The sequence below is a fragment of the Acartia tonsa genome, chromosome 15 (genome assembly GCF_053477335.1).
Source record: "Acartia tonsa isolate MP-2025a chromosome 15, ASM5347733v1, whole genome shotgun sequence".
Taxonomy (NCBI): domain Eukaryota; kingdom Metazoa; phylum Arthropoda; class Copepoda; order Calanoida; family Acartiidae; genus Acartia; species Acartia tonsa.
Genome location: NC_137274.1, coordinates 28,043,073 through 28,163,072, shown reverse-complemented (window position 1 = coordinate 28,163,072; position 120,000 = coordinate 28,043,073). Strand labels below are relative to the sequence as shown.

The 120,000-nt window shown below is 31.6% G+C and overlaps 5 protein-coding genes across 5 annotated transcripts in view; all 5 read right to left on the bottom strand.

The window, feature by feature from the left end:
- Positions 1-7,167: 7,167 nt before the first annotated feature.
- On the bottom strand, positions 7,168-13,249 carry LOC145307145 (uncharacterized). The gene is made up of 13 exons (XM_080149504.1): positions 13,203-13,249; positions 12,471-12,525; positions 11,249-11,338; positions 10,829-10,927; positions 10,577-10,675; positions 10,317-10,415; positions 10,043-10,141; positions 9,786-9,884; positions 9,527-9,625; positions 9,267-9,365; positions 8,495-8,593; positions 7,937-7,995; positions 7,168-7,291 (listed from the first exon to the last, which is right to left on the bottom strand). The coding sequence occupies exons 1-12, from the start codon at positions 13,218-13,220 to the stop codon at positions 7,967-7,969; spliced, it is 984 nt and encodes a 327-aa protein (XP_080005630.1). The 5' UTR covers positions 13,221-13,249; the 3' UTR covers positions 7,168-7,291; positions 7,937-7,966.
- Positions 13,250-19,705: 6,456 nt separating this feature from the next.
- On the bottom strand, positions 19,706-27,209 carry LOC145307062 (uncharacterized). Its single transcript, XM_080149401.1, has 12 exons — positions 27,113-27,209; positions 26,926-27,018; positions 25,274-25,300; positions 24,909-25,001; positions 23,843-23,932; positions 23,569-23,667; positions 23,309-23,407; positions 22,628-22,726; positions 22,357-22,455; positions 20,698-20,805; positions 20,340-20,393; positions 19,706-19,841 (listed from the first exon to the last, which is right to left on the bottom strand). The coding sequence occupies exons 1-11, from the start codon at positions 27,150-27,152 to the stop codon at positions 20,365-20,367; spliced, it is 876 nt and encodes a 291-aa protein (XP_080005527.1). The 5' UTR covers positions 27,153-27,209; the 3' UTR covers positions 19,706-19,841; positions 20,340-20,364.
- Positions 27,210-35,083: 7,874 nt separating this feature from the next.
- LOC145307061 (uncharacterized) lies at positions 35,084-55,206 on the bottom strand. Its single transcript, XM_080149400.1, has 8 exons — positions 55,140-55,206; positions 54,941-55,056; positions 50,463-50,525; positions 49,705-49,967; positions 37,054-37,386; positions 35,853-36,043; positions 35,491-35,533; positions 35,084-35,237 (listed from the first exon to the last, which is right to left on the bottom strand). The coding sequence occupies exons 1-8, from the start codon at positions 55,165-55,167 to the stop codon at positions 35,084-35,086; spliced, it is 1,191 nt and encodes a 396-aa protein (XP_080005526.1). The 5' UTR covers positions 55,168-55,206.
- Positions 55,207-55,612: 406 nt separating this feature from the next.
- LOC145307060 (uncharacterized) lies at positions 55,613-74,873 on the bottom strand. The gene is made up of 9 exons (XM_080149399.1): positions 74,760-74,873; positions 62,309-62,392; positions 59,902-59,991; positions 59,098-59,175; positions 57,908-57,982; positions 57,184-57,243; positions 56,891-56,925; positions 55,842-55,977; positions 55,613-55,691 (listed from the first exon to the last, which is right to left on the bottom strand). The coding sequence occupies exons 1-9, from the start codon at positions 74,871-74,873 to the stop codon at positions 55,623-55,625; spliced, it is 741 nt and encodes a 246-aa protein (XP_080005525.1). The 3' UTR covers positions 55,613-55,622.
- Positions 74,874-90,615: 15,742 nt separating this feature from the next.
- The window catches only part of LOC145307222 (patronin-like), a 30,871-nt gene continuing 1,486 nt past the window's right edge, over positions 90,616-120,000 (bottom strand). Inside the window, exons 3-18 of the mRNA XM_080149599.1 lie at positions 119,508-119,566; positions 119,077-119,158; positions 118,225-118,284; positions 117,560-117,666; positions 115,699-115,758; positions 113,155-113,223; positions 112,034-112,108; positions 110,549-110,624; positions 109,404-109,566; positions 108,912-109,000; positions 107,924-107,995; positions 106,981-107,091; positions 94,875-94,980; positions 94,179-94,293; positions 91,597-91,670; positions 90,616-90,881 (exon numbers count right to left, since the gene is read on the bottom strand). Of these exons, the coding sequence (XP_080005725.1) occupies positions 90,746-90,881; positions 91,597-91,670; positions 94,179-94,293; positions 94,875-94,980; positions 106,981-107,091; positions 107,924-107,995; positions 108,912-109,000; positions 109,404-109,566; positions 110,549-110,624; positions 112,034-112,108; positions 113,155-113,223; positions 115,699-115,758; positions 117,560-117,643 (1,230 nt within the window). The 5' untranslated portion in view covers positions 117,644-117,666; positions 118,225-118,284; positions 119,077-119,158; positions 119,508-119,566 and the 3' untranslated portion in view covers positions 90,616-90,745. The remainder of the gene's footprint in view (positions 90,882-91,596; positions 91,671-94,178; positions 94,294-94,874; positions 94,981-106,980; positions 107,092-107,923; positions 107,996-108,911; positions 109,001-109,403; positions 109,567-110,548; positions 110,625-112,033; positions 112,109-113,154; positions 113,224-115,698; positions 115,759-117,559; positions 117,667-118,224; positions 118,285-119,076; positions 119,159-119,507; positions 119,567-120,000) is intronic.

Genomic DNA, 120,000 nt, shown 5'->3' with positions numbered 1-120,000 from the left:
ATAACCTTGTGTGACATGCTGTTTATTAATCAATATTTCATAGGTTTATACAAGATTAAAAATCACTTACTGACTTCACCCAAAGACTGTATTTTAAAAAGCGAAGCATTTCTATAATTAGGGTCGGTCCGTCCGTACGTCCATCCGTCCATCCATACGTCTGTCTAAAGCTGATAGCTTTTTTCGTTAATTTAGACACGTTAGAATTGTCCTATAGATTTCAAACATTGTAAGGTGATTCCTGTAGTAGCTAGGTACGATTTAGAAAGCGTAGCAACTCTATAACCATTACCAAAATGTCCGTACGTCCATTTTAAACATATTGATTTTCTACCTTTTTATTGATCTAATAATCCGATTGACCTGATTTTTGATTGATTCTTGGGACAACAAATTACAATATTACAAGCGAAGCAACTCTATAATCAATTTCTAAAAATGCAAGTATGTCCATAATTATTATCCTGTATCAAGCAGTTTTTCAACAAATTTATTTACAATTTTGCTTCGAATCTGATACATATTCTGAATATTCAGTTTTGACACTATATAAGTGTTAATGTCCGTTTGTCCTACTGTTTTTGCTTTGCTTTTATGGATGTTATCATCCTTGTTTAGGTTTAATTTTGACAAACTTCCCAAGATCCTAGAAAAACGTCCTCTTAGGATCTGATAGACTTTTTTGTAAGCTTTCTGATAATTTTGGTTTAATTTATAAATAACTAGCGGCTTCGCCCCTAGCCTCAAGGGGCTTTGCCGCAAGAGGAATAATTATATCTTTTATACCCCACTCCACCACTATTTTAAATAATTAAAAAAAATTGGTGGAGGGATTTTTAGTTTTTTTGGGGGGGTTGGGGGTGTCCCACCCCTAAGAAAATAGCCTAAAACCACCACAGGACCAGTAGGTATATTCCCTGAAGAGTAGAATCCGATCGGTTCAGTGGTTACAAAGATCTTAAGGGACAGTTGGACAGACATCATTCTACTTTGTATTATAGATATTAATTTACTCCCTTTTAAAAAAAAAAACACAAAAATTTCCGACTTTGCTATGCTTACCCTACATTAATTAATTTGATATTTTATTAGGGGGGAGGCATTCTTTAAGAAGAATATTTTTCCTCCCCCAAAATAGTAAAGAAAGCTACATTGAAAAGGAGAACCATATTGGTTCTGGGGTTAGCGAGATCCTTAGGTACAGACAGTCATCATGTTACTTTATTATACGGATATAAAGTTAGTAAAGTTGAGGAAGGAGAAGCTGGACAGGCTGCGGACAACCAGGTATTTCCACTGGATTTGAACAGGTTCTCAGCCATACTATCCGCAGAGTACCTGCGGAAAGCTGTCTATAACACGTTGATATAAATAGATATATAAAAATCAGGGATCTAAAGGGATAAGACAATGACTCCGATAAAAGGAACCCCTTTTATAGATTAAAATTATGGGTTGAAACGTTTGAACACTCTACTTAATGAACCAACCTGTCAAAAAAATACTAGTCCCCAAAAATGTTAAGCCAACGAAAAGGAGCACATTATTATAAAACTTTATGGACTAGTGTAATAAATAGCCCATTGTCTCTCTCTCTCTGTGTAAATACACATACAGTTGGGGAGGGGACATTGGATTATAAATGAAACCCATACCCAAAGTTTTTTTAACTACATTATCTTATTTGATGGCTCAAAAAATTTTCAGTAATTTTATTTTCATTAAAACTAGATTAATGTTACATCTATAGACTCAAATAGGAAGATGGGGTGAACCGATCGGGTTCTCCTTAACAGGGTAGATTCTCATATATCCTGGGAAGGTTTTTAACTATTTTGAGGGAGGGTACTACCACCCTCCCAAGAAATCACAAAAATCGAAATTTTTCTTACGTTCTCGATTTTAGAAAGAGAGTTCAACTTAAACATAATCGTCAAACGCAACATAGACATATTTTAAATATAAAAAAATTAAAGTGCCACTAGAGGCCTTTAGGGGCATAGTCGCTATTTATGTTAATACAATGAGTAGTTTTATAAACCTACGAATAGTTTTACAAAAGATTTAGTTGACGGTTAGACTTGCCCAAAAATCTAAATTCTGACCAAAAAGTTTCCCGGATTGTTCCTATAAATTCGGATATTGTTCGGATATAAATGGATAGGACAATGGCAGGATGTACATCCTCAATGATGATACAAAATATTTCCTTTTCTGTAGATTACAATTATTGATTAAAACGTTTTGACACTCATTTAAATGAATAGACCAGCCAAAATTCATTAAAAGTCCCAAAAGTTGTTAAGCAACTGAATAAGAAAACTTATAAGAAACGTTATTGAAAACTATTGTAATAAACATCCAATTGTACCCTTCCTTCCAAGTTCCTCAACTGTTTTTCTATTGGCTGATATTTAGTTATTATGTATCTAAAATATAACAATTAGGATAAAAATCACGAAACCTTTACATTATCTTTAGCAAAGCTTAGTAGTAATGATTTCTTTTAGTTCTGCCCCCCCCCCCCCACCCACTCCCAAATATTAGTTTAGAATTATTTAGCTTTATTAGTCGGGGTGTGTATTAATAGTCCCCAAATTTTTATATTAGACTTAGCTTTACAACTTTGGGGACTTTTATTGAATTTTGATTGGTTGTTTCATTAAGTATAATGTCCAAACGTTTCAACCACTAATTGTAATCTAAAGAAAGGGTGATTTTGTGCATCATCATTGGGAATGTATATAGATTTATCTGGCATTGTCTTATCCCTTTAGATTCCTGTTCCATTGTACCGCCCTCCCCCCTTCCCTTGCTGTTACCATCATTCTTATTATTTCTGACGCATCCGACAGTCCAACAGTTCGTGGCTGAACCCTAATCTGGCCACCAGCGGTGGCAGCAGCAGCGTGGCTAAACTTGAAAATTATTTATCAGATTTACTATTAGAACATAGAAATAATCACCCCTCCCCTTATTTTCAATTTATTTTCAAAATAAGAGGAGAGTAGTTCTGTTAAAGGAAGCCTGCAAGAAATACCACGCTTTAACTGCTGAAAGACTGCCACAAGTAGAGCAAATACCCCAAATTTGAAGCCTTCAGCTTCTATAACAAAAAAGTTCTAGGCATTTTAAAATGACATTTTATGTACAATGAAAATTTTGAAAGAATTGCAATGCTCATGTTGAAAACTTTGAAATTAAACTACGTGGCCTAGAAACAAAATTATAAGCTTATTTTTGTCATAAATTTAGGTTTCCAGTAACTAATTATATTTTTACAATAAAAATACCCATTTTTATAGTCAAAATCATTAAAAAAAATTAAGTTTCACTTTCGTTGTACCGAATGTACTGTAGCCAATTAGAAGGCTGAATCCGCTTAACAACCAATCACAGCTAAGCTTGTATTAGTTTACCCCTTTGTTTCCGCTATGATTTTCGTTTAAAAATGCAATTTAAATCGAATTTTTTTTATAGATTTTGACTATGAAATGTTGTGTTTTTATTGTAAAAATGTAATTGGTTACAGGCAATCTAAGTTTCTGACAAAGATAAGGTTATAATTTTGTGTCTAGGCGACGTAATTTAAAATTGTTTTTTCTTTTATGAGCATTGAAAATCTTTCAAAAATTCCATTGTACATAAAATGCTATTTTGAAATGCCTAGAACTTTTTTGTTATTGAAGCTTAAGGTTTTAAATTTGGGGTATTGGGTCTTCTTGTGGCAGTCTTTCAGCAGTTAAAGCGTGTTATTTCTTGCAGGCTTCCTTTAAGGATCTAAAGGTATAAGACAATGTCCGATAAATTGATGTAGATTACAATTAGTGGTTAAAACGTTTTGACACTTAACTGAATGAACAAACGTATTAAAATTCATTAAAAGTCCTCAAGATTGTTAAGCCAACAAATGAAAATAATAATAAACAGCCCAATGGCCCCACACACACAGACACACACACACACCTACACACACACATACACCTACTTGTATAACAGTTCAAACCATAGCTTTAAAACAAACAAGGATGGCAACATCCATAAAAGCAAAGCTGTGATACGATCGGACTTTAACTAAATAACCAGATAATCAGAATATAAATGCATAAAAGTCGAAACAAAGTTTCAAGTACATTTGTTAAAAAATTGTAAAAATACAGGATAATATTGAAAGACATACTTACAATTTTAGGACTTGATTATATAGATGCTTTGCTAATCACACTGTATTTCGTTGTCCTAGGAATCAGTATTCCAAAGATCAGATTAATCGGATAATAATATCACATTAAAATTTGTAGATAAAAAAGTTATAAATCAAAATCTTTAAAATGGATCTACGGACATAGAGTTGTTACGCTTTCTGAATCGTACTAACTACTACGAACCATCCCACATTTTAGAAAATCTTCGCTTTTTTAAAAATGCCCCAAGCTAAGTAAGAACACAGATGACATCATCTATAAATTCGAATCTCTGGGAAAAACAAAAATTAACACTTGCAGAGTATCAATGTTAATCAGCAAAATAGTGTAAGGGTCTAAATAAAATTTGTAAATGTATTTGTTGTAAAATATTATAAATCCTTTTAATAAAGTAATAGAATAAATTTAGTTCAGATTATTATTATTAAGTTGAGAAACTCTACAATAGTTAATATCTGTCTGTCTTTTCGTCTGATTTTACAGTTTTTAAGGATGTTGTGATCCTTGTTTTCTGTTGATATTTGCTTGTGGAAAATGAAAAAAATACATGTATGACACACAAATTTTATAATTTCAATTTTTTCAACAAGTTGTCTTGAACAATATTTGAATTATTCATATTTAAAGCATTGTTAAAAGTGAAGCTTTTCTATAATTAGGGTCGGTCCGTCCGTAACGGATAGCTTTTTTGGTTTATTTATGCATTTATAATTGCCATCTCGATTTCAAACTGTGCATGATAATTCCTGTAGTAGTTAGGTATGACTTAGAAAGCGTAGCAACTCTATAATAATTACCAGTATGTCCATATGTCCATTTTAAACATGTTGATTTTTAACTTTTTATAACAGCAAATTTTTATGGGATAAAATCGTTTGATTGATCTGATTTTGGAATACTGATTCCTATGACAACAAAGTACATTGTTATAATACGCAGCTCAAAAATGTAAGTGCTTACACATTATCCTGCATTAAGCAGTTTTTCAAAAAAACTCACTTAAAACTTAGTTATGACTTTATACATTTATATTCTGATATTATTCAGTTCTGACACTCTACAAGTTTTAATGTTCATTTGTCCTACTGTTTCAGTGCTTCGTTTTTATGGATGTTGTAATCCTTGTTTTATCTAAACATTAAATTTGATGAAAATATTTCAAGTATTAAACATGTAAAAAAATCCATCAAATAAAAAATGAAAAATCCGTGAACTTTAAAAATTAAATTTTAGTATTTATTGGCATCTGAAGAATAAAAATGTAATAAGCATCAACGAAGGTAAAATATTTAATAAATAAACAAGGATGACAACATCCATAAAAGCGAATCTTAACAAATTGTCAAGCAAACTAATTCAAGTAAATGTAGAGTGACAGCCAGGAAGGGAGGAGACATTTTTTTCGCAAATTTTCTTATAAAATCCGAATGGACATATCTTACATTTTAAACCACCAAACAGGTATGTAAAGGGATAAGACAATGGCTGATAAATTAATGTACAACCCCAATTATCATATACAAAATGCATCCTTCTTTAGATTACAATTTTCTTTGGACGCTCAACAAACCAATTTTAAAATTTCATGAAAGTCCCTAAAGTTGTTGAGCCAACTCCCTACTAACAGTGTTTAAATTTTTCAACCAATTATCTAAATCTTAATTAGAGGTAATTTTATTCTAAGAAACATCCTATTTGTCTAAAACCTTTTAAACATTCCAATAAAATATGTAAAAAGTTGTTACCAGAAAGTCCATGTGATCATTTTAATCTTTTATTTTATAAAAATAATTGTATTATTTATTTGATTTCTGAAATGGCGAATTTTAGGGTTATGAAACAGATCTATAGTATAAATGTATATTCAGACAACTACCTCCCTTCATTTTTCAAAGACCTCTTTCGTCTGCTTCTTAATTATTTTCTGCTACTTTGCTGTGTTAATATGAGAAAGACTAAACTACATAACTTTTGTGTCACTTTTGAGGAAGACGATTCCTATATGACGTCATATAAAGGGAAAAGAAAAAGGGAAGGGGGGAAGAAAAGGGAATCGTCTTCCTCAAAAGTGACACAAAGTTATGTAGTTTAGTCTTTCTCTGTTAATATAAGCGACACCATTGGTTAATTTTCCATGACCCAATAGAAAGGTTGAACAAGGTTGTTGCGATAGGGAGATACACTTATTTAACCCTTTCTCCCTCTAGTGTTTTACTCTAATGGTTATTATAAAGTGTGACATCTCCATAATAGCATTCTTAAATGTAATCAAGTTAATATAAAGCATCCTGTATTTGCATTTATAATATTTATATCTATACCACTATATTTACCTACTACGAATCTGTAACTCACCAAAAGTTTAATTTTTCAAATTGTGGGGTTTTTTTTTGCAGCAGAATAATGATATTGTGTAATAATGTGTATTGTAATCCTATTATAAAAGTAACAGGATGTTTGTCTGTGTGTATAACTTAAGATCGTGCTAAATGCTAAAATTATGCCTTTTTACTATATATTCTGTATTAACTCAGTTTTCCAACAAATTTATAAACAATTTCTTGTAGACTTATTTATTAGGAACCTTGCCAGAGTTTCTGATAGTAAGATTTTTGCTTGTATCATCAAGCATGTAAATATTTTTGTCAGGCATTAATAATCAAAAGTCGACCTTCTGCTAAACTAAGCATCTTCATGGATATTGACAGCCTAGTTAAAATAGAATAGAAATGACAATTCAGCATGAGAATACCAACACTGAAATACAATAACCAACATGTATCAAATCATATTAAGAGTCAAGGGTTGATAATAACCATAAAGCCTTTTAGAACATATAAAGCATCTTTTTAAGACTCAAGATTAAGGTTAAAATAACTCTTTCAGACTTGTAACTGACAGACAAAGTAAATTAAAAGTAGCTAAGCTAGGAAACAAAATTAAAATGATAAGTAAAAAAAACTTTAAAATCTTAATATTCTTATTTTGAAAATCATGAATCATACAATAATCAATTTTTATAAAAAAAAATGCAGATTATAAAGCATTTGTAGGTAGTCATTCTGTTAACCCAAAGCAGTTCTGTTCTGAAATAATTGTTATATTAATTGATCAAAATAATATTGGAATTAATAACAGATATAAGATATAAACAGATAAACTGGAATTATTCAAAGATAGATATAGAGAAACTAAAAATTATAAACAAAGATTTTTTTGTCTGTTCATTGAGATTCTTAGATAGACATATAAGCAATTATACATATATATATATTTTACATTGACATCTGAAGAGTGCAAACATGCACGAAACAATTTATAATGTCTAAATAAATATGTAAAATTCATATTTTGTTTGTGAGTTAACCTTTTATATATATATATATAAAGATATATTTAGATGAATAAAAATACTTATAGATAGAAAGTTAAATTATAAATTTTACCAGTTATAGATTTATAATTGAGAAATATATAAGAGATAATAAGCTAAGTATACAATTACAATAAGTATATACAGATAAGTAAATGAATTAATAGACAGATATATATATGTATATATATAGGTAAGTTGGTATAAAAAAATGAATGGACTCTCTTTGTAAATTCTATTACTCAAATATGAAGTGGAGTGATCTGTGCTCCCTAGGCACTATAAGTGAAAGCACTGATATAGCTAACTCTTTTCTTCTTTAAACTTTTCATAAGAATTTATTTATAAAATGTTTTACCTTGTTATATTGTTGTTTTTTATTTAGACTTTACTCAATCTCACTTCCTTTCTTTGCTCCTAAAAAAAGGTTTAATCTTTCAAAAATTTTTTAAATGTATTTTTTGCAATGAATTATTAATAATAACATCTGCCGGCTTTGTTTTTTAAGAGAGGGGGGGGGGTAAGAAGAAAAAAATACAAAATCACCACATAAAATAATAAACTAAAATAGCCTCAAACCATCTAGGATCAATGTGAATTTCCCTAAAATTTTTAACTTAATTAGTTACGTGGTTATCAAGACCTTAAGGGACAAATCAAAAAACATTTATGATTTACCCTCCCCCCTCCTTATTTTTGCAATAGGTGTGGATAAAACCCCCATAACCTCCCTTCTGCACACCTATTGAATAAACTAAAGACTATATATATTTGTTATGATTTTTATGTCAATATTTTCATTTTTCCAAGCCCCTTACATCTCTCCTAATTACTTAATTGTAAGTGACTAATAGAAAGAATTCATGAAAATCTGAATTAAAGGATTGCTATACTTATAATTATAGAATAAGCTTACCATTTTTTCTAAGTATAACTGCTATTTCTTTCTTTCCTTTCATTGTTTCTTCAGTGTCCCAAGAAATTTCTTCAAGAGCCTTATCCAGAGCTGTGTTCCCTATGATATTTATTGATTATTTAATAATACACTTATTAACCCTGTCAAAATTTTGTCAAGTTAAATGATAATAGTCAAGTAGTCATAATATGATTACAATATTATTAATATTGTTAATATGTCAGCAATATGACTTTTTATTAGTTTATAAAGTTGGCATAAACTATATTTGAATTAGACATTTAGAATCAAAATGTTTCCAGATTTGAGAGGGTAAAAATATTATATCGTAGTTTAAAAGAGAGAGTGAGAGATGGAGAGTTAAAAAGAAAATAGATAGATAGATAGATAGGTAGATAGATAGATAGATATATTTATAGATAGATAGATAGATAGATATATAGATAGATAGATAGATATATAGATAGATAGATAGATATGTAGATAGATATATAGATAGATAGATAGATAGATAGATAGATAGATAGATAGATAGATAGATAGATAGATAGATAGATAGAAAGATAGATAGATAGATAGATAGATAGATAGATAGATAGATAGATAGATAGATAGATAGATAGATAGATAGATATATAGATAGATAGATAGATAGATAGATAGATAGATAGATAGATAAAAAGATATATAGATAGATAGATGTATATAGATAGAAAGAACATACTGTAACTAAAGATATACAAATAAAATATAATAATATTATGTAACTAACCATCATTATCTTTATGGTTCACATGAGCTCCATGTTCTAGAAGTAGTCTGACTACTTCTGTGTTTCCTTTCTCTGCTGCATGCATAAGACTTGTCTCACCTAGACATAAATATATTAGTTACATTATATATTCTTTAGTTCAGAGTACAGTTATAGATATACAGAGAGCAGTGTAAAGAGATAGATAAATATATATATAGATAGATAGATAGAATAAACTAAAGATATACTATATAGTTTAATAATATTAAGTAACTAACCATATATATCTTTATGGTTCACATCAGCTCCATGATTTAGAAGTAGTCTGATTATATCTGTGTATCCATACCGTACTGCAACTATAAGACAGGTCCATCCTAGAAATAAATATATTAGTTACATTATATATTCTTTAGTTCAGAGTATAGTTAAAGATATACAGAGAGAGGTATACAGAGATAAATATTTAGACTATAGATAGATAGATAGAATATACTAAATATACACTATATAGTATAATAATATTATGTAACTAACCATCATTAGCTTTATGGTTGACATCAGCTCCATATTGTAGAAGTAGTATGACTGTTTCTGTTTTTCCATACTGTGCTGCAACCATAAGACTGGTAGCTCCTAGATATAAATATATTAGTTACATTATATATTCTTTAGTTCAGAGTACAGCTATAGATATACAGAGATATGTTGCAGAGATAGATAAATAAATGAATACATGGACAATATATACTAAAGATACTATATATAGAATAAAATGCTATTATGTAACTAACCATATTTATCTTTATGGTTCACATTGGCTCCATGTTCTAAAAGTATTCTGATTACTTCTGTGTATCCATTCGTTGCTGCATGCATAAGACTTGTCATTCCTAGATATAAACATATTAGTTACATTATATATTATGTTGTTCAGAGTTCTAGATATACAGAAAGATATATGTGGAGAGATAGATAGATATAGAGTTAAATGAATATAATATGTATATAGATGGATAGAATATACTAAAGATACACTATATAGTATAATAATATTATGTAACTAACCTCTGTTGTCTTTATTGTGTACATCAGCTTTATATTCTAGAAGAAGTCTGACTGTTTCTGTGTTTCCATACCCTGCTGCATATATAAGACTTGTGTAACCTAGATATACATATTATATATTCTTTAGCTCAGAGTACAGTTATAGATATACAGAGAGCAGTGTAAAGACATATATAGATAGAAATAGACTATAGATAGATAGATAGAATATACTAAAGATACATTATATAATTATAGTATAATAATATTATGTAACTAACCATAATTATTTTCATGGTTGACTTCAGCTCCATGTTCTAGAAGTATTCTGACTACTTCTGTTTTTCCATACTGTGCTGCAGCCAAAAGACTTGTCATTCCTAGATATAAATATATTAGTTACATTATATATTCTTTAGTTCAGAGTACAGTTATAGATATACAGAGAGAGGTGTAAAGAGATAGATAGATAGAATATACTAAATATACAATATATAAATGGTATAATCGTATAATAATATTATGCAACTAACCTTTATTATCTATATGGTTGACATCAGCTTCATATTTTAGAAGTAGTCTGACTGTTTCTAAGTTTCCACTCCTTACTGCATGAATAAGAATTGACTCACCTAGATATATATATAATAGTTATATTAGCTCAGAGTAGAATTATAGATATACAGTAATAGATATGCAAATTTATCCTCTTTTAATTTATTAAAGTTTGATTGGTTGGATCATTAAGTTGAGTGTACAAACGTTTCAAACGTTAATTTTAATCTACTAAAGTGATAATTGTATTTCATTATATGGGTTGTACATCAATTTATCGGTCATTGTCTTATCCCTTTAGATGAATCCAATGATTAAAGCTTACCAACAACGGCTGAAAACAAAATGTTGATAAAAAAAAAGCAATTTCAGACCAGTGTGCAGTGATTAAAGCCTACCATAATAATTTTTCTCTTCAATATCAGCTCCAGCATCCAATAACTTGATAACTTCACCAGTAGATCCTGTTTCTACTGCTTCTAATAAATCTAAAAAGAAATATTTGTCAATTGACATTTACCTTGTGGTAATAGGAATCAGTTTTCCAAAATCAGATAAATAGGATAATTATATCACTTAAAAGTGACAAATCTGAATAAGCAGAATATAGATGCATAAGTCAAAACAAAATTATAAGTAAATTTGTTGCAAAACTGTTTGATTACAGTACACTGTTTAAGACATTATAAAGATGCTAGATTATAACATTGTACCTTTTTGTAATAAGAATGAGTTTTCTAAAAACCAAATGAAAAGCATATTTATATCACTTAAAAATTTATTGCTTCTCTTTAAATCTGAACAAAATGATTTTTAATTGACTTTATACCTTGTTGTAATGGGAATCAGTTTCCCAAAAATCAAATAAATAGAATAATTATATCACATAAAAATTTAATCACATAAAATGATTTGTAATTTAAAGAAATACACAAGGATGACAACATCAATAAAAGCAAAGCTCTGTAAAGGTAGGACAAACCAACATTAACACTGAATAGTGTCAAAACTGAATAAGCAGAATATAGATGCATAAGTCTAAACAAAATTGTTAGTAAATTTGTTGCAAAACTACTTGATTACAGTATACTGCTTAAGACACTATAGAGATGCTTTGCTTATAAAATTGTGCCTTGTTGTAATAGGAATCAGTATTCCAAAAATCAGATATTCATAAGATATGAAAATTTAGTGTCAAATATAATTAAAAATCGACATGTTTTAAATGAACATAAGTACATTCTGTTAACGATTTTGAAGTTGCTACTCTTTCCAAATCGTACCTAACTAATACAGGAATCACTATGCCAAGTTTGAAATTGATAGGACAATTCAAATCTGACTAAATTAAAGAAAAAAGCTTACTGTTATCTAACCGGACTGTCCTTAATTATACAAAAATTGTAAATTGTATATTAGTAGAAAACTGGTTATAATACGATGCTATACATAATTTTTCAGTATGGCTGAGAACCGGTTATTAATCCACTGGATATTAATTGGTTTTGAAGCAATACTGTAAAAGTCATTTATCGCATCATATTATAGACAGCTTTCTGCGGATAGTAAGGCTGAGAACCGGTTCTAATCCACCAGATATTAATCGGTTTGAAAACTTACCTAGGTTAGAAAATGGTCTTGAAAAGCTGCAACCCACATACAACATAAAACAAACCTAAAAATATATTACCAACATCATACAAGGGTAAATAAATTAATGTACATCCCCAATGATGAATCACAAAATCCTCCCAAGAAAAAATTTATTTTTTATATTTTTAGAACAAAATCTAAAGTTTCAACGATTGTCAAAATCTACCCCTCCCACCCTTCATCAAGCGACACTAGAGGCCTCTAAGGGCGTAGCATCTAGTTGAAAAATAAATAAAAAAGTTGGTAATCTTTATAACACATAGCTTTTCTCAAATTATGGTCTGTGCATCTGTCAATTTGTACGTCACTTCATGGTTAACTTTTAGTTAATTTATGCATGTTAGAATGTCCTATAAATTTTCAAACTTTGGATGATGATTCCTGTAACAGTGCAATTAGGAAAGTTTAAAAATTGATTAGACAAACAAACACACCAGGGATTGCAAGGGATAAGACAATGGCCGATTCCGTCTGTAGATTTACAATGGTTGAAACGTGTTGACACTCAACTTAATGGACTAATCAATCAAAATCTACAAAAGTTCCCAAAATTGTTAAGCCATTAAATAAGAAAATGTTATTGTAAAACTTTTGTGGACTAGTGTAATTAACAGCACATTGTCCCCTCTCTCTCTGATTAGACATACAGACACACACTGTGTTACAGAGCAGTTTTGCTACTAAATTTTGTTAACTCACTAAGCTTAGTTTATTCATGTTAACTTATCAAAAGTCTATAAGTAACTAAAGCACTTGGTTCATTTTGTGTGTGTGTCTGTGTGTGTGCATCTGTATGTGTGTGTGTGTGTGTGTATATGTGTAGTGTGTTCTGTGTGTGTGTGTCTGTGTGTGTGCATCTGTATGTGCGTGTGTGTGTATGTATGTGTGTGTGTATGTTTGTGTGTGTGTGCATGTGTGTGTGTAGAATCTTGTCGACCTTGATAATTAAGTATTTTTCCCAGGGATGGAGGGGACTTTGAACTGTTTATTATACTAGTCCCCAAAGTTTTACAATAACGTTTTCTTATTCATAGGCTCAACAACTTTAAGGACTTTTATTGAATTTTGATTAGTTGGTTGATTAAGTTTAATACACTCATTGTAATCTACATAAGGGATTATTTTATGTATCATCATTGGGGATGTACATCAACTTATTGGCCATTGTCTTATCCCTTTAGAGCCCTGTATTTTTCCAGCTTGTACTATGTTCAGTGCCAATGAAAATTTGTGTAATTTACAAAATTACAAAAAAGTGTAATTCACTGAATTAATTTCCTCAATATAAAAAACACTAACGGCTACGCCCCTACAGGCCTCTAGGGGTACTTTGGGAAGGGGGAGTTTAATTCAATAACCCATTTTTTTGGAGGGGAGGGGGGTAAATTTTTAAAAATAGTTAGAAATATTTCTAGGACATGTGTGAAGCTTTCCTCAAGTTATTGAGATCTCAAGCTTCAGAAAAAAATTAATACTTTATATATATAACTTTGTATTATAGATAAATAATGGCTACGCCCAAAGAGGCCTCTAGAGGCACTTAAGGATGGGGGAAGTTGAATCCTAAAACCTTTTTTTAAATTCATTTTTTTTTTATAACGTAAAAAAGTTTAGGGGGGAGGCCAGGGGAGTCGACAAACTCCCACCCAACCCAATTATTATTTTAGTTTAAAAATTTTATTTAATTTTTTTGGGAGGGAAGGTAATTTTTTAGGTTTTTTTTCTCTTGGGAGGGTGGTTGTACCCTCCTCCAAAATTGTTATAAACCTTCCCAGGACCTATGTGAAGCTACCCTGTAAAGGAGAACCTTATCAGTTCAGTAGTTATTGAGATCTTAAACTGTTTTTAACCTATTTTTAAAACATATATCAAAATATACTATGACACCAGTAGAATCAGACTGCAGAGCCTAAATTTGAATTAAGCCCCTGATTAACTTTTTATGGGAATTTTAAAATTAGTTTTTACTGTTGCTCAGCTCTGTAAAGGAGAACCTTATCAGTTCAGCGCTTAGCGAAATCTGTCAGTGCAAACAGACAGACATCATGTTACTAAATTATAAGTATTACAATATAAGAAAGTTAATCAATTTGGACCAATTTTTAGCTTTACAGACGCAAAAATCACTTTTACAGGGTGTTTCAAAAATTTCTCAGGAGTCCAAATATGGAGTGCCCACGCCAAATTTACTTCATATGTATTTAAAATGGATGATAATCACTCTCAATGCGAAAAATGGGCAAAATATTTTGTGTGTTAGTGTCAAAAGTTAAAAAAACATGTTTTGACATTATTCTTGTGACACCCTGTAATTCATAATTTTTGTGATTTTTAAGAAAATTTCTATATTGTACTCATCTGGGGGATTAATTTGATATATAAAACATGTATGTAAGTTGAAAATTAATGTAAAAATTTTAAACTTGAAAATCACGAAAAAACACCACAGTGAGAAAATGCGCAAAAAATCGGACTTTAAATGGATATAAAAAGTTACATTCTTAGTTTTATGACCAAACGAATGAGACTGGAAGTTTTTATCAAAATATGAGACCTCATGCAGAAAAATGTTTTTTTTCATAAATAATGAGCCATCTGTATGTGTGTGTGTCTACCAAAGGATCTTGCTGAACTGATATGGTTTTCCTTTAAATTGTAGCCTCTCAAAGTTCCTCCAAATCGAAATCGCCATGGAAAAAAATAGCCATACCCCAAAAAAATAAAAAGGGGTGGGGGACAACTCCTCCCCTAAAAGAAATATAAACCCACAGTTAAAATTTCATTAATTTAAACATGTTAGAGTTGTTAAATCGATTTTAAACATTGCATGATGATTCCTTTAACAGTTAGGTAAACCTAGCAACTATCTACTCATTACCTGAATGTATGTGCGGTCTATTTAAAATATGCAGATTTTTAGCTTTTATGGCAACAACTTTTTATATGATCCTGTTCATCATTTAGGGCCTAAAAGTAAGTATGTCCTTTGTTTATCCTTTACTAGCGGCTACGCCCCCTAGAGGCCTCTAGTGGGACTTAAATGTATTTTTGTTTTTAATTTAAATATCAAATTTAAGAAATAATTGACTATGTTGTGTTAAAGTCTTTGTGGAAATTTTTTGTTGTTTGATTTTTTGTGATTTCTCTTGGGAGGGTGGTAATACCCTCCCAAAATAGTTATAAACCTTCCCGGGACCTATTAGAAGCTACTCTGTTAAGGAGAACCTGATCGGCTAGCGGTTAGCTAGAACATACAAACACACAGTCAAACATCCTGTTACTTTATTACAAAGATTTAAGCAGTTACTTACAATTTTCTACATTTATTCAGTTCTGAAACTCTACAAGCGTTTGTCCTCCTATTTCAGGGTAGGGATCTTAAGTGATAAGACAATGGCCGATAAATTGATGTACAAAATACACAAAATTACCCCTTCTGTGCATTTTCAATTAGTGGTTGAAACATTTGGACACTCAACTTATGAACCAACCAATGAGAATTTATTAAAAATCTCCAAAGTTAATAATCCTACGGATAAAAAAACTTTGGGGACAATTGTAATAAACAGCCTAATGTCATCTCTCTTCTTGATTTCAGAGCTTCGCATTTTTAGATGTTGTCATCCTTGATATTTTTACTTTTGCTGTTTTTTAAAATTAAACTAAAATTGGGGGGAGGGGAGGGGGGTAAAATTTTACATTCTACAATCTCAATTGCCCCTAGAGGCCTCTCAGGGGTGAAGCCGCTAGTTTGTTTATATAGATCTAGCTTTAAGAAATGATTTTTTCATTTAAGCAAGCTTTTTATCCATAAAAGCGAAGCTATAAAATAATGGGACAAACGAACATTAACACTTTTAGAGTGTTAGTTAAAAGTCGAAACAAAATTGAAAGTAAATTTGTTGAAAACTGCTTAAATACTGAATATATTTTAAGGACACGTTTACATTTTTAGGACTTGATTTAAGACTTCGCTTATAGCATTGTACTTTGTTATCCTAAAAATCAGGATTCCAAAAATCTGATCAATCTGATAATTTTATCAAATAAAATTTGTTACTAAAAAAGGTTTAAAAATCAAAATATTAAAATAAAAGACTTAAAGTAATTATTTGATATTATCATTTATTTGTCCGTCTGTCTGTCTGTCTAATTTCACCTATGTTGATGTTGCCATCTTTGTTTTTTACCTAAACATTAAATTTAATGAAAAAAATCCATCAAATAAAAAGTGAAAAATCCGTGAACTTTAAAAATAAAATTTTAGTTTTTATTTGCATCTGAAAAATGAAAATGTTATAAGCATTAACTAAGGTAAAATATTTAATAAACAAACAAGGATGACAACATCCACAAATGCAAAAGCTCAACAAATTGCAGGGTAAACGAACTCAAGCAATTGTAGAGTGACAGCCAGGGAGGGAGGAGACATTGGACTGTAAATTATACTGGTCCCAAAAAACATTTTTGTCTCTTTTTACACGTTTGGGACTTGATTTGTTTGTATACAAACTAGCATTGTCTAAACTTTTCAACCATTAATTTTAAAACCCACAGAATTGATAATTTTGTTAATTTGCCATCATAGTAATCTTATTTTATCGCCAATTTTCTTATAAGATCCAAATGGACAGCGCCTACAATTTAAACTAACCAAACAGGAATGTAAAGGGATAAGACAATGACCGATAAATTAATGTACAACCCCAATGATTATCTACAAAATTACTCCTTCTTTAGATTACAATTTTCTTTGGACGCTCAACAAACTAATTTTAAAATTTCATGAAAGTCCCTAAAGTTGTTGAGCCAACGAATAAAAACATTATTTAAAGCTTTGGGGACTTGTGTTATAAACAGCCCAATGTTCCATTCCTCCCTACTATCTAACCAATAATTATAATCTTAATTCTAGGTATTTTTATTTTAAGAAACATCCTATTTGTATAAAACCTTGATTTTTAAAGATTTCAATAAAATATGTAAAAAGTTGATATCAAAGAGTCCATGCGATCATTTTAATCTACCTCCTTTCCTTTTTCAAAGACCTCTTTCTTCTGCTTCTAAATTATTTTCTTCTACTTTGCTGTGTTAATATAAGCTCATTGGTTGATTTTCAATGACCCATTAGAAAACTTGCACAAGGAGGTTGCGATAGGGAGATACAGTTATTTAACCCTTTCTCCCTCTAGTGTTTTACTCTAATAAATAATATAAAGTGTAACATCTCCATAATAACATTCTTAAATGTAATCAAGTATATATAAAGTATTGTAAGAAAGGAAGACTTGGAGTCTTGGACAGCGGATTTTTTTAGCTATTTTTCATGGGAGAGTAGTGGTACCCTCCACCAAAATAATAATAAACCTGCTTGGGACCTATGGGAAGCTACATTGTAAAGTGAAGATAAATAAAGTCCCTCTACAGATTATGACGTCGTAGGATAGAATAGCCAATGAGAGGCCAGTATACACTGCAATTAACCAATGGTAAAATGTATGCTGACCTCTCATTGGTTATTTTATCCTATGACGTCATAATCTATGGAGGGACTTTAATCATCTTCTGGTTGAGTGATTAGCGAGATCCTTAGATGCAAACACATTCACACAGACCCTGTTCAGCATTTATATACGGATTTTACTTTCTTTCTATATACTAGAGCCTACGCTACTAGAAGCCTCTAGTGGCTCTTGGGAAGTTAAACAACTCTGTATAATATTTTAGTTTTTAAAAAGAAAAAGAAGAATTTCAGGGGGGGACATTTATACTAGGAACAATTTTTTTTGGGAGAGTTGTTGAACTCACCCTCAAAATAGTAAAAAATCTTCCCAGGACATATGGGAAGCTACACTGTAAAGGAGAACCATATTGGATCAGCAGTACAGACAGACACACACACACACACACACAGATCCATTAACTTTATTATAAGTATTAACTAGAAACTTTTGTTATGATTAAAAGTTCCAAAGATTTTTAAAATAAATATGAAAAAAATCCATGAAGTGAATAAATCAAAATCTGTAAGTAAATCAAAATAAGTTAATTTTTTTAAATTGTAGGTTTTTTTGCCGCAGAATAATGATATTATGTAATAATGAATATTGTAATCCTTTTATAAAAGTAACAGGATGTTTATCAAAATACTATTATCATAGTAATATGATGTGTTTCTATGTGTCTGGCTTAAGATCTCACTAAATGCTAAAAGTATGTTCTTTTACTGCATTCTGTATTTACTCAGTTTTGCAACAAATTTGTGTACAATTTCTTTTATACTATTAATTAATATTCTGCTTATTAGGTTTAAACACTTATTAGAAACCTTGATTACTACTCGCCACAGTTTCTGACAGTAGGATATTTACCTGTAACATCCAGCATGTAAAGATGCTTATCTAGCATTAATAATCAAAAGTCGGCCATCTGCTGCAACACAGCTAAACATTATAGTTTTGCTTTATTACTCATTACATTGGTTGAGTATTTTTATATGCTTTAGGTTGACCGATTTTATACTTAGGGTTGTACTTGTTTAGGTTGACCTACAGGACCTACATAGAGTTGCACCTAAAGGTTAGTTCTTATCAATTTTAAACTTTGCAGGATGATTCTTGTAACTGTTAGGTTCGATTTAAAAAGATAGCAACTCTATGAGCATTACCAGAAAGACCCAAAGTTCATTTAAACCATACAGATCCTTTTAATTCATCTGATTTTTTAATATTGATTCCTAGAACAACAAGGTATAATATCTAAAGATAAGCATCTCCATAATTAAGTCCTAAAAATGCGAGTATGTCATTAAACAGTATCCTGTATTTAATAATATTCATCAAAATTAATAATAAAAAATAATATTCTGCTTATTAAGTTCTGACAATCAACAAGTGGTTATGCCCATATGAAATAACCTCTGTCTTTAGAGCTTTGCTTTTATGTATATTTTGATCCTATTTATAATAGGATAAAATTGACAATTCAGCATTAGGATACCAAACATTTAACATTATAACCAACATCTATCAAATCATCTTAAGAGTCAAGGATTGATTATATCCATAAAACCTTTTAGAACATATAAAGCATTATTTTTAAATATTAAAGTTAAAATAGGTCTTTCAGACTTGTAACTGACAGACAAAGTAAATTAAAAGTAGCTAAGCTAGGAAACAGATTAAAATTATAAGTAAAAAAACTTTAAAATCTAAATATTCTTATTTTGAAAATCATGAATCATACAATAATCAATTTTTATAAAAAAAAGGCACAGTATTTAATGATGACTATAAAGCACTGTAGGTAATCACTCTGTTGACCCAAAGCTGTTCTGTTCTGAAATAATTGTTATATTAATTAATCAAAATTATATTGGAATTAATAGCAGATATAAGATTTAAACAGATGGACAGGAAATCTTCATAGATAGATATAGCGAAACTAAAAATTAGAAAGAGTTGTTTCTCTGTATATTGTGATTTTTAGATTAGATATTTTGAGATAGGCAATTAAGCAAATATATATATAAAGATATGTTTAGATAAATAAATATATATATAGATAGAAAGGAAAAATCTCCTGCCTTATCTGCCTTATAAATTTAAACAGTTATAGGTTTAGAATTAAGGATCATAATAGGGATACGTTTCTGACATAGCTAAGTAAACAAATAGCAATTACTAGATGTATATACAGATAAGTAAATAGCTAAATATATAGGTAAGTTGGTATAAAAAAAAAATTTACTTCACAATGTGCTCGATAGGCACTTTAAATGAGAGCACTCATATAGCTAACTCTTTTGTTCTTAAAGAATTTATCTAAATGTTTTACCTTGTTATATTGTTGTATTCTGACTTTACTCAATCTCACTTCCCTTCTTAGCTCCTAAAGAAAGGTTTTAACTTTAAGACATTAAAATTTGTTTGTCTTTATATCCAAGATTTCCCCACACAACCCCCCACCCACCTTAATTTTTCAATAAGGGTGAATAAAACCCGCATAGCATCCCTTTTGCAAGACTATATCTATTTGTGATGATTATATTTTATCCTGAACCCCACCCCTAACTTCACCTCCCCCACTCTTAATTTACTTAAGTGTAGGTGACAAATAGAAAGAATTCATTAAAAGCCGAATAAAATGATAGGATAGCTACACTTATAAACATAGAATTATTAAATAAGCTTACCATTTTCTCTAAGTATTTCTGCTATTTCTTCCTTTAGGCTATTTCTTAGTCTTTCTTCATATGTGATACCAATATATCTTACAAGAGCATAATCTAGAGCTGTCCAACCTATGATATTATTAATTATATAATAAGCATACAAATAATTACCCTGTCAAAATTTTGTGAAGTTAAATGATAATAGTTATGTAGTCATAATATGATTACAATATTATTAACCCATTAGTGCCGAACCGGGCATCAAAACCCGGTTCCGAAAAATGGAAAAAAAACCGGTTTCCGGCTTCATAATTGCATCATTCTCAGAATGAATCCCCCCTCTACTACCCTGACTTTCATTTCCCCCTGGAGCAGGCAGTTTAGCTTACTTCAGTTTGCTGGTATAGCTCAACAAAATTTGAAAATCATGAAAATTCAAAACACCCTTCTAACTTTTTTGTTTTTATAGTAAAGTCGCTGATTTTTTTTGTGAAATCTATTGTTTATTGACAAGTACATCTACTTGTGAATTCGTTTTATTCAAATTATAATTTTTTATATGATTTTTTTGTCGTTTTTTTACGCCCTATTATGACCCGGTTCGGCTTGGCCATAAATACCCGAAAATTTTAAAACCCGGCTCGGTTTCGGTTTTTATTACCCGGTTTTAACTTTTCAACCAATAAAAATAACAGTTTACGTCATTAGTAAGGGTTTGAGCCACCCTAATAACCCTAGTAATCTCTATAGGTGTCACCCAATAGTTTTATGCTCGTTTTCTGATATGTAACACCCAAATTTTATATGTTCTTTTTTTGTAGTGTGTGTCTTTTAAAACTTCGAGCAACGGGTTTTTTTACCCGAAAACGGCGGCACCTATAGCCGAAACACTAAATTTGAAATAAATCGCTTCGTATTATACTTGTAGCTCTTTAGATTACATGAGGTTGTGTAGTTTTCAATTACGGATCGTATCAAAGTTCTAAAAAGTGTTCATCTCACTTTTGGCGTTCAAAAATTACATTTTTCGATTTTTGGTCAAAATAACCGGGTTTATACAGGTCAACCGGGTTTTAAAACTGGGGGAAAGCACCAAAAACGGGTGTTAATGCCTGGTTGGTATTTATGGCCAAGCCGAACCGGGTTTTTTTGCAACTTTCCTGTGCACGCCACTAGAGCAAAACAAAAAAATACGAATTCCGTTTTGACCATTATAAAGCTTCCCTGAAACTTACAGCTCGATCGGCCCATAAAAGTGGCGCTCGGCACTAATGGGTTAATATTGTTAATATGTCAGCAATATGACTTTTTATTAGTTTATAAAGTTGGCATAAACTATATTTGAATTGTACACATAAACATAATGTTTCCAAGGTAAATGGACAAGTATCATAGCAAAGTATTACTGAGTAGAGAGATAGATAGAGATAGAAATAGAGAAAGAGAGAGATAGAGAGAAAGAGAGAGAGAGATAAAGTTGAAAGGAAAATTTACGTATTCGTGCATAAGATTGATAAATAGATAGATAGTTAGATAGAGAGATATATAGATATATAAATAGATATTAAGATTGATAAACAGATATATATTTATATATATATGTATATAGATATAGATAGATATAGAACAAACTGTAACTAAAGATATACAAATATAATATAATAATATTATGTAACTAACCATCATTATCTTTATGGTTGACATGAGCTCCATGTTCTAGAAGTATTTCGACTACTTCTGTGTTTCCATTGTCTGCTGCAACCATAAGACTTGTCATTCCTAGATATAATTATATTAGTTACATTATATATTCTTTAGTTTAGAGTACAGTTATAGATATACAGAGAGCCATGTAAAGAGATATATAGATAGAAATAGACTATAGATAGATAGATAGAATATACTAAATATACAATATATAAATATAGTTTAATAACAATATGTAACTAACCATATATATCTTTATTGTTGACATCGGCTCCATGATCTAGGAGTATTCTGACTACTTCTGTGTTTCCACTCACTGATGCAAGAATAAGACTTGTGTAACCTAGATATAAATAATATAATATTAACCATGTCAAAATTTGTTCATGTTAAATGATAATAGTCATAATGATTACAATATTGCTATTGTTGTTAATATGTCAGCCATAAACCTTTTATTTTGTTTATAAAGTTGGCATAAACTATATTTGAATTGTACACATAAACATAATGTATCCAAGGTAAATGGACAAGCATCATAGCAAAGTATTACTGAGTAGAGAGATAGATAGAGATAGAAATAGACAAAGAGAGATAGATAGAGAGAGAGAGTATGAGAAAGTGAGAAAGAGAGAGACTGATGAAAGAAGTTTAAAGAAGAATGTATAATACATATCTGTGCATCAAACTATTAATAATACAAAATGTATTTTAAGTTTAATAAATACATTTGTGAGTTTTTAATTCATTATAAAGAAAGATAAATTGATAGAAAGATATATACATGCAGAAAAATAATTAGATAAATAGATAGATAATTAAACTGTTAGATAGCAATTAGAACTATTAATGAATAGATAGGAAGATAATACTAATATTTATAATAAAGATACAATAAATGGTACAGTAATATTATATAACTTACCCTTATTATCTTTATGATTCACATTGGCTCCATATTCTAGAAGTAGTCTGACTACTTCTGTTTCTCCACACTTTGCTGCATACATAAGACTTGGCTCACCTATATATAAATATATTAGTTACATTATATTAGTTCAGAGTAGAGTTATACCTTAAATATACAGAGGGGTGTACAGAGGTAGATATTTAGACTAAAGATATATAGATAGATAGAATATACTAAAGATACACTATATAGTATAATAATATTATGTAACTAACCATAATTATTTTTATGGTTAACATCGGCTCCATGTTCTAGAAGTATTCTGACTACTTCTGTGTTTCCTTTCTCTGCTGCAACCATAAGACTTGTTATTCCTAGATATAAATATTTTAGATACATTATATATTATTTAGTTCAGAGTACAGTAATAGATATACAGAGAGCCGTGTAAAGAGATATATAGATAGAAATAGTTGACTATAGATAGATAGATAGAATATACAATATATAAATATAGTTTAATAATATTATGTAACTAACCATCATTACCTTTATGATTCACTTTGGCTCCATATTTATAAAGTATCCACGCTGTTTCTTTGTTTCCACCCAGTGCTGCCCTTATACGACTTGTGTAACCTAGATATAAATATATTAGTTACATTATATATTCTTTAGTTCAGAGTACAGTTATAAATATACACTAAGATATATGTGGAGAGATAGTTATAGATAGATAGAAAGATAGTAAGATAGATAGATACTAGATATTTACTCCAGATAATATACGAACTGGTATTGTAGGCCACCAAAAAATTTGATATAGATAAGGTTATTATGTGCATTCAGAGCGAGCTATACTTAAACAATAAACAAAAAAGACCAATAATATGCTTATTTTTACTATGTTGCTTACTTAAATAAACCTCAGATTCTTGAATAATGGAACTTTTTTAGTTTGCCTTGTAAAATTATATTTTTGTGCGTTGAAAGTCTGTACTGCCAGTAGTTTGGCCCCTAGCTCATACTCAAGTTCATAATAAAGGTAGATAGTTAGATGTATATAAATAGATAAATAGATGGATATATAGATAGATAGATAGATAAATAGATATATAGATATATAGATAGATATATAGATATATAGCTAGATAGATAGATAGATAGATAGATATAAAGATAGATAGATAGATAGATAGATAGATGCGTAAAATTTTTATACTATTAACACAAGTTGCGCAATTTTATTTTTCAATAATATTTTCTAATACACTTGCAAGTCAAGTTTTTATGTCTGTTGGGACATTTTACCACTTAGCTCCCTAACAATGCATAGCACAGGAAACAATCTTATATTTCTAAAAATAGAGGTCATAGCGGTTCTAACGGTATGCTTAAACTATTATCACAAGCTGCGCAATTCTATTTTTCAAAATGTCCACTTTTTTTGCACACACTCTAGATAGATAGATAATTTGAAAGGTAGATGGATAGTTGGATTGCTAGATAGATAAACAAATTTAAATATTTAATAGATAATGTATATGATTTTAACTAATCTTAATGTAACAGCTTCTGTGACTGCAATTTCTTTACTTTGTCTAATAAATGTTACCATCAGAGTTAGTTTCATCAACAAAAAATTGACCAGTTTTCAATATATTCTTTACTTCTATATTGTCTCCAAGTTTAGCTGCTGCAAACAAAGCTGTAAAAAAATTATTATATTAATAGCCAGGCTGTAATATGGAATGATTTCTTTAAAGTTTCATCAGACTTTAGTGCAATAGAATCTTATAATTGAAAGAGGAATTGGAACAGATTTACTTGTTTAGAATTCTAGATATTGTTGATTGTTAATTGCATTGTTACTTGAAATATGCCAATGTTCATTTGTTGTATCCTGGTTCATTTTTATTTTCAGTCCAAATTTGTTTTAGAAAAAACTTATTTATTAAAGTTGTATTATTGTACATTTACCTCCTGTCTTGTAGCTTACTTCAGATGCTAAAAAAAAAATAATTAACTGTTTCATTTTGCTTCAAAATGGTGGTTCAAATAAAACTGCGTTTTCCGGTTTTGGGAAATAACCAGTAGGAGTATGAAAAAATAATTATATATTCTTATTCTCTATAAAAGTATGGATTAATTTAATAAAAGGTGTTTTTTAATATCTCTTAAAACAATAGCGCTTTTTTTAGAGCTTAAAGAATTCAAAATGTATATGTGTTACTTTATTCTTGTAGAACTTAGGGCTATAACGTTCAACTAAATTCTTCTTTTGACTTGAAAACCATATTATAGCATGCTCAACGAAATATTCTAATAATTACATTTAAAATTTAATTTAAAAATGCTTATTTTTACAAATAAAGGTACTAAGAAAGAGAGGGAATGTCTGATTGAGCCAATAGGAGAATCGCATCGGAATTTACATTGGATCTCATTGGTTGAAATTATGTACACATTTTCCTACGAAGGCATGTTTTTTTTCATTTCATACATACATAAAAGTCAGCTGTTAACAGTATATTTTCTTAGTAGAAAGCTTTGCGGAATCAGAATTAATTGCCCAAAAATTTCGTTTACAATTTGAAAGCTTGAAACAAAGTTGGATTCTTAAAAAAAAAGTTAGGCTGGCAACTCGCTGGTAAGGCAAAATTATTTTTGTGAAAAATCCTCCAAAATCGAATAAAAAAATTTACAAAAATGAAATAAAATCTTAAGAGGGTTATTAACATATGATTTTGTTTAATTTTTGTAGATTTTTAATGTGCGTTTGGATGATTTTTCACAAAAATTATTTTGCCTCACTATCGAATAGCGAGTCTATCATTTTTTAAGAATCCACATCAGCTTGAGTCGAAAGTAAACAATACTTTTGTCTGCTAGGAATGTTCTCTCTTAGATTTGACGAAAAAAGGGTTCAGAATATTCTTCTACTCTTCTATTTCTATTTTTTTACAGAACAAATTATTAACTTTATTCTTGCTTTAATTATGATTCAATTTGCTAGTATTAAAATAAAACCCATGTTTGATTGATGTATGACATATTAACTCACATAACGAGTAATTAAAGAAAAAGCCTTTTAACGACAATTTTGAATCAAGATAACTTGCTTATTTTTAAAGATATTGATATGAAATAAAAAGTTTTTTTGTTTTATTCTTCAATGCGCACAGTATTGTAAGAGATTCCCTACTAAAAATGACTTTGCCATAGAGAAATAGAAAAACTAAATTCTGAAGAACCTAAAAAGCTCTCTGCATGTAGCAAAAAAAGAAATATGTAAAAAACCTAAAATGGGGACATTGATTTAACCTTTTATTTCTTGATATTGTAATTTACAACCGATATGTTGCAAAATAAATGTGTTATTTGATTATAATTGTTATCATAGTTTTATCATCAGGCATTTTTACCCTACATGTACCTATCAGCACAGCCGCATTTTTAGAGATATCGAAAAAAAACCTAAGTAAATGTTATGTACATTTTTACACAGAATATGGACCTATAATTATTTTTTTCATGCTCCTTCTGGGTGATTCCCAAAACTGGGAAAACGCAGTGTATGTGTGTGCTTTAAAACTAACACAAATAAAATATTTTTATAAAAATAGTCATACCTCCACATTGACTTTGTCCAAAATCACCACCAGCCTGTTTAATTTTCAACACAAAATGAGGATCACCACCAGCCTTTACAAGAGGTGTTCTTCCTGATTATAAACATTTTATTTTAATAATGAATCTTGTGATTTTTACCAAATTTAAAATGTATATAAAATCATTTATTGTATTAATAAATTTCACCTTCTTCATCTTGTATGTTTATATCTTCTTTGTAAACCATTACCACAGTATCAAATAAGTTGATACATTGGGAAAGATACTTTCTACAATCATCTGAAATATATTAGAAATATATTAGAAAATTTTATAGTTTTTACATTTTAACCCTTACAGATCGGGGAGGGGGGGGGGGGTAATATTGACCCCCCCCCCTCTAGTTTTTTCAATGTCATTTTTTTTGTAGTTAAGATAGAAAGTTGTGACTTCATGACTTTTTAAGTTTAGTAATTATACGTTGGCAAGAGTTGATTTTATTAGGATATCTGGTCTGTGTTGGCCGTGGTGTCCGGTCAAAGTCAGTTGGGTGGCACCAAAATTTTAAAAAAATTCTAAATAAATCTTAATTTATACATTATGACTTTTGTGAATAAGGTAGAAACCTAAAATTTTTTTTGGTGAATACTGAGATATCAATGATCTAATGAGAAAAGTGGTGTTATGACCATTTGACCGCACCCTGACCGACTTTATGACCGATTTTTGTCCGGCTTTTCCTACAGACATATATCATGAATATCGTGGCTTCTATTACAGCTAGAGACCTATAATTTTTTTGGTAAATCCTTAAGCAACAATAAACAGATAAAATATTAATTGGCGCCGTCAACCGCCGTTTTACTGCCGTAACCGCCAAAAATGTCGGTTTCAGTTATTTGCCGTTTTTCGGCGATGATCAGAAAAAGTAATTTTTTTGTTATGAAAAATTAAAGTTCGTCCTAAAATTTGGTCATCCTAGCTACAAAATTGGCCGCTCTACAGCTGTTCTAAAATTTAGCGGCTGGCGGCTAAAAAGTGGCTAAGGAGCAACCTGACCGTTATGACTAGAAAAAGTAATTTTCTCTAAAAATACACATGAACCACCAGAAAAAAAATTTTACGTCTCTATCTGTAACAAAAGCCGAGATAGAGGGGGGGGTCAATATGACCCCCCCCCCCCCAATCTATTAAGGTGGAAATTGGGGCCCGATCTGTAAGGGTTAAGCATTAAGAGATATAAGTTTTCCGGAATTTTAATGTAGGGAGTAGATTTGAAATCTGCATCAAATTTTAAGGATTTTTTATAAAATTCGTTTTTTGTAAAATTCTTTATCTAAAAGCGAAAATACATTTTAAGTTAATTAATTTTGACCAATAGGATAGGTGGATTTTAAACTACCTGCGCTCTAATTGGTTGAATGATGTACGACATCCAATCAGAGTGCAGATTTTTTAAATCCACCAATCACAGATGCCAAAATTAATTAACTTAATTTGTATTTCCGCTTTTAGATAAAGGATTATACAAAAAACGAATTTTATAAAAAATCCTTAAAATTTGATGCAGATTTCAAATCTACTCCCTACATTACAATTCCGGAAAACTTATATCTCTTATTAAGCATGCTTAAATGTTGTAATCTGCATCATTTGGTTGGCCAACCAACCTATATTTATTAGTGCATTTTTCCAGGTAGTAAGGGAGGCTACAATGGATCAAATAAAAGGTTCCAGTTGAAAGTGATCATGAAAGATTTAGCAAGATTTTGGAGACTTTTTTACCCCCAGGGTAAAATTTTTGGGGGGGGTACTTTAAATTTTATTAAATATATAGTATTAGAAATGCGCGCAAAGTGCACCAAAATTTTTTTAATTAGAGATTTTTTATTTTGGGGGGTAAAATGGTTGGGGGTAAATTTTAAATGGGGGGGGGGCTAAAATGAAAAAAATGTAAGGAGTGCCTATGGCACCCCCAAAATCGTATGGGAGGGGTAATCGCCCCATTACCCCCCCCCCTTGGACGTCTATGATCTGCTCAAAAACCAATTACAGTTGTGATGGTTTTAGAATTAATTCATGGGAATGTTTTTTATTTCCTGCATAGAATCTAAAAGCATATCTGCTAGTCTATCTATAATACAGAGTAGTACGATGTCTGTCTGTCCGTCTGTCTGTCTGTCAGTCCGTCCGTCCGTCCCTTAAGATCTCGGTAACCACTGAACTGATCGGATTCTACTCTTGAGGGTATATACCTATTTTCTTGGGGGGTGGGATACCCCTAACCCCCCCTAAAAACAAAAAAATCCCCCCCTTTTTTTTTATTTTGCTCTGCTACAGGCTGCCGCAGGCTGCCCTTTTTATTATTTTTTTCCAGCATTTATTTTGAATGAAAGAATAGCAACATTCTCTCACTAAAAACAATAAATATTAATTTTTTTTATCACCTCTTGGGGCAAAGCCCCTAGAGGCTAGGGGCGAAGCCGCTAGTAATACATAATAGAACAATATCTGTTCATCAGAAGCTTAGTATCTTAGTAACCACTGAGCTCAGTGGGTTCTACTCTTCATTGAATTTACTTCCTGGTCCTGTAGTGGTTTTAGGCTATTCTCTTGTATACAAAAACAATTAATTACATCACTATGGGGCGAATTTGACAAAACAAATTTTTTGATAAAATCTCAAATACCTATTTCACAAAAGACTTTAGTGATAATTAGAAGATTTAGGAAAACAATTGTATAAAGGTACTTGTTATTGTACATGTTTGGGTTGACATGTGAAAAAAGGTTGAACTGGGTTTTAAAGGAAGCCTACAAGAAATGCACAGATTGAAATGCTGAAAGACTGCCACATGTAGATAAAATGCCTTAAATTTGAAGTCAAAATTTTGATATAACTAAAAATGTCATTTTTAAATGACTATAACTTTTTGATTATTGAAGCTAAAGGCTTCAAAATTAAGTTATTGGGTCTACTTGTGGTAGTCTTTTAGCAGGTAATCATTGTATTTCTTGCTGGTTTTCTTTATGTTATATTTATAGGAGTTAAACTTCCAATTAACTCTTATGAGGAAAACATATAAGTAACAAATCCACAGTGTAGCAAATTTATTTTGACTATTACCTCGTTCATAATACATAAATTGATTACAATCTTCAATTGATCTGCATACATCAATTGTTGTATGAAAAGCTGTCAAAATTTTCACATCTTTCCTAAATAATTTTATAATAGTTTAAAGTTTTTTTTGTCAAGTTTCTTATTTGTAATTTATTTCCTGTACAATAACTAATCACCTTGTTTTATTACATAGAATTAGATGTGTAAATCATATTTTCCCTGTAAAATGACTCTCATAGCTTTACTGACAAACAAATGGACTAAATAATGTTTAAATTGGATGTTCATTTTCAAAGGGAAACATCTCCAAACACTTCAGCTTTATACATTAAATGAGAGTTTAGAAAATTCAGATGTACAAAATGAAAGATTTAGTAGTTTTGCTAATAAAACATATAAACTTGCCCTGTTTGTGTCCACATTTTGTGTTTTGGTCTGCATCTTGAAATAATTTTCTCTGCCCATTCAAATTTGTTATCTGGTTTCCTAAAATTGGTGCTGGCACTGATGATAATTTCATGGAGAGTAGATACAACTAATAATATGAGTATTTTTGTAGACATTAAATGGAAAAGCTTTTTTGTAATAAAATTTTACATTTCCAAGCTTTATATTTGGCTAATGTTAGTTTACAAAGTCAAGATAGATTTATATTTTAAGATATTATACAGAGCAGCTAGTCAAATATATAAATCTTGGAATTCCCCTGTTTGCACAAATAATTTTTAAATCAATACAAGGTGTTTTCCCTCAAATCTACAAGGTGTTTCAAAAGACTGCGTTTTCCAGATTTTGAAATGAACCAGAAGGAGCATGAAAAAAATTTTTATAGCTCCATATTCTCTGTAAAAATGTACATACCATTTACCTGAGTTTTTTTTAGATATCTCTAAAAATGCAGCCGTAGTGAAAGGTAAATGTATGGTTAAAATGCCTGATCTTAAATCTGTGGCTTGGCTGTAGTACTCCGGCAAAGTGAAGCGTGACAGATTTAGAGATGTCAAAAACGTCAAAAATCATGTAAAATCATGAAAATTTCTTGTTTTTCGACGTTAGAGATCCATATGAAACTTAAAAACTCATTTTAGACTATAGACTATGGACTGAAAACCCAGGATGAATCTTCATGCCATTTCTAAAAAGGTATAAAACATCATTTTAGCCCAACTGTGGTCTAAATAAAGGCCTCCGTGTCAAAGGGTAGCTTGAAAGTTGGGTGAATTTTGATCCTGTGGTTACTCACGTTTCTAAGGAAATGGGGCCTCCCGGCGGCCGATCTTCATTCAATGGACTTTTGGGCCTGGGGCTACTTTGAAGCATGCACCAATAGACGTGCCCATGCCACAAAGACCTCCCTCATTGCCACTATCAAGGAGAACTTTGTCAGCTTGGACAGGTAAATTTTGACCTGGGCCTGCAGGCAGTTGAGGAGGCGGGTAGGGGATTTTATTCAATGATCTAATAATCATATACCTATTTTGCTTCCCAGTTTTTAAAATTTAATAAAATCTTTAAAATTGACGATTTTATGTTCATTTGATTGCAATTTAGAAAAAGTCTGGTTATATGTGGCGCACCCTGTATAATCATTTTTTTCATACTCCTACTGGTTGTTTCCCAAAACCGGAAAATGCAGGGTTTTATTTAAAACACCTTGTAGTTTTCACCATAAATATAATATAAATTACAATAAACTATAAATGATATGGCAAAAAATCCATTTAATAATTTTTAATTTTGCCTCATAAAATCTTTTAAAGGATGCAAACATTTTGTGTGGTATATTTCTATTTTAATTTATATCAGGGAATAGTTTCCAAATGAAACATTCTGATAACATAATATTTTTTTGCTGTAAGTAAGAATACTTTCCTAGAGACTCTGGTTTGTTTTCCAAAAGATTACATACACTGTCATTTCTAAATAATAAATTTTTTAATGTAGTAAGTTATATGTTATATAAGTTTTACTGACGTTAACCTAAACTTTTAAAAGTTAAAGGAAGCCTGCAAGAAATACACCAATTTAACTAATAATTGACTGCCACACGTAGACCCAATACCCCAAATTTGAAGCCTTTAGCTTCAAAATTAAAAAAAGGTTATAGACATTTATAAATGACATTTTTAGCTACATGAAAATTTAGTAAGATTTCCATTAATTATGATGTAAATTTCAAAATTTAATTTCATTGCCTAGAAATATAATTATAATCTTATTTTTGTCAGAAAGTTAGGTTACCTGTAACTGCTTAAATTTTTGCAATAAAAATTATTTTTTTAAATCACTTTAACTTGCATTGTACAGAAAGTAATGTAGTATTTCCAGCCAATCAGAAGGCTGAATTAGCCTAACAACTAATCACAGTTTAGCTTAAATTAGTTTAATTTGTTTTTGCTATGATTTTAACACTTACAAACCAAATTTTTTTATAGAGATTTTTACTATAAAATGTGATGTGTTCTATTAAAATTTCTGTTATTAGCAATGGAAATCTTTCATAATTTTCATGTAAATAAAAATATCATTTTGAAATGCTCATATTTTTTTTATTGAAGCTGAAGGCTTCAAAGTTTGTGAATTGGTTCTACTTGTGGGAGTCTTTCAGCAGTTAAGGCGTGGTATTTCTTGCAGGCTTCCTTTAAGATATGTTCAAAGAAAAACATCTGAAACCCAAAACTTGGTTATTTTCTGTGAAAAAAATGGGGGATTGTAGATCTCTCAATAGCTCTTGGTGTGGGGCGCATATGTGTTTATGATGGTTAAATTTAATAATAGATTATATAAGATAAAAGATGTTTAACTATAGTTTATCTTGGGAATATAAATGAGGGACAAATATATTTTTTTATAATCAAAAATTGAGCAGTGGCGTGCGAACCGAAGGGGGCATCTAAGGCAATCGCCCCCCCCCCCTAGTGACCAAAACGCCACCCCCCCCTGCCCTCCCCCTAAATGTTAAAAAATGCCCCATTTTGCCCCCCCCTGGTCAACAAAAATGCCCCTTTTTGCCCCCTACCCTACAAAAAGCAAAACTATCCCAGTTTCCAAAAAAAGATCAAGAAATACTCCAAAAAATAAATTTTGGCGCTTCGCGCCAAACAGACAGATACTATTCATTTAACCTTACCAAGTTTTTAAATTAGTGTAGAAATTAGGTTATAATCTTTTTTCACTGAACATAACAAACCAGGTTATAGGAAGAATTTTATTTTGTATACCAAAGAAATTTTGTACATCCCCAATGATGATACACAAAATTACCCCTTATATAGATTACAATTAGTGGATGAAATGTATGGAAACTCGACTTAATTAACCAACCAATCAAAATTCCATTAAAGTCCCCAAAGTTGTTGAGCCAACCATAGACGTCCAAGGGGGGGGGCGGTAATGGGGCAATTACCCCCCCATTTAAAATTTACTTCTACCCTGGGGGTGCTGTAGGCACCCCAAACCATTTAGAAGGGGGTACTTACACCCCCCCCCAAAATAAAAAAATCTCTAATAAAAAATTTTTTTGCGGGCTTCGCCCCAGGGTAAATTTTTTTTTGGGGGGGGGGCGGTAAACTTAATTTACCCCTGCCAACAGATTTCAGGGGGGGTAATTACCCCTCCCCCCAAGCAAATTTTACCCCCAGGGTAAAAATTTTGGGGGGAGTAAAAAAAATTTTACCCCCCCCCCCCCAAAAACGAATTACCCCCCCTTAAAAATTTTATACCCCCCCCCAAAAAAAAGCTTGGACGCCCCTGGAGCCAACGAACAAGAAAATTTTATATGAAATATTGGGGACTAGTGTAATAAATAGGTTAATTTATCTTCTGTACTATTTTTTCGACGATGCTTTCTAGCTCCCTTCCATTCGGTCATTGCAGGGTGGGGCACTTTGATTTAGGGGGGGGCAAAATTTTACAAAATCTTCAAAATGCCCCCCCCTAGACAAAGTGCTTCGAACGCCACTGAAATTGATTTAATTCAAGCAATTTAAAGTATGACAAATATGCAAAATAAAACATTTTTTTGATATATTGCACTATATACACCTTAATTTTACATTAAAAATGGAGCCTTCTTAATATTATAAAAATAAGATTTGCCTATATTTTTATACTGTACTATACACACCCCACCCAAAGGCTTGTTAGATTAGAAAAAAAATGTGGAAATGGTTTACACATGCAGGATGTACTGGGACCTTATGGTGAGTTCAGAACATGCTTTCCCTAAATTGAATTAGTACCTTCCCATAGTAGAAAATTTTTAAATTACTATTGGTGATCAAATTTTACTTTTATTTCTAGAGTACTTTCACCTAACCACCTTTATTGTGTTATTTTGTCTTTCATGTTCTTCATGCAAATTCGTTCACATTACAGTTGAATTGACATATATTGGAGCTTTCTAACAAGGTCTCTAACATTTTTCTCGCTCTAATACTTTTTGAGATCTCTTATTTCAAAGTATTGCTGTAAAATCATCTTTTACACAGCAAAAAGGTGAAACATAAAATTAAATATTTTAGAGAAAGCTATGATTATAAGAATTTTAAAATCAGACATCAAATATAAATGAAATGGACAAATAATAAACACAAAATATATTTTAAACAGAAATTATACAGAAAATTTTTTGGCAGCCCTAGTAATATAAGTTTTTTGTTGACAATTTCTCAAATATTGTGAATAATGCAGAAAATAATATAATAGTAATATAAGTTTTATGTTGAAATAATTACCTGGCAATTGATGCTTCAATGTTTTGAATTAATTTGGTAATTTCTGTTGTATTCATGTTTCCTTGGACAAATCCAGTTTCTTTGTTCACTGCTATTAGAGACAGGATAAACACAGTCATGATGAAACCAAGAAGAACAAGACCTAAAGATAAATTTTGTTGAATACCAAAAAAAGTAAAACGGCAATATTCCAGAAATGTGCTATTCTTAAGCATGCTAAAATTACAGGCTGGAAAACTATTACAATATCTAGTGCCATATTACATCCAGTTTCCTATCATAAACATAACTAGAGTTGAATATCAACCTAACCCTTTTTCAAAAGCTGCCAATATAATCTACAATCTTACAATTGATTGCTGGCATAAATTTATAATTAAATACTATTTCCATTATCACCAAGGCATTTTTCTCTATGATGTTAACAATTTCAATATTACCTGCAACAATGTCTTCTATTTTTACAAGAATTCTAAAATAAATAATTCTTTAAAGTTTAGACATAATTTTTGATAATGATAACATATGTTCGCAAATAACTTCAACTTAGTTCAAATTGCAACATAATCTGGGTCAAACTGCTTGTATTGTTATGTTTTCTTCAATTAAACTTATAAAAACAGAATGTTTTTTTGTGTGCTCTGTGGGTAGTTTTTAAACAAAATAATCTCTTTTAAATATTGTTGTGATATAAAGTGTTAATGTGCTTTAAAACAAATATTTACCTTCTCAGATTTTTACAGCTTGTAGTATCACCAACATTTTCATCTAAACAAAGCAGTGAATATTATATGAATGTTTATATTTGAAGAAATAAGGGATCTTGGGAAGTCCTTATTTTTTTGGTTTATTTTAAGAAAAAAGAAAAAGAACAGAGGGGTAAAAAGTATCAACAACCTTTGTAAAGTTAGGTAAGTATGGCTATATACTATAGTAGCAATGAAATGTAAGGACCATGTTTTCCCAGACCTTTAACCCATCATCCCCACCAATGAATAAATTGTCTTCAGAAAAAAATCTGGAATTTGTTTCTGTGGCCAACTATGCAGATGATTTTAATTAAAAGCAGCTTATTATCCTGACTTACCTGAAGTGTTTTCAACTGGTTCTTGTGGGGTGTTCTCATTTTTTTCAAGAAACAAGAAATTAATCCAGCATGTCTTGAACTTCTTGTATTGAATAAATTCAATACTAGATATCACAAGACATGTGGCCACTGTCATCCATACCATCTTCTGAAAAGACAGTAACTTTCTGGCTCTCTCTGCACAGTTCCACCTAACAACAAAAACAATTTATTCTAAATTGAGAACAACACACTTAATAAAAGGATCTAAAAACAAAAGTATATTTTAATATTTGTATAAAGTAAAAGTATGTTTGTCTGTTTGTTTGTCTATTTGTTTGTCTGTTTGTACCAAAGGATCTCACTAACTGCAGAACCAATCAAGTTCTCCTTAACAGGGTAGCTTCTCATAGGTTCCAGGAAGGTTTATAGCTATTTTAGTAGAGGGTACCAACACCTTCCCAAGAGAAAAAAAATTCCGCCCTATATATAGGAGCTACGTGGTTAAATGATCCAACTTACTAAAAACTTTTTCTCACAAATTTGTCAACGTACTCCTAAACTACAAATAGTACAAAAATGATGTTTGTATTTCCAAAAATTTAAGTTTTTGATGATTCTAATGGTATGCATAATTTTTCTACTGTGAAGACAAGCTGCAAAATTTGAATTGCAATTTTTTTGCACAAACTTTAAATCCATAAATCTTCCAAAATATGAACTTTGAAAGAAGCAGTTTTTAATCATTAAATTTATTAAAATAATCAGTTTTTATTATTCAAAACATAAGTGCCCTAGAACAGGTTTTCCAAATATATAAAGCAATTTTTACAATTTTTCTTTTCTCTGCATAATTAAGTTTTTAAAAAAGACATTTCTCTTGAAACACCCTGTGTTACCCACTCAAACTTTAAAAACTGGACTAAAAACAACCAAAGACATAGGGAAATATTTTCAAATTGAAAAAAAATATTTCTTAGAGGATATGCCAAATTTTGAAAATAGGACCAAAAAAAGCAATTATCCTCTTAGAAATATTTTGTTTTGATTTTTAAATTTTTTATATCCCCCCCCCCCTAAAAACAACATTATTTTTTACATTTAGTTTAGGTTAGGTTTTAGGCAAGGGGGCCAGGAAATTCATCTTTCCTCCACATTTAGAATTATAAAGCAGCTTTTCTACTAATAATGAGACCATTTGGCAAAAAAGTTATAATCTTACCACATGTCTGGTGGAATAAATGGAATGACTTCTTGGGTAATCAGAAATTGCAGTGACAACATCAATACAATGAGAATGGACACAATTCCTTTGTTTTTCATTCTGGACTTCTGGATTTTCTCATCAGCATCGTCTGGTTGAAATGATAGTACAGGTATGAACAGAATTGAATGGTCAGCAAGAGAAGTTTTGTGACTACAGCATTGTATACCATTGTACATTGTGGCCAGTGTAGGAATGATGAACACAATCAAGCACATGGAAGTAGTTGCAATGAGAACTCCATATCTCCAACTAAGGCTGAAAACTATAATGCTGATCATTATAGCAATCCTATAAAAATAACAAATATAAACAATTTTCAAATTGTTAAACATAAAGAATCAGGCAGCATCCTAGTTTAGGAGTGGAGATACCCGGTATCATAAAAATTAAACCCCCCCGGGGGTATGCATCTATTTTGACACCTGGTATGCATCAATTTTGACCCGGTATATATTAATTTGCACTGGTCGCCGGAAGGAAAAAGCAGTTTTTTGAAAGGGGCTATCTGAGATTATTACAGATTCTGATTTATACATATATAGACTAATGAAAAATGCAAAAAACGAAATCAAAAGCGTTCCTTCTTGGGAGAAAATCCGGGAAAAAATGTTTAGCTATTTTTAACCTAAAATTCACATGGGCAAGCATGCGAAAAATATAAAGACATTTTAAAAATGTCATTGCTAAGCACCTAGAAGTGGTAGAAAAATGCTAGGCATACCATTGGAAGGTCATAACCTCTAGTTTTCATAAAGGTATATAACGTTTTTGCACTATTATTAGTTTTTGAGCTATCCTCTAAAGTATACTCAAGTTCTAAAAATGCAGTTTTTTCATGAATTTTAAGTTTGATACTAGTTAAACAAACCTTTTTAAAATTTTATTGCTTAGCACTTAGGAGTTATATAACTATTTTATAAAGGTACATTTGTATATTTTGGGTAATTTCAATTTTAGCTTAATTAAAAATTGTCTTTGAAATGCGTATAGTTTGTAGTAAGAACCAAGGAGGGAGGGCAGAGTTTTTACACTTATAGGAAATGAAATGCAGTATAAAATTTTGCCCTGGATGTTTTTGGGCTTGTTGTTATAGTTATAAACCTTATTTTTTTAATGTAAACCTTTTTTGCATAATTTAGCTAGGTAGCCACTAAAGATTTCATTTTGGCACTTTCCTTTTTGGGGCTAGTGGGGTATTTCATCCTCCAAAACACTAAAATTTAAGACTTGAGGTTTTTTTAGAGATATTAAGCTGATTTTTTAATGTTAATTTTATCACATAATTGAGCTATGTTGCAACTAAAGATTTCATTTTAACACTTTCTTTCTCGGGGCTAGTGGGGTAAAAAACAACCCCAAATTGTTAAGTTATAAAATACAGGAAAGGGGGGGGGGGGGGAGTTTATACACTTTTAGGAAATGAAATTTAGTATAAAATTTTGCTCTGGATGTTTGGGCTAGTTGGTATAGTTATTAACCTGATTATTTTTGTAATCGTATATAATTATTTATCAATAAACATTAAGTTTGACACTTTCCTTCTAGTGGCTAGTGGGTAAAACTTCCCCCAAAACTACTAAAAGTTTAAGTTCTGGGCTTATTTTTAAAAATACTGGGCTGATTTTGTTAATGAAAACTTTTTTTCTTCAAATAACTTAACTAAATAATCACTATAGATTTCAATTAGGCACCTCTTTCAAGGACTAAATTATTTTTTTCTATGATTTGAAATAAGTTTTTATTAAAGTTCAACATGAAATCTTTGAAAAACTCATAATTTTTGTATTTTAGTTAAAGGTGTTTTACCCCAATAGACTCTAGAAGGAAAGTGCCAAAATGAAATCTGTAATAACTCCTTAGTTCAATTATGTGAAAAATGTTTACATTAAAAAAAATAAGCTTAATGTCTTCAAAAATAATCTCATATCTTATAACCAATCACATCGTAGAACCAACTTAAAAAAAAATAACTATAACAACAAGTCCAAAACAGCCAGGGCAAAATCTGATACTGACTTATAATTTTAATATGTTTTAGGAAGCCCCAAGAAGGAAAGTGCAACATATGGCTACATATTTAAATTATGAGAATAAATTTTAAGTTAAAAAAATTATCTTGATATCTTTAAAAATAGGCTCATAACTTTAAATTTTAGTGTTTTGGAGCCCCAAGAATGAAAGTGCCAAAATGAAATCTTTTGTGACTACTTTGCTAAAATATGTCAAAAAAAATTTACATTAAAAAAATTAGCTTGACATTAATAATGTCCAAAAATGTTAACATTAAAAAAATTAACTTAATGTTTTTGAAAATAATCTCATATCTTATAATTTCAGTGTCTTGGGGGCTGTTTTACCCCATTAGCCCCTAGAAGGAAAGTGCCAAAATTAAATTTTAGAGTTTTACTGGTGAATTTAATCATATAAAAGATTTTACAAAAAGAATCCGGTCAATAACTATAACAAAAACAACCAGGGCAAAATTTTATACTGCATTTCATTTACTAGTGTAAAAACTCCCCCCTCTCTTCTTGGTTCTTACTAAAAACTATACACATTTCAAAGCTTAAATTGAAAGTACCTAAAATATACAAATATACCTATATAAAATAATATATATAACTCCTAGGTGCTAAGCAATATAGTTTTTAAAAGTTTTGTGTAAGAAGTATCAAACTTAAAATTCAAGAAAAAACTGCATTTTTAAAACTTGTGTATACTTCAGAGGATAGCTCAAAAACTAATAGTAGTACAAAAACGTTATATACCTTTATAAAAACTAGAGGTTATGAGCTTTCCAATGGTATGCGTAGCATTTTTCTACCACTTTTTCTACTAATTTTATACTGCATTTCATTTCCTATAAGTGTATAAACTCCGCCCTCCCTCCTTGGTTCTTACTACAAACTATATGCATTTCAAAGACAATTTTTAATTAAGCTAAAATTGAAATTACTTAAAATATACAAATGTACCTGTACCTTTATAAAATAATTATATAACTCCTAATTGCTAAGCAATATAATTTTAAAAAGGTTTGTGTAACTAGTATCAAACTTAAAATTCATGAAAAAACTGCATTTTTAGAACTTGAGTATACTTTAGAGGATAGCTCAAAAACTAATAATAGTACAAAAACGTTATATACCTAGTGGGTCAAAAATAAACCATACAGGGTACAAAATTAAAGATAGGGGGTAAAAAGATAAAGGGTCAAACATATAAACCCCCCCCCCCTCCCCCTCCCCCGGTATGCAACAATTTTGACACCCCGTATGCATCAATTTGGACACCCGGTATGCATCAAATTAGACACCAACAAAATTAAAGTGATTGCAAATTTTGGTTTATCTTTTAAAAGTTCAACTAAGTTAGAAAAAAATCAGTTTAAAATGCCAATATCAATTTCGCATGAAATCAATGTTAAAGTTTGAGCAAAAATTAAACTATAAGAAAATAAGCCATTTCTTCGCTTACAGATAAAAACAAAAAAAGCAATACTTATATTTTGGTAATAAACCTCTAATAATATTTTTCTTCAAACTTTCTTTAAAACTTAATGCCAAAATTCCTTACATTTTATAAAATGATTAACTAAATTCCGATATGTAAGCGTTGCTATGAAGACAAAAGAAAAGTTGTTTAAATCTGTAGAAAGACTGATATTTAAGAATTTAAATGTTTAAATAGAATAAACAAATATTATTTGCTGCACATATTCAGCATAAAATATAGCAGTCTTTCTATATTATTTACATAAAAATAAGCATTTTATCATCGTAAAATAATCCTTGTAATGTGTCGATTTTATTTAAATACTGTCATTATACGCCCACATATGCCCGCAGCCTAACTCACACACACACACACTCACTCACTTACATTGGCCATTCATGTTTCCCTCTTCCATTCTCCGTTCCCCCTTCCTTATTTTTTGTTGGTACAAATGGTACCAACAGATTTTGTTAAGTTGAAGTATAGAAACCAAACATTACTGAATATTGTAAAAGTCGCAGTCCCTTCAGTGTATTTTAAGTTGTAAGTTTGGACCAGTACAGGAAAATTTCAATAGCTATAAAAAGTAAATAATTTTATACCCATAACTGAAAAAACATGTTATTTTATTTCATTTTTTGTAAAGGTTTATTGCTAACTGACTTGATTTATTACCTCAGGAACCATCTTTACATTGTGTTTAGGATTAAGATAAAAGCCTTGCTTTAATTAATGTACATCCATAAATAACAGATTAATATTAAAAGAATATAATTTGTGTGCTCTTTATCTTATTCCATGTTTTGAAGTATTAAACAATCAAGTTCTGTGGAGTGTTTGTGTGTGTGTGTGTGTGTGTGTATTTGATTCAACCTGGCTGTACTCAGAAAACGCTTATAGCAAAAACCTTTAATTAATTCATGTTTTAAAGATTGTTTCTTTTAAATATCTTTTATAGATTTTAGTTAATTAATCAAATATAATCTAAGCAAGAATTTTACCCCAAAATAAAAAAAACCATAATATCTAAAAACTTTCTCAATCTATAGTAAAAACTTTAAAATCCCCCAATTATGTGGGGGCCTAATTGTATTTTTAGCTCTGCAGTATGATGAAGCTTTTTTAGCAAGTAGTAAATATTGAGAAGGGATGAGGGTGCTATGTTCACAATCAACAACTATAAATCAGCTGACCTTATACTTATATTTGGTAATATCTTTGCGATTATCGGTAGAAATCGTTTAATCTCCCCGTAAAAAGAAATTACAAACTTTTTTGGTTAGTTTAATATGTATGTAACAAAAGAATTTATTCTACTCTAAATTTGCAAGTAAACTTCAACAAAAAGATTGTTATTTGTCGATTTTGATAGGTTTTAAGATATGTATAATAAAACTCAAAATACAATGATGTTTTCAAGGGAATCAATTCGTTTTTTTAAAGTTTGATTTATTTTTAAAGTTTTTAATTTTAAAGTATTTAAGACTTAATTCTAAAAATAGTACTCTTAAAAAACATTAATCAATGACATATATCAACTTTTTCCCAGCTTCGTGAACACTTTAAGATAGATGGTCAAATAAATACCCCCCTCCCCCCCGGTATACATCTATTTTGACACCCGGTATGCATCAATTTGGACCCCGTATGTATCAATTTGGTCACCCCAATTTTTTTGGCTTAAAATAGACAAATGGGTAATGAACAATACATAGTGGGTCCAATATAAAGCATACAGGGTACAAAATTAAAGATAGGGGGTAAAAAGATAAAGGGTCAAACATATACCCCCCCCCCCCCCCCCCCGGTATGCAACAATTTTAAAGATAGGGGGTCAAAGCAATAGTTGTGAGGTCAGGTGGGGGGGGGGGGGAGGGACCCCCAACCTCCCTAAAAACCTAACTTTATTATGGACTAATTTCAAAATTTCTTTTTCCTTTTTAAAGGATAAAATAAGCAAAAGGTAATAAACAATCCATAGGGGGTCTAAACTCAGGCATACTGGGTGCAAATTCAAAGATTGGGGGTCAAAATGAATAGTTGTGAGGGGGGGGAGGGACCCCTAACCTCCCTAAAAACCTAACTTTTTTGTTTATGGACTAATTTCAAATATTTTTTTTCCTTTTGAAAGGATAAAACAAGCAAAAGGTAATAAACAATACATAGGGGGTCTAAACTCAAGCATACCGGGTGCAAATTTAAAGATAGGGGGTCAAAATTAATAGTTGTAATGGGGGGTAGGGACACCCAATTACCCTTAAAACCTAACTTTGTGTTTATGGACTAATTTCAAATTTTTTTTCCTTTTGAAAGGATAAAACAAGCAAAAGGTAATAAACAATACATAGGGGGTCTAAACTCAAGCATACCGGGTGCAAATTCAAAGAAAGGGGGTCAAAATTAATAGTTGTGGAGGGGGGGGAGGGACCCCCAACCTCCCTAAAAACCTAACTTTTTTGTTTATGGACTAATTTCAAATATTTTTTTTCATTTTGAAAGGATAAAACAAGCAAAAGGTAATAAACAATACATAGGGGGTCTAAACTCAGGCATACCGGGTGCAAATTCAAAGATAGGGGGTCAAAATTAATAGTTGTGAGTAGACCCAATACCCAAAGTTTGTAGCCTCCAGCTGCAATAACAAAAAAGTTACAGACATTTCAAAATGATTCTTTTAGTACAATGAAAATTTTGAAAGATTTTCATTGTACTAAAAGAAAATTTCAATATTAAATTTTGTAAGAAATACAGATGCTCAGCTGTTATTGGTTGTTCAGCAGACTTTACGCGCACTCAGGCTTCTGATTGGCTGGAAATCCTAGAGGCTGGTATTCTAACGCTACAGTACTCTCAATACAACGCAAATTAAACTGAATTTTTTTTAATGGTTTTGACTATAAAGAATAGTGCTTTTTTTTGTAAAAATGTTATAAGTTCCTTTAAACTGCTTTTAACCTATTTTTAAAACATATACAGTATGACCCTCGAAAAAGTATTTTTTAGCATCTGCAGCCCTTATTTCTCAATGAATTATCATAAAATGTATATGTCCTTGTTCTCTATAGATTTCCACATAAGTAGATATAAAAATATTTTTTTACCTCCATTAACACCGGAGATTTTTAGAGCTAAAGTTTTGAAAAATTGACTGAGGAAAAAGTAACTTTTAAGATGAAACGACTTTTTTAGCAAAATTAAGGTAGAAATCCTTTTATTTTTGTTACTAGCAAACACTTTATACAAAAACGAAATAAAAAATTTAGTTTTTGAGAAAAAAGCATTTTTTACACATATTTTTTGAGTCTTTTTAGTTTAATGATATTTTGAAAAACTTACTTATTAGGCAAAATTGTTTTAAATTAAAAAAACAAGCAAATCTTTATGAATAAAGCAGGAAAATTGTTTTTGTTTCATAATCCTAACTTTAATAACAAAAAAGTTATAAAGAAAATAAAATTTCAACATAATGATTTTTTAGTATTAAAAGCTTAGTCAACCCCCTATAAATGATTGAGATGTCGGAGCAACTGTCATAATTAACCCTTTTTATAAATAAGGGTAAATAAATAACCTAAAATTTGCAAATAATCAATTCATTTAGTAGTATTTTTTGCCATTAAAAATTGATATTTTTGGAGTAATAAAAAAGAAATAATTAGTTAACTTGTTTTTCTTTGAGTATCATTATTCGGTTGTCAGAAAAACATAATATAACCATCCAATAATTATGAGAAACAAAAAAAATTCTTTTTCTCAGTCACTTTTTCAAAACTTTGGCTATAAAAATCTCCGGTGTTAATGGAGGTAGAATTAAAATTTGTATATTTACTTATGTGGAAATCTATAGAGAACAAGGACATATACATTTTTTAATGATTCATTGAGAAATAAGGGCTGCATATGCTAAAAAATACTTTTTCGAGGGTCATACTGTATAAAAAATATACTATGACACCAGTAGAATCAAACTGCAGAGCCTAAATTTGAATTAAGTCCCCAATAAACTTTTTTGGGGGGATTTAAAAAATAATTTTTACTGTTGCTGGGGTCCTTTTTGATCAGAGCAAAAGTTCTTTTTTTATTTGGTTAAAATTCATAGCTTTTAGAGTGTTTTGTTTCCTAAATATTGTATTCTGGTATAGAGTAAAATTAGGCCTTTTGATTTCATCTAAATTAATTCATTAAAAAGTTAATTCTCTACAACATATCAATGAATTAACATTATCATGTTTGTTTTCTATCACTTATTTAAAACACATAAAAATTGGCTGTAAAGGGTTAAAATTGTGTAAGATGCTGTAAGATGACAACAAATGTTTATGCAATATAACAAATTTATTTTTGTCACATATACAAATATGATATAATATAAGATTATTCAAACTTATTTTTTTAAATATCTTTTAAAAGTATGTATCTTTTATGTGTATGGTTTTTATTCTTTTCATTTTAATTAAATAAAAATTATTTAACTACATTGGAAATAAGTCACTTTGTGAAAACACTCTTTTTTGAAATGTAAAGAATTGAAATGGAAGAAGACTTGTTATTGGTTCAGACTACAGAATTATATGTTTTATTGTATATGTTAGATTTTTCAATGAAATTAATTGTTTTAGAAAAAAAATATTTCCGTTGAACAGAGTAATGTTTTTTTATTGTATCAATATAAAGTGAATTATACACGGAGTTTCAGAAAAAACTGCGTTTTCCGTTTTTCTGACACAACCAGAAGGAATTCAGAAAAAACGATTATATGTCCTTATTCTCTGTAAAAAAGTACATCAAATTTATAACAGGTGTTTTTCATTATCTCTAAAAATACGGCCTCTATGATAGGTACATAGTTTCCAAAAATGCTTTATGTGAAAAATGTTGTGCAAGAAAAATTAAAATAACTCTTCTATTATGTATAAAAAAAATCGTAGAATTTCAATATTAATTTAGAAAAAGGTATAAGAAAAGTACCCTAATGAGTTTTAAAGGTGAAATGCTTTTTAGCTCCTCACAAAAGCATTTTTAAGAAACTGCAATTTGTCATTTTTTCACATTTCTTGATTGTGATGCATTTGCAGTAAAAGAATCTTTTTTAATAATGTAGGTTATAGTAAAAATAAAAAAAAAACTCTTTTTTATTTCACTAAAAAATCTCTAAAGACAAAAAAGTTATTGAAGTTTGAATTTTTTTTATTAAAGCATTTAATTACAAATTATGGATAAGTTATGAGTTGATATCTTAACCTGTCAATGAAATTAAAGGATAATAGGAATAAATAAGGGGTGGGGATTTACGAACATGAGCAATTTTTAAGGTCATGTTTCTTAAGTATACAAAAAGAAAAACTGAATATTTGTTTTCAGTGAGGGAATTTTAAATGAAATTTTAGTGTAATTGGTAGAAAATTGTATTGGCCGTATTAAAGGACGCCTGCAAGAAATACCACGCTTTAACTACTGAAAGACTGCCACAAGTAGACCCAATACCCCAAATTTAAAACCTTCAGCTTCAATAACAAAAAAGTTCTAGGCATTTCAAAATAGCATTTCATGTACAATGAAAATTTTGAAAGATTTACAATGCTCATAAAAGAAAAAACAATATTAAATTACGTTGCCTAGACATAAAATTATAACCTTATCTTTGTCAGAAATTTAGATTGCCGGTAACTGATTACATATTTACAATAAAAACACCACATTTCATAGTCAAAATCTATGAAAAAAATTCGATTTAAATTGCATTTGTGAACAAAAATCATAGCGGAAACAAAGGGAAAAACTAAAACAAGCTCAGCTGTGATTGGTTGCTAAGCTGATTCAGCCTTCTGATTGGCTACAGTACACTCGGTGCAACGCAAGTTAAACTTAATTTCTTTTAATGATTTTGACTATAAAAATGGGTATTTTTATTGTAAAAATATAATTAGTTACTGGCAACCGAAATTTATGGCAAAAATAAGCTTATAATTTTGTTTCTAGGCCACGTAGTTTAATTTCAAAATTTCTAACATTAGCATTGAGATTCTTTTAAAATTATCATTGTATATAAAATGTCATTTTGAAATGCCTAGAACTTTTTAGTTATAGAAGCTGAAGGCTTCAAATTTGGGGTATTGGGTCTACTTGTGGCAGTCTTTCAGCAGTTAAAGCGTGGTATTTCTTGCAGGCTTTCTTTAAGATGTTGTTTTCAAGTGAATAAATTTTTGAAAACCAACCTTAAGGCACAAAATTCTACCAGAAAAAAGCATCATACGCATCTTTTGAAATATTTATGCTTTAAAATGCGCCGTTATTTTCAGAGATATTAAAAAACACCTGTAACAATTTTGATGCATATTTTTATAGAGAATATTGACATATAATTATTTTTTTTGTACTCCTAATGGTTGTTTCCCAAATTTGGAAAACGCAGTTTTTTTTTAAACGCCCTGTATAAATTGTTCTAAAAGCAACAATATTACCCCGAGTAAAAAAGACTTTTTGCTCTAGTCAAAATCACCAGAGCAACATTAAAAATTAACCTTTAAATCCCCAAAAAAAAGTTTATTGGGGACTTAATTCAAATTTGGGCTCTGCAGTCTGATTCTATAGGTATCCTAGTATATTTTTGACCATCCATTCAAAAATAGGTTAAAAACAGTTTAAACGCCTATACCCCTGTTCCGTCCAAAAAGTATTATCATCGGATTTGTGTGATTTGGAGAGGTTGTGTGAAAAATTTCGTCTTTGTAGATATTTTAGGTCAAAATAAACTATCAATCAATAAAAGAATAGCAATCAATCAATAAAATAATTTTTTATATTATATATTTAACAAAGAAAAAAAAACAATTTTGTATCAAAATTAATATCTAAATAAAACAATATTTAGAGTAAGTCCTGTATGAGACTAGGTGTAAAGATATCAGTTATAAAACTTTGAGTACCAGGTGTAGTTTACAGTGAAATGTTTACTAATGGTTATAAAACTTTGGGTACCAAGTGTAATATACAGTCCAATGTTTACAAATTGTTATAATACTTTGGGTACCCAATATAATTTAAAGTCCAATGTTTACTAATGGTTATAAAACTTTGGGTATCAAATTTAACTTACAGTCCAATGGTTACTAATGGTTATAAAAGTTTGGGTACCAATTAGTCCTGTTAATATAATTAGCCTTATTCATTACAGATTTATTAATCAAGAGAAAATTGTCTGTAATATGATGCATTTCAGTATGGCTGAGAACCGATTCTAATCTAGCGGATATTTATCGGTTGCGAAGCCATTTTTATCTTGAAATAAATATAGGAGTCTGAATTTTTTGTGTAGATTCCTTAAACAAATTAGAATCGCCGCTCTTTTATGCTTCGTGCTCGATTTTTAACTTTAAAACCCTTTAATTATGCGATGTTTGTCCGTAGGTTATTTACATTTAAATTTCGTATCAATTAAATTTCAACAAAATTAACGTTAACTTTTTTTGCAAAAAAAACCACTTAAAATAAAGATAGGAGTCTGAAAATTTTTGTGTAGATTCCTCAAACAAATGAGAATCGCCGCTATTTTATGCTTTGTGCTCGATTTTTAACTTTAAAATCCTTTAATTATGCGATGTTTGTCCGTAGGTACTAAATGACACTAAAAATATCTCCTCAAATCAAGATCCCCCTTTGAATGGCCCTAACTCGGTAGTTTTTAAACATAGTTAGTTTAAGTAGTTCCTAGTACACACAAAAAATATTATTAATATCAAAGCAATACGAAAAAAGTTATTGTTTTCGTAAAAAAGGCACTAAAAACGATAAGAAAACAGCATTATAAACTCTCTCAAAACTGATTTTTATCTGTACCTATTAAATTAGATTAAAAGTTATTGCTTTCGTAAAAAAGGCACTAAAAACAATAAGAAAACAGCATTATAAACTCTCTCAAAACTGATTTTTATCTGTACCTATTAAATTAGCTTAAAAATAGCATTAAATTTGACAATTTTAACGTTAAAACAACGTTGAAAACGGCAAAAAAGGCCGTTATTCTATAGCCATTACATTACTTTAAAAGTATAGTCAAAAAAATGTTAAAAATTACGTTTTTTTATTAACCTATTGGTCTGTATTAATTCTCTATCTAGGGACTTACATCTATTGGGAGTAAAATCAAGAAAAAGTTAAAATATCTGTTTAGTTTAAAAATCCACACATAGATGTCTCCAAGTTTTAAGGAAACTTAGACTTGTCAAATAACAATATGACCATACAGGCATTAAAAACACATAACAAACACTTATAAACAAAGGCCAAACTATTTTATCCTATACTTTTATCATTTTAATCATCTTTTATATGTGATCAGAGCCTCCTGCTACTTCTATCTAGTCCTAAACAAGGTATTAACCACTCCTAGCCAACCCTTTCCCCTCTTTGAAATAGATTTGGGGTTAAAGATGAATATTAGTCGAGAGGAAATTCGCGCGATGAAGGACCTACAAGGACACCTCCCAATGAAAGGGTAAATATTGATAGGGTCCATTTTGACCCCCCTCTATATTGACCCCCCCCCCCCGTATGTGTCGGTTTTGACATCTGGTAAATGTCAAAACGGACACCCCCCCCCTTGTATGTGTTGGTTTTGACAATTACTGGGTGTCAAAACCGACACATATGGGGGGGGGGGGTCAATATAGAGGGGGGTGTCCGTTTTGACATATATCAGATGTCCAAAATGATGCATACGGGGGGATATCCATTTTGACACTTACCAGGTGTCAAAATTGAAGATACCCCCAGGGGGGGGGGGGTTAATTTATATGATACCGGGTATCTCCACTCTTAAAGTAGGATTATCCCAAAGAATCATAATCATCTTTTATTGTATTGTAATTATATTTGTGTTTACAAGATGAGTTTCATTTCCCCCTTCTCTTAATTAAGTGTCAAAATAAATTTTTCTTCTTTGATCCATTTATTTGGAAACCTTAGAAAACAAAGGACTAATGGTTTGTCATTTCTGTAAGTGTCTTTTTACTTACTGACTGACATTATGATTATTGATGCATATATTTAACACACTAAAAAGGGATAGAAGTAAATAAGTGATGATAATATTTTAAGGTAAAGTGATCATACCTTGCAATAATATCTACTGAGCTCCTAACCATTAGTACAAACTTGTCAAATATCCTTTGCTCTTTCTGAGTCACATTTATCTTGAAGCTGCTGAGGCCCCAGAGAAGTGAAAATATGGATGTGGTGATGCTGATGATATCCAGGATATAACTGCTGTCATCCTGGAATTCATAAGTGCCAGGAGTTGTAAGGAAAACATTGAACAAAAGTATTCCAGTTTGAAGAAAGAGTTGCATTGTTGATTCAATGCATACTTCATACATCTAAAATAAAAAAGATTATATTGATAATATATTCTATTCACACATAGCTTATTAATTATAAATGTTAAGAAAATAAATTGTTATTGAATTCAATAACAAAAAATTTAAAAACAATTTATTTTTTTAACGTTTATAATTAATTAGCTATGTCTGCCTCTATCAGAATTTTATTTTGGTATGGGAGGAGGTTAAAATTGTAACTCCTATTTTATCTAAAATTAGAGCTCAAAATCTAAAATTTTCTGATTATGGCATAATATTTTAACAGTAGTTAGGTTTTTTATAAGGCTTATTTTTGTATTTGAAGATTTATAGTATGACAACTAAGCATCATAATATTTGTTTTACATAAATAACAAAAATCTAATCATTTCTTAGTTTATCATGAATCAAGATATCTATTTTACTGATCAGTTATCATATATAGATAAATATCCATACTTAATATGCTTTTTGAAGATATTTGACAATTCTTTTTGTACTGAATAGAGTTACCTTATCTGTTAGGTATTTTTTCTTTTGTTCAACATCCTGTGGCTTCAAAAAACACCGAAATCCCTAAATAGATATATTTTCTTTTAGAATATTGTAACAAAAATTGTAAGACCATACTATTGTTTACAATAAAAAACATGGAACATTGAGTAATATCTAGATTTTTATTGCATCCTGTTTTCAATCATGTATTTCACTTGCTTCATTCAAGTTCTAGCAATTTTTGAGTTTTAATTCAAAAATACTTTTGTGTTTCAACAAGCGTCTGACACATGCAAGTTTTTTACAAAAATAAATCCTTTTTAGTGTTTAAAAATGTGTCAAATTTCAAGCAAATTCAAGAGAAATCCGCCATACCCCTTGAAAGGGGTAGATAAAAGTGTTTTTACAATTTCAATTTTGTGTTAAAAATACATGTCAATTCAATTTTAATACAGCTGAGATAATTAAAACGTTTCTATGCACATATAATTAGATTATTTAACTTCAATATTAAACCTTTGTGTATAAATTATTTTGCTGTTTTAAAAGAACATTCAAAATCCCAATATCCCCAAAATAGCAAAGTAGGGGTTAGGAAATGTGGAGGTGACAATAAACATAATAGGTTTAGATGAACAATTCCTTAATTATACCAATGAGGAAAATAGTGTAGGCAGTTTTCAACCAAATCATGACAATATCTTCGTCAGCTAAAAAATTCTTTCTTATTTGTACAATTAGTTTTCTGAATGACCATCTAGAGCAATAAATCTTTTGTTATTATTGAGGTATGGGATGTTGTAAAATGGGTATCATCAGGGATTGAAAGGGATAAGACAATGGCTGATAAATGGATGTATATCCCAAAAGATTATACTCAAAATTAACTCTCCTGTAAATTATAATTATTGGTTGAAACATTTGAGCACTCAACTGAATGAATCAAGTTAAAATTCTAAAAAAGTCTTCAAAAATATTACACCAAGGAATAAGAAAACATTATTGTAAAATGTCCACTCTTTTTGTGATTTTTGAGTAAATATATAAATAAAGAATTAAGAATTGAAAAACCTTCCCCTTTTCTTTATCACATCTCCATATACATTCCACTTTTTTTCATAACAGCCTCTCATGAGAAATTTCACAAAATTTATAACTTTTGAGTTGAAATTTGACTAATGCGAGTTTCAACAATAAAGTTAGAGAATAGAGGGAGCAAGGGTACATGACTATATAGAACTATTGCAAAGACCTACACCAACACAATCCCATTGCTCAAGAAATTTGACAGCTTAGTTTCTAAAATGGCTGAGTTTTATACAGGGTTTTTCATTTTTAGAAACAATACCCTAACTATAAAATTTATTATGTATTTGTGTTTGTCCTTTATAGATAATGCATATATATTAAAATTAATAAAGTAAAAAAAAAATAATTTTGGCGTTGTCAAGAAAAACCTTTTAAAACACATTTAACATTTCAAAGGATTAAGCTTCTTTGATATTTAGTTTATCCTTAAACACAAATCAATTGTTTGCATCATCAAATTATACTTCCAAAAATCTCAAATAAGTCAACATTTTATACCAAGTAGTTTTCATTTCATGTTTCATCAATAAAATGTACACATTTTTTCACTTTTTTGGTTATTTAAAAAGAACACCATTTCTTCCTCCATCCTAAAACCCAAACAAAGCAGGTTATCATAAAGATCAACATTTTTCCCATCTCAGGAATAACTCCACCCATTTTTTTAACAGATTTCAAAATCCAAATCTCCACCCATGCAATTGCACAACCAAGGACAAAAATAAATCCACAACCTTTTTCCAACCCCCCCCCCCCCCCACTTTTTCATCTCCTCCCAGTTTTTTTCTGTCTTCGCCTTCAACCAAACTCACCTATCTAAAACTCCGCCTATTTCTTAACCATCCCAAAAATTCCTTTAATAAAAACTATGCCCCGCTCAATAACTCAAACAAGGCCAAGAATTATTCCCTACTCCTCCTATTTAAAAAACTAATGTTTTAATCTTTTTTTTCAAACTTTTTCAGTTGTCTCATACCTACATTTTTTTAGACAAAATGAATTGAAAATGATTGCTAAAATTGAAATTTATCTTCATGTCTTAGAATAGTGTATTTTTTAAAAAATAGGTTGAAAAACATACTAACTTTAAAATACAAAAAAATTATAAAATCGTAAAAATCTGGATAATAATTTCATTACAAGCTGTCTTGAGTACAATTATTTCGGAAAGTAGAGATTATTTCCATTTTTTATAATAACAATATTAAAGTTCATGTTAACAGCACTATAGATTTAATTTGTTTTTAAAAATATATATCTTTTTTTTAGGAGGCTTTTAAATCTTTGTCTTAGTACTACATAGATAACTTTCTTCCTTACAACTTTCCTAAATATTTTAACTGTCCATAGCAATGTAAACTGAACCAGTGCGCATGTCTGTGTATATGTCATATTTAGTAGCGAAGCTACTTTATAATTCATTTTGTCTGTCTATCAGACAGTCTGGATTTTTTTTCAATGAATTTGTAATTAAAATCAATATGTATTTGCCTTTTATAAAAGGATTTTACATCCTAATAAATATATGTAAATTATTTCAAATTGTAGCTCATCTATGACACTATACATGCTATACTCAGCTTTTACAGTTACCAAATGAATGTAATTATTTTAAATTCCTGAAAATCATAAAAATCTGTAAACTGCTATATACATTTTCAATATTTCATGCAATAAATCAACTGATTTTTGAAAGACATATTTGTTAAATGTTGCTAAACTTGATATCATCATCCTTGTTAGAATGTACTATAATATTTGAATAAAAAATGTATTATTATTTTTTGAAGCTAGCTTTTTAATAATTATGTTTATATTCTGTTAGATTTACTGATAATTATCATATAATATTTTTTTGCTTATTTTCAAGGTCTTACTATTCTAATTATATATACATTAATATGTTTAGTAAGAAAATTCCGACATTCATCTTCGGTTATTTTTTTTTTAATTGCTATCTTTGAATTAAATATTCAAATAAAAATACACAGTACAAATAATAAAAAACAGGTTTTGCTTACAAAACACAATTAAATTAATGGAAACACTCTTGAAAAGATAGCATTGATTTTAAATGATAAATATGCTCTAAATTTTTACAAAAACTAGGCAAAACATTTATTTTTTGTTGTTGATAACAATATCTTATTCTTATACTCTTATTTACAAATAGTTTTACACTAAAATCTTTTGATTTAATTGTTTTAACTCTTGTACATTAGGTCACATGACTTTAATTAATAATAAAGGTCCCCTAAATCCTTATACCAAAATATATGGTGGTTTTGATTAATTAGTAAAGTTCCTTCAAATCTTATTCCAATGACAGCTTATGAGCTTTCTAGCAGCTAAGTGAGAAAGCAAAATTTCTAGCTAAAAACAACCTTCTGCAACGTCATGGGTCTTTAAAAAGGGAAAATGGTTTCATAACTATTTATCACTCTATATTACTTTAATGTTTCAACTGCATCTCATGATTGAATCCTATTTCAATGGATTTTGAGAAAATTTAAAAAATGCAAGTTTTAATTATCTAAATAATCAAGTCTGTTAGAACTCAGAGCAAAAAAGCAAAAGAACATATTTATATTTCAAAAGACATTGGTACTTTCAATTGTGTACATTAGCCTATCCCAGATTTCAAAAAATTATGTTAAAATTTTGGCCCCCAGCCAAAATATGGTTGATTTATGCAAAAAAAATGATGCATGCAAAATATTTTTTCTGTAATGCAAAAATTGCAATGGTACAAACACTTTGAAATTTTTAGGCCATTCCTAATGGAGGTCAAAAATTCATTGCATCAAAACTGTGTCTTCATAGTGCTCCCAGGAAAGGCCTTGAGGAGTAGAATCAGGAACTTTTGTCAGTTTCAAAAATAAAATGTCTCATTCCTAGCCTGAGAAAAGATCAAAAAAAACTAAAAAAATCTCTAAACATTGGACAATTCTCAATAAACTTTAAAAAAATGGATGGTGGTTTTTTAGTCATTTCTAAGGCTAGGAATGAGATATTTTAAAAAGGACAAAGTTTCCTGATTCTACTCCTCAAGGCGTTTCATGGGAGCCCCATAAAGCCATAGTACTGAGGAATGATGATTTAACCTCCATAAGGTGGGCCTTAAAATTACAGAAAAAAAAATATTTTGCAAGGGTCATTTTTTTGCACAAATCAACCATATTTTAGCTGGTGGTCAGAATTTTAACAAAATTTTCAAATCTGGGACAGGCTAGTGTACATAATAGACAGAATATTTTTAATCATCAAATATTTTTCTCTAATATAATATTAAAACACATTTAAAACACATGCATTAAGTTTAGTTATGCAATATAGTAAATTAATAACCTTGAATTTGCAAGTTTAATATTGACATAATAAATTTTAAGTTTCTCAGTCATATATACCTTGTACAACATCACAAGCTGATAAAAAAATGCCAATAATAAGTCTTTGAAACTCCATTTTCTCTTCGACACAAGATCAATCATCATTGCAATGCTGGGTAGGACTAGTATGACAACTAAAAAAGATATAAGTTAATAACAATAATTTCAAAATTTGTATAAAGTAAAATAAAGTTTGTAGATAAAAAACGATAAGAACCTGATACAATAAACCCAACTGAATTCATCTGCTCTTTTCCAAACTTTGTATATTTGTATGTGTAGTTGGCAACTTCTGTTTGTCAAGTAAACAAATTATACAATTGTTTTTTTTAATATTGTCTCTGGCAATATAAAAGATGAGGGAAGTAAAAAAATTCTTATTATTAATAGGTTAGATATAATTAGGTTAAATATTAAATAATATTTCCATTTGGCATTTATTATGTAGCATGTTTAAGCATACAACATTAATGTAGAACTGCTATAAGCTGGTTTTGTTTTATTTTACAACTTATTTCACATATCTTAGGTGTTTTTGGTTTGATTTCTAAGGGGATTTTCAGGCAAGAGATAAAAGAGCCTCTAATGAAATTATTTTTACTAATTCATTATTTGATGACAAAATAGTCTAACCCACTCTGAGAATGGACTAATGGACCAACATAAGTTATAGAAACTGAGTTACAAAAAAATGATAAATTTAGCTGAAATATGAAAAAATTATAATTTGATTGTTTCCTGTCTGCTGAGTATACTCTACATATTCATTCTAAAACGAACAAAAAAGATATTTGAATATTGCAATTTCAAATATTTACATATATATAATGTTTTTTTTGTTTAGATTCAGATTTAGCAGGTACACATCTTTAGATAATATTTCATTTCATCATGATATAATTTTATTAAAAGATTTTACCCACTCAAAACTAGCATTCATCCAGTACTTGGTGGTAATCATGAGGTCATTTGTGAAATCCCAGGCAGGCAAACATACATCAAGAAGCAAGAACATCAAATTTGCCCCAGTCAACAATTGCCATAGCTTCAGAAAACTAAAATTATTTACAAAGATTTCTTTTCCTGTAGTATAATAAGTTAAGCCCACTAACAAAATTAATAAAACTTCTTGACAATAATAAATTAAATTGTTTTTAACCTTTCTTACATATTTAACCCTTTACAGCCAATTTTTTTTTAAAATGGGTAATAGAACATAAACATGTTTATGGTAATACATTGATGTATATATAAATGATTAATTTTTTTTTATGAATTTTTATAGATGAAATCAAAAGAAATTTTACTCTATACTAGAATACAATATTCATGATTCTAAACACTATGAAAGCAAAGAATTTTACCCCAAAATAAAAAAAAACCTGCTGGTCTGTAAAAACTGTCTCAGTCCATAGTAAAAAATAAACTTTAAAATCCCCCAAAATAGTGATTTTGAGGCCTATTCATATTTTTAGCTCTTCAGTATGATTCTACTGGTGTCATAGTATATTTTTGATATAGCTTTTTAAAAAAAGGTTAAAAACAGTTTCAGTAGCAATACAAAAAAAATAATTTCTTAGCAGCTGTTTAAAATTACAAGATAAACATTCAGAGAAAATTTTAAAAAGATTCAAAGAAGAAGGAGATAGAAAGATTTAAAAAGAAAGCAAAATTAAAGATTATATAGTTTTGACAACAATATTTTAATGAAAGAACTCATTTTGTGAAATACTTATCATAATATCATTGAATAAATTTGAATGTTTTTTCTACATAGCATGGAAAAATTTAAGAAAAATTAAATAACCAAAAAAATAAATTCATGTTTATAACAAAGTTAGGAAAATAAAATTAAATTTAGTCCTTTTATATAAACTCATAAATAGTAAATACATTAATAAAGTACAGACAGAAACAACCCAAAATTACAAAAAAAATTCTTGTTTTGTTTTTATGAATGCAGCTTACCATGGACATCTTTTTGTGAGGAATCCTTCCTTAGCCTAAAATAATTATAAACAATTAAGGAAAATAATTGTAATTAAGATTTATACTTTTATTGATTGCATGCATGCAAACCTTTTCTTTAGAAATATATTGCAGTCATTTTGAGAAATTTTAAAGAAAATATGTGATTTTTTTGTATCAAGCAAATCAAATAATATTAGCTTTAAGGTTGCTAAATAATTTAAAAGCATTTTTACATGGAGTATAAAAAGTATTAATTTTTAAGATATGTTAGGGAACAAAAAAATATTTACCATATCAACATCAATACCATCTTCAGTTCCACAATCAGAGCTGCTAGATTTTTCATCTTTCTAAAATGTGAACATTATAACTATATAAGCTAAGATTCAAGTTTTCTCAAGATTTACACTTTCTCTACATTAAAGGAAGCATGCAAGAAATACACAGATCTAACTGCTCAAAGACTGCCACAAGTAGACACGGTGCCATAAATTTGATGTCTTTAGCTTAAATAACAAAAAAAGTTATAGGCATTTCAAGATGAAATTTTCAGTGTATGTAAATCTTGAAAGTTTTCAATTGCTCTTTGTCGAAATTTATATGTTAAATTATGCTGCCTCAAACCAAAATCAAAAGCTTATTTTCAACAGTAAGTTAGGTTGCCTGTAACTGAATACATATTTCAATGAATTTCATAATAAATTTGAAATTTTTATCATGAGCAATGGGAAACTTTAAAACTTTTCACATAACTAAAATGTTATTTTGATCATGCCTATAATTTTTTGGTTATTAAAGCTGGAGGCTTGAAATTTTGGATACTGAGTCTACTTGTGGCAATCTTTCAGTAGTTAGAGTGGTGTATTTCTTACAGGCTTCCTTTCAACATATTTTTGTATGAAACACAAATATGTTTTTCATTCAAAAACATGGTTGATGTACAAATGTTAAATAAAAATATTTTTAAGTTTCAATAAATGAAATTAAATCTTTATCTATTATAGATAATAATACCTTTAAAAATGTAACTTGCTCCTCTGCAGTACTGAATGCTGCAGAAACATTGTTTATTTCACCATGGTTCTCCAACTAATAACAGTTAAATAAAATATGAAATATAGAAGCACCAACTCACCATGTAAGGGCGGGATTCTCATTCTATTTCTAGGTGATCATCTAGAGAATTCAGAGCATCATTTCAATGTAATGAGATGTGATACTGGATATAAGGTTAAGTAACTTCCAATAGGCAATAACCCTTTGGTTGCACTACCTTTGTCTGAGAATTTCCTAACTGTGCAAGTTAATGAGCTGCGCATATTTATGGCCAAAGGCATTTCCCCTACTCAAAATATTTACTAGCATCTTTGACCCAAGACAAGAAGGGAACTCCCTTCCAAATTGTTTTTATACATGTTATAATCAGCATAGTATATGATAACTATTTTACGAAAACTGTAAATTTTACTTAATACCTGTATGTGCCACAACTTTTACCACTAATACCAATTTTAAAATTACAAAAGGCCTCAATATTTTGGGTGGTAAATTTTTTTTGTTTGGGGGGGGGGGGTTGAGGGTGTCCCTTCACCTAATAAATTAGCTTAAAACCACCACAAGACAGAAAACAACTATATTATCAGAAAAGTGAAGACAAATTTATTTTGCAATAACTTTTGGCTTACAAAAAAATAAAAAAATAAAATTTTTGGGGGGGTTGTATTTTTTCTTTTAAGTGGGTTTGGGGTTTTCCACCTTCCAAGAAACACATCAAATTCTTAAATAAAGTAACAGAATGTTTTTCTGTTTTCTTTTCAAATCTAAAATAAAAAATTTAGTTATCAAATTCAACTCCTCCCTCCTCAAGTGCCCCAATGGGCCTATAGGGGCTAAAGGGGATCAATGGTATACATAACCAAAGCCCATAGACCCTTTTCCAATTCCTATCCAATCTGTAGCTCTATAGTTATAGTTCAAATTAGAACATGCTATTTGTTTAGATTCTGCACTTCAAGAATTTTTGTTTTACCAATTAAACTCTAAAGCACACAAAGGGCTTTTTAAACTTAACCTAACTATAAAGGGAAGTAAATAAAAAATTTTTTTGTTTACACAGTTGATCCTTAACCCTTCATTTCTTATATGTTAGTAACATAAATATGTTATTTTTGTCATTTTTTTAAACTTAAAAAATCAGAACTTACATCTTCCACATAAACAGAGTTTCTTTCAACAGTTTCAATTTCATGTCCAATATCTTCTGTGTTTGATTCTTTTCTTTCCTATAAAATGAAAAACATAAGAAAAATGCTATAAAATGATTTCAAAATGTTTCAAGAAACCTTAACACAAATTTCCATCTTAAAGGTTGTGTATAAAAATGCATCTGTTTTATAACAAAACACAAATGGTAGTTAATAGTAAAAAGGTGTGTTAATGGTAGAAAAATACCATGTATACTGTTAAAATGGCGTTGCAACAAAAGATCTAATTACATAATGTCTAATTTATAAAATGTCTTATGCTACAAAAAGTATAATTTACAAAAAGTCTTATGCTGCAAATGGTCTAATGTTAAATAAGGCAAAGAGCTGCATAAGGTGTGAAGATGACTAATTGAAAATTGATTTTAGTGGTTGGGATATTTTATAAATTTTAAATTCTTTTTATAATTCTTATGTGTGATGTTATATTTCTTTAGTAAATGTTAAGAGGCTTAATTGTAATCAGGCTATTAACATTACACCTTTTGTAGGGTTTTGCCTTTTGCAGGGTTAGATCTAATGTAAATTTATGCCTATGCAGCCTTGCTAGGTTAGATCTTTTGTAAATTAAACCTTTTGTAGGGTTAGATCTTTAGGTTAGGGTTAGGAGGAAGAAGAAAAGATTTGGTCGTCTATTTTACCAAGTGTTGCCCCCAACGACAGCTAAAAATCAATAATAAGTTTTGGGAATTTTTTAAAATTAATTTCATTGTTTGCATAAGCTGATAAAAATGTATTGTATACCTCTACACAATCAACTTTCTCTTCTGCTGGGATTAATACCAACTCATTAGATGATTCATCTGCGACATCTGCCTTCTTTGACAACAATTTCTGAATAAAAAAAAAAACATTATATATTATAAAATTATACAACCTACAGAAAATTTTAGTTTTGGTAAGGAATAAGAATATTTTGGTCAAGAATAAGGATATTTTGGTCAGGAATAATGATATTTTGGTCAGAAATAGGGATATTTTGGTCAGGAATAAGGATATTTTGGTCAGGAATAAGGATATTTTGGTCAGGAATAAGGATATTTTGGTCAGGAATAAAGATATTTTGGTCAGGAATATGGAAATTTTGGTCAGGAATAAAGATATTTTGGTCAGGAATAGAGATATTTTGGTCAGTAATAGGGATATTTTGGTCATGAATAATGATATTTTGGTCAGAACTGGGATATTTTGGTCAGGAATAAGAATATTTTGGTCAGGAATAAGGATAATGATCTCTTATCAGTCAGGCCATTTGCCGCACCTTTATTTTATCGGTCGGGGTGGTGGGGGGGGGGGGGAGAGGCTTTCAATGCCCCACCCTAATATCTCAGCCCCTATTGGAGCTAAAGGGAGTGGATACAAAACCGCGAATATTACAAAACGGCGAAATTACAAAAACCACAAAAAATGAAAAAACGCGAAATTACAAAAACCACAAAAAATAAAAAACCGCGAATGTAACAAAACTGCAAAAAAAACCGCGAAAAAAACGCAAAATACTGGGAAAAATAATATACTATAAATAGGACTATCTACTAGCAAAAAAAAAAAAGGTCCAAATTTTAAAAGAAAATCTTCCAATTTTAAAATTTTGTATATAAAGTCAATAGTCACGGCAAAATCATGCAGACCACTACCAACGGCGTGGACTGGCACAGCAGGTGGGCCAACAGCCTTGGCACAAACCATATACTCAGGTATATGTGGATTCATGAATGAGGATGCCCTGGCTTGCTACAAGTTTCAAGAGGTCGTTGCAGGTCGTGCCACCAATCCTAACCCTTCAAGGAAGGTCAGGAGGACAGAGAGGCTGGGTATGTTGAAGTTGTCCCTCAAGAGTTATAAGAGAGCAAACATGAAAGAGTTCCTGTTTGGAAACTATGACACAGTTTAAAATTCACTTTTTGTTTTGTTTTTGGATACATAAATTGTTCATTAATTTGTTTTCTCTTAGTTTGAAAAATAAATTCAAAAAAATTCCTACATAGTTATATTTTTGTAACAGTCGCTGTTTTGTTACATTCGCGGTTTTGTAATTTTACGGTTTTGTAACATTCGCTAATTGTAATTTTGCGGTTTTGTAATTATGCAGTTTTGTAACTTTCGCGGTTTTGTTTTTCGCGGTTTTGTATCCACTTTGCTAGAGAGCTAAAAAATTTTGGGCATGTCCATAGTTTGATAATGAATTTTCGACTAAAAGTAAGTCATAGTCATTTTTCACTTACTTCACATTTTTATTTAACAATCTTTGTTTTTAGGTCTTTTTACTTAAAAATTTCAAACGGCTGTCATTTTCTTATTTTTGAAGCTAGAAATTATTTTTTTCAACAAATGTTTATCTTTATATAACTTTTATATTAGAAATCTCAAAACACAAATTTTGGCGGCTCCAGATGTACTTGGCAGCTGCCAAGATTTCTGGAGACCTGGCAGCTGCTAAGATTTCTGGAGACCTGGAGGATTATAACTGGTACCTGAAATTGACTTGAACACCTATCTTTCATATAAAGATTCATATAAGGACTACTAGAGGATATTTTGGTATTTTGGTAAGATAAAAAACTTTGATTAAGTCAAAAAAAATATTTTTTCTCTTTATCTGGATGACCCTGCCAGGTTTGCTGGCATCCTGTGCCCGCCAGGATAGAGATATTCAAAAAAATTAAATCTCATTTATGTGTCATACCCATATTTAAAAAGTCACTCAGTTATAGTCCTCTATCTTTCACACACAGAAAATGAGATAGGAAAAACTGGAGGGTTAACATACAAGAGGACAAAACTAGGGGACATCTCTGAATCAAAACTAGGGGACATCTCTGAATCAAAACTAGGGGACATCTCTGAATCAAAACTAGGGGACATCTCTGAATCAAAACTAGGGGACATCTCTGAATCAAAACGCTTTAGGATTTTCAACTTTCTATGTGCCTTTTGAAATAGCAAGAATGGGGTGGAATTTATCGATTTTTGGAATGATGATTCCTATAACAACAAGGTACACAAGAATAAGCAAGGTAACTCAATAATTAAGTCCTATAAATTTATACTCTCATTATTAAGTTCTGACACTGTTTCTGTTTGTTTGTCCTACAGTCTGATTTAGGAGCTTAGCTTCTATGACTATTGTCATCGTTGTTTGATTGTTTACCTGTACAGATTTCCCAGCTAATCTTTCTTTTAGCTCCAGTATCACTGGCATCATCTGAGTGGATCCACCAGGATCCTTATCCATCTGCAAATATTAATATTCATCATAAAAAATAGTAGGATTTCTGTACAATTCAGGCTGTTTGATCACAACCTTGCGGCCTTTAAACAACATTCTGTTTCAATCAAAACCGATTAATGTCTGGTAAATTAGAACCGGTTCTCAGCCATCCAAAAAAATTTAGGTCTAACATTGTATTATATCCAGTTTAGTTACAAGATTAAAACAAGTTTTAATCTTATAATTGTATATTTTATTTCCGCTAAAAGCTGTTTATGATATGATGCGAGAAATAATTATTCTAGGCATCTCAGACAAATGTTGCGGGTCAGACTAAATGATAGAGTAGCTATGCTCCTCTGGATAAAGATTTGCTTGTTAATATTGTGTAGATTCATTAGGATTATCAATTACTTACAATTCCTTCCCATTATCTCAAAGTAGAACGATGTCTGTATGTCTGTTTGTTTGTTTGTAGTGAAGGATCTCGCTAACCGCTGAACCGATCAGGTTCTCCTTTACAGGGTAGCTTCTCATAGGTCCCGGAAAGGTTTATAACTATTTTCTTGGGGGGTGGGACACCCCCAACCCCCCCCCCAAAAAAATTCATTTTAAAAATAAAATTCAAATAGTGCGGTCGACTCCCCCCCCCCATAAATTTTCAAAAGCGAAGCTTTTCTATAATTAGGGTCGGTCCGTCCGTCCGTCCGAGATAGTTAGCTTTTATTCGTTAATTTAGGCATGTTAGAATTGTCCTATCGATTTCAAACTTTGCATGGTGATTCCTGAAGTAGTTAGGTACGATTTAGAAAGCGTAGCAACTCTATAATCGTTACCAGAATGTCCATACGTCCATTTTAAACATGTTGATTTTTTTACTTTTTTAATAATAATTTTTTATGTGATAAAATCATCCTATTGATCTGATTTTTTTATTACCGATTCCTATAACAATAAGGTACATTAATATGAGCGAAGCATCTCTATAATCAAGTATCAAAATGTCAGTATGTCCTTAAACAGAATTCTGTATTTAAGAAGTTTTGCAACAAATTTACGTATAATCTTGTCAAACCTTATATTTTCATATTTTGTATATTCTGACACTCAACAAATGTTAATGTTCGTCTGTCATGTCATTTCAGAGCTTCGCTTTTATGTATGTTGTCATCCTTGTTTTTTTAGATTTATTTTTTAAAATCTAAATTACCTACAAAAAATTGGTTTGGTTATAATTAGGGTCGGTCCGTCCGTCCGTCCGTCCGAGATAGATAGCTTTTATTCGTTAATTTAGGCATGTTAGAATTGCCCTATCGATTTCAAACTTTGCATGATGATTCCTATAGTAGTTAGGTACGATTTAGAAAGCATAGCAACCCTATAATCATTACCAGAATGTCCGTACGTCCATTTTAAACATGTTGATTTTTCTACTTTTTTAACAACAATGTTTTATGTGATCTAATTATCCGTTCGATCTAATTTTTGGTGTATTGATTCCTGGGACAACAAAGAACAATATTATAAGCGAAGCAACTCTAGAATCAAATGCTACAAATGTAAGTATGTCCATAAACATTATTCTGTATGAAGCAGTTTTTCAACAAATTTACTTACAATTTTGCTTCGACTCTTATACATTTATATTCTGATTATTCAGTTCTGACACTATACAAGTGTTAGTGTCCGTTTGTCCTACCGTTACAGTACTTCGCTTTTATGGATGTTGTCATCCTTGTTATATTATGATTTGTATGTTTATTAACTATCCATTGCAGTTGTAGCCGCACTGTATGGGCGAACGTCTGTAATCCCTTGCAGATTACAAAATATAATTGTACCCTATGTTATTTGGTTGAAGTGAAGCTACTCAACAGAACTAGGTCTTAGTGAATTCGTCCGTCGAATCTGCCACTCGAACTCAGTACACTTAACACACATTGGAACAATCCAACCATGTTATTGAGGGGAAAATTGTAAATATTTTGATTTACAAAGGCCGAGTTTCAATCAAAAGTTGGATTTAAAAATGTAAATGTAAAAGATTGTTTGTTACATATTTTTTATAAAGATACTGAAATGGCATAAATTTTCTTTTTGAAATAAAAATTCAGAAATTTTTTTTATTTTAACAAACTAACCTTATGTAACCTTACAAAAATTGAAGGACAAACACACAAAAATCGCATAAAAATTATTTTAAAGGATTATTAAAGGGTGAGCAAAAAAATGCGTAGGTTTTAAAATTAAAATTGAGCGGCTTGTGTTAATGGTAGATAAAAGGTATGTTTACTTTTAGAACCGCTATGAACTCTAGTTTTTGGAAATATAAAAACGATTTATAGGCTACACATAGTTTAGGAGCTCCGTGTTAAAATGTCCCAACTGACTTAAGACTTGACTCGTGAGTAAATCATTAAGGATTAAAGTGTTCAATAAAAATGTATACCTTTTTAAAATTCGAATTACGCGGCTAATGTTAATAGTAGAAAAATGTCATGCATACCAGTAGAATTGCTATAAGCTCTAGTTTTTTAAAATATAAAACCAATTTCTTAGCTACTTATAGTTTAGTAGCTACTTGGTAAAATTTCCTACTGAATTAAAACTTGACTTGAGAGTAAATCATTAAAGATTAAAGTGTGCAAAAACGCGGACATTTTTAAAATTGAAACTGCGCATCTTGTGTTAATAGTAGAAAAATGGCATGTATATCGTTAGAACCTCTATAAGCTCTAATTTTTATAAATATTAATACAATTTTTATCCTATTTGTAGTTTAGGGCTGCGTTGAAAAATAAAAGAATATGATAAAAGTTGAAAAATAAAACTGTTTGGACATTCTACCACGTAGCTCATAAATTATGCATAGCACAGGAATAGATCTTATATTTCCATACACTAGAGCTTATAGTGATTTTAACGATATGCATAATATTTTTCTACTATTAAAATTTTAAATTGTATGCATTTTTTTGCAAACCCTTTACTTAAACCTTTAATGGTTTACTCGCAGGACAAGTTTTAAGTCAGTTGGGACATTTTAACACGTAGCTCTTAAACTATGGGTTCCACAGGAATCGTTTATATATTTCCAAAAACTAGAGTTCATAGTGGTTCTAATGGTATGCATACCTTTTTTCTACCGTTAACGCAAGCTGTGCAATTTGAATTTTAAAATCTACGCATTTTTTTGGCTCACCCTTTATTTTGAAACAGTGTTTGTTCTCCCACCCCCATATAGGTAATTTGTATTTAAAAGTGAAGCTTTTCTATAATTGGAGTTAGTTCGTTGGAATATACATAACGGCTCTATTTGTGTAACAGATTCAATTTCAAACTTGCATGATGATTCCTATAACATTTTTTTGTGTGTGGTATAATTATCCTATTCATCTGATTTTTGGAATAATGATTCTTAGGACAACATGGTAAAGTATTTAAAGCAAGGCAACTTTATAATCAAATTCTAAAAATGAGAGTATGTCCTTTTACTTTATCCTATAATTACATTATTTTGCAACAAATTAATGTACAATTTCGTTTAGACTTATAAAATAATGTTCTTAGTAGGCTCTGACATTCTACAAAAGTTATTGTTCGTTTGTCCTTCCTTCTGATTTTATTATGGATTTTGTCATCCTTGTTGTGAAATATTGATATAGAACAAAATGAAATATAAAATTAGCATAGCATGTCTATTAGGGTGGGCCCATTTCCCCCTTTTTTTAGATTTTACTGTTATCATAAGTTGTGGAAGTCATATATATGTATGATAAGCCCCATTCAAGTTTCAAAAGTGACTTGGCTCTTATGGCTGCCGGCACGTGGGGGTATAAAAAGTGCCCACCCCCCTATAAAACCAAAAATTTAGATTCCTTCAAACACAGTCATGTTGCATATCAAAATGACCGCATTGAAATGCTGATTACAAATCTGAAAACCGTTTTGAAAAATATTGCTCTTAGTTCGAATAAAATCTCATTAAGTACCTAAAAACAGCTGATTTAGTCAAAATTGTTCATTTTGGTAGGTTATTTGAAAATCATTTCAGACTGAATCAATATTTTTCAAAACGGTTTTCAAGTCTGTAATCAGTATTTCAATGCGGTCATTTTGATACGCAACATGCCTGCGTTTGAAGGAATTTCAATTTTTGGTTTTATAAGGGGGCGGGCACATTTTATACCCCCCGCGCGCCCGTTGTTTTTGAATTAAAAAACCTCTTTCAAGTCTCACAGGGTTTTATATTGGCCCAGTAACCCTTGCCAATGTCTACTAATGTGAAATTCCAAAATCGACCCACCCTAATGTCTATCCCAAGTCTGCAAATGTATAAATATTTATGTCAACTATCTAACAGATAATTTTTAAAAGCGGAGCTTTTCTATAATTAGGGTCGGTCCGTTCGTCCGTCTGTCTGTATGTCCATCCAGTTGATCTTATAAGGATATCTGGTCTGTGTCGGTCGTGGCGTCCAGTCAAAGTCGGTTAGGTGGCACCAAATTTAGAAAAAAATCTAAATAAATCTTAATTTCTACATTATGACTTTTGTGTATAAGGTAGAAACCTAAATTTTTTTTTTGTGAATACTTAGATATCAATGACCTTCTGAGAAAAGTGGTGTTATGGCCGTTTGACCGCTCCCTGACCGACTTTATGACCGATTTTTGTCCGGCTTTTACTACAGACATATATCATTAATATCGTGGCTTCTATTACAGCTAAAGACCTATACATTTTTTTGGTAAATCCTTGAGCAACAATAAACAGATAAAAATATTAATATGCGCCGCCATCCGCCGTTTTACCACCGTAACAGCCGAAAATGGCGGTTTCCGTTATTTGCCGTTTTTCGGCGATGATCAGAAAAAGTAATTTTTTTGTTATGAAAAATAAAAGTTCGTCCTAAAATTCGGTCATCCTAGCTGCAAAATTGGCCGCTCTACAGCTGTTATAACATTTAGCGGCTGGCCGCTAAAAAGCGGCTAAGGAGCGGTCTGACCGCTATGACTAGAAAAAGTAATTTTCTCTAAAAATACACATGAACCACCAGAAAAAATTTTTATGTCTCTAACTGTAACAGGACCCCTCCCCCAATCTATTAAGGTTGGAATTGGGGCCCGATTTGTAAGGGTTATACAGTATTCTGTACACACCCTGCCTTAACCAAATAAAGGATAAACACTTGGCACTAGGTCCTATTTGAACGCTGCATTGTCCGTTTTCATGGTAATTTTTGTTTATCCTTTATATGGTTAAGGCAGGGTGTGTGTATTTAAGAAGTTTTGCAACAAATTTACACATAATTTTGTCAGTTTTGACACTCTACAAGTGTTAATGTCCGTTTGTCCTACCGTTTCAATGCTCAGCTTTTATGGATGTTGTCATCCTTGTTATTTTGTACATTCAGTTTTGACACTCTACAAGAGTTAATTTCCGTTTGTCCTACCGTTTCAGTGCTTCGCTTTTATTGATGTTGTCATCCTTGTTATTTTGTATATTCAGTTTTGACACTCTACAAGAGTTAATGTTCGTATGTCCTACCGTTTCCGAGCTTCGCTTTTATTGATGTTGTCATCCTTGTTATTTGTATATTCAGTTTTGACACTCTACAAGAGTTAATGTTCGTATGTCATACCGTTTCCGAGCTTCGCTTTTATTGATGTTGTCATCCTTGTTAAATAGAACTTATATTTATGCTTATTAATTATAATTATATTCACTGTTTTATGATAATAAAATATACTTTTCACAACAACAAAAAACTTGAACTGCTACATTGAAGTGATAAGAATTAAACTATTCATTTTTTTTAAATTTCTTATCTTTTTCCTTAAAATAAGCGTTGATATACACACATAACAAGGAAGACAACATTCATAAAAGCGGAGCTCTGGCACGGTATGACAGAAGAACATTAACTCTGGTAGAGAGTCAGAACTGAATATACAAAATAAGAATACATAAGTTTTGACAAAATTATATGTAAATTTGTTGCAAAATTTATTAAATACAGATTTCTGTTTAAGGACATACTGACATTTTTAGGACTTGATTATAGAGATGCTTCGCCCAAAATATTGTACCTTATAGTAATTGGAATCAGTAATCGAAAAATGATTTTATCACATAAAAAATTGTTGTTAAAAAAGTTATAAAAAAAAACATATTTAAAATAGACGTACGGACATTCTGGTTACGATTATAGAGCTGCTACGCTTTCTAAATAGTTCCTAACTGTTATAGGAATCATCATGCAAAGTTTGAAATTAAATCTGTTACACAAATAGAGCTTTCTAAATCGTACCTAACTACTAAAGGAATCACCATGCAAAGTTTGAAATCGATAAGACAATTTGAACATGCCTAAATTAACAAAAAAAGCTATCCGTTCCGGATGGACTGACGGACAGACTGACATATTGACGGACTGACCTAATTATAGAAAAGCTTTGCTTTTAAAAAGACAATTTATTTTATACTTTTGGGGGAGGGACGGTATCTCTTATGTTAAATAAATAAAAATCTGAGCGTTTTGTAGGCCTTGTAAAGTGGAAAAAGTATATGACTTTATTGGTTAAATAAAATTTAAACAAGGATGACAACATCCATAAGTAGCGAAGCATTAAAAATCCTGGATGGTAATGTGTACAAGTAGATTTAAAGTGTATTTTTTTAATATCAAGAATAGATTTATTTGAGAAAATAAACACGAAACCTTGTTTTATATTGTATGATGGCGACATAAAAGATGCTCATAACAATGGGAAAAAAATATTTTGAAAGTTTGCTACTAATAAACATCCCCACATTTAATATTTATCAGAACACAAGTGCCTGCAGGGAGGAAGGGGACATTGGACTGTAAATTACATTCATAGCCAAAGTTATCATATTTGTTAGCTCAAAAACTTTGAATACATTTTTTCATTTTAATTGGTTAAAACCTACAAATGTGTCAACAAATGATTTTTATTTACAGAGGGGATAATTTTGTTTATCCTCATTGGGGATGTATATCAATTTATTTTCAATTGTCTTATCCCTAAAGATCCCTGAGTGTCCGAGAAGGATGTGCTGAAAATGTATTGCCTATTTCTTGCCTAATTTCCAAAGTTGTACAGCAGATAACCCAATTATTGCAAACGCTATTTTCAGCTACTCTGGTCAAAGGGAAAAAATTGACACCATGGAAACTGTCCCAATTTTGTATAACTTTTGCGGAACATGTTCCAGATACGTCATATTTTTCTTTCCCGAAAAAGGGAAGGGGGGAAGAAAATCTATTCAAAAGAGATGGGGAAAACCCCCTTTTCTCCCATCTCTTTTTTCTCCCCCCCTTCCCTTTTTTTTCTTTCCCCCTTCTCTTTTTCGGGAAAGAAAAATATGACGTAACTGGAACATGTTCCGCAAAAGTTATACAAAATTGGGACAGTTTCCATGGTGTCAAAAAAATTGAATGTATAAACGATTTATACATTCAAAATTTTAATGTTTCAAATTTGAACGTTTGAAGCTTTTTTAGCTAGAAGGCGGAAGCTAGGTACACTTGCGGAAACTAAAATTCAGTACATCCCGAGAAGTGGTGGTTCCTCTAAAGTTTATCACTATAGCATCACAATAAGATAAGAACTAGTATTGTGATGTGACACTTATCTTAGAAACAGCTTTATTCAATTTGTTTATTTTAAAAGATAAAGAAACTTAATAGTTATTTCTCGTATTCATTTGAATCCGTTGGATAGGAACCGGTTCTCATCCATACGAAAAAACTATGTCTAGCATCGTATTATATCCAGTTTTCTACGAATATAAAAATGTACAATCATAAGTTTTTTTAGCCGATGCCTTTGGCACCTCGGGGCTAAAAAAACTGGTTTTAATCTTATAATTGTACATTCTATATCCGCGGAAAGCTGTATATAATACGATGCGAGAAATAACTATTATCGCATCGTAACATAGACAGCTTTCCGCGGATATTAGAATGAAAAATTATAAGATTAAAACTAGTTCTGATAGCCCCAGTCTAACAAAACTGGTATAAATTTTATGATTTTTATTCTAATGTTCGTGGAAAATTGTCTGTAATACGATGTTGTACATCATTTTTCAGAATGGCTGAGAACTAATTCTAATCCAGCGAATATTAATCGGTTTCGAAGCCATAATGGAAATTCAATGAAATTGCAGTGGCCAACACACAAAGATTGTTCTATAAATCTTAGGATCCCTCACACTATCTGTCTGTTTTTCTGTATTTCTGTTATTTATAACACACATAAAATAGTTTATCGGTTGAATATTTTTTAGTAGCGAAGCTACTCTATAATTTGAAATGTCCGTCTGTCCGTCTTAGTTTGGAGGAAACGTGATTTTCTCGGCTCCTATTAAAGATAAAAGGCTGAAAGAGCTCAATTAGCTATAAAACATCAATGAAGGTAGGAGCGCTTTTTAGCAGGTTTTAGGCTATTTTTGTATTTTTCACATTTTTCTCCATATCTTTGGTGTTTATGGTTCGATTTTCAAAATTTTTTCAGTTATAGTATCAAAATTAAATTTCCTGTCGTTTCAAGAAAACAACTATGACGGTCAGACTGCCTTTAAGCAGTTTTAGGCTATTTTTTGTATTTTTTACATTTTTTTCCATACTTTTGGCGTTTATTGCCCGATTTCCAAAGTTTTTCAGTTATAGGTATCAAAATTAAATTTCCTGTCGTTTCAAGAAAATATCAATGGCAGTTAGACTGCCTTTTTGCAGGTTTTTGGCTATTTTTATATTTTTCATACTTTTCCTCATATCTTTGGTGTTAATGGTCCGTTTTTTTTAAATTTTGGTAGTTAAAAGTATCAAAATTGAATTTCCCGTTGTTTTGAGCATCCAGTATGTAATTTACTTTGACCGTCAGTCTGTTAGTCATAGTACTGAAATATAAATATTAGGAAATTAAAAACAAATGTTGAAAAGGTTTTGTGATTTTTTCCCTAGTATACATGCTTTTGACAACTGATATCTAAATTCTTATTAAATTGTTTGTGCTTTGCTACTTATGGATGTTGTCATCCTTGTTTTACAGATGTCTAGCTTTAATAGTGGCTGAGTAAATCTCATTTACTCCATAGCGTTACGGACTGACTGACGGACATACATTGTAAATTATAGAGTAGCTTTGCTACTGGAAAAAACAGTGTGCAATCCGTCCAGTGCAGTGGTTGGCAAGATTATCCAGACAGACAGACAAACAGACAGACAGACAAACAGACAGACAGACAAACAGACAGACAGACAAACAGACAGACAGACAAACAGACAGACAGACAAACAGACAGACAGACAAACAGACAGCGTTCTACTTTGTATTAAAACACGCCTTAGCTGGATCTTTAAATCATTTTAGTGGTGAGCCAACTTTCCACCAATGAGATCACAGCATTTTATGAAATGCCGCGCTGTGATTGGCTGAAAGTCGGCGCACCCCGATCTGGCTCACAACTAAAATGATTTAAAGATCCAGCTCTTGGTTTCTTGATTATTATTTTTATAACTTTTTCACATTAGTTAATAAATATTCCAGTAGCGATTTGAAACCGATTAATATCCGGTGGATAGGAACCAGTTCTTAGCCATACTGAAAAATTATGCATAGCATCGTATTATATCCAGCTATCCGTGAAAAATTTATAATAATAAAATTAAAACCATTTTTTAGCTTGGCATCTCGGGGCTAACAAAATTGGTTTTAATCTTATGGTTGAAATTTTTTTATATCAGCAGAAAGCTGTCTATAATACGATGCGATAAATAACTATTAAAAATTGATAACAAAATGTATTAAACTAATTTATACTAATTTTTTATAAATCCTTATCAAACTGTTAAAAAGTGTTCTTAAAAGCGAAGCTTTTCTATAATTAGGGTCGGTCCGTCCGTAACGGTTAGCTCTTTTCGTTAATTTTAAAAGGTTAGAATAGTCCGATAGATTTCAAACGTTGCATGATGATTCATATTACAGTTAGGTAAGACTTAGAAAAATTTATATCTTTAATTAATACTATTTATCTTATTTTTGGAAAAACTGATTCCTATTACAACAAGATATAATGTTATAATAGAAGCAATACTTATATTTTTAGGACATTGTACCTAGTTGTAATGGGAATCAGAATTCAAAAAAAGATTTATAATCAACATATTTGAAATGGACGTAAGGACATTCTGGTAACGATTTTAGAGTTGCTACGCTTTATAAATCGTACCTAACCACCAAAGGAATCACCATGCAAAATTTGAAATCGATAGGACAATTCTAACATGCCTAAATTAACGAAAAAAGCTATCCGTTACGGACGGACGCACGTACGGACGGACTGACCCTAATTATAGAAAAGCTTTGCTTTTAAAAAGAAATACAAACAGACAGACATCCTGTTACTTTATTATAATTATTAGTAAGATATGTAAGGAAGTATAATTCTTATCAATTTTATTCATATATTTTTGTTTTCTCTCTCTCTCTCTCTCACTTTCTTCTCTCTCTCTCTCTCTCTCTATCTCTCTCTATTGAACTTTGTCACTCTCCTATCTCTCTCGCTTACTTCTCTCTCTCTCTCCTCTCTTTTCTCTCTCCTTTTCTCTGTCTCTCTCCTCTCTTTTTTCTTTGTTTCTCTCGTTTTCACATTCTTTCTCAGTCTCTCTCTCTCTCTCTTTTCTCTCTCTCTCTCTCTCTCTTTTCTCTCTCTCTCTCTCTTGAGCCGGATCCGTCAAAACCGGCCGTGATTTTTATATAAAAAAAAACATTTTTTCCGGTTTTTAGGTGGTAATTGTATATCAAGCCCCCTCCTGGGTACGCCCCAATATTGATTTTTGCTTTAAGGTGTGATCTGAATTCCTCAACACTAGATATGACCAATAGAGTTAAAAAATGTTTAAAATCCGGTCTTTTCACCGGTTTCCGGCCATTTCCGGCCAAAAAACAATTTAATAAGTTAAAATTTCATCTAAAATTTAAAAAAATATGCTTTAAATTCCATTTTCATTAATGATTTTTCAAAAAACAAAAACCTTAGGTAATGAAGATAATTTTAGCAACTTAAAATGTGAAAAAAGGTTGAAAAATGACAAACTTATGTCAATTTGAAAAATGTTGGTTAATCCTAAAATATTGACGGATTTTACATACATTTCAGAATTTAGGTTGACCATAGTCTTTAAGACATGCCATATAGCGAAGCTACTCAACAATTTAAAATGTGTGTCTGTCCGTATGTCCATATGTCAGGGACATCTCATCTAATTAAGGTAGATGTCTGAGTTTTTGCTGTGTTCATTCCTCTCAGCCTCTATTCTAATTCCGCCTGTCTGTTGGTTAGGCTCCAAAAGGTTTCATTAATTTTTTGTTTGTAATATCTTTGTCCACATCTGCTCAATAACCCACTTTGATCAAACAGATTCGCTACTTATGTATGTTGTAATCCTTGTTGTTTGTTAGTACCTTTTTACATTATTAAATTAACCCCCCATTGAAAAATTTTAACCCCTCCCCCCAAATAAAAAAGCTTGGACGCCCCTGCAGCCATAGATAACAGTAAGCTCTCTTTGCATGTTAGAATTGTCCCATCTTATTACAACATTTTTTTGTATGAAATATTTTCGTATTGTATTGATTTTCGGAACAATGATTTTTAGGACAATAAGGTATAATAATTAAAGCAAAGAATCTCTATAAACAAGTCCTAAAAATGTAAGTATGGCCTTAAACAGTATCATCGATTTATGCAGTTTTGCAACAAATTTACTTATAATATTAATTAACATTAATATTCTGCTAACTCAGTTCTGACACTGTACAAGTGTAATGTTTGTTAGTCCTTTCATTTCAGAGCTTCACTTTTATGGATGTTGTCATCCTTGTTGTGATTGTCTTTCCTAAGCAACATATGCATAAATTACACCATTACACCTATTTATTGATATACATATATATGAAATATATATATCAAAATAGCTTTGATTTATTATTACCTAATTGGGGCAGGATTCTTCATTGATTCATCTGCTTGTAATGGGATGCAATACTCTAACACCCACTGGTGGATATTAGGTTAAGTAACATCCAACAGTCAACCAACCCTTTGACTGCAAGACCAATGTCTGAGAAGTCCTAATGTGCATGGTAATGAGTTGTGCCTGTGTATGGGCCAAGGCATTCCCCCTACTTCAACTATTTATGTTGCACATCTGACATAGCAGAAGTAGGAACCATTTATAACATCTTTGGTTAAAATGAAGTGTCGGACCAAGATTCAAACCTAGCACCTCCCTGACAATGAGCAAATACGCTACATGTTTAGAAGGTCACAGGTTTAAAATAGCTTTGATTACTCATACCTGATGATATCTGGTTTGCTTTTCTGCTTCCACAACAAGGTTATCTAACTGTAATGTGGCATCTTCTATCCAAGCATAAACCTTGGGTTTTGGATCACCTGGATCCTTATCCATCTTACACTTTTCTTAAACCTTTATTTTACTATGAAAGAGTTGAGAGGAATAAAAACTAAGTTCTAATTAATTTGTTATAGAAGAACATCTAGTGCAGTTTGCATTGAAATGTTCCTGGTAAGGATTACCTCATAAAATCTATGAACTCTGATGGCTGCTAACACCCAATATGTAGAACTTGTGCAAAATCAACTTTAGCCATACTGATAAGCGCTATGGATATAAATTTATATTATGTATTCATTATGTAATCCTATTATATAAAGTAGTAAGCTTTTTTGTTTGTAGCGAAGGATCTCGGTAACTGCACACCCGATCTGGTTCTCCTTTACAATGAAGCTTCTTATAGGTCCTGAGATGGTTTTAGGCTATTTTGTTTTACAAATAAGTCTCGGTATGGTTTTAGGCCATTTTTTAACCCTTCAATATACCTTAGATTCTAGGGGCGCATCCGCTAGTAATGTATATATTTCACTAGTGGCTACACAGCTAGAGGCCACTTGGGTCATTTAAAATGAGAGACCGGGTGAGAGGAAATCACCTCTCCCCCCCCATACAAGTCCATACAATGTCATTAATAGATGTCTAGAACTTTTTATATTAGCTTTTTTATAATTAGGTTCTATCCGTCCTTACGTCCGGAAAGGTTAGCCCACTTTGTTAATTTTAGCATGTTAGAATTGTCCTATGATTGCATGATGATTTCTATAACAATTAGATATGATTTAGGAAGAGTGGCACCTGTATAATCGTTACCAGAAAGTCTTACTTCCATTTAAAACTTACTTTTACTTAAAAAAAAAAGATGCTGTGAGTGTTGGTGCAAAAAATGGGGACAAATTTCAAATTGTTTTGGCGTGTGACGTCATACCCCCATCTCTGTTCTAGGGGGTTTCTTTCCTCCTTCCCTTTTCTTTACCCTCACTTGTGACGTAAATAATCAGCCCCGTCAAATCAATTTAAAATTTGTCCCCATTTTTTGCACCAATACTCACAGCATCAAAAAAAAGTTATGATATAATTATCTTATTCGTATGATTTTTGGAATACCGATTCCTATTGCAACAATTCTGCAACAAATTTACTTACAATTTTGTTAGACTTGTTCATTTATATTCTGCTTATTCAGTTCAAATTTTTGTTATTGCGTCAACTTGTGGCAGTCTTACACCAGTTAATAAACATTCCAGGGACTAGTTTAGGCATTTTTTTAAGGGAGGCAGCAAATTTTCCCAAATATTCAGGGATCTAAAGGGATAAGACAATGGCCGATAAATTGATGGACATCTCCAAGATTACCCCTTCTCATAAAACGTTTGGGACTAGTGTAATAAACAGCCCATTGTCCAATGTCCACTCTCACACTCTAGATATGTTGCATTTAATGAAATCCCACTGGATATGTAAACTTCTATAAAAGCGAAGCTTTTCTATAATTAGGGTCGGTCCGTCCGTCACAGTTAGCTCTTTTCGTTAATTTAGACAGGTTAGAAACGTCATATCGATTCCAAACTTTGCATGATGATTCCTGTAGTAGTTAGGTAAAATTTAGAAAGCGTAGCAACTCTATAATCAATACCAGAATGTCCGTACGTACATTTTAAACATGTCGATTTTTAACTTTTTTGACAACAAATCTTTGTATGTTAAAATAATCCGATTCTTCTGATTTTTTGAAAACTGATTTCTAGTACAACAAGGTACAATGTTATAAGCGAAGCATCTCTATAAACAAGTCCCAAAAATGTAAGTATGTCCTTAAACAGTATCATCTATTTATGCAGTTTTGCAACAAATTTACTTACAATATTGTTTGTACTGATGCATTAATATTCTGCTAATTCAGTTCTGACAATCTTGTTCGTTGTCCTTCCATTTCAGAGCTTCGCTTTTATGGATGTTGTCATCCTTGTTTTTATATTTTTTCAATTACTATGTATGATAAATGTTTTCGAAATGTATATATCAACAATTTAATTTATCAACTGTATAGCTTCTCATAGGTCCCCGGAAGGTTTAAACCCAAATTATAGAAAAACCTCGTCTTTAAAAATGATTGTTATTGGGCTTAATCGTCACTAGTTTATTTCATTACTTGCGGATACGCCCCCTAGAGGCCTCTAGGGGCATTTAAGGAGGGGAGAGTCGAATTAGATAACCCAATTTATTACTTAAGATTTTAAAAGAAAAAGTAAAAATGTTGGGAGGGTGGGCTTCTTTTTTTTTTGGGGGGGGGGGGGTGAATGTATACGGGCGATTTCTCTCGGGAGGGTGGTGGCACCCTTCCCCAAAATAGTTATAAACCTTCCTGGGACCTATGAGAGACTACCCTGTTAGCGAGATCTTTCGGTACAAACAGACATGCAGACATCATTTTATCATAAGGATAAGTATGATATGTAAGGAAGTATAATTCTTATCAATTATAATTTTTAATTCATAATCTTTTCTCTCTCTCTCTCTCTCTCTCTCTCTTTCTCTGTCTCTCTCCTCTCTTTTTTCTCTTTCTCGTATTCTCTCTCTCATTCCCTCTCTCTCTCTCCCTCTTTCTCTCTCTTTCTGTCTCTCTCTCTCTCCTTCTATCTCTCTCTTTATCTCTCTCTATCATACTTTGTCTTTCTCTCTGTCTCTTTCTCTCTCTCTCATTCTCTCTTGGTCCCTTTTTATCTCGCTTTCTCTCTCTTCTTTTCTCTGTCTATCTCCTCTTTTTTCTCTCTTTCTCTCTCTGTGTCTCTCTCATTCTCTCTCTCTCTCTCCCTCTTTATCTCTTTCTATCGTACTTTGTCATTCTCCCTCTCTCTCTCTCTCTTTCTGTCTCTCTCTCTCTCTCTCTCTATCTCTCTCTCTTTCTGTCTCTCTCTCTCTCTTTCTGTCTCTCTCTCTCTCTTTCTGTCTCTCTCTCTCTCTCTTTCTCGCTTTCTGCTCTCTCTCTCCTTTTCTCTGTCTCTTTTTTTTCTTTCTCTCTCTCTTTCTCTCTCTCTCTCTCTCTCCCTCTCTGTCTCTCTCTCTATCGTACTTTGTCCCTCTCCTATCTCTCTCGCTTGCTTATCTTTCTCTCTCTCTCTCTCTCTCTTACTCGTTAAATTCTATATCCATCTATCTGTCCTTTAAGATCCCATAAATGGCTGTATTTATTGTCCCACAAGTTACGGCAAGAATCTAAAGGGATAAGACAACAGCGGATACATTGATGTGCATACCCAATGTTAATACACATAATTAACCCTTCTGTAGATTACAATTAGTGGTTGTAACGTTTGGAAACTTAACTTGATAAACAAATCAAAATTCACTAAAAGTCCCCAAAGTTGCGAAGCTAATGAATAAGAAAACCTTGGGGACTTGTGTAATAATCAGACCCTTGTCCACTCTCTCTTACAGATAAGTTTTCCAATGATCGAAGACAAATATTTTTAGGATGGGGGGGGGTTAAATATAGGGTTGGGCCGGATACTTTTTTGGCCGGATACCGGATATCCGGGTAATTTCTAATGCCGAATATCCGGTTCCGGCCGGATATCTGGCCAACGTTTGATATCCGGCAATTTACCGGATATAAAGCCGGATAACCGGATATACAGCGTCAAAAATCAGCCGGATATCATGTAACCAGATGTTTTAATATCCGGTATCCGGCCGGATATTGAAAATGGCCGGATATCCGGCCCAACCATAGTTTAATAAGACAAAATTTTATGTTGGGGGGGGAGGGGGGGTAGTTTCAAGAACCCCCCCCCTCTCAAGTACGATATAATAATTTCAACAAATATTATTTAATTAATTTTATTATTTTAATATAAAATTCAAATACATCTAAAAATATAATATAAAATAAAATAATTTTCTTTACAAAGTATATAATTCTAATTTTCACATATTTTTATATGATTGTAACTGGTAAATATAAATGCCACGGAAATAATCTCTTTTTTCCTGAAAATAAATATTCGGGTCATGTGAAGGAAACCAAGTTGCGGGTTTCATCGTATTTTCACAGTAGCATTTGGATTTAGGTTAGGTTAGGTTAAGTAAATGTTAATGATTGCCCTGCAGGGTTAGAAAATATACCTCACAGGGCTCAGCAGGGGCTAGAAATAGGAGAAAAGCTACTGTGAAAATATGATGAAACCCACAACTTCGTTTTCTTTCTATGATCCAAAAATATTCTTATTATTATATATTTAACTAGCGTCTTCGCCCCTAGCCTCTAGCTTTGCCCAAAGAGGTAATATAAAAAAAAATTTTGGTGCTGAGCCCTTAATTTACGTGAAGTATTTTCCCCAGAATTTTTTTTTTGGGTCGGGAGAATTTTCATTTTTGGGGGGTTGGGGGTATACCCCGCCCCAAGAAAATAGCCTAAAACCACCACAGGACCAGTATGGATATTCCCTGAAGTGTATAATCCAATCGGTTCAGTGGTTACCGAGATCTTAAGGGACAGACAACAAGCTACTTTGTATTATAGATTAATATGAAATATAATGTTTTTTTGTCCAGCAAGATATTTGGAGCAGTAAGAAGTAACAAATAAATGAGTTTTTCTGACCCAGCAAGTTTTTATTAGTTCTGGTGACAATATGCTTATATCTTTGTTCAGCGGTTAGCAAACATACAAGTACACAGACAAAAAGACATCCTGTTACTTTAGTATAAGGATAAGGGGGAAGGTCAGGGGTTTCAGTGCGCGACTAGGCACTGTCAGGAAATACACCAATCTTTAAAGTAACAGATCTAAATATAACATATTATTTCTAAAATTAGATATTCAAAATATAAAAAAAAACATATAAAGTGCCACTAGAAGCCTCTAGGGACGTAGCCGCTAGTTATCAATATTTTACTTGTATGAAAGATTTAATAAAATTATTCCAGGAACACATAATTTTATAAAGCAACGAGTTTAATTTTTAGAAAAATAACAAAAAAATTTCAAAATAAAATGAAAGATTTTTCATAAAAAGTTTGGAAGATTTTTTGTTTAAAAATAATAAATTTCTACTTTGAAAAAAAATAACAAAAAAGCTAAACTTTTCTATTATTAGGGTCGGTCCATCTGTTCGTCCGTAACAATTAGCTCTTTTCGTTAATTTAGGCAAGTTAGAATTGTCCTATTAAACTCAAACTTTGCATGGTGATGCCTGTAGTAGTTAGGTATGATATAGAAAACGTTACATATAATTATTACGTCAGTGCGTCCATTTGAAACATGCTGATTTTTCATGATATAATTATCCTATTCGTCTGATTTTGTAACAAAGATTCCTAGGATAACATGGTAATATATTTAAAGTTAAGCGTTTCTATAATCAAGTCCTAAAAATGTAATTGTTTCCTTAAACAGAATCAAAGAAGTTTATATACAATATTTTATACCTTTAAATTAAGAATTAATACAATCTGCAAGTGTTCATGTTCGTTCTTTCTACTGTTTGATTTCAGAGCTTTGCTTTTGTGGATGTTGTCATCCTTGTTTTGTTTTAGCTCGGGACTTTTTTCTTCTGCTACCAAATTGCTTTCTGCTCTTTTGTAGTAACTTGACCATGTTAATATTCCTGACACAATTGGTTGATTTTCAAAGACCCGATTGAAAGACGGCACAGGGTCGTCAGGGTGGGGAAATACATTATTCAACCCCTTCCTTCTGTAGTATTTTACTCTAATAATAAGAATTGGCTTTTAATTTAAAATTTAGAATATCAGAGATAATTAAAAGGGTCCTTGTTACCTTACAAATTTCAAATAGCTTTGATTTTCTTACTTTTTAAGCTAAAAGACCAATTTTTCTGAAAATGTAAAATTTATTATAATAAAATAAATACAGTGCAGTGGTACTTGGAGTCGGCCAACTGTTGGGAAAGCTTCACAAAATTTAAATATGTAATGTAGACATGTTAAATATTCACAAGTCTAAAATTTGAATCTCCAAGTCAAAATTTCGGTCACAGGTTTTTCTGGAAGGACAGGACCTGCAGGATTATACCTGGAACCTGAAATTGACTTGAACACCTAAATTTCATATTGGTTTGTAATACTATTAGCGGCTTCGCCCCTAGCCTCTAGCAGCTTTGCCCAAAGAGGTTTTATCAAATAATTTATGTATTTTAGATTTAATAAAAAAATATTTTTTTTTTGAGTGGGGGGGTTAGTCGACCTCTATTTTGATTTTAGTTTTAAAAAGAATATTTTTTTAGCGGGGGGAGTATTTTTCATTTTTTGGGTGGGTTTGAGGTGTCCCACCCCCCAAGAAAATAGTTAAAAACCTTCATGGGACCTATGAGAAGCTACCCTGTAAAGGTGAACCCGATAGGTTCAGGGGTTAGCAAGATCCTTTGGTACAAATAAACAGACAGACATTTTTTTCTGCATGTAGCGCATAAGCTTGTTGTCATAAAGATGATAGGTTCGAATCTTGGTCCAACACCAGATCATAAATAATAACAGTAAAAGTTTTGCCTACTGCTACTATATCAGGTGGGAGACGGAGAAAGTCTAGGAATTGATCTAGCATCCCAATTAACATGCAGGTGGACAAAACAATGTATGAATTAGATGAGCATATGTAATAGGAGCCAAGAAAAGCATGTTTGCCCCATAGTGTTACGGACTGACGGGCACTGTGAACTATAAAGTAGCTTAGCTACTAACAAGAATGACAACATCCACAAGTAGTGAAGCACAAAATCTATAATGAAATAGACAAAGTGAGATATAGAGCAGATTAACTGTTATCATAACAAAGAAAAGAGATACATGCAAATAAATATGCAAAATCTTAAAATCACAACAACTTAACAAATTAAGGTTTGTCTGAAAATCTTTAAAAAAGAAAAGCAGCTTAAAGCAATCATACTACCATAGATTTTTCATACCTAATTATGGAGCACTAAGAAGGAAATATAGGCAAGAAGTTTCAGCTGTCTATCTTTTATAGGAGCCAAGAAAATCTTATGCAAAAAGTAAAAGCAACTAAAAAGCTGTTTAAAAGCAGTCCGGCCCCTATTGATGCTTTATACTTAATTATGCTCCATATTAATGGGAATATTGCCTAAGTTATTCACCCGTCTATCTTTTACAGGAGCCGAGAAAATCAGTTTTGAAAAATAAAAGCGGTTAAAAAGCTGCTTAAAAGTAGTCAGACTGCTATTGATGTTTTATACTTAATTATGCTCCATAATGAAAGCAATATTGACATAACGTTTTAATCGTCTACATTTTGTAGAAGCCGAAAAAATCAGTTTTAAAAAGTAAAAGCTCCTAAAAATCTGCTTAAAAGCAGTCCGACCGCCGTGGATATTGCATACTTTATTATGCTCCTTAATGAAGGTAATACTGACAAGAATTTTCAGCTGTCATTCTTTTATGGGAACCGAAAAAAAACAGTTATGAAAAGAAAGAGGATAAAAAGCTGCTTAAAAAGAGTCCGACCTTCATGGATGTTTTATACTTAATTATGCTCCATATTGATGGGATTGTTGACAAGAAGTTTCAGCCTTCCCTCTTTTATAGGAGCCGAAAAAATCTGTTTTAAAAAGTAAAAGCGCCTAAAACTCTGCTTAAAAGCAGTCCAACCGCCAAGGATGTATTATACTTAATTATGCTCCATAATGAAAGAAATATTGACAACAAGTTTCAGCTATCTATCTTTTATGGGAGCCAAGTAAAACATGTTTTCCCCCAAAACGGACATACGGACAATTCAAAATATAGAGTAATTTGGCTACTAAAAAACAAGGATGACAACATCCATAAAAGCGAAGCACTGAAACGGTAGGAAAAACGGACATTAACACTTGTATAGTGTTAGAACTTAATTATCATAATATAAATTTATAAAAGTCAAAGCAAAATTGTAAGTAAATTTGTTGTAAAACTGCTTGATACAGGATAATTTCTATGGACATACTTACATTTTTAGGGCTTGATTATAGAGTTGCTTCGATTATTACATTATACTTTGTTGTCCCAGGAATCAATATACCAAAAATCAGATCAATCCGATGATTTGATCACATAAAAATTTGTTGTTAAAAAAGTAAAAAAATCAACATGTTTAAAATGGACGTACGGACATTTTGGTAATGATTATAGAGTTGCTACGCTTTCTAAATCGTACCTAACTACTAAAGGAATCACCTTGCAAAATTTGAAATCGATAGGACAATTCTAACATGCCTAAATTAACGGAAAAAGCTATCCGTTACGGACGTACGGACGGACGGACGGACCGACCCTAATTATAGAAAAGCTTCGCTTTTAAAAACTAATACAAATTTTATTATTATTATTATTTACTTAGTATATAAAAAAGGATTTCCTACACAAAACATTCTTAGAATGACAATTTTAATAATTCATTGGGTACAGTCCTTTTCGTGGCAACGCCTCTTAAGGGGCGTTTCATTGTATTTTCATAGTAGCTTTTGATAGGTTAGGTAATTGCCCCGCAGGGTTAGGCAATTGGTCACGCTGGGGCTTGAAACAGGAGGAAAGCTACTTTGAAAAATACGACGAAACGCCCCTAAGAGGCGTTGCCCCGAAAGGTACTATACCCCAATAATTAATAATTTGGATCCAGTTGGAATTTATCTAATTTTCCAGCATGGCTTCGAATCCGCTGGATTAGAACCGGTTCCGTCAGCCATACTGAAAAATCATGTATATAGCATCGTATTACTACTGACAATTTTCCACGAATATTAAAATAAAATCTATAAAATTAACACCAGTTTTGTTAGCCTTCGGTCCCTCATACCTAACAAAACTAATTATAATCTTTCATATTAATATCCGCGGCAAGCTGTCTATAAAACGATGCTTTAAATAACTATTTTTTTAAACTTTAAAAGCTGCTTACGGTCAAACGGCAGATTTTACAGATTAATTTAACACATTATTAGAGTTAGATTAATATCAGGAAAGGGGATATTATGTTTATTATCATTGGGGATGAATATCAATATCAATTGTCTTATCCCTTTAAAGACCTATAATTAACATCCCCCAATTATATCAAATAAATCAGGGTGATAGTGCAGATTAAAATTATTGGTAGAAAAGTTAAGGCACAGTTATTTTTATAAACTAGTTAAGTGCCGCTAGCCGTTTTGCCGTAAGCAACCTTTAAAGCTGCCTTCATAGAACTATCCAATTTTTTTCAATAGTTATAATAATTATTTAATACTACTAATTTCATATGATAATTAATACATTAGTACATAATAGTATATTTGGCAGGGCCCGACAGCCGCCCATAAAACCGCTGACAAACCGCCAAATTATCTATACAAATTGCAGCGGTTTTTTGGGGGGTGGCTACCAAGTCCTGAGTTTTGGTTTGTTAGTAGAATTAATTTGGTATAAAAGAGGGGTAAAAGCTCATTTTTTAACGAATAAAAAAAATACAAATAATAAAGTAGGTAATAGGTAATTGGTGGGGGAGGGATGTGCAATTTCTGCAAAGAAATGCACCAAAAACCGCCGTTTTTTACTATTCTCCCCAATAAATGGCGGGTTTTGGTATATTTTCTTCCAAAAAGTTACAAATCTTCCACCCCCCCCCCTTCCCCTAAATAAACATGGCAATACTTGGTAATTAATATATATTTCTAGTTTAGTTTTATTTAGACAATTGACTGCGGATACGAAAATTAAATATCAAATAGGTATTTGTTATTTTGTTATTTTAGATTTTGCTTTGTTTCTATAATTTATGCATGTTACGTCCAAGGGGGGGGGGTAAAGGGGTGTTAACCCCCCTCATCAACCTTTCATTTTACCCTCTTAAAGTTTTATAAAATACATTAGATTGCCCCCCCCCCCCCCTATCAAACCTTTGAAACCCCTAATTTTACCCTATTAAAATTTAAAAAAATAAATTAGATAATCCCCCCCCTCTCAAACCCTTCATTTTACATCCTCAAAATAAAAAGCTTGGACGTCGCCCCTGTTTCATACTAGACATGACTTTTCATCCCGATTTTTAAACAGTTTGTAAGCCGTTGCTGATTTTTTAAAGAAAAAAATCTTCAAATTTTCAAAGAAAAATCTATGAACCGAAATATATTGAAAAGACAAATCCTCCTATAGAAATCAAAACGAAAATCTTTTAAATCAGAGCTCGGCATCCACGCATAAGCCTCAAATTTAAATCCGCTTGCGTGCAAATAATAAAATTCTGAAAATGTAGATTGTCTGTTTAGAAAAAGGTTTAGACATCCAGCTGAATTTTAAGGCTATAATATGATGATTTTACTGAGGCTTAAACGTGGCTGACAAATATAATAAAATTTTTACTTTCGTATTTAAAGTCAATTATCAAAACCAAACAAAAAAATATATTTTCATATATGAAATATTTCTAAAAAGTTAAATAATAATATTAAAGTACAAAATAATTAATTTATCTTAAGATTAAACTTTTTTTTAAATGAAATTGCTAAATATAAAAATAAAATCCTTACAGTTTTTTTTATATATAATATTTTACAAAATATAACTAAAAGCATAAAATAAAAATTAATATTTTTATACAATAAACTTTGGTTGTTAGTAGACTTAGTTAATATTCTATTAAGTTTTTAGGTTAAGTTCACGGTAAAATATTCCTGGTAATGAATATTTCCAAAAATCTGTAAATTTTAAAGGCTGCAAACGGCCAAACGGTGGAATATGCTCGCACAGAATTTTAACCGACGAGAAAAAGCCTAACACAGTTAATTCGCAGTGTACATAAATGCGCGAAAAATACTTATTTTATGCGTTTTTTCTTCAGTGAAGCTTTCCCTGTGCATCATTGCATATTTGTTGGCCACCTCCTAATGCTGCTTAATACAGTGTACGTTCAGCCGTTTGGCAGCTAGCAGCCTTTAGATATTCGTTACCAGAAATATTTTACCGTGAACTGCAGTAGATCCAAGTTTTTTTTAATCATAGCGGCCAGTGAGTAATATGTATTACCCCAAACCACGGGTTTATAATAAATATATATTATCAGAATGTACAAATTATTATTTTAAAGACTTTTATGATAAGATCATGTAAAAAGAACTTTGCATGGTTGAAAAAATGTTTTGTAGTATTTTTTATATGATTCGAAGAAGGCTATCTATTTGTTACTTAAAAAGGGGGGGGGGTATTACAATAGCTTTAAAAACTTATTGCCCCCGAATTCTTAATGTTTTAAACATCCCTACAAAATACTGAGCGAAGGAACGGGGGGGGGGCGGATAACACCCCCCCCCCCCACATTATTTTCAAGCACAAATATATATATTAGGTTAGGTATATAAAATTAAAATGTATAAAAATATGGTAAAGTGGTAGATTAATTATAAATTAATAATGTATAAATTAGAAAAAATATAGGTTTAGTAAAAATGTTAGGTAATAACTTAAAAATGCATAAAATTAAAAATTATAAAACTTTTTTTTCATTAATTTGTTATACTAATAATTATATTGTTTTATTTATATGAATTGAATAAATGTGTAAAAATTAGCTCCTTTTGCATAAAAACAGGTCTTTACAGCTGCCAAACAGCCACCAGCCAGCCGCCAAATTAAAGTTGTTTTGCAGCCTAAATATTTTTTCTGAGGGGGATGGGGTGTGCTTGCAGAGAGAGAGAGAGAAGAGAGAGAGAAAGAAAGAGCTAGAGAGAGAAAGGGAAAAGACAAATTTTAGAGAAAGAGAGAAAGATAGAAAGTAAGACGTAGGTACATAGAGAGAGAGAGAGAGAGAGAGAGAGAGAGAGAGAGAGAGAGAGAGAGAGAGAGAGAGAGAGAGAGAGAGAGATAGAATGAGAGGGAGAGAGAGAAGGGTGGGAGGGAAAGTGCTCTAGAGAGAGAAAGAGAAAGCGAGAGAAAAAAGATACAAATTTTAGAGAAAGAGCTAGAAATGAAAATGTAGGTACATAGGGAGAGGGAAAGAAAGCGAGAGAGAGAGATAGAAAGAGAGAGAGAAAGAAAGTTCTTAATATTGATAGCATCCATAACGACTAGTTGATGGCTGGCCAAGAAAGGTGCCAAGCCCCGAGATAGATAAAGAAAGAGTTAGAGAGAGATAGACAAAAAGAAACAAGGATGACAACATCCATAAAAGCGAAGCTCTGAAATGGAAGGATAAACGGACATTACCACTTGTATAATGTCAGAACTGAATAATCAGAATGCGAATGTATAAGAGTCAAAGTAAAATTGTAAGTAAATTTGTTGAAAAACTGCTTGATACAGGATAATGATTATGGACATACTTACATTTTTAGGACTTAATTATAGAGTTGCTTCGCTTATAATATTGTACTTTGTTGTCCTAGGAATCAGTATACCAAAAATCAGACCAATCGGATAATTAGGTCACATACAAAGGGGGGGGGGGGCGAAAGTGACACTTTTTGAAACCAAAACTAAGAGTCAACAAAGGAACTCAACTAAAAAAAGGGTTACAGGTCTGAGATTTTGCATGGCAGTTGCTTTATAGGGGTACAATATGGAACTGTGAAGAAACGGCGGCGCAACCGCCGAAAACCGCCGTTTCCCGCCGTAATTTTTGTTGCCTTTTCTCGGCGGTTTTCGGCGGTTGCGCCGCCGTTTCTTCACAGTTCCATATTGTACCCCTATAAAGTAACTGCCATGCAAAATGTCAGACCTGTAACTCTTTTTTTAGTTGAGTTCCTTTGACTTTTAGTTTTGGTTTCAAAAAGTGTCACTTTCGCCCCCCCCCCTTTGTTGTTAAAAATGTAAAAAAAATCAACATGTTTAAAATGGACGTACGGACATTTTGGTAATGATTATAGAGTTGCTACGCTTTCTAACTCGTACCTAACTATTACAGGAATCACCATGCAAAATTTGAAATCGATAGGACAATTCTAACATGCCTAAATTAACGAAAAAAGCTATTTAAAAAAGTAAAAAAATCAACATGTTTAAAATGGACGTACGGACATTTTGGAAATGATTATAGAGTTGCTACGCTTTCTAAATCGTACCTAACTACTAAAGGAATCACCATGCAAAATTTGAATTCGATAGGACAATTCTAACATGTCTAAATTAACGAAAAAAGCTATCCGTTACGGACGTACGGACGGACGGACCGACCCTAATTATAGAAAAGCTTCGCTTTTAAAAACTTGAGAGAGAGAGAGAAAGAGGGAAGGAGAGATATAAAGATAGAGAGAGAGAAAGAGGGAAGGAGAGATATAAAGTTAGAGAGAGAGAAAGAGGGAAGGAGAGATATAAAGTTAGAGAGAGAAAGAAACAAAAGGTTCTTTATATTGATAGTGACTGGTTGACAGCTGCCGAGCCCTGCAGACTGGTTGATAGCTGCCGAGCCCTGCAAACAATAATAAAAAGGTACATAATTATCATTGATGATCTAAGAATTCCAAAAATAAATGCAAAATGTGGAATTTTGAGATTTACAAAATGTAGTACATTGTAAAAGAAAAGTGGAGTAACTAGGGATCTAAAGGGATAAGACAATGGCCGATAAATTTAAGTACATTCCCAATGATGATATACAGTTTACCCTTTGTGTATAATGGTAGTTGAATCGTCTAAACAAACCAATCAAAATTCAAGTCACTAAAATTATTGAACTAACGAATAAAAAAGTTATCATAAAACTTTGGGGACTAGTGTAATAAACAGCCTCTACTTGGAAAAAAACACATAAAACAAATTTAAATGAAAATCCCAGGAAGGGAGGGGACATTGGACTGTTTATTACACTAGTCCCCAAAGTTTTATAATAACGTTTCCTTATTCGTTGGCTTAATAACTTTAGAGACCTTTATTGAACATTGATTGGTTGGTTGATTCAGTTGAGTACTAAACGTTGCAATCAACCACTATTAAAATCTACATATAAGAAGTAATTTTGTGTATCATCATTGGGTATGTACATAAATTTATTGGCCATTGTCTTATCCCTTTAGATCCCTGATCTTATAGCATCACAGGAGTAGTGTTTCAAACGCAAAAAAATGCTCGATTACAAAAAAATATTTTTAAAAAAAGTTCTATTCTACACTAAAATGGAGCTTTTTAGTTTAAGCTAAGTAATACAGAAATTTTTAAAAATAAAAATATTATAATTTTTTTCCTATTTTACAAGGGAAATATTACGTATAACCTTTTCCAGTATGGCTTCGAAACCAATAAATATCCGCTGGATTAGAACCGGTTCGGTCAGCCATACTGAAAAATGATGTACAACATCGTATTACAGACATTTTTCACGAATATTAAAATAAAAATTATAAACTAATACCAGTGTTGTTAGCAAGGGCCTTCGGCCCCGGGTCTAACAAAACTGGTTTTAATCTTATAATTTTTCATTTTAATATTCGCGGATAGATGTCTATTATATGATTGTATAAATAACTATCCTACTAAAACAGACACGACACAATTTTATATCTAACCACTTTTTCATTTCAAAATCTGGGAATATATAATAAGAGGATCATTATTTCGCGTAATTGTTTAAAGTTAGGTGTTGGGTTGTAGTCAAATACTCTTATTAAGCTAATTTTAAAATTAAACTAAATCTATTTTTTGAAAAATTTTAAGTTTGAAAATTTCAAGTTCAAATTTGATCCCCTAAGAGCTTAATAAGAAAAACAAATATTCATACTTTTCAATTCTTTACAACTTTGCTTTTATGAAGTTTTTCATAAAACCTCTCAATATATAATTTATTTAAGGCTGAATTTCCGTGACCTTAGCAAAGCAACTGATAAAAATGGCCATTGATTAGGTAACTCCCTTCAGGAGTGGTTTTATCAAGAACTTTATAAAAGCAAACTTGTTCAAAATTTTAAATTAATAATCTTTGCTTTTCTTGACATGATTGTTTGGTTACTCCTAGGGGATGAAAATTGAACATAAAATTTTCAAATCTAATTTTCTCAAAAATTAGATTTAGTTGGATTTTAAAAATAGCAAAGGGTGTTATTAGACCTACTTACTGATACAATTGCACAGGCATTTTTGCCTAACACTAAAATAAATCATCTTGCCATGGAACAGTGAAATATATTTAAAAGAGAAAGGTATAAGACAATGGCTCATAAATTGATGGACATCCCAATGATGAAACACAAAGTTACCCCTTCTGTTTATTAAAATTAGTGGTTGAAACGTTTAAATACTCAACCTAATAAATTAACCAATCAAAATTCACTAAAGTTCCCAAAGTTGTTAGGCCAACGAATAAGAACAGGTTATTATAAAACTTTGGGGACTAGAGTAATAAACATCCCATTGTCCCATCTCTCTCTGTGTTACGTATTAAGAGCATTTGACTGTAACACAACACCCAACTTTAAGGAATTATGCGAAATTTACACAATTTCTTTTTACGATCAAGATTTGAAGATTTTTGCAACTTAGAAGGATAATTTAAGCTTTTTTTCTTGGTGTATTGTATCTATTAAGTTCTAAAAGTAACAATTTTAATCAATATTCTGTGGCCAATCAGAAGTAATCTTTTCAAAACTACTATTAAACTGACCAATCATTGGCCAGCAAATCATATAATTACTATGACCAATCAGATGCAACTATAAAATTAGCCAATAAAAGGCCAGAACTATTAAATTAACTGACCAATGAGTGGCCAGGACTATTAAATTAACTGACCAATGACAGGCCAGTAAAAATGTAAATAACCAATAGTAGGTCAGTGATCAATCTAAAAGGTCAGTTTTCTATCTAATTGACCAATTATAGGACCGCAAAAAATTTAAAGAACCAATAGCAGTTCAGTTTTCTATCTAAATGACCAATAGTAGTTCAACATTCAATCTAATTAACCAATGGTAGGCCAGCACACAATCTAAATGACCAATGGTAGGCCAGCACACCATCTAGATGACCAATGGTAGGCCCTTCTTGTCCGGGAGCCTCGTTTTCTTGCCCAACCAGAGCCCATTGTGGATTGTGAAGGCGTCGATTGTAACAGTTAAGTGCTTCGTGTGGATTTGGGTAAATTTCTTTCCACCTACAGACACAAGTGACACAATTTTAATATATACAGGGTGAGTCAGAAAGTTGAATAAAGATCACATGACTAAATCTAAAGCTCCTATTGGTTGAATAAGATCACATGACTTAATCTAAAGATCCTATTGGTTGAATAAAGATCACATGAATATTAATATATATAAGTTATCCGGAATTTTAATGTTATGGGGAGATTTGAAATATGCATCAAATTTTAAGGATTTTTTTTATAAAATTCGTTTTTTGTATAATTCTTTATCTAAAAGCGGAAATGCACTTTAAGTTAATTAATTTTGACCAATAGGATAGGTGGATTTTAAACTACCTGCGCTCTAATTGGTTGAATGATGTACGCCATCCAATCAGAGCGCAGATTTTTTAAATCCACAAATCACAGATGCCAAAATTAATTAACTTAAATTGCATTTCTGCTTTTAGATAAAGAATTATAGAAAAAACGAATTTTATAAAAAAAATCCTCAAAATTTGATGCAGATTTCAATTCTCCCCCTAACTTTAAAATTCCGGAAAACTTATATATCTTAATGACTATATCTAAAGCTCTCATTGGTTGAATAAGGATCACATGAATAAAAAAAAAGGCTCCTATTGGTTAAATAACAACCACATGATAAAATCTAGAGTTCCTATTGGTTGAATAAAGATCACATGACTAAATCAAGAGTTCCTATTGGTTGGATAAAATTATGTTCCTGAATTGTATTTATAATAGTTGTCTATCATGTTATCCACAATTTGTTTCGGCCCGTTTCCATAAATTTTAAACACCTAAAAAAAGTAAAATATTTTCTCATATTCATTTGAATCCGGTGGATAGGAACCGGTTCTCATCCATACGAAAAAACTATGTCTAGCATCGTATTATATCCAGTTTTCTATGAATATAAAAATGTATAATCATAAGATTAAAACTAGTTTTCTAGCCCCGAGATGCCAATGTACATTTTATAACCACGGAAAGCTGTTTATAATACCATGCAAGAAATAACTATTTTTGTGCTTTGGGTAAAAAATACTTCGAACTATTCATCACACCCCACCCGAAGGCGTGTTAGGTTAGAAAAAAAACCCCGCAGAAACGGTTTACACAGGATGTACTGGGACCTTATAGTGAGTTCAGAACATGCTTTCCCTAAATTGAGTTAGTACCTTCCCATAGTAGAAAATTTTAAAGTTACTTTTGGTGATCAAATTTTACTTTTATTTTTAGACCACCTTCACCTAACCTGCTTTATTGTCTTATTTTGTCTTTCATGTTAATCATGCAAATTCGTTCACATTACAGTTGAAATGACAGATATTGGAGCTTTCTAAAAAGGTCTCTAACATTTTTCTAGCTCTAATACTTTTTGAGATATCTTATTTCAAAGTATTGTTGTAAAATCATCTTTTACACAGCAAAAAGTTGAAATAAAAAATTAGTTATTTTAGAGAAAATTTCAAGTATCTTCATGTAAATCTTTCTAATTTTGCTCCAAATTGACCAAATTGGACAGTTAAGGTGCCTAAAACTATCTACATTCAATGGACAATCCAAATCCACACTTTTTGAGACATTATAAGTCAACAGGAGAAGGCTAAAATGTAATATCAAAGAAACAAATGTAATTTAATTTTAATTATAAATCACTTTTTAGGCATTTTTAATGATGTAAAATGTGTTTTAAGGTCTAGAAACTCATAAATGATTATGATTTATTATTTTTAAAAATCTCAGTATTAGTTAAGAGTACCTAATAGTGTTTATTAACAAAAAAAATGTGGCTTAAGAATAAATTGTTTCTTTTATTAAATATGAGATTATCCATGAAAGTCTTAAAAATACTATGATTTCTTATTTAAGGTGGCAAAAACTAATTTTGTTTCATAAGGTTATAAAAAATTTAAAAGGCCAATCAGCTATTCTTAGAAAAAATTACTAGAATTAGTAGATTACATTTGTAAACTGCTTGGAAATGCTTAAAATTCTAACAAATTTTTTGTTTATTTTCAATGATTATGGCTATTTTTCTTAAGATATGTTTCTATTGGTTCAAAATATCATATGATTGTGTTTTATTGGCTTTCTCATTACAAAGTCACAACTTTTTACACCATAACTTATCTTAAAATCCTTGCTAAAGTCGATTAAATTTCAATTTATTTAAATAAACAGCAAATATTTTTTCCTTTAGCATTTTTAAAATTCACTTCATCATGCTCCTGTTGAATTATAAAGTCTTAAAAAGTGTGGATTTGGATTGTCCATTGAATATAGATAGTTTTAGGCACCTTAACTGTCCAATTTGGTCAATTTGGAGCAAAATTAGAAAGATTTACATGAAGATACTTGTAATTTTCTCTAAAATAACTAATTTTTTATTTCAACTTTTTGCTGTGTAAAAGATGTTTTTACAACAATACTTTGAAATAAGATATCTCAAAAAGTATTAGAGCTAGAAAAATGTTAGAGACCTTTTTAGAAAGCTCCAATATCTGTCATTTCAACTGTAATGTGAGCGGATTTGCATGATAAACATGTAAGGCAAAATAAGACAATAAAGCAGGTTAGGTGAAGGTGGTCTAAAAATAAAAGTAAAATTTGATCACCAAAAGTAATTTTAAAATTTTCTACTATGGGAAGGTACTAACTCAATTTAGGGAAACCATGTTCTGAACTCACCATAAGGTCCCAGTACATCCTGTGTAAACCGTTTCTGCGGTTTTTTTTTTCTAACCTAACACGCCTTTGGGTGGGGTGTGTCATCTATCATTCTATCAATCAATCAATTCCATCAAACTATCTGACAATCTATCAATCTCTTCAGTAAATCTATCAATCTATCAGTAAATCAATCAATCAATCTATTTTTAAATAATGAAACAATCGATTATTAACGAAATCTATCAATTATTAATCAAACAATCTAACAATTTTTTATTGAAAGAATCAATACATCTATTTTGACAACAATCTATAAATCTCTTAATTAACCAATCTATTCAGTAAACCTATCAATCTATTGTTGAATCAATTGATTAATCAATCAATGCATAAATCAAGTTATCAATCAATGAACTAATCTAAGAATTAATTGTTGAATAAAACGATTAATCAATCAATAAATGAATCAAACAATTAATTAATCAAATCAAAAATGCATTAATCAATGAATCAATTAATGTATCAATCAACGAATCAATCAAACAATCAATCCAAAAATTAATGGTAGATTTAGTCTAACTATGAATCAAAAACTCAATCCATCAATCAATCAATGAAAGATTAATGATTACCTCTTCAGTGTCCGGGTAGAAAGCGTACAGAGCTCTGAACTGTAGACGATTGTCTCGGAAGAGAAGAAGGAAGTGTGGACAGTCACACCTCTCTATCTCCTCCAACAGGCGCATCCTAAAATTAGTGGTTGAAACATTTGAACACTATCCAAATAATCAAAATTCAATAACAGTCCCTAAAGTTGTTAAGCCAACGAATAAGAAAACGTTATTATAAAACTTTGGGGAATAATATTATAAACAGCTCAGTCTCTGACAAGAATGATAACATCCATAAGTAGAGGAGCACAAAAAATCCAATAGATATAGACAACCAGAAAAAGTTCATGATAAAGCAGATGTTCAGTGGTAAAAAAGTAAAGTAAAGAAGGAACACCTACTTATGCCAAAAAATCAAAGAAAATCACGAAACATGTATAATAAGTAGATAAGTTTTATGTCTTTTGTTGCATAGATGACAGACTAACTTACAAAAAAAATGTATTTAGTGTTAATTCACCCTATAATAAAAAGAAAACTTTTTTGGTTTGTCCTTAAAATATCCCACTTAGATAAGCACCGAACCAATTGCGTTCTCCTTTCAAGGGGAACTAAACACATGTCTCTGAAAGGTTTTAGGCTATCCTAGCTAGCCTAGTCCTATAGGTACTACATCTAAATAAAAAAATTCAATTTCGACCTAACCCAAGCACTGACCTTGTTTCTCTATTGACAGCCCCCGGGAAGACGACAAATTCTATGGCATTCATGACTATTGGTCGGTTAGACTTGCTCACTGGTTCTCTATACAGGCGGGCTGATACTAAATATTTATATACAATCAATCAATCAATAAATTAAACAAAGTAACAAACTGTCAATCTATAAATCTATAAATATATCAATTAAGGGGGGGGGGGCAGGAAGTTTTGACACATTTGCGTAAACCTGGTGTATAGGCTTTATCTTTGGACTGAGAGGATATGTTATTAAAGATAAAATCATTCTTATATGATGAATTTCCCACAGATTTAAGATTTTTTTGGATAGGCCTCCAGGTTCTGGAGCTCCAGGTCTCCAGGTGGTCTCTGGACAGGTAAAAATTTAAAAATACTTTTTTTTTAAAAAGAGTTAGAGGTAAGCTTAAGATACAAAATATGCATGTTTTTTCTTCAAATATGTGAATAACATTTAAAAAGAAGCATATTTTGTTTTATGAATTGACCTCTAACTCTTAAAAAAAATAGTTTTTATTTTTACCTGTAAAGAGGCCACCTGGAGGCCTGGAGCTCCAAAACCTGGGGGCCTATTTTTAAATCTGGGGGAAATTCATCATACAAGAATGATTTTATCTTCAATAACCTATCCTCTCAGTTTAAAGATAAGGCCTCTACACCAGGTTTACACAAATGTGTCAAAACTCCCCCCCCCCCTTATTCTGTCAATCAATCAATCTATCTTTTAATCTACATGGTTTTTCAAGAGAAACGTTTCTTAAAATTCCTGTGCTACGTATAGTATAGGAGCTACTTGATAAAATGTTTCAACTTACTTAAAACTTTTCAACCATTCTCATATTTTTCAATGTAGCTCCTTAACTACATATAGCACAAAAATAGTGCTTATATTTCCAAAAAATAGAGTTTATGGCGGTATGCATAATGTTTTTCTACTATTAATACAAGCTGCGAAATTTGAATTTTAAAATGAGCACATTTTTTTAACAATCTTTGAATCTGTAGTTCTTCAAAAAAAAGGCATTTGGAAAAAGCGGTTTTTAAGGCATATGTTGAAAAAATCATTCTTAAATATTTGAAACATTATTTCCCAAAATAGGTTTTCCAAATACATAAAGCATTTTATATAATTTTTGGCATTATCCTCTTAGGAAAATTTTTATCAATTTTGAAAATTTGATTTCCCCCCCCCCACGACAGAGTTTGAATTTAATTTAAGTCTTTGCCTTTTTGCCTTGTCCTACACTTTCCCTCCTGCATTTTATCCAGACATCATATGCAAGGCTAATAGTGTAAAGGGGGAGAAAATAAGGGGAAGGTGGGGGGCGCAGAAAATGTATTTAAATTTCGCGCTATTGATGAAAGATGTTTTTTTGTCGGGTGGTAACTCAAATTTTCAAAATTTCAAAAAACTAATTCAGGTTAGGTTATAGGCTAGAGAACCAAGCGCTGCGGCCACAGATGTTCGTTGTCGGGGGTACTCTAATTTTCTAAATTTCAAAAAACTATTTTAGGTTAGGTTAGGTTAGGGTATAGGCTAGGGAGCCGAGCGCTGTGGCCACAGATGTCCGTTGTCGGGGGTACCCTAATTTTCAAAATTTCAAAAAACTATGTTAGGTTAGGTTAGGTTAGGTTATAGGCTAGGGAGCCGAGCGCTGCGGCCACAGATGTTCATTGTCGGGGGTACCTTAATTTTCAAAATTTCAAAAAACTATTTTAGGTTAGGTTAGGTTATAGGCTAGGGAGCCGAGCGCTGCGGCCACAGATGTTCGTTGTAGGGGGTACTCTAATTTTCTAAATTTCAAAAAACTATTTTAGGTTAGGTTATAGGCTAGGGAGCCGAGCGCTGTGGCCACATATGTTAATATTTTGGTAAACTTCTTTGCTAAAGAGTGTTAGTTAACTGTGCAATTTATATTTATATTAGCTATGTACTCAAAATTTCGAAATCGATAAAAATATTACTAAGAGGAAAATACCTATTTTTTTATTTTCTATGCATAATTAAGAGGAAAATACCTATTTTTTTATTTTCTATGCATAATTAAGATTTTAAAAAACATTTATCTTGAAACACACTGTATCTTTAAATCTATTAATAAATCTATCAATGAATCTATCAACGAATCTATCAATCAATCTATCAATCAATATATCAATCAATCTATCTATAAATCTATAATCAATAAATTAATCTATCTTTTAATGTATAAAGCAATCATTCAATAAATCAATCAATCTATCTATCTATCTATCAATAAAACAATCAATAGGTATATCAGTCTATTAATTAATCAATCTATCAATCAATCTATCTATCTATTAATAAATCAATCAAACAATTTATCAATCTTTTAACCAATCATTTAATCAATCAATAAATATACAAATCAATGAATCGATCAATCAAAAATCAATCTTTCAACGTATATATCAATCATTCAATATAACAATAAGTATATCAATCCATCGGTACAATCTATCAATAAATCTATCAATAATTCCATCATTCTATCAATAATCTATCTATCAATCAAAAAAATCAATCTATCTTTAAAATATATCATCAAATAAATCAATCATTCAATACATCAATCTATCTACAATCAATTTATCAACAATCTATCTACAATCTATCCATCAATCAATTACTAAAACTTTGGGAACTGGTAGGTACTTACCTCTGCCTGACCTATAACAGGAAGTGGTGCTGGAGAGAGAGGGAGATGGGTAGTGGTGAAACAGAAATATTTAAAAAGGACTTGTTTTAAAATAGATGGAAAGATAGATAAGAAAATATTCTTGAAACAGTTGTATTTTAAAGCGTTCAGACAAATTTTTATATTGATATATTATAGGATATTGTAACAAAATATCTCCATATCTCCTGCTGTGTTGAATACATGCAGAAATTGTTCTATGCTGCTTATACTTTCTTTACACGTTAAATTTACTGTCAATTCAATTAGAACAGTTTTGATTGTCTTTTAAAGTAAAAAGCTCTTTATGTATTTATTTATCGGTCTCACATAAAAGAAATATTTTTTTAAAAAGTCACATAAGAAAAACAATCCTAAAAATACAACATTTATGTTTATGTGCAAGTCTTAACATTTAGTTAAGTTTTGAACAGAGATGTTCTTGTTTTATAATATCAGTTAAATTAGAGGGGGTATTTTGTGCTAAAGAATTTGGATGTATGAAGATCAAGTATTTCCCAATATGTGCCCAGTGGGGGGGGGGGGGGTAAGAAAAATAAAGATTTATGCTGAAATCATTCATTCCCATATAGGTGTGTATACAAATCAACACATTTTTTTACAAAGAAAATTATTCACAATATGGTGCTTTCCCTACAGCAAAGGCTTTAACCCTGCAGGGCATATACTTGTGGTAACTTAATCCAGCGGGGCTACTAATTATCCTAACCTAACCTGACTTAAAGTAGAAAATAGTATACACAACACAAACTACTCCCCCATAATATAAGTCAATGATTGTTTGTTTAAAATTAAAAGAGTGAAGCAAAGTAAACGAAACAGTTTGCACTGATTTTACAATTAGCTAAATTGATGCATTTGTGTTATTGAAGACACACCACACATGGGAAACATTTTGAAGAAAGAATGTCAAGTTAATTGCACCCAATATATTTGTCTCAAGTTTACACGTTAAAACAAAAAGCAGTAAAATTAGTCCTTTATATTTTTGGGGTCATAAAATTTTTCACAGGGATGTAAAGGGATAGGACAATGGCCGATAAATTGATTTACATCCCCAATGATGTAACACAAAAGCACCCCTTCTGTACATTACAATTAGTGGTTGAAATTAAACACTCAACTCAATGAACCAACCAATCAAAATTCACTACATTCCTCAAAGTTATTGAGCCAACAAATTAGTAAACATTATCATATTTTGGGGACCAGTGTAATAAATAGCCCAATATCCCCTCCCTCCCTGCATATTTACACATGGATTGACAAGTTTAATTGCCCCCAATTAATATGTCTCAAGTTTACACTTTAAAACAAAAAGCAGGAAAATTTGTCTTTTTTTTAGGAGGTAAAAATAGAGTTCAAATTTTATTATTATTCAAATTTTAATATCAAAGTAGTAAGTTTCTTTGTCTATAGCTTAGGATTTTTATAACTACGAAACCTATTGAGTTCTCCATTTAAGGGAAGCTTCAATTTGGTCCCAGTTTTATTTTCAGCTATTTTATTTTCAGATGTATATCTTGGGATGGTTTTAGGCTATTTTTCTTCCCTTTTTTACCTTTCTAAAACAGAGCCCCTGAATTCTAAGGGCACGGCTGCTAGTATTTTATAAGATGTTTACTTTTTTGAAATATTTATCAAGATTCTTTGAAATTCTTAGAATATACTTTTTTCATGAGAAAAACAGTTAAGTTTTGTACAATATATGTAGATTAATTAGCTGTAGAAAGGGAAATAAGTCATAAATATCTGGGATAGAAATATGTAATCAAAATTTTAATTAATGTTGATCTATTTTAGGGAATCAATTTATATATATACAGGGATCTAAACTACTGTACTTTCCCAATGATGATACACAAAAATATCTCTTCTGCAGATAACAATTATTGGTTAAAAGGTTTGAACAATCAACAAATATCTAATAAAACAATAAGACATTGTTCAGACAATGAATAAGAAAACATTATTATAAAACTTTGGAGACTAGTGAAATAAACGGCCCATTGTTCCCTTTCTTCCTGTACTATAAAATAAACCCCTACAATTTAAGATTTTAATACAAGATTTATCTAAAGTAAATCCTTCCCTATCCTGGATGACAACACCCCCCACTATAAAAGACATTTTTGTTAAATATGCTTTAAAAATATATCTTGTTACAAGAATGTAAGATGTCTGCTTTTTTAGGATAAGAAACAGGTCATAAATGCAGGGATAAAAAGGGATAAGACAATGGCTGATTAATTGATGCACATCCCCAATTTTAATACACAAAATTATCCTTTCCGTATATTACAATTAGTGGTAAAAACATTTGGACACACAACTTATTAAAATTCTGTAAAGGTTCCCAATGTTGTTTTGACTTCAGGGACTAGTGTAATAAACAGCATAATGTCCCCTCCCTCCCTGCCAAATATGTGTTAACACTAACTAAAAACTAAAAAGGTCACTGACATATTTTCACATGGGTTGTAAAAGTCTTCATGTTAGGGGTAAAGTGATAAGCGATAACTTTAAATAAAAAAACAAAGATAAAATAAATTAAATTTTTATAAATAAGAAATATTCATTATTTCAAATTGAGTTCAGTACTATCAAGATACCAAAATAGAATTTAGTAAAAAACAGTTATTTCTAATGGATATATATATAAATTATTTATATTGAATGCATATGAATTATTCACCAGGCTCCAAATAGAATAGCATTAAACCTGTTCTGGTTCATATTATTTTGTATAAAATAAAAGATATTTAAAAGATCAATGTTATTAAAATTATTAATAGATTTTATTTGTATGTTTTTTTTTAACATTTTAACACATTTGAAAATCCTTTTATCCCTAAGAAAATAGTTTAAAATCAATACCTCCTACCCTGTGAGAATTTTTCTGTGTCAACATTAAATTTAACGGGTCACTTTAATTTGAGACCCCCTCCCACATAAGCATTTTTTTGTGTTACTATCCAAATTTAAAGGGCCAATTAGAATCCAGAAGTTTATGGAGGGAAAACATGCTTAACTGTGATTAGTTAGGTAGTTTTAACTATATAGAAGTCCCGCCTTTTTTGTTTCATTAGTCAATTCTATTTTTTAAAGCAAAGCTTTTCTATAATAAAGGTTGGTACGTCTGTCTGTTATGATAAGCTCTGTTTATTAAATTATAAGGTTAGAATTGTCCTAATCATTTCAAACTTTGTATAATAATTCCTATAAAAGTTAGGTTCAACTTAGAAAGAGTAGCAACTCTATAATTGTCACCAGAAAGTCCATACGTCCATTAAAACATGTTAATTTTTTACTTTTTTGACTACAAATATTTGTATGTTAAAATTATCTGATTCATTAGACATTTAATTTACCTTTAGGATGGTATACAATAGGTTAGGTTAGGTTAAGATATGAATAAACATCTAAGCCCCCCATAGGGGTTAGGCATTTGGAAAACCTTTAGGATGGTATACAATAGGTTAGGTTAGGTTAAGATATGAATAAACATCTAAGCCCCCCATAGGGGTTAGGCATTTGGAAAACCTTTAGGATGGTATACAATAGGTTAGGTTAGGTTAAGATATGAATAAACAAATAAGCCCCCTGCAGGGGTTAGGCATTTGAAAAACCTTTAGGATGGTATACAATAGGTTATGTTAGGTTAAGATATGAATAAACAACTAAGCCCCCCGCAGTGGTTAGACATTTAATTAACCTTTAGGATGTTATACAATAGGTTAGGTTAGGTTAAGATATGAATAATCAACTAAGCCCTCCGCAGGGGTTAGGCATTTAATTAACCTTTTAGATGGTATACAATAGATTAGGTTAGGTTAAGATATGAATGAACAACTAAGCCCCCCACAGGGGTTAGGCAATTGGAAAACTTTTAGGATGGTATACAATAGGTTAGGTTAGGTTAAGATATGAATAAACAACTAAGCCCCCTGCAGGGGTTAGGCATTTAATTAACCTTTTAGATGGTATACAATAGGTTAGGTTAGGTTAAGATATGAATGAACAACTAAGCCCCCCGCAGGGGTTAGGCATTTGGAAAACCTTTAGAATGGTATACAATAGGTTAAAGCCCAGTTCACAAAAGACAAAGGTCGACCTCTGGAAATTTTAGGTCGACCAATAGAAGCTTTAGGTTGACCGATTTTATAGAGGTATTTGTGGGTTGTACTTGTTTAGGTTGACCTCCAGAAAAAATTGGTCGACCTTCAAAAGTTATTTGTGAACTGGGCATAGGTTAGGTTAAGATATGAATAAACAACTAAGCCCCCCGCAGGGGTTAGGCATTTGAAAAACCTTTAGGATGGTATACAATAGGTTATGTTAGGTTAAGATATGAATAAACAACTAAGCCCCCCGCAGTGGTTAGACATTTAATTAACCTTTAGGATGTTATACAATAGGTTAGGTTAGGTTAAGATATGAATAATCAACTAAGCCCTCCGCAGGGGTTAGGCATTTAATTAACCTTTTAGATGGTATACAATAGGTTAGGTTAGGTTAAGATATGAATGAACAACTAAGCCCCCCGCAGGGGTTAGGCAATTGGAAAACTTTTAGGATGGTATACAATAGGTTAGGTTAGGTTAAGATATGAATAAACAACTAAGCCCCCTGCAGGGGTTAGGCATTTAATTAACCTTTTAGATGGTATACAATAGGTTAGGTTCGGTTAAGATATGAATGAACAACTAAGCCCCCCGCAGGGGTTAGGCATTTGGAAAACCTTTAGAATGGTATACAATAGGTTAGGTTAGGTTAAGATATGAATAAACAACTAAGCCCCCCATAGGGGTTAGGCATTTGATTAACCTTTAAGATGGTATACAATAGGTTAGGTTAGGTTAAGATATGAATAAAGAACTAAGCCCCCTGCAGGGGTTAGGCATTTAATTAACCTTTTAGATGGTATACAATAGGTTAGGTTAGGTTAAGATATGAATGAACAACTAAGCCCCCCGCAGGGGTTAGGCATTTGGAAAACCTTTAGAATGGTATACAATAGGTTAGGTTAGGTTAAGATATGAATAAACAACTAAGCCCCCCGCAGGGGTTAGGCATTTGAAAAACCTTTAGGATGGTATACAATAGGTTAGGTTAGGTTAAGATATGAATAAACAACTAAGCCCCACGCAGGGGTTAGACATTTAATTAACCTTTTAGATGGTATACAATAGGTTAGGTTAGGTTAAGATATGAATAAACAACTAAGCCCCCCGCAGTGGTTAGACATTTAATTAACCTTTAGGATGTTATACAATAGGTTAGGTTAGGTTAGGTTAAGATATGAATAATCAACTAAGCCCTCCGCAGGGGTTAGGCATTTAATTAACCTTTTAGATGGTATACAATAGGTTAGGTTAGGTTAAGATATGAATGAACAACTAAGCCCCCCGCAGGGGTTAGGCAATTGGAAAACTTTTAGGATGGTATACAATAGGTTAGGTTAGGTTAAGATATGAATAAACAACTAAGCCCCCTGCAGGGGTTAGGCATTTAATTAACCTTTTAGATGGTATACAATAGGTTAGGTTAGGTTAAGATATGAATGAACAACTAAGCCCCCCGCAGGGGTTAGGCATTTGGAAAACCTTTAGAATGGTATACAATAGGTTAGGTTAGGTTAAGATATGAATAAACAACTAAGCCCCCCATAGGGGTTAGGCATTTGATTAACCTTTAAGATGGTATACAATAGGTTAGGTTAGGTTAAGATATGAATAAACAACTAAGCCCCCTGCAGGGGTTAGGCATTTAATTAACCTTTTAGATGGTATACAATAGGTTAGGTTAGGTTAAGATATGAATGAACAACTAAGCTCCTGCAGGGGTTAGGCATTTAATTAACCTTTTATATGGTATACACTAGGTTAGGTTAGGTTAAGATATGAATAAACAACTAAGTCCCCCGCAGGGGTTAGGCATTTTGTTAACCTTTAAGATTGTATACAATTGGTTAAGTTAGGTTAAGATATAAATAAACAAATAAGCACCCTGCAGGGGTTAGGCATTTAATTAACATTTAAGTTGGTGGTACTCATTAGTTTTTACTAAGGTACCCAATTAGGAAGGTGTGTAGGTATAGTTTTTACTAAGGTACCCAGTTAGGAAGGTGAGTAAGTATAGTTTTTACAAAGGTACCCAGTGAGGAAGGCGTGGAAGTATAGTTTTTACTAAGGTACCCAATTACGAAGGTGTGTAAGTATAGTTTTTACTAAGGTAACCAATTAGGAAGGTGTGTAAGTATAGTTTTTACTAAGGTACCTAATTAGGAAGGTGTGTAAGTATAGTTTTTACTAAGGTACCCAATTAGGAAGGTGTGTAAGTATAGTTTTTACTAAGGTACCCAATTAGGAAGGTGTGTAAGTATAGTTTTTACTAAGGTACCTAATTAGGAAGGTGTGTAAATATAGTTTTTACTAAGGTACACAATTAGGAAGGTGTGTAAGTATAGTTTTTACTAAGGTACACAATTAGGAAGGTGTGTAAGTATAGTTTTTACTAAGGTACCTAATTAGGAAGGTGTGTAAGTATAGTTTTTACTAAGGTAACCAATTAGGAAGGTGTGTAAGTATAGTTTTTACTAAGGTACCCAATTAGAAAGGTGGGTGACCCTGGTTGGTTGTTTATGACTGGGTCTACTCTTACTTTGCCCTTTGGGAACCTTTTTTTTCTTCCATGGTTATAAAACTATGGGTACCAGAATAATATACAGTTTACTATACCTTTCCATGGTGATAAAACTATGGGTACCAGAATAATATACAGTTTACTATACCTTTCCATGGTTATAAAACTTTGGGTACCAGAATAATATACAGTTTACTATACCCTTCCATGGTTATAAAACTTTGGGTACCAGAATAATATACAGTTTACTACAACCTCCCATGATTATAAAACTTTGGGTACCAGAAATTAATATACAATCTATTGTCCCGTGCCATGATTATAAAGTTTTCTTTTAGTGCCAACCTTAACTCATAATGAATCTCACATGGAGTTACTTGCACAAAGCTTGAAGAAATGGTTATGTGTATGGCCTGTTTAGGCTAGGTTAGGTTGAGTAGGGGTGTGTGAGACCCTGTTTGGTTGATAATTATTGGTTTAATTCAGAACCGTTTTTTTCTATATATATATTGAAAAGTGCCTAAGTGCCATCCTTAACTCATAATCAAACTCATCTGAAATGGTTACTTGCATTGGCCTGTTTAGGCTAGATTAGGTTGAGTAAGGGGATGTAAGACCCATTATGGTTTTAACCGTTTTCTACTGTACCATAACCATTCGGAACCAGTTTTTTTCTTAATATATATTGAAAAGTGCCTAAGTGCCAACCTTAACTCATAATCAAAAACTCATCTGAAATGGTTACTTGTATTGGCCTGTTTAGGCTAGATTAGGTTGAGTAAGGGGATGTAAGACCCATTATGGTTTTAACCGTTTTCTACTGTACCATACCCATTCGGAACCAGTTTTTAAATTATATATATTGAAAAGTGCTTAAGTTCCAATCTTAACTCATAATAAATCTCATTTGCAATTACTTACTAAACTTTAGTTTTGGACTGTGTATAATGGTTAAGACATGGACCTAAAAACTAGCCATGTGACCTAATGAAACATGTCTAAACTTTCCATAATTTTCTTTATATATATTTAAAAGTAGTTAAGTGCCGACCTTAACTCATAATGAATCTCACATGGAGTTAGTTACACAAAGCTTGAAGAAATTGTTACTTTTATGGCCTGTTTGGGCTAGGTTAGGTTGAGTAGGGGCATGTGAGACCCTGTTTGGTTGTTACAGTTTTCTACTTGTACCATTCCCTGTAGTAACCAGTTTTTTCTTTATATATATAAGTGCCTAAGTGCCAATCTTAACTCATAATAAATCTCATTTGCAATTACTTACTAAACTTTAGTTTTGGACTGTGTATAATGGTTAAAACATGGACCTACAAACTAGCCATGTGACCTAATGAATCAGATTTAAACTCTCCATAATTTTCTTTATATATATCTAAAAGAAGCTAAGTGCCAACCTTAACTCATAATGAATCTCACATGGAGTTACTTACACAAAGCTTGAAGAAATTGTTACTTGTATGGCCTGTTTAGGCTAGGTTAGGTTGAGTAGGGGCGTGTGAGACCCTGTTTGGTTGATAATTATTGGTTTAATTCAGAAGTGCCAACCTTAACTCACAATCAAATTCATCTAAAATGGTTACTTGTATTGGCCTGTTTAGGCTAGGTTAGGTTGAGTAAGGGGATGTAAGACCCATTATGGTTTTAACCGTTTTCTACTGTACCATACCCATTCGGAACCAGTTTTTTCTTAATATATATTGAAAAGTGCCTAAGTGCCAACCTTAACTCATAATAAATCTCACTTACACAAAGTTTGAAGAAATGGTTACTTGTATTGGCCTGTTTAGGCTAGGTTAGGTTGGTTAGGGGTGTGTGAGACCCTGTTTGGTTGATAATTATTGGTTTAATTCAGAACCGTTTTTTTCTATATATATATTGAAAAGTAGCTAAGTGCCAACCTTAACTCATAATAAATCTCATTTGCAATTACTTACTAAACTCTAGTTTTGGACTGTGTATAATGGTTAAGACATGGACCTTCAAACTAGCCATGTGACCTAATGAATCAGATTTAAACTCTCCATAATTTTCTTTATATATATCTAAAAGTAGCTAAGTGCCAACCTTAACTCATAATGAATCTCACTTGCACAAAGCTTGAAGAAATGGTTACTTGTATGGCTGTTTAGGCTAGGTTAGGTTGGGTAGGGGCGTGTGAGACCCTGTTTGGTTGATAATTATTGGTTTAATTCAGAACCATTTTTCTATATATATATTGAAAAGTGCCTAGGTGCCAACCTTAACTCATAATGAATCTCATTTGCTATTACTTATTAAACCTTAGTTTTGTACAGTGTATAATGGAACAGCCAGTTGTTTGACATGATGTAGGTTAGGTTAGGTTAGGTTAAGACAAGGACCTACGAACCATCCATGTCTATCAATCAATTAATCAAACAATTTATCAATCTATCAATCAATCTATCAATATATCAATCTTTCAACCTATCATTCAATCAATCAATCAATCAATCTATCACTTAATCTGTCAATAAATATGTCAATCAATCTATTAATCTTTCAATCTATCAATCAATATATTAATCAATCAATGAATCTATCAATCAACTTATCAATCTATCAATCAATCAATCTATTCATTAATCTATTCATCAATCTATTCATCAATTAATAAATCAATCTATCCATAAATCAATTAATAAAAAACTTTGGGTACTGGTGGGGTACTATGGGTACTCTTACCTCTGCCTGACCTATAACCAGACGTGGTGCTGGAAATATCTGAAGCTCTGTCATCAAACTCTGTCTCCCCCCTGTGACTGCCATACTCGGATCTGTGTCCTCCAGAAAGACCTTAGTTAGATAGATAATTAGATTGATAGATAGATATATAAATAGAGAACTTTGTCTCCCACCTGTGACTGCCATACTCGGATCTATGTCCGCCAGAAAGACCTTAGTTAGATAGATAGATAATTAGATTGATAAATAAATAGATAACTCAGTCTCCCACCTGTGACTGCCATACTCGGATCTATATGGACATTTGGACATTCTGGTAATGATTATAGAGTTGCTACGCTTTCTAAATCGTACCTAACTACTACAGGAATCATCATGCAAAGTTTGAAATCGATAGGACAATTCTAACATGCCTAAATTAACGAATAAAAGCTATCTATTTCGGACGGACCGACCCTAATTATAGAAAAGCTTCGCTTTTAAAAAGCAGAATTTTCAAAGAAAAGTAATTTTTTATGATAGATAGATATTTCAGTCTCCCCCCTGTGCCTGCAATACTCGGATCTGTGCCCCCGCCAGAAAGGCCTTAGATAGATAGATAATTGGATGGATGGATATATAGATAGATACTCAGTCTCCCCACTGTACCTGCCAAGGGGAAAGGAGCTTTTGATTGCACGACCTTTGTCTGAGAAATTCTAACTGTACATGGTAATACGTTACGCATGTTTATGAGCCAGGGCATTCTTCCCATTTACTTTAACTAGAAATGTCGCGCACCTGACATAGAAGCAGTTAGGAACCATTTTTAACGTCTTTAGTTATGACGCGGTGTTGGGCCGTGATTTGAACCTATCACCTCTCAGACGACGAGCGGATGCGTTATATGATGATAGACATACCCAATGATGATAAACAAGAGCATCCCTTTAGTAAAACTAACCTGTACCTCTACGTAGACCCAGGGGTAAGGAGCCAGGACCAAGATTGCTAACACTGGATGATTTACTGCGTCCTACAAAAAAAATGGTTAAAAATTTTTGGGCACCAACAATAATGAATGTAAATTATACGTGGATATTATGAAAAGGGGAAAAATTGGCGTCATTTATTGGTCAGTTCGGTCATCCAGTGGGAGGGGATGGATAAAGTTGGTAGAGGGAGGGGATTGTTATTTCTATCCAGCTAAAAGTTTCACTTATTAGAGTACATGATAATCTGGAAGGATACTATCATCACACTCACAACATAAAAAAACAATTAATTTTTTTTTAAAAACTAAAAGTGGGGAGAAGAGTTCCAGTTTTGTTGTTGGCCAAGTACCCAAAGTTTTACAGCCGATGAACAAGAAAACATGGTTGTAAAACTTTGGGTACTATGACAATTTAAACTCCAATGACCTCTCATTCCCAGATTTATCTATCTATATCTAATGCAGATACTCTACTTAATTTCTGTACGTCCGTAAGTACGTCTGTCACCCGACAAAAGTCAGGGATCTAAAGGGATAAGACAAAAGCCATTACATTGATATCACCCATCCCCAATAGTAATAAACAAAATTACCCATTCTGTGGATTACTTTTAGTGATTGAAACGTTTGGACACTCAACCAATCAAAATTCAAGAAAAGTCCCAATGCAAATGAATAGGAAAAGGTTTTATTATTATAAAACTTTGGGGACTAGTGTGTAAAATACCTGGTGAAACAGGGATCTAAAGCAATAAGACAATGGCCAATAAATTGATATCCATCCCCAATGGTGATAAACCAAATTACCAAATTAATATTAGTGGTTGAAACGTTTGGACACTCAACTAAATGAAACAACCAATCAAAATTTAAGTCAAAAGTCCCCAAAGTTGTTAGGCAAACGAATAGGAAAACATTATTATAAAACTTTGGGGACTAATGTAAAAGTAGAACTGACCTATATGGCCAAGACCTCTAAGCCCAGAAGAAACGCCTCCATAAAGTTCTTCATCAGCTAGAGATGAATTACTGCCCCTTCTGTAATTTCTAAAATTAAACATAATTAGTGGTATTAATGGTACACAAACTTACATAATTAGAATGGTACCCAAACTTATATTATTATATTGGTACCCAAAATTATATAATTAGAATGGTACCCAAATAAAAAGGATTAAATACCCCTTCTGTAATTTCTAAAATTAAACATAATTAGTGGTATTAATGGTACACAAACTTACAAAATTAGAATGGTACCCAAACTTATATTGTTATATTGGTACCCAAACTATAATATATTGATAATTGGTACCCAAACTTATGTAAGTAGAATAGTACCCAAACTCACCTTGACCTTGAAATATTGAGATTGGAATGGTACAGTATTATAGGCAGCTTTCTGCTGTAGTAAAATAGTACCCAAACTTATTTAAACGGTACCCAAACTCACCTTGACCTATTGAGACTTGAAATATTGAGATTGGAATGGCTGCCCCGAAGACCGCTGGATGAGCGCGTAACTTGTCCACCTGTCCGTCCGTCTGGCAGGTCGTCAGAATCTACATGGATGGTTCGCGGCCGTGGTTTCATACCCCCAGCTCCAGCAGATCTAGCCAACCACAAGTTTATTTTACACATTTTTTATAAAAGTCCCCAAAGTTTTTAAGTCCCAAAGTTCATATAAAAGTCCCCAAAGTTTTCATAAAAAGTCCCTAATGTTTTTAAAACCTTTAAAGTATCAATATAAGGATCTACTGCAGTTCACGGTAAAATATTGCTGGTTAGCAATATTTCCAAAAATCTATGAATTTTAAAGTCTGCTAGCTGCCAAACGGCTGAACATACAGATCATACCTGCACACAATTTTAAGCGGCATAAGAAGGCCTTCAAATAATCTGGAATAGCTAAGATCCAATTATGCACAGGGAAAGCTTCACTGAAGAAAAAACGCGTAAAATAGGTCTTTTACGCGCATTTCTCTGCACTGCGAGATTATGATAAGTATGCATTATTGATTTAAGGCTATTCCAGATTATTTGTATCCTTCCTATGCCGCTTGAAACAATGTGCCGGCATGATCTGTACGTTCAGCCGTTTGGCAGCCAGCAGCCTTTAAAATTCATAGATTTTTGGAAATATTGCTTACCAGCAATATTTTACCGTGAACTGCAGTAGATCCCAATATAATTTACAGTGCACTGAATCAGGAATCTAAAGGGACAGGACAATGGCCGCTAAATTGTTGTACATCCCCAATGATGATTTAAAACATTGCCCATTCTGTAGATTAAACTAAATTGATGAAACGTAACCGTTTGAACACTCATTATATGTGTAATATAATTTTTTATCGGCCATTGTCTTATTTCTTTAGATCCCTGGGTAATTGTGAGAGGAGGGGGTTATGGATCCAAAAAATCTTAAAACTTCGTGAAATTCATCATATAAGAATCATTAATAACCTATCCTCTCAGTCCAAAGATGAAGCCTAGTTGCCAGGTTTACGCAAATGTGTCAAAACTTTGCCCCCCCCCCCCCCCTTGTATACAAACACTAGAAGGGTATCCAAAACTCATGTAAAAATAAATTCCTAGGTCGCATTCTTGGTCCAGTTTTGTTAGAACTAGTTGGGGGAGGGTGGCTGGGGGCTTTGTCTTCCTTCTCCAGCTCCTGAATAGAATAGGAATATGTAAATATTGGTCCTTTGGTGGTTTTAAGCTATTTTATTGAGGGGTGAGAGACACTCCCACCAAAAAAGAGAAAAAAAACCTGAATAAAATAGAAATATGGTGTTTTAATCCTTACATTAAACTAACAGTATCTGTCTTTTTGTCTGTCTGTTTGTACCAAAGGATCTTTCTAACCACTGAACTGAAATGGTTCTTCCTTAAAGCTGCCCTGTAAAGACAAACACACAGACATCATGTTACTTTAGTATAAGGATTTACTGCATCGTATTATAAACACATGAAAAATCACAAGTTTAAACCAGTTTTGTTAGCCTAACGACCAGGCTAACAAAACTGGTATTAATTTTATAATTTTTATTTTAATATTCGTGGAAAATTGTCTGTAATACGATGCTATACATGAAGTTTCAGTATGGCTGAGTACCGGTTCAAATCCAGCTGATATAATTCGGTTTTCGAGGCCATACTGAAAATAACTATTCTGTACCTTTTTAATCTGAGTAATTTTGTATATCATCAATTTGGGATGTACATCAATTTATCGGTCATTGTCTTATTCCTTTAGATCCCTGATTTAAGTAGCCCTGTGCGTTTTAACCCTTACAGATCAAGCCCCAATTCCCACCTTAATAGATCGGGAGGGGGGGGGGGGGGTCATATTGACCCCCCCCCCTCTATCTCGGCTCCTGTTACAGTTAGAGACATATAAATTTTTCTGGTGGTTCCAGGCCAGGCCAGGCCAGGTTTCCTATCCCTTATCCCTGGGTGGTTCATGTGTATTTTTACGGCAAATAACGGAAACCGCCATTTTCGGCAGTTAAACGGCGGTTGGCGGCGCCAATTAATAATTTTATCTATTTATTGTTGCTCAAGAATTTACCAAAAAAAATTATAGGTCTTTAGCTGTAATAGAAGCCACAATATTCATGATATATGTCTGTAGTAAAAGCCGGACAAAAATCGGTCATAAAGTCGGTCAGGGAGCGGTCAAACGGTCATAACACCACTTTTCTCAGAAGGTCATTGATATCTAAGTATTCACCAAAAAATTTTTTAGGTTTCTACCTTATACACAAAAGTCATAATGTAGAAATTAAGATTTATTTAGATTTTTTTCTAAATTTGGTGCCACCTAACCGACTTTGACGCCACGACCGACAAGGACCAGATATCCTAATAAAATCAACTCTTGCTGACGTATAATTACTAAACTTAAAAAGTCACGAACTCACAACTCTCTATCTTATCAAAAAAAATTACATTGAAAAAACTAGAGGGAGGGGGGTCAATATGACCCCCCCCCCCCCCCCCGATCTGTAAGGGTTAAGTCTGCTAGGAGCGAAGCTTTAGGTACATGCATAAAACTTTGGGTACTAGAACTTTGGGTACCTTTTTAATCTTGTATTGTTCAAATATTTCCTCTCTCCGCCGTTTCTCATCTTCCTTCTTCTTGGCTTGCTCCGCCTACCAAATAATTGTTATTTTAATATTTGTGGAAAACTGTCTGTAATACGATGCAAAAAGAACCCCTTCTAAGCCATACTGAAAAATCATGTAACAGGCCTTTCATTTAAACATTTAAAGATAAACATAGAAATTATTTTCCAGTATGGCTTTGAAACTGATTAATATCCACTGGATTAGAACTAGTTCTAAGCTATACTGATAAATCATGTATCATATCATAATATATCCAGTTTTCTAATATAAGTTTTTTTTAGGCACATGCCATCAGCATCTCGGGGCTAACAAAACTGGCTTTTATCTTTTAATTGTACACTTTTATATCCGTGGAAAGCCCTATCTATGTGATAAAACCTATTTTTAATTATCTATAGACAGCTTTCCGCGGATATATCTTAAAGTTTAAATTGTTTTTAATACGATAACACCACAATTCAATAAAAGTACCCAAAACTTTTGAGCCAATAAATAAAACAACGTGGTTATAAAACTTTGGGTACCAGACTACTTTACAGTTCAAGTTTCCCCCTCCCTCCCTGACTAAATGACGTCATTATATGGCTCAAAGGGAGGGAGGGGACATTGGGTTGTTTATTGCACTAGTCCTCAAGGTTTTATGATAACTTTTTCTTATTCCTTGGCTTAACAACTTTGGGGAATTTTATCAAATTTTGATTGATTGATTGATGAAGTGTTCAATTATTTTTATCTACAGAAGGGGTAATTTTGTGTATCATCATTAGGGATGTACTTAAGTTAACCAGCCATTGTCTTATCCCTTTAGATCTCTAAGTAGTAGGGTTGGGCCGGATTCTTTTTTAGCCGGATACCGGATATCCGGCTGATTTCTAATGCCGGTTCAGGCCGGATATCTGGCCAACGTTCGATATCCGGCAAATTACCAGATATCCGGCCGGATAACCGGATATCCGGCGTCAAAAATCAGCCGGATATCATGTAACCGGATAGTTTTAATATCCGGTATCCGGCCGGATATTGAAAATGACCGGATATCCGGCGCAACCTTACTAAGAAGCTGAGCTCACCTTTTTGGCTTCTTCGTCTTCTCTTCGCTTTCTCGCCTCCTCTTCGCGCTTCACCCTCGCCTCTTCAGCCTAGAATAGTACCCAAACTTGTATAATTGTAATGGTACCCAAACTTATATAATAATAATGGTACCCAAACTTATATAATTATAATGGTACCCAAACTTATATAATTATAATGGTACCCAAACTTATATAATTATAATGGTACCCAAACTTATATAATTATAATGGTACCCAAACTTATATAATTGTAATGGTACCCAAACTTATATAATTATAATGGTACCCAAACTTATATAATTATAATGGTACCCAAACTTATATAATTGTAATGGTACCCAAACTTATATAATTATAATGGTACCCAAACTTATATAATTATAATGGTAGCCAAACTTATATAATTGTAATGGTACCCAAACTTATATAATTAGAATAGTATCCAAACTTATATAATTATAATGGTACCCAAACTTATATAATTGTAATGGTACCCAAACTTATATAATTGTAATGGTACCCAAACTTATATAATTGTAATGGTACCCAAACTTATATAATTGTAATGGTACCCAAACTTATATAATTATAATGGTACCCAAACTTATATAATTGTAATAGTACCCAAACTTATATAATTGTAATGGTACCCAAACTTATATAATTATAATGGTAGCCAAACTTATATAATTGTAATGGTACCCAAACTTATATAATTGTAATGGTACCCAAACTTATATAATTGTAATGGTACCCAAACTTATATAATTATAATGGTACCCAAACTTATATAATTGTAATAGTACCCAAACTTATATAATTGTAATGGTACCCAAACTTATATAATTATAATGGTAGCCAAACTTATATAATTGTAATGGTACCCAAACTTATATAATTAGAATAGTATCCAAACTTATATAATTATAATGGTACCCAAACTTATATAATTGTAATGGTACCCAAACTTATATAATTGTAATGGTACCTAAACTTATATAATTATAATGGTACCCAAACTTATATAATTATAATGGTACCCAAACTTATATAATTATAATGGTACCCAAACTTATATAATTGTAATGGTACCCAAACTTATATAATTATAATGGTAGCCAAACTTATATAATTGTAATGGTACCCAAACTTATATAATTAGAATAGTATCCAAACTTATATAATTATAATGGTACCCAAACTTATATAATTGTAATGGTACCCAAACTTATATAATTGTAATGGTACCTAAACTTATATAATTATAATGGTTTCCAAACTTATATAATTATAATGGTACCCAAACTTATATAATTATAATGGTACCCAAACTTATATAATTGTAATGGTACCCAAACTTATATAATTATAATGGTACCCAAACTTATATAATTAGAATGGTACCCAAACTTATATAATTAGAATAGTACCCAAACTTATATAATTGTAATGGTACCCAAACTTATATAATTATAATGGTACCCAAACTTACATAATTGTAATGGTACCCAAACTTATATAATTATAATGGTACCCAAACTTACATAATTGTAATGGTACCCAAACTTATATAATAATAATGGTACCCAAACTTATATAATTATAATGGTACCCAAACTTATATAATTATAATGGTACCCAAACTTATATAATTATAATGGTACCCAAACTTATATAATTGTAATGGTACCCAAACTTATATAATTGTAATGGTTCCCAAACTTATATAATTGTAATGGTACCCAAACTTATATAATTGTAATGGTACCCAAACTTATATAATTGTAATGGTACCTAAACTTATATAATTATAATGGTACCCAAACTTATATAATTATAATGGTACCCAAACTTATATAATTATAATGGTACCCAAACTTATATAATTGTAATGGTACCCAAACTTATATAATTATAATGGTACCCAAACTTATATAATTATAATGGTACCCAAACTTATATAATTGTAATGGTACCCAAACTTATATAATTATAATGGTACCCAAACTTATATAATTGTTGGTACCCAAACTTTTAATTGTATGAAATAGGATAATGTGCAATCTATGTCTGTCCGCCTGAAGCTTAAGATCTAAGTAACCACTGAACCGATAGGGCTCCTCTACTCTTCAGGGAATATACCTACTGGTCCTGTGGTGGTTTTAAGCTATTTTATTGGTGGGTGGGACACCCCTAACCCCCCCAAAAATAAATTGTTTTTAGGCAGTCACTTCACATAAAATGGCAGCATCAGAAATACACAATTTTTTCTAAAAATTACCTCTTGGGGCTTCGCCTCTAGAGGCTAGGGGCGAAGCCGCTAGTTTATCAAATAGGAATAGTGTTACAGAATTGCTTTCCACTCCTTCCCTTTAACATTGTCTCCTCAGCCTGTACCAATATAATAAAACTTTGGGTACCTGTTGTTTTCTCTTCAATGTCATCATCTGCACCCACTCCAACTTTGGGTACTAATATAATAAAACTTTGGGTACAAATATAATAAAACTTTGGGTACTAATATTATAAAACTTTGGGTACCTGTTGTTTTCTCTTCAATGTCATCATCTGCACCCACTCCAACTTCTTATCATCCAGCTTCTTAATAAATACACTTTAGCATGACAAAAATATTTTGAATGTGTGGAAAAAATACATACTTAAGTGTAAGAAAATGCATTTGGAGTGAAGCTTTTCGCGGATATAGAATGTACAATTATAAGATTAAAACCAGTTTTTTTAAGCCCCGAGAAAAGAATTAAGAATAAATATGTAAGAAAATGTATTGTGAGTGGTGAAAAAATGTATTTGGAGTGTGGAGGGAATGTATTGGAAGTGTGGGGAAAATGTATTGTGGAGGAAATGTATTTGGAGTGTGAAAAAATTTATTAAGAGTGTGGGAAACATATTGCAAGTGTGGAAGTGCAAGAAAAAAATATTTGGAGAAAGGGGAAATGTATTTGGAGAGTGGGAAAATGTATTTGGAGAGTGGGAAAATGTATTTGGAGAGTGGGAAAATGTATTTGGAGAGTGGGAAAATGTATTTGGAGAGTGGGAAAATGTATTTGGAGAGTGGGAAAATGTATTTGGAGAGTGGGAAAATGTATTTGGAGAGTGGGAAAATGTATCTGAAGTGTGAGGAAAATATATTTGGAGAGTGGGAAAATGTATCTGAAGTGTGGGGAAAATGTATTGAAAAAATACCTACTGAATTATGGGGAAAATGTATTTAGAATGGGGAAAAATGAATTGTGCGTGGGGATAATGTCTTGGAAAAATGGAAAAGTATTGTGCCCATGGAAAAATGTTGTGGAGTGACTATGGAAGACTATATTCAAAAGTAAGAAATAATTCACTTTTTGAAATATTCAGTCAAAGTTTGGACAGTTTCCCGACATATATAAAGGTAGAGAAATAAGAAATAAACATAATTAGTGAATATTATCGTTCTACAACTGTTTTTGAGCCTTAAAACTTACACCTTTACGCAATTTTGGCACAATCTACCTTTCCCATAGAATAGCTATTTCTTTTATCGTATTATAAACGGCTTTCCGCAGATATAGAATCTACAATTATGAGATTAAAACTAGTTTTTTATCCCCGTGGTTCCAAAGGCACCGGCTTAAAAAACTGGTTTTAATATTATGCTTGTACCTATATTCGTAGAAAGCTAGACATAGTTTTTTTCGTATGGATGAGAACCGGTTCCTATCCACCGAATTCAAATGAATACGAGAAAATTCTTTAAGATATGAAGAGAAATACCTAGACTTTTTGAAGACAATTGTTTTAAAAGTCATTAGGACAGTAGATAAGACAATTATTATTCGTATTGAAATATATAATTAGTAATTATATAAAAAAAAACAAGGATGACAACATCCATAAAAGCGAAGCACTGAAACGGTAGGACAAACGGACATTAACACTTATATAGTGTCATAACTGAGTCATCAGAATATAAATGTATAAGAGTTGAATATACAGGATAATGTTTAAGGACATACTTACATTTTTAGGACTTGATTATAAAGATGCTTCGCTTATAACACTATACTATGTTGTCCCAGGAATCAACATATCAAAAATCAGATCAATCGGATGATTAGATCACATAAAAATTTGATATTAAAAAAGTAGAAAAATCAACATGTTAAAAATGGACGTACGGACTTTTTGGTAATGATTATAGAGTTGCTACGCTTACTAAATCGTAACTAACTACTAAAGGAATCACTATGCAAAGTTTGAAATCGATAGGATAATTCTAACATGCCTAAATTGACGTAAAAAGCTATCCACTCTATTAATACGGACGGACGGTCGGAAGGAAGGACGTACGGATCGACCCTAACTATAGAAAAGATGCGCTTTTAAAAAGGATAAAAGGATTTGTTACCGCTGAATTTAGGGAAGGATTTGCCTCCTGAAAATTATCTCTAATTTTATCAAATAAATCCATACATTTTGACTTCTCTATCATACACTTGGGACAATACTCCTCTGTTAAAAACAATTATTGATTCAGTTATAATAATATTAGGGGCTACGCCCCTATAGAGGCCTCCAGTGGCACTTTAAATTTTTTGTTTGTTTGTTTGTTAAGTCTCTATGATACCTATCTATGCTGCTCTTAAGTAGGGTTTGGCCGGATATCCGGTCATTTTCAATATCCGGCCGGATACCGGACATTAAAACTATCCGGTTACATGATATCCGACTAATTTTTGACGCCGGATATCCGATTGTCCGGCCGGATATCCGGTAATTTTTCCGGATTTCGAACGTTTGCCAGATATCCGGTCGGAACCGGATATCCGGCATTAAATATCAGCCGGATATCCGGCTTAAAAAGTATCCGGCCCAACCCTACTCTCAAGTTTCTACGATACCTAGCTATGTTGCGTAGGAGTCTTTAAACATAATTTTTTTTGTGATTCGTAGAGACTTGAAAGCCACATGGACAGGTATTGTATCATTTTTTAAAAACATTTCAAGTGCCCCTAGAGGCCTCTAGGGGGCGTAGTCGCTAGTTTTTTATAAATTAATCAAATATCATTCCTGGATCACAAGCGCCAACTTTGCTACACCTCAACAAAGCCTCTGGGGAGTTTATATTTGCCTACAATCAATTTCAACCATTTTTAGTCACGTGTCACAAAATAAAGCCCTGCTATTGGTTGAAATGTATTCATATGATAAACATAAAGACTTCCTATTGGCTAAATTTTAGTCACGTGACAAAATAAAGGACTGCTATTGGTTAATAGGTCATTGTAGTGAACAATACCCAAAGCTAACAAAATCCAGAGAGAGGGAACATTAGACTGTTTAATACACTAGTCCCCAAAGTCTTATAATAACGTTTTCTTATTCGTTGGCCTAATAACCTTGGTGACTTTATTGTGTTTCTATTAGTAGGTCTATTAAGTTGTGTGTCCAAACGTTTCAACCACTAATTATAATTCAAATAAAGGGGTAATTTTGTGCATCATCATATGGGGTGTACTGTACATCAATTTATTAGCCCATGTCTTTTCCCTTTAAATTCCTGATAATGTTATTTTTCATTGATACAATGTTGTCTATTTTAGAAATAATATCATTTTAAGTTTAGCAATGTAATCTTATGGTTTAACAAAGTCATCTTTAAATTCAACAAAGTTGTTTTTAATTTTAACAAATTCTTCTTTAAATCTAACAAAGTTGTAAAGGGGTAGTTTCACGAAATGCATTCGAACTTAATTTAGTGAACCGCATATTTTTTGCTAGTTAATGGGTTTAACTATATTTATATGGCATATATTTGAAAGAATTTCAATTTTCTACCACGTAGTTTTGAAAATATCAAGACTTAAAAATCGTATTTTTGTGAAATATGCAATTTAAAAAGAAATTTAGATGGTTGAAATTCCTTGAGAACATTGGAGCATTTGGAGCAGAGTTTGAGTATGGGCTGCTGTATCTCCGATATCTCACACAGGACACACAATTCACTGGCGGGAAAAAAAGCTTTTTAACGATGTTCTAAACGTTTGCCAGAAATCTTCTGAAAAGCAAAGTTGTAGTTTATTGATTATACTTTCATTTGTTACTTCGGCAATTTTTTGTCAGATCATCCCTTCTATGATTTTTTGATTTTTTATTATTAATATAAACAACCTTTAAGAAACTTTACTATAAAGTAGAACCATATTGGTTCAGCAGTTAGCGAGATCCTTTGCTGCAGACAAAAACCTTACTACTTTGTATGATAGGATAAATAAATCAATGTAGCCTATATCCCAAATGATTTGCTGCAACAAACATATTTCTATAAATTTTGTTGTTAAAAAGCTTAATTTCCTTTGCGAAGATGAATTTTCATTTTGGATGTTGGAATATTGATCTCTAACTTCTAGTTTTCCTAAAAGTAATTTCATAGTTGTATATCTAGATATTTATAGATAGATAACTGGAAAGATAGATAGAGAGATAGATAGAAAGATAAATAGAAAGGTATATAAAAGATATGTAGATAAATAGACAGACAGATAGATAGTTTGTTTTCTTGGGAAAGAGGGTCAATTTTGTTACGTAATTCTGTAAAATTAGGTTTTGGGTTCTAGTCAAATGTTCGGGTATAGTCCCTTTCGTGACAACGCCTCTTAAGTTGCGTTTAGTCGTATTTTCAAAGTAGATTTTCTCCTATTTCTAGCCCATGCGGGAGGCTCTAACCCTGAGGGACCAATTACCTACCACTAATTTGAAATAACCTATCAAAAGCTAACGTGAAAATACGATGATACGCCCCTTATGAGGCGTTGCCACGAACGGGACTATACCTAAATGTTCTTATCT

Bases quoted from the DNA above. Each gene is read 5' to 3' on its own strand.
- LOC145307062 (XM_080149401.1), bottom strand. From the start codon at position 27,152: ATGGTTTACAAAGAAGATATAAACATACAAGATGAAGAAG. The intron at 23,933-24,908 runs GTAACATTTATT...ATTTATATCTAG, and splicing joins TGATGAAACTAACTCTGATG to GTTACACAAGTCGTATAAGG. The intron at 20,806-22,356 runs GTTAGTTACATA...ATAATATCATAG, and splicing joins CAACCATAAAGATAATGATG to GTTGGACAGCTCTAGATTAT.
- LOC145307145 (XM_080149504.1), bottom strand. The intron at 10,928-11,248 runs GTAGGCTTTAAT...ATATATATCTAG, and splicing joins TGAAGAGAAAAATTATTATG to GTGAGTCAATTCTTATTCAT. The intron at 8,594-9,266 runs GTTAGTTACATA...TAAATATCATAG, and splicing joins GAACCATAAAGATAATGATG to GGAACACAGCTCTGGATAAG.
- LOC145307061 (XM_080149400.1), bottom strand. From the start codon at position 55,167: ATGAATTCAGTTGGGTTTATTGTATCAG. The intron at 55,057-55,139 runs GTTCTTATCGTT...TATCTTTTTTAG, and splicing joins AGTTGGGTTTATTGTATCAG to TTGTCATACTAGTCCTACCC. The intron at 37,387-49,704 runs GTATGATCACTT...TTATTTTTATAG, and splicing joins TCAGTAGATATTATTGCAAG to GATTGCTATAATGATCAGCA.
- LOC145307060 (XM_080149399.1), bottom strand. From the start codon at position 74,873: ATGGATAAGGATCCAGGTGATCCAAAACCCAAGGTTTATGCTTGGATA. The intron at 57,244-57,907 runs GTATTATTATCT...TTCACATTTTAG, and splicing joins AGCAAGTTACATTTTTAAAG to AAAGATGAAAAATCTAGCAG. The intron at 56,926-57,183 runs GTAAATATTTTT...TAATTATTTTAG, and splicing joins ATGGTATTGATGTTGATATG to GCTAAGGAAGGATTCCTCAC.